At 42.7% G+C, this 144,179-nt stretch overlaps 3 protein-coding genes and 1 long non-coding RNA gene across 6 annotated transcripts in view; 2 read left to right on the top strand and 2 right to left on the bottom strand.

The window, feature by feature from the left end:
* The window catches only part of DMRTC1B (DMRT like family C1B), a 70,665-nt gene extending 55,580 nt beyond the window's left edge, over nt 1-15,085 (top strand). The window contains exons 2-7 of one of the 2 annotated variants that reach the window (XM_073013567.1): nt 11,236-11,393; nt 11,694-11,752; nt 12,067-12,200; nt 13,088-13,148; nt 13,333-13,480; nt 14,465-15,085. In XM_073013567.1, coding sequence (XP_072869668.1) covers nt 11,330-11,393; nt 11,694-11,752; nt 12,067-12,200; nt 13,088-13,148; nt 13,333-13,480; nt 14,465-14,577 — 579 coding nt within the window. In that variant the 5' untranslated portion in view covers nt 11,236-11,329 and the 3' untranslated portion in view covers nt 14,578-15,085. The remainder of the gene's footprint in view (nt 1-11,235; nt 11,394-11,693; nt 11,753-12,066; nt 12,201-13,087; nt 13,149-13,332; nt 13,481-14,464) is intronic. The other variant, XM_073013568.1, reaches the window with a different exon arrangement.
* A 10,797-nt stretch (nt 15,086-25,882) lies between these two features.
* Nucleotides 25,883-26,398, top strand: LOC140710857 (large ribosomal subunit protein eL32). Its single transcript, XM_073013566.1, has one exon. It carries the CDS (start codon nt 25,950-25,952, stop codon nt 26,355-26,357), a length of 408 nt encoding a protein of 135 aa, XP_072869667.1. The 5' UTR covers nt 25,883-25,949; the 3' UTR covers nt 26,358-26,398.
* A 7,214-nt stretch (nt 26,399-33,612) lies between these two features.
* LOC140710854 (doublesex- and mab-3-related transcription factor C1) lies at nt 33,613-104,529 on the bottom strand. 2 transcript variants are annotated; one of them, XM_073013564.1, is made up of 7 exons: nt 103,924-104,529; nt 37,305-37,462; nt 36,946-37,004; nt 36,498-36,631; nt 35,550-35,610; nt 35,218-35,365; nt 33,613-34,233 (listed from the first exon to the last, which is right to left on the bottom strand). In XM_073013564.1, the coding sequence occupies exons 2-7, from the start codon at nt 37,366-37,368 to the stop codon at nt 34,121-34,123; spliced, it is 579 nt and encodes a 192-aa protein (XP_072869665.1). In that variant the 5' UTR covers nt 37,369-37,462; nt 103,924-104,529; the 3' UTR covers nt 33,613-34,120. The 2 variants fall into 2 exon arrangements, with proteins under 2 accessions (XP_072869665.1, XP_072869666.1); XM_073013565.1 differs by lacking the exon at nt 37,305-37,462 and having other exon boundaries at nt 33,614-34,233.
* LOC140710856 (uncharacterized) lies at nt 49,496-93,118 on the bottom strand. Its single transcript, XR_012091950.1, has 3 exons — nt 90,276-93,118; nt 89,982-90,133; nt 49,496-51,314 (listed from the first exon to the last, which is right to left on the bottom strand). It is a non-coding gene; the product is annotated as an uncharacterized lncRNA (long non-coding RNA).
* Nucleotides 104,530-144,179: the final 39,650 nt, after the last annotated feature.

Genomic DNA, 144,179 nt, shown 5'->3' with positions numbered 1-144,179 from the left:
ATTCTCAGCAAACTAACACAGGAACGGAAAACCAAACACCGCATGTTCTCACTCATAGGTGGGAGCTGAACAATGAGAACTTGTGGACAAAGGGAGGGGAACATCACACACCGGGGCCTGTTGGGGGGAAGTGGGGGGAAAGGGGAGGGAGAGCATTAGGACAAATACCTAATGCATGCGGGGCTTAAAACCTAGATGACGGGTTGATAGGTGCAGCAAATCACCATGGCACATGTATACTTATGTAACAAACCTGCACGTTCTGCACACGTATCTCCGAACTTAAAGTAAAACTTAAAAAAAAAGCCACCCCATTTACAGTAGCCACAAAAAAAGTATCTAGGAATAAATGTAACTGAGGATGTGATAGATCACCACAATGAAAACTTCAAGACACTGATAAAAACAATTGAAGAGGACACAAAATAATGGCAAGGCATTCCATGCTTATGGATTAGAAGAATGAAAATTGCTTAAATGACCATATTGCCCAAAGCAATCTACAGATTCAATGCAATCCCACCCAAAATACCAATGATATTTTTTACAGAAATAGGAAAAAAATCCTAAAATTCATATGGGACCGCAAGAGATCTCAAATAAACAAAGAAATCCTGAGGGGGGAAGAAACAAACAAACAAACAAAACTGGAGGCATCACTCTGCCTGACTTCAAAATATACTATAAAGCTATAGTAACCAGGACATCATGATGTTGTCATAGAAACTTAAAGGCTTAAATGGAAAACTTGAAACTATAAAAATAACAAAGGAGAGAAGCTTCAGGGCATTGTTCTAGTAGGGCAAATATTTTATGGGTAAGACTACAAAAGCACAGGCAACAAAAGCAAAAATACGCAAATGGGACCATATAAAACCAAAAAGCTTCTGTATAGCAAAGGAAACAATTAATAGAGTGAGGAGACAACCTGTAGAATGGGAGAAAATACTTAAAAACTAATCGTCCGATAAGAGACTAATATCCAGAATACACTAGGCTTTCAAAGAACTCAACAGCAAAACTCCCCTAAATAATACTATTACAAATGAGCAAAGGATCAGAATAGACATTTCTCAAAAGAAGGCATACAAGTCACCAAGAAGTTTATGGAAAATTGCTCAACCTCACTAATCATCAGGAAAATGCAAGTCCAAACTACCATGAGATATCCTCTCACCCCAGTTAGAATGGCCGTTATGAAACAGACAAAAAGATAAGTTTCGGCGAGGATGTGAAGAAAGGGGAGTTCTTTTTTTTTTTTTTTTTTTTTTTTAATACTTTAAGTTCCAGGGTACATGTGCACAACGTGCAGGTTTGTTATATATGTATACTTGTGCCACGTTGGTGTGCTGCACCCATCAACTCATCAGCACCCATCAACTCGTCATTTACATCAGGTATAACTCCCAATGCCATCCCTCCCCTCTTCCCCCTCCCCATAATAGGCCCCGGTGTGTGATGTTCGAAAGGGGAGCTCTTACACATTGTTGGTCCCAGTGTAAATTAGTGCAGACATCATGGAAAACAGTACGGAGGTTTCTCAAAAAACTGAAAACACACCTACCATATGATCCAACAGTCCCTCAACTGGGTATTTATCCAAAAGAAAGGAAGTCGGTGTATCAAAGAAAGATTTGCTTTCCCATGTTTGTTGCAGCACTGTTCCCAATAGCTAAGGTACGGAATCATCCTAAGTGTCCATCGACGTGAATGGATAAAGAAAATGTGGTATCTATACACAATAGAACATTATTCAGCTACCAGAAAGAATGAAGTCCTGTCATTCGAGGCAACATGAATGAACCTGGAGGATTTTATGTTAAGTGAAACAAGGCAGGCACAGATAGACAAATACCACAAATCCTCGCTCATATGTGGAAGCTGAAGGAAATTGGGCTCAGAGAAGTAGAGAGTAGAGTTGTGGTCACTAGAGGCTGGGAAGTACAGAGGGGAGGGGAGGATAGAGAGAGGTTGGCTAATGGATACTATATTAAGGATCGATAGAAGGAATAAGTTTAAGTGTTCTATAGCACTGTAGGTTGAATACAGTTAACAGTATGGTATAGTATATGTTTTTAAAAAGCTGGAAGAGGGGATTTTGAATGTTTCCAGCGCAAAGGAATGATAAATGTTTGAGGTGATGGATACCCTAATTACTCTGGTATAGTCATTACACGTTGAATAGATATATCAAAATATCACTCTGTACCTCATAAATATGCACAACTATTATGTGTCAACTAAAACATAAAAGAAAAAAAAGGAAGACAAATACCACATGATCTCACTCATGTGGAATCTTACAAAGTTGATCTAATAGAAGCAGAGAGTAGAATGACGGTTGCCAGAGGCTGGGGGTGGCGGGGCTTGCGGGGGATATGGCAAGGGAAGATGTTGGTCAAAGAGTACAAAGTTCCAGTTAGACAGGAGCAAGGAGCTTTAGTCATCTATTGCACAGCATTTCTAGTTAAAAATAATGTGTTACATATTTTGAAACTGCTCAAAGAGTAGATTGTAAATGTTCTCGCCACAAAAGATTGATAGGTAGGTGAGGAGACGGATATGCTAATTAGCTTCGTTTAATCATTCCACATTGTATACATATATCAAAACATCATATTCTACCCCATAAATATATATAATTATTATTTGCTTTTTAAAATAAAATGAATCTATAGAGACTGCTGCTTCTGGGAAGGTGGTGTAGTTGTACATTTCCCTATTCTTCCCACTAAGTACAACTTAAAATTCGAGACACTATATATAAAACAAACATAAGGCTGAAAGTGGAGAGGAGAAAGCAGAGCAACTGAGGACCTCAGAACGATATGGTGGTGAGTTCCTTGGGTTTTGTTTTTGCCTGATATATCCCAAAGTTGGAGCTGAAGAAACCAGCTACTGGGGAATTCCAAAATGCACAGGCAAAACAAAACAAAGCTAAACAAAACAAGCGAAGAAACGAAGAAATAAACCTACAAAAGCCTGTTCTTCCTAACCTAAGGATCAGAAAAGAGGCAGCCCAACAAGACAGAAAATATTTTCACAGTAACTGCTCTACTCCAGTTGAACGCCTCGGAAAACTCTGTGGCCCCACTCATGCCGGCAAAGATCTAGCGGGGGGCATGGACTTCCACATTCATTTCCATGGGCAGAGACGAGAGCCCCTTCGCGCTACCATATCAGCAGGATTATGTGGAGATCTCCAACATATACCCCCACCAGGCCGTAAGGAGGCACCCCTCTTTGTCCCTGCTGGGATGATGTCAGGATTTTCACCACCACTCAATGTGAAGGATGCCACTGAATCCATGGGCTAAAGAGAAAATCTTCCAGATGTAAATTGGGAGAGCCATTATGGAAAACAGTATGAAGGTTCCTCATAAAGTTAAAATAGAACTACCATATGACCTAGCCTTCCCACTTCTGGGACTGTATTCAAAGGCTATGAAATCAACATGTCAGAGAGGTATCTGCACTCCCATCTTCACTGCATCACTATTCACGATAGCCAAAATTTACAGTGAACCTAAGTGTTCATCAGCGGATTAACGAATAAAGAAAATGTGGTCTATGTACCCCATGGAATACCGTTCTGCCATGTAAAAGAAGGAAATCATGGCATTTCCATGTGTGGAAGGTGAAAAAGTCGATCTTTTAGAAGTAGCGAGTGGAATGGTTGTTACCAGAGGCTGGAGTTTGGGGGAGTGGGGGAGATGTTGACCAAAGGGTACAAAATTTCAGCTAGGCAGGAGGAATAATTTCAAAAGATCTCTTCTTCACCATGGTGACTACAGTTAATAACAATATGTCGTATACATGAAATTTGCTGAGAGTAGTTTTTAAGTGTTCTCACCACACACAAAAAACGGTAAGTATGTGAGGTAATGCATATGATAATTACCTTGATTTAGCCATTTCACAGTGTATACTTATTATCAAAACATCATGTTGTACACCACAAACATATACAATTTTTATTGGCCAATTTAAATAAAAAGAATACTGAAGACTGAGTCTCCCAGGACTTCAGAAAGTGAATTGAACTGAAAGGAAATGATTATAAGACATGTCAACATCTGTGATGCAAAGCTAAACCATTGTTGAAAGGAAAATTTATGCCATTAAGTGCTTCCATCAGACAAATGAAAAATTATCAAAGCAGTAATCTATGATGTCACTACACTAAACTAGAAAAAGAGGAGCAAAAGAAGCAGAAGGAAGGAAATGTGAAAGATAGGTAAAATAATCAATGAAATGGAAACCCGAAAAATAATAGAGAAAATCAATAAATAAAAACCGAGGTCTTTAAGAAGACCAATAAAACATACACAACTCAATAAAGACTGACAAAATAAGCCTGCGATGATTCACTGCGTTTGTGCATATTTACTGAATGACTTTAATAACTATAGTTGTGAAACTTTTCATATAGTCGACTTTAGGAAGCTAAGCCCTTATGTTTTCAATATGAATCATACAATGGAAAGAAGAAATAAAAGAAACATCGGACTCTTGATTTAAATCACAACAAAATCTGATTTTTGAACTAACAGCCAGATCCCTGTCTTTCATCATACAAATGAGTTTCTCCAATGTCTTCCACAATTAACTCAGTTTCCTTTCTGAGAGGTAGACATGATACCCAAATAACTGTACTATGAGTTCAATTTATCATGCTACGAACATGTCTTTGCAAATTGGAAAGTTCTTGGAAAGGAAATTTCCCATGATTCATGTAATGCTAAAAGTAAGGTTGTTGAAATTTCTTACACTTTGAATCAGTTATTCTTCCATACTGTTAGAAAAGTCTTGTATTACATGGACATTTGAGTGGCGACTTAGGTGAAGGCCTTCTGCCTTTTGTAAAATATTATATATGATCTCATAATTTTCTATTATGCGTTATGTAACTGAAATAACAATACCTTTTTATGATGTCTCCACAAAAATGTTTGTGTGTGTGTGTGTGTGTGTGTGTGTGTGTTCTACAAGATCCAAACCATTTTTTAGTTGGCCAAATTCGTAACCTCAGATCCTCTTAATAATTATCATAAACTGCTTTTTTGCTATTGCTGACCAATCAATTCTAACTTCAGGCAATGAATTTTGTCAGTCTGATTAGACTGTTAGAGGGGAAATTCTTATCAAATTCATCATGTATTTGTTTACCTTTCTCTTAATATTGTCCACTTTTTTCTCTTGACATTTCTTTCAACAAAACAAATAAACAGCTTGTACTCTTTCTCTGCCACAGCAAATGCAACATCAACAGCAACGAGGTGGGGGAGGGGGTGAGATGAGCTTTTTTACATCAAAATGTCCATCTATAAAAGCAGAAATGAATTATAGTATTAGAGAAATCCCGTTTTTTTTTTTTAACCAACAAAGTAATAATCAAATCAGGCAAGAGCCCTGAATGAATACTAAGGCCAAGAGGTAAAATTTTGTTGGAGAGCAGAATATCCGCATGTCATCGAAATATCATGACAGACTACTTATTAACCACAACGGGAGAAAAGTACCTTCCCAATGTAGTACTCTGTCTGAAAAATACCGTAATTAAGTGATAAAACTGATGAATACAAACCGCATCACCGGTAACTAGAGAAACTGGCCTTAGGAGCCTCCAGATGTGATATAATGTGAACTGCTCATCACCTTCTTAATATTCGTGCCCAAAGTGTCAAACATAAATATAAACAAGAGGCAAATATCAGACCAGCCCGTATTGTGGGACACTTTACATGACAACAGGCCTCAGCTCTGAAAAAAATGTCATCGTCATGGAAGGTTTAAAAAATTGGTTGGGGTACTGTTTGCAATTAGAGGACACTAAAGAGACATGACAACTGTGTACAATGTACCATGCTTGACTGGATTGTTGATCCCCCAAAAAGTCTTTCAAAAGGATATTACGGGAACATTTGGTGAAATTTAAATATGAACTGTATGTGAACGTGGATGATGTTACCCCTTCATTGTTACATTTCTTCAATGTGATAATGGCACTGTGGTTTCATAGGAGTACATTGCAGTGTTTAGGAGGTGCATGCTGAAGTAACTGGTTGAAGTGTTTGAAACTGTTACGTGTTTAAGCAAGAAAAAAAATTACTGAGAGCTAAAGCAATGAGATAATGTGAATCTAGGCATAAGATTGTTCACTGTATTACCCCCTCAGCTTTGTGTATTTTCAAAATGAAACGTTGAGGAAAATAGATTCCTCATATTTAGAGTTATGCACTGAAATGTTTACAAATCAAATAAGACACGTTAAGATATCCACATATGATTTTTGTACTTTTTTGATTTCTGATATTTGCTTGAAAATAATCTGGAGGACGGGGAGGGGAGAGGATATGTATGAAATATGATTGGCCATGAGTCTTTAATGGTTGCAGTTGGGAGACGGATATTTGGAGGTTCCTTATGTTATCCTCTCTTGTGCTTTCGTTCTCAAAATGTGGTCCCCTACCAGCAGTGTTCGCATCATCAGGGAACTTGTTTGATAGGCAAACTCAGCCGGCATGGTGGCTCACGCCTGTAATCCCAGCACTTTGGGAGGCCCAGGCTGGTGGATCACCTGAGGTCAGGAGCTCAAGACCAGCCTGACCAACATGGAGAAACCCCATCTCTACTGAAAATACAAAAGTAGCCGGGCGTGGTGGTGAATGCCTGTAATTCCAGCTACTCGGGAGGCTGAGGCAGGAGAATCGCTTGAACCCGGGTGGCAGAGGTTGCAGTGAGCCGAGATCGCGTCATTGCACTCAAGCCTGGGCAACAAGAGTGAAACTCCGTCAAAAAAAAAAAAAAAAAAAAAAGAAAGAAAGAAAGAAAGAAAGAAAGAAAGAAAGAAAGAAAGAAAGAAAAAAAAAAAGAAAAAGAAAAGAAAAGAAAAAGACAAAGAAAAGAAAAGAAAAATGAAAAGAAAAGAAAAGAGAAAAAGCAAAGCCAACCAAACTCTGGGTCCCACCCCAGACCTTGTTATCTGAGAATACAGATATGGAGCTCAGAAATCTTTGTTTTATCAAGCCCTCTGGGGCTTGGTAATCAAGCTAGTGTTTTAGGACCACTGCTCTAATGCACCATATACAAAAACATTAATACACCATAGCTAAGTTACATTTACTATGGGAGAGGAAAGCTGGTTTGACATTAGCAAAGCTGTAACTGGAAGGGGACCCGAGAGAGGTTTATGTGTTGCTCATATATTTTGTTGTTTGTTCTAGATACTAATTGCAGGCGTATATTTAATTTTTGAAAACTCACTAAGAGGCCTGGCTTGGTGGCTCACACCTGTAATCTCAGCACTTTTGTCGGGCAGACTGCTTGAGCCCAGGAGTTCACGATGGCCTGGGCAACATGGCGAAACCCCCCGTCTCTACAAAATATACGAAAATTAGCTGGGGATGGTGGCGTGTGCTTGTAGTCCCAGGTACTTGAGAGGCTGAGGCAGGAGGATTGCTTGAGCCCAGGAGGTGGAGGTTGCAGTGAGCCAAGATCACCGACACTGCACTTCAGCAGCCTGGGTGACAGAGTGAGGGGCTGCTTTTTTGTTTCATCTTTGTTTACAAAACAAATAAAGAAAGCAACCCAAGGAATGAAGGAAGGAAGGAAGGAGAAAGAGAGAGAGAGAGAGAGAAAGGGAGAAAGGATAAGAAAGAGAGAAAGAAAGGAAAAGAAAGAAAGAGATAGAAAACTCATTAAGATATACATTTATGATTTTTTAACCGTTTGGATTATAAGATAAACTTTGCTGAAGGTTTTGGAAAAAACCTGGAAGTTACTTAGGCCAGGTATTCTAGAGATAGTGGATTCTCCCATAACTGATCCACAGATTCAGTGAAAATGCAATCCAAATCTGTTACAACCGAAATTTTGGGAAACTTGAAATTGCATGCTAATTTATGAAGAAGGACAAAAGGCATAAGACATGCGGGGGTGGGGGTGGCGTGGTGTAGGGAGACAGGAAGAAGAAAGGAAGGAAGGAAGGAGGAAAGGGAAGAAAGGAAGGGAGAGGAAGGGAAGGGAAAGGAAAGAAAAGGAAATGAAAGGAAAAGGTAAGGAAAACACAAGGAAACAATACTAATATGGAAATGCTGGCAGCATTCCTTTTAAAATCCGAAACAACCCAAAGAAGCCCAATTTTGCTGTCGCTACTAGATCTTGTACTAGATTTCCTAGCCAGCGCAGTTAAAACACAACCAAACAACCAACCAAAAAACAAAAATCGCAAACAAAAAAACCCCATAACTTCAATTCTATTTCTACTATGCGTAAACTCACAGATAATCCCAGAACGCCTACTGCAGAGTTTAGCATGCTGACTGACTTTAAGATCAAGTCACGTTTTTAAAAGTTAAAGTCGTTTCTGTAAATTAGATCCAAATAGAAATTGTCCTTTTAAACAGACATCAAGTGCAAGCACAGCAACGATCTACAGTATCTTGGAATAAATACAATGAATGATGTGCAAGATCTAAATATACAAAAGATAAAACTAAAAACTGAACTGAAAGATTAAAACATTAAGGACCCACGTAAGTGGAGACATCCCAAGTTGGTGAATAGGAAGGCCGAGTATTCTGCAGGTAGTGGATTCTCCCCTAACTGATCCACAGATTCAGTGAAAATGCAATCCAAATCTGTTACAACTGAGTCTGGGGAGACTTGACATTGCACACTAATTCATGCGGAGGGACAAAAAGGCAAAGAATAGCAAAGACGTGTTTGGAGACGATGAATACCATGCAGGAACTTGCCCTAGCCGATGTCAAGATGTATCGTGAAGTGAAAAAATTTAGGACAATTTAGTAGTGGCACAGGAATAGACACATTTATCTGTGGAACATTACAGGGAGTTCATAAACAGAGACAAATACGGACGAAAGTGTTTCCAAGCATCGTTCCCCGGGGGTTGCAAAGTCACCACTGATTGGGAATCCGCGGCACAGAAATATGGATCGATCTTTAATCACATGCTGAATTTTTAAAAGGTAAATTACAAAATACCAAGTACGTGAGTTAAAAATGCATGCACACAAAATATTTCACACCCAAAGGGAGACCAATCTGGGAAACAAGCCTTGGGGAGTATAAAGCTCAACGATCACTTCAGGATTTCTTGACTGACCTAGTACAGGGAGCAGGAGAAGCTACATGGAGGTGAGGGGGGCGTGACCTCAGAACGTGAGCCTCAAGAGATCTCGAGGTTCATTGGTCGCCAGCCACAGCGGCGGGAGGTTGAAGGCAGCACAAGGGCTCTCTGGCCTTTGTGGCAAGGGCGGGAAGGGAAGCAGAAGCTGCATCTTCCCTCAGACCCTCTGACTGGTTCTGACTTGCTGGAGGCTGGGGCAACCACACGTTGACATGAGAATTAGGCCCTCGTTCTCCACGCCTCTTATTTCCTCCCACCCTCCTGAGCCAGATTCCCAACTCTGCTACCTTCCCCTCTCTGCTACCTCAGCAGGGAACTCCCATCTGCTCCTGATGTCCCATCGCGCCCTCAGCTGTCCCGGAATCCCTTTTGGGAGGACCCCTTGCTCCAGCCCCCTGAGCCCTGGCCTTTGGCCAGTGAGGCAGGTCTCGTGGGACTACTTTTGATTCAGAGGTCCGGGAGGGAGTGGATGATTGGGCTTCCTGAGGAAGTGGTGCTCTCCAGGGTGGTGGGACTGTGTGTGTGGGGTGGGGTGGGGTGGGGGTGGGGGGAGATGGTGTGCTCCAGAAAAATTGTTGAAGTGTGGAGAGGAATATGGAAGATTTGGGGGAGACTGTGGAGGGAATGTGTGGGTTTGCATGAAAGCAGAAAAGGTGTGTCAGTCCAAGAGAAACACTACTGCACTGAGGAGTTTCCTATTGGCTAGATCAGAACCTGACACTTCATAGGAGGCTCAACAGGTACCTGCTGAATGAAGAATCAAGAGAATCGGCCGGGCCCGGTGGCTCATGCCTGTAATCCCAGCACCTTGGGAGGCCGAGGCGGGTGGATCAGCCTGGCCAACATGGTGAAACCCCGTCTCTATTAAAAAATACAAAAAATTAGCCAGGCGTGGTGGCAGGCACCTGTAATCCCAGCTACTCGGGAGGATGAGGCAGGAGAATCACTTGCACCCGGGAGGCAGAGGTTGCAGTGAGCCGAGATCACCCCATTGCACTCCAGCCTGGGTAACAAGAGCGAAACTCCGTCTCAAAAGAAAAAAGAAAAAAAAAAAAAAAAAAAGAAGAAGAATCAAGGGGATGCATGAAGGGATGAATGAAATTAATAATTGAAAGAGGGCCAGGGATCCAGAACAATACGATTTCATGGGATACAAGAGGGAAATCAGTTCAAAGGGGGAGCAAGGGAATAATTAAGTGTAAGGTGGGGTACAAGAAAAAAAATCAGCATGATTCAGCACGAAATGTGAGGGGAAAATTGAATATAGGGCATAGAAGAGACTGACAATGGGGGCACAAAATCCTGTGTGGGGAGTGAATGAATGCAGGAGGTTCGGAAGAGAATTGTTGAAGTGGATGCCAGGAATAATACCTGGGTTTGGCAGAGTGCAGGATGATACACAAGAAGGGGGTGTAGTAATGGTGGAAGAGGGCACGGGAGTGCATGTGCATGCCTGAAAGTGGGGTCTGTGGTGAAGTGATGGTAAGCAAGGAGAATAATGACTGCATTGAATGGGTATGGGATCCTTGCCAAGAGTTTCTCGGGAAGGGGCTATGTGTGATTGGGGCTTCTGTGAAGGAGGCAACATGAGCAAGGAGGTCGCAGTGAAGGTTGGTGAAAACCGTGGGAGAAGAAGGGGAGGGAAGGCAATCTGATTCCAGCGGTGAGAAGGATGGAGAAGGAGCATTCAGCCACCTCAGATAGGGTTTTCCAAGGGCAGAGGAAGTACGCTGGGGGTAGGGGATCGTGTGGCCATTCTGACCTCCACTCCTGACCCTAGAAGCATGGATCCCAAATAAATACCTGCTGCACCCTGCTGCCCCTCTGACTCTGAATGCACAGCGTGAGACTGGAGCCCCATGGGGGACTCAGCTTGGCCCCAGAAGAGCTATAGGTTGCTGTGACCGCTGCCACGACCATGGTATTACTGCCCAAATCAGCGGCCACAAGCATTTCTGCCTCTTCCAGGCCTGCGAGTGTCACAATTGTGCCCTCTTCTCATGAGTATGGTGTCTGAGATGGGGAGGGCCCAGACCTTCTCTAAATGGGACTAACCTTAGCCCTGCAATCCTTTACTTCAGAGAACACCTCAGGGTCTTGCCTGCTGTGAGTGCCTTGAAGAGGGAGCAGCGGGCACGGCCAAAGAGACACCTGGCTCAAGGACCAATAAGGAGTATGGCTGCCCCTCCCAAAGCTCCCGTCCGTGTCAGGAATTTGACCATCAGAGCAGGAGTCCTCAGTGAGTGTTTCTGGCCAGGCAGGGAGCCAGAGTTTGGGTGGAGGAAACATGAGTAGTTCTGTCACCAGTCCTGTCACAGAATTGCAGTGTGACCTGGGGCAAGTTGCTCCCCGGACCTTAGTTTGCCCAGGTGCAAAATGTCATCAATGTTACCTACCGAGTGTTTGCAGGAAGGAGAGAGCTGGGGGACAAGGGAACTGAAGAGCTCCTTGGTGAGATGAGACCTGAGACTGGATGTGGGGTGAAGTGGGGTGGGGTTGGGGGAAAGACTCATCAAAAGCTGCTCCTGGTCTTTCACAGCTGGGAAGGAGAACAACATGCTGCAGCCCGAGACCCACATCTTCACAGCCTCCGAGGAGGTAAGGAGAGTCGGTGACCAGTCGGGCAGGCTCCCACCCAGCCACTGTCCAGACATCTTTCACTGTGTCCCAAGGATATGGGTTTCATCTCCAATCCTATCACCAGCTCACCATGTGACCTTGGGAAAAATCACTTCTCCTCCCTGGGCCTCAATTTCCCCAGTTGCAAAATGAAAGGTAAGACTGGCTGGTCTTCAAGGTCTTCAGAGCTCTGACATTCTAGGCTCCTATCCTCATCCCAAAAGATGTCCACACCTCCTCTCTCCACGGCCGGCCTGGTACCTGACTGCAACCTGTGCTCTCTGCCCCTGCAGGGGAGCTCCCAAGGGGCTCTGCTGCTTGGCCAGGCCCCAGAATCTTTGTCTCTGCCTTGTACTCCAGTGACCTTGGAGCAGCAACTGGTTTCTCCTTCTGGAGATCCCCACAGGCCCCCTGCCCTGCCCAGCATGTGAGTAGAGTGAGGACCATGGAGCAGGTTGTGTCTTGTGTGCCTAACCTTGTGCTTGATGCCATGGGAGATGGAAGGGGAAGAGCGGGAGGAGGAGGAGGAGGAAGTGGGGGGGGGAGGAGTAAGAGGAGGAGGAGGAGGAGGAAGAAAAGGAGGAGGAGAAGAAGGAGGAGGACAAGGCAGCATGTAATACTAACGGGCGAGGACAGGGCTCTCCTAGCTTTGCTATTTTCTATTTGTGAGACTTTGGACAAGTGACTTTATGTGTCTGAACCTCCATTTCCCTATGGATGTACTGAGGACAATATCCTATACCCATAGCATTGAAAAGAGAACTGGCACAAGGCCTGCCACATAGTAGGGCTTCAACAAATGGGGGTTGTTATTCCACATGAAACAGGTGGATGGGATAGAAGGTCCTGCTGAAAGGTGGGGTCCACGCTGGTGAGGGCCACAGAGCCCCTGGGCAAAGTCCAGAGGCCATTAGAGAAAGCTTCCTGGAGACGAGCCATGCTTGTCTTTCAAGACCCATGGGGACTGGGCAATATGGAAGTGAGAACCAGTCCCTGAACAGGGACAGTAATCACATCTCTCCAGGTGCTTTGCGAATTAAAACATGGACACCTGTAATTTCCCATGATTTCCACCATTGCCCTGGGAGGAAAGAGCTGGTAGGAATAAGCGTCCCTGTCAGGAAAAAGAGGTATGGAAAAGAAACCTGGCCAAGCAGGAGAAGGGACCTGCCCCAGCCGCAATGACTAATGGCCCAGCAGGCATTGGGATTCCCACATCCAGATATTGCAAAATCCTGCCCCTCTTTCTGTCTACTGATAGTATGTGTCCACCAGTGGATTTAATCCCCTGGCCTCTCCTTTCCTTGTTTCTAGATGCTCAACTCTGATCCTCCAGCCCTGTGCCACCCTTGACCCTCTTCTACTGCAGCCACAGGTCCTGGGAAAGTAGTGGGGTCCAGAACCCTGGGAGGGATGGAGTTTAGTGGATGGGAAGAGCAGAAGGCCTTGGTGGGGGTGGGGGAGGAGGTTGAGGGAACACGGGGCTGAAGGGGCACTTGTCGTATTAGGAAGAGGTGTAGTTTCCCAGTGCCTATTCTCTCACGCACTTTCCTTTGCAGGTCCCCAAAGTCTCTGACCAGGCTTTGGTTTCTGCCCACTCAGAGTGGCAGCGGAAACTGGAGGCCGCTGAGGCTCTGCTGACTCTGAGAAACTCTGCCCAGGCCCCTCCTGAGTCCATCTCCCTGCACCAGCCTTGCAACCCACCAGGTAGCCTGCTCCCTGAAAGGAGAACACAGGGTGGGAATAGCTGGGGAATGGGGGTCGTTGTGGTAAGCAGGTTCTAGCTGAAAAATCAGAGTCAGTAAGTTGAATCTCCTTGGGGCCAGGCACCCAAGCTCCTCAGTATGACTCCCGAGATGGTAGTTGAGTGCTGTTTACTGAATCTTCGGTTTATTGAGCTTTGTGCGCAACAGCAAGCGTTCAGTGCCCTGATGTCAAGAAAGAAGGAAGTTCAGGCCCTGAGAGTGGCAGGGACTTGCCCTCTCTGATATGCATGCAGCATATCAAGTGGAAGAACCGGCCCTCTTGACTTTCAGCCCAGGGTCTGTGCTCAGCCCCCTGTGGCCTACTGTGGTCTGGGGAGGACATACAGAGGTGATAAAGGGCTTGGTCTGGAAGGAGGTCTGGTCTCTGCCTTCCGAGAGCATCCAGTCTAGAAGTGGAGCCTGGATGCCCTGGCAAGCTGTGTTTTGTGGTCAAATTTTAACGATGTGCCCAGAGAAGAGGGGCTGGAGGAGCTCCGAGGGGGATAAACAACTGGGGAGGCTGGGAGGGAAGGCTAGGCATTCCCAGATCAAAATGGTGAATGGAGCATGGTGTGTCAGTGAAGAAACACCCCTGGAGGGACTGCTGGAACAGAAAGGGATGAGGCTGGAGAGGGTGCCAATCACAGAGGTCTGACAAGTCAGGCTTAGGAGGCTGGACCAGCAACTGTGGGTAGTGAGGAGCCAGGGAACGTTTTCTGAGCTAGGGAGAACAATTTCACAGACCCCGAGCTTGACAAAAAGACCTGTGGTGGCTTTGATGGAAGGATTGGGGGAGGCAAGATGGGAGATGGGGAAATCAGAGAGGAAGAGGTCTATGCAACAGGCCAGGTGACAAATCTTTGGTTGGGCGGGACACATAAAACGAGTAGATCTGGAAGGGGATGTGGATGTGACCTGGCTCTGGCCCCTTCCTTTCTGTCCACAGCTCCTGCTGGAGATAAAGGATTCCAGCCTCCCAGCCCCTCTCTCCACCCCAGGCCAACCAGCTCCATCTCGCTGCCTATTGGACATCTGGGATGCATCTCCCTCTTGAGCTAGGAACCCAGGGGAGGAGGCCTCAACAGAGCACTGCCTATTTAGAATCCAGTTTCTGAATGTGCAAAATGGTTAACGTCCAAAACGCTTAACATCCTTTTTTTTTTTTTTTTTTTTTAAGCCTTCAGGTGTTTTATAAGCTTTTTATTATATGGGGCAATTCCTTGACTGAAGGTGGATATTCTTGTACCTCTATCCCTCACTCTTTTGGATGCCGGGGCCTTTTTCTGTTTCGTAAAGACAGGATTGTGCAATCTAAGTTGATCAGTCTCTCAGTGGGATTCTGTGTGGGTTCATATGCCAGAGTTTTTATTCGTCTTGTGATTGCTGACATACCTGTGCACTCATGTGTGTACCCATGCTGGTGGAAACATGAAGATGTTTTCACTTTGTGTCTAGGTTTATGTACGTGAACAAATAATAAACCCTTGTTGTTATAAGGCACTGTGATATACGGGTTTTTTGTTACCACAGTATAACCCAGACTATCCCGACTCTAACCGATTTGTTCAATTCATGTTTCCAAATGAGAATCACCTTATCCGATAACTGGGATTTCCTAACATGGCTAGATAAGAAAATGGTAGAGGAAAAAGAGTAAGGTATTTATTCATTGAGCAATTAAGTACCTACCCTCTGCCTGGCATAGACTGTTTCCAGTTGCCCAGAGGGTCATAAGTGGCAATATCTGTAGGATCAAGCAGATCATGTAAATGAGTAGAGCAGGCCCGATGGGCTCTGGCCAAACTGACAGTGTATGCTCTACGTAAGCGGGCAGCTGCTACTTGGCTCTAGGCAATTGTTGCCATGCAGGGATAGCGACTCATGGTGGCCAAATTGGCTGGGTTTTCAAGAGAAGATGGAATTCTAGATTTCTATACAAAATCACTCAACTTGTGAGCATTGGCTCGGGTTTCTTCTTTAAGCCCTATATCTGGGCCAAACCAAACTTCCATGAAGGACAGTTTTGCCCAATGGAAATGCCGGTTTTATTCTAGACCAATGTGAATTTTACAGTGGAGGAAACTGAGGCCACTCAGGACAAGAAGAATCAAACAGGGGAAATGAATTAGACTCAGACCCTATTTTTGAAGGACCCATGAAATATGAGGAAGCATCACTACCTTTTATTTATTTTGTGCTCACCGCACTAAGCACATACAGCCTCACGGCAACTTTGCAAGTTAAGCATTATTATTGCCATTTTGCCGATGAGGAAACACACTCAAAGAATGACAGTGATTTGCAAAAGTGGTTTGCGGGAAATTTTTAGCCAAAGATCAGCGAACTCTCCCTTGTCTTTACCAGGCCCTGAATCAGCTAATAGTACGATTTTTTAATAAAGCATTGAATAAAAGGCTCAAAACTCAAAGCAACAAACATCAGTCAGAGGGTTTTTCCAAAATAGTCCCTTTATTTCTTACTCAAGGTAACAATATGTAGTAATCCATCAGCTCTTTCTTACCTGCAGTGGTTTCCCAGTCCTCTGCTGATATTCTAAATGAATGAAGACCTGGAGACCCCCACCAGGCAGAAAGAAAGCTCAACTGGACATGTCTCGATATGGGCCCTTTTCCATGCTATTAGCTCCCTCCTTTCTTCCCTCCCAGTACTTCACCCAAGACGACTGATTCGGATGGCATCCAATTACAACTTGTCCTTTCTTTTTTGAGACCCCGAGAAGTCAGGATTCTTATATTCTTGATCTGATGGCAGAGAAACAAACGTGCAAAGTCACTCAGACTTGGAGCAAGACTAGACTGAAGTCCATCTCATACCTTCCTTCCTTCCCTGATTTGTTACTCGAACGAATGATCCCAAAGCCCCTCCTTTCGTAGTGATGGATGAACAAGTCCACATATTTCTGGAGGAATGAAGCGGTAGTACCTGGAAGAGGACTAAGATCCTGCTATGAAATTGTGTCCTAGGCACACCACAGTCCCACAGTTGACTTGGGTAAAAGAGGGGGCATATTTTGGTTAAAGGATGTGGCATGAGAAGAGGGAGGAAAAACAGAAATAAAGTGATGGGCATCAGGGGAAGGAGTGAGGCCCTTTTCCCTGTGCCCTTTTATTTTCCTGATGCCCCCCCTCCACCCATACACACACAGACTTTTTCAAAAGTCTCATGACGGTGTATTTTTTGCATCTAAGGACATCTTTGTGAATGTTAAATATCAAACCTTTTTCATGTTCTTCCCTTTGCTGTGTACTACCCCAGTTCATAGATTTAAAACATCACTGTATAGAGCACTGTGAGTTATGTCTTGACTCGTGTATGTCACGTAACAGCATTGGTTAGATCTGAGCATATCCATCACATCAGAGCTTCTGTAGAGTGGATCAATTTCAAACATTAGTGTGCAGGTACAGATTTAGCAACTGGCTCTCAGGGGGAAGGAAGGTTGGGGGAAACGCCCTGGGTTGTTGCACTTGCTGAATGCAAGATATCAAAGTGATATCAGTGAATGCAGAGTTGGGAAGAGATATATTTTTACCATTCGGATACCATAAATGTAAATAACCATGAGAACATAGATAACAGTACAAAGTAGAAAAATAATTAGGGATTGATTTTTTTTTTAGCATATATTATGTTTGTTTTCAATATAATTGATCTGATTGTTAGTTTATATAATGTAGTTTTTAATAATGGCTGTATTTAACAACTGGCTCACGAAATTCTTGAAAATCTTATGGTTGGCTCTGATGTTCTGTTAAGAGCCAGCTCCAGCACTCTGCCACTTTCAACCCTTGCCCAGAAAGACGGCTTTTCCAAAGTAGGTTCCACTAACACTGCAGGGCCATAAAGGGCTGCTACTGCTGGTTTCTGACCAAGAACAGCCTAAAATGTGTGGGAAAGTGCTATTTTTAAAGTTAAAAATGGAAAGATCTGGGACAGATATTGAGCGGAATTCCCATTTATGTGGGGATGTGCATTCTTGGAGGGGGCCAAAGTCGAGTAGAGGTGAGTGGTAGGGATCTCAGAATTAGCAAAACCCATCCATACAGGGTTATATTCAACAGATTTCTCTTTTCTATTTTGTCAACAGATTTCTTAAAGGCTAAAGAAACGGGGGCAACTGGTATTGCCTGGCCATTGGATCTGTATCTCTCTCTCTCTCTTTAGAGAGACTGACGTTCACTACACTCCCTCCTCCTGCTTAGATAAATGCTGCATAAGCTATTAACGCATAAACTTCTCCACCTTGCCTTTTTAAAAAACTTAAAAACATATCCTTGAGGCCACTTGATCGCCAAGCTGAGAACAGTGTTATTTCAGTGAATGGATGTACTGACCACACTATTATGCATCTTGTGAAGCATTTAAAGTCACACATATAAGAAAAGTTTCTATAAATGCCACTTGTTCCCCATGTTGAGAACTGTGTTATTTCAGTGAGTAGATGTGGTAGCTACAATGTAATGCATGTACTGAAGTGGTTAAAGACACATGAATAAACAAAGTTACTAAAAGTGAAAAAAGAGAAATCCTTGAGGCCGGCGTGGTGGCTCACGCCTGTAATCCCAACATTTTGGGAGGCCGAGGCAGGTGGATCACTTGAGGTCAGGAGTTTGAGACCAGTCTGGCCAACATGGTTTAACACCCTGTCTCTACTAAAAATACAAAAATTAGTCAGGTGTGGTAGCGGGCGCCTGTAATCCCAGCTACTCAGGAGGCTGAGGCAGGAGAATCGCTTGAACCCGGGAGGCGGAGGCCGCAGCAAGCTAAGATCGCATCACTGCTCTCCAGCCTGGGCAACAGAGCGAGACTCCACCTCAGAAAATAAAGAAATCCTTGGGATCACTCCACAATCCTCCCTGGAGACATCCCTCACTCCTCTCAACAGCTAGAGGGCACCCCATTGTGTGGACCTACCATGGTGTGGTCAACTGGTCTTCTATTGATGGACACTCTGGTTGTTTCTATTCTTGCTATTATTTTATTTTATTTTTTCTTTTAGTAGAAACGGGGTTTCACCATGTTAGCCAGGCTGGTCTCAAACTCCTGACCTCAGGTGATCCACCCACCTCGGCCTCCCAAAGTGCTGGGATTACAGGCGTGAGCCACCACACCTGGCTCTTGCTATTATTTTAAATATGGCTGCAATGGATAGGCTCCTGACATAATCTTTAGCAATTTTTATATCACTACGTCTTTGGGATTGATCCCTAGATGTACCATTGCTGCTTAAGAGGTGAAAACACAGGGTGTCTTGCTCATTACTGTCAAATACCTCTTCAAGAAGGATGGACCGTTTGCCTTTTCCCGATCAATATCGGAAAGAGAAAGTTTTCCCAGCATCTCACCAGTAGTATTGCCAGATTTTTGAATTCGCCCATCTGATAGGAGATAAATGACATATTAGTGCATATGTTAACTTGCATTTCCCTTCATATGTGCAAGGTCGCACATCTTTTCCATATGGTTAAGAGAAATTCCTGTTTTCTTTATTCTTATGGACTTTTAGTTTACAGTTTTGGCCCAGTTAGTATAGGGGCCTTGGCATTTTCTCCTTTCCAAGAAAAGTTCTTTGTATCTTAGGGATATATTAGGACATTTACCTTTTCTTCTGATATAAGTCGTAAATCATTTTTCCTGTTTGTCATGAATCATTTTACCTCATTGATAGTGTTTTGTTTCCTTGTTTGCCATGCAAACGCAGTTTATGTTTCCTTAATAAACTTTATCAACATTTTGCCTTATACCTTTTGGGTTTTTAGACATAGCTAGGAAAGATTTCCCACTCTAAATGTAGAGAAGATTGTCTCCTGTCACACTGTAAACTCCGGTCCACTTGAAATGTATCCTAGTGTATGGTGTGAGGAAGAGATCCCATTTTTCCAATACCACTTGTTAAAAAGTTGCCCCATGGGAGTGATATCAGCATGACAGCAGTCAAGAAAGCTACAGGCCCTCCTTCCCTGATAGAGATATTAGGTTAACAACATTATATAAATCTAAGTACCTCTGTGAGAATTGTAGAGATCACTGGACAAGCTACAGCACATTGGCCCTTGTAAAACCAAGAAGGGATTCCAGTGACAAGGGTAGGAAAAATCCCAGCATTCAGCATACCCCTTGTGCCCCTCCCTCTACATGGTGTAGTGTGGAACACTAGGAAAAAAATAAAATCATGAATTCTGGGCCCCTCCCTTGGGATAAAAACAAGAGAGTGGGCCATGCATACAACGTTCTGGCTTGTTTGGGGGCTATTTGAGGGACTACTTTCTGTCTTGCCTGACTTGGGAGGCTGAAGCAACCCAAGATAGATTCTGGAAGCTCCTGAAAACGAAAGTGCACAGCAGGTAAAAGCTGCAGTTGTGTAGGTAGACGCCAGGGGCAACAAGACATTACAAAAGGTTTGAGAGGTCCTAGAACCTCCAGCCAATTGGCGAAGGTCTTCCTGTGCACCAAGCTGGTATGCAAAGACTGGGAGAGGTGATTGTTTCTTCAAATGCCCAAATCCCAACAAAAGATTTCAAGACATACAAATCAACTGGTGATGGCCCAGTCACTGGAGCAAAACAACACTCCAGGAGCCAGCCCTAAAGAAATGTAGACCTAAGAGCTGCCTTGTTGCAGGAAGTCAGGGACCCCAAACGGAGGGACCGGCTGAAGCCGCGGCAGAAGAACATAAATTGTGAAGATTTCATGGACATGAATTAGTTCCCCAAATTAATACTTTTGTAATTTCTTACACCTGTCTTTACTGTAATCTCTGAACATAAATTGTGAAGATTTCATGGACACTTATCACTTCCCCAATGAATATCCTTGTGATTTCCTATGCCTGTCTTTACTTTAATCTCTTAATCCCGTCATCTTCTTTGTAAGTTGAGGAAGATGAATGTCGCCTCAGGACCCTGTGATATTGTGTCAACTGCACAAATAGTTTGTAGAGCATGTGTGTTTGAATATGAAATCTGGGCATCTTAAAAAAAAGAACAGGATAACAGCGATATTCAGGGAACAAGAGAGGTAACTTTGAACTGGCCACCGGTGAGCCGGACGGAACAGAGCTATATTCCTCCTCTTTCATAAGCAAATAGGAGAAATATTGCTGAATTCTTTTTCTCAGCAAGGAACATCCCTGAGAAAGAGCATGCGCCCTGAAGGTAGGCTTATAGACGGCCCCTTTTTAAGGCATCCCGTCTTTTATGGTCGAAGCCGAAGGGACGAAATAAGCCCCGGTCTCCGATAGTGCTCCCAGCCTTATTAGGATGAAAAAATTCCCACCTAATAAATTTTGGTCAGACAGGTTATCTGCTCTCAAACCCTGTTTCCTGATAAGATGCTATCAATGACAATGTGCGCCCGAAACTTCATTAGCAATTTTAATTTCACCTCATCCGGTGGTCCTGTGATCTCGCCCTGCCTCCATTTGCTTTGTGATATTTTATTACCTTGTGAAGTATGTGATGTCTGTGACCCACACCTTATTCGTGCACTCCCTCCCCTTTTGAAAATTGCTAATAAAAACTTGCTGGTTTTACGGCTCGGGGAACATCACGGATCCTGCCAACATGTGATGTCTCCCCCGGACACCCAGCTTTAAATTTCTCTCTCTTGTGCTCTTTCCCTTTATTTCTCAACCCAGCCGAGACACTTAGGAAATAGAAAAAAACCCATGTTAAACATTGGGAGCAGGTTCTCCCGATACTGCCTGACAAAGAATTTAAAGTAATTGTCATGAAGATGTTCAATGAGCTAAAATAGAACACAGAGAGACAACTAAATGAAACTGGGAAAATGAAGCATGAACAAAATGAGAATATTGACAAAGAAATTAACACTATAACAAAGAACCATGCAGATTCTAGAGATGAAAACATAATACAATAATTTAACTGCAAAATTCACTGGAGGTATTCAACAGACCACTTGATAAGGCAGAAGAATTATCAAGCTTGGAGGCAGGTCATTTGAAATCATCATGTCAGATGAGCAAAAGAATAAAAGAATGAAGAAAAGTGAAGATAGACTAGGGGACTTATGGGACACCATCAAGCAAACTAGTATATGCATTATGGTAATCTCAGTAGGAGAAGAGAGAAAGAGAGAGAGCTCATTCGAAGAAGTAATGGCTGAAAACTTCTTAAATCTGTGGGGAAAAAAAATTGACACACAGATCCAAGAAGCTCAAAAAAATCCCACCAAGGTTAAATCCAAAGAGAACCACACATTATACGCAAACTGCCTAAAGACAGACAAAGAGAGAATCTCAACAGCAGCAGGAGACATTTGGTCACATACAAGGCTACTTTCATAGTATTATAAATGGATTTCTGTGAAGAAACTTTGCAGACCAGAAGCAAGTAGGATGATATAATCAAAGTGTTGACATTAAAAAAAGATAAGAAGAAAGAAAGAAAGAGAGAAAGAGAGAAATAAAGAAAGAAAGAAAGAAGGAAGCAAGGAAAAACAGGAAGAAAGGAAAGGAGAAGAGAAGAGAACAGAACAGAACAGAACAGAACAGAAAACAAAAGGAAAGGAAAGGAAAGGAAAGGAAAGGAAAGGAAAGGAAATTGCTGACTTAGCTGTGTGGATGCATGACATTGGATTCTCCTTAGGCTCTGTAAGTCGTGGCAGGCTTCATCAGTGCAATGTTCACAGGGTAATTCTTAAACTTTATAGAGGGTAGCAGGTATATCAGTTCTTTTTGATGTGAAAACATTCATGTTTCTGACTTTGAATTGACAGCTTTCAGGGGAAGCATAATGGTTAGTGTTGTCACCATCAAAACTCTAAAAAGAAAAACTGAGATCTTTTTAATCTTGGTTACAGCATTCATGGCATGAAACTTACTGCTACTCCATATGGGTGTCTTTGTTTGGTGGGTTTTTTTTTTCTTCTTCTTCTTTTTTCGCTTCTGAGGCTGGATATATATGTCTGGCTGAAGATTTGATGTAGTTCCGCCTTAAGCTGTGTGTCCTGTTAACAATAGGTACTGTACTGGGCTCCATGTGTCATTGGGGGTAGGACCTATATTTTAATACTGTTCCTAACATTTCATTTTACCAGCGAGAAATCTTTGATTTCATTTTATTTTTTGTAATTCTAGACACTAGATTATAGTTTAGCCATAACCGACATTTTTTAAAAAGGGCTATATTTTCTTGCACAGTTGTTCAAAAAAGAGACAAGTTTCAGTCCTCAATGCTGTCTTTTGTTTTACAGGTACAAGTTTTCTAGCTCAGACAACTATGAAAAACTGTAGACTATTCGCGAGGTATTAACTCACAGACCCGCTGGGGGCAGGGGCTGTTTTCTAAGTTGTAGGCAGAGGGGGATTGGGATGGTACAGTATGTACAAACAGGTTCTGAGCTGACAGACTGGAATTTTCTGTACTAAAATGTTACTTTGTATCAAAAGTTAAACAGACTTTAGTACAACAAATAAAGGTCGATTTCTGTAAAGAATAAAAGAAAGAAAACTGTCAACCCAGAACACTGACTCTGGCAAAACAGTTCTTTAAAAGTGAAGGAGAAATTATGGCATTCCCAGATAAACCAAAGCTGAGAGAGTCATTACCGCTAGACATGCTCTGTAGGAGATGCTAAAGGGAGTCCTTCAAGTTAAAAGGAAAGGGCCATAGATGGCAACATAAAGCCTTACGAAAATAGGAATCTCTCCAGCCAAGGTAAATACATAGAAACATATAGTAACCTATAACATTGAAATTTTGGTGCAAGGAATTTAAATGACAAAAAAACATAAACCATAGCTATAAATCTATGTGAATGGGTATAAAATACACAAAGATGTAATTTGTGACTCAACAACATAAATGAGGGTAGGGTGGGTATGGAGCTGTAAAGTGGTAGAGTTTTTCTATGCCATTTAAGTTCATTGTTATTTGTTTAAAATGGAATGCTATGAATTTAATATGTTTCATGTAATTGCTGTGGTAATGGCAAAGAAGGTATTTATAGAGTATACACAAAGAAAATGAGAAGGGATTCAAAGCATATCACTAGAAAAGTATCAATGAACCAAAGTAAGGCAGTAGGAGAGAAAAGGAGGGACAAAAATAAGCTACACAGGGTGGAGCAAGATGGCGGAATAGAAGCTTACACAGTTCGCTGCCCCGCCCCTCCCCCCCTCCCCCCGTGTCCCTCTGCCCCCGGCGTCCTCCCCTCTCAACACTTCCTGCAGGAACACCAGATTTTAACAACTATCTGCACACAGAAAAGCACGATCACAACAACCAAAAATCAGGTGAGCAATCACAATGCCTGGTTTTAACTTTATACAGCTGAAAGAGGCGTTGAAGAGAGTTAGAGAGAGGGTCATGATTCGCGGATGCCACCCCTCCCAGCAGAGGCCATGTTCTCCTTCACTTTTAAATAACTGTTTTGCCAGGATGGGTGTTCCGGGTTGGAGAGCCTATACACTTGAGGGAGGGAGAGCCAGAGACTGGGGGACTTCACACTGAACTCAGTGCTACCCTGTCATGGCAGAGAGCAAAGCCTTGCTGGGCTCCGCCAGTGCTGGTGCATGGAGGCAGCATTTGGACCAGCCCTAGCCAGAGGAGAATTGCCCATCCCAGCGGTCAGAACTTGAGTTTCTCAGCAAGCCTTGCCACCACAGGACAAAGGGTCCTAGGTTAAACTTGAAAGGCAGTCTAGGACACAAGGACTGCACTACCTGTGCAACTCCTAGTGCTGAGCTGGGCTCAGAGACGGAGGACTAAGGTAGAGACACAAGCTGGGGTGGCTAAGGGAGTGCTTGCCGCACCCCTCCCCAACCCCAGGCTGCACCACTGGCAGCAATGTGAAAATGACTTCTTCCTTCTGCTTAAGGAGAGGAAAGTGAAGAGTAAAGAGGAATTTGCCTTGCCTCTTGGATACCAGCACAGCCACGGTAGGATAGGGCACTGGGCCGAGTCCTGAGGCCTCCATTCCAGGCCCTAGCTCTCAGACATTTCTAGACACAACCTGGGTCAAAAGGGAACACACTGTCTTGACGGGAAGGAACCAGTCTTGGCAGGATCTATCACCTGCTGACTAAAGAGCCCTTGGAAATTGTCTCTGTCTGCACATGACATGATTGTATATTTAGAAAACCCCATTGTCTCAGCCCCAAATCTCCTTAAGCTGATAAGCAACTTCAGGAAAGTCGCAGGATACAAAATCGACATGCAAAAATCACAAGTATCCCTATACATCAACAACAGACAAACAGAGAGCCAAATCATGAGCGAACTCCCATTCACAACTGCTACTAAGAGAATAAAATACTTGGGAATACAAGTTTCAAGGGATATGAACGACCTCTTCAAGGAGAACTACAAACCACTGTTCAAGGAAATAAGAGAGGACACAAACACATGGAAGAACATTCCATGCTCATGGATAGGAAGAATCAATATCATGAAAATGGCCATACTGCCCAAAATAATTTATAGATTCAATGCTATCCGTATTGGCTTTCTTCACAGAATTGGAAAAGCTACTTAAAACTTCATACAGAACCAAAAAAGAGCCCGCATAGCCAAGACAATCCTAAGCAAAAAGAACAAAGCTGGAGGCATCACGCTACCTGACTTCAAACTATACTACAAGGCTACAGTAACCAAAACAGCATGGTATCGTTACCAAAACAGAGATATAGACCAATGGAATGGAACAGAGGCCTCAGAAACAACACCACACATCTACAACCATGTGATCTTTGACAAACCTGTCACAAACAAGCAATGGGGAAAGGATTCCCTATTTAATAAATGGTGTTGGGAAAACTGGCTAGCCATATGCAGAAAACTGAAACTGGACCCCTTCCTTACACCTTATACAAAAATTAATTCAAGATGGATTAAAGACTTAAACGTAAGGCCTAAAACCATAAAAATCCTAGAAGAAAACCTAGGCAATACCATTCAGGACATAGGCATGGGCAAAGACTTCATGTCTAAAACACCAAAAGCAATGGCAACAAAAGCCAAAATGGGCAATTGGGATCTAATTAAACTAAAGAGTTTCTGCACAGCAAAAGAAACGATCATCAGAGTGAACAGGCAATCTTCAGAATGGGAGAAAATTTTTGCAATCTATCCATCTGACAAAGGACTAATATCCAGGATCTACAAAGAACTTAAACAAATTCACAAGAAAAAAACAAACAACCCCATGAAAAAGTGGGCAAAGGATATGAACAGACAGTTCTCAAAAGAAGATATTTATGCAGCCAACAACATATGAAAAACTGCTCATCATCACTGGTCATTAGAGAAATGCAAATCAAAACCACAATGAGATACCATCTCACGCCAGTTAGAATGACAATATAAAGTTTAAGAATTACCCTGTGGGTCCCTTCTCTCTTCCTCGGCGCTGCCTACGGAGGTGGCAGCCATCTCCTCCTCGGCATCATGGCCGCCCTCAGACCCCTTGTGAAGCCCAAGATCGTCAAAAAAAGAACCAAGAAGTTCATCCGGCACCAGTCAGACCGATATGTCAAAATTAAGCGTAACTGGCGGAAACCCAGAGGCATTGACAACAGGGTTCGTAGAAGATTCAAGGGCCAGATCTTGATGCCCAACATTGGTTATGGGAGCAACAAAAAAACAAAGCACATGCTGCCCAGTGGCTTCCGGAAGTTCCTGGTCCACAATGTCAAGGAGTTGGAAGTGCTGCTGATGTGCAACAAATCTTACTGTGCCGAGATTGCTCACAATGTTTCTTCCAAGAACCGCAAAGCCATCGTGGAAAGAGCTGCCCAGCTGGCCATCAGAGTCACCAACCCCAATGCCAGGCTGCGCAGTGAAGAAAATGAGTAGACAGCTCATGTGCACGTTTTCTGTTTAAATAAATGTAAAAACTGCAAAAAAAAAAAAAAAAAAAAAAAAAAAAAAAAAAAAAAAAAGAATTACCCTGTGAACATTGCACTGATGAAGCCTGCCATGACTTACAGAGCCTAAGGAGAATCCAATGTCATGCATCCACACAGCTGAGTCAGCAATTTCCTTTCCTTTCCTTTCTTTTCCTTTCCTTTCCTTTCCTTTCCTTTCCTTTCCTTTCCTTTCCTTTCCTTTCCTTTCCTTTCCTTTCCTTTCCTTTCCTTTCCTTTTGTTTTCTGTTCTGTTCTGTTCTCTTCTCTTCTCCTTTCCTTTCTTCCTGTTTTTCCTTGCTTCCTTCTTTCTTTCTTTCTTTATTTCTCTCTTTCTCTCTTTCTTTCTTTCTTCTTATCTTTTTTTAATGTCAACACTTTGATTATATCATCCTACTTGCTTCTGGTCTGCAAAGTTTCTTCACAGAAATCCATTTATAATACTATGAAAGTAGCCTTGTATGTGACCAAATGTCTCCTGCTGCTGTTGAGATTCTCTCTTTGTCTGTCTTTAGGCAGTTTGCGTATAATGTGTGGTTCTCTTTGGATTTAACCTTGGTGGGATTTTTTTGAGCTTCTTGGATCTGTGTGTCAATTTTTTTTCCCCACAGATTTAAGAAGTTTTCAGCCATTACTTCTTCGAATGAGCTCTCTCTCTTTCTCTCTTCTCCTACTGAGATTACCATAATGCATATACTAGTTTGCTTGATGGTGTCCCATAAGTCCCCTAGTCTATCTTCACTTTTCTTCATTCTTTTATTCTTTTGCTCATCTGACATGATGATTTCAAATGACCTGCCTCCAAGCTTGATAATTCTTCTGCCTTATCAAGTGGTCTGTTGAATACCTCCAGTGAATTTTGCAGTTAAATTATTGTATTATGTTTTCATCTCTAGAATCTGCATGGTTCTTTGTTATAGTGTTAATTTCTTTGTCAATATTCTCATTTTGTTCATGCTTCATTTTCCCAGTTTCATTTAGTTGTCTCTCTGTGTTCTATTTTAGCTCATTGAACATCTTCATGACAATTACTTTAAATTCTTTGTCAGGCAGTATCGGGAGAACCTGCTCCCAATGTTTAACATGGGTTTTTTTCTATTTCCTAAGTGTCTCGGCTGGGTTGAGAAATAAAGGGAAAGAGCACAAGAGAGAGAAATTTAAAGCTGGGTGTCCGGGGGAGACATCACATGTTGGCAGGATCCGTGATGTTCCCCGAGCCGTAAAACCAGCAAGTTTTTATTAGCAATTTTCAAAAGGGGAGGGAGTGCACGAATAAGGTGTGGGTCACAGACATCACATACTTCACAAGGTAATAAAATATCACAAAGCAAATGGAGGCAGGGCGAGATCACAGGACCACCGGATGAGGTGAAATTAAAATTGCTAATGAAGTTTCGGGCGCACATTGTCATTGATAGCATCTTATCAGGAAACAGGGTTTGAGAGCAGATAACCTGTCTGACCAAAATTTATTAGGTGGGAATTTTTTCATCCTAATAAGGCTGGGAGCACTATCGGAGACCGGGGCTTATTTCGTCCCTTCGGCTTCGACCATAAAAGACGGGATGCCTTAAAAAGGGGCCGTCTATAAGCCTACCTTCAGGGCGCATGCTCTTTCTCAGGGATGTTCCTTGCTGAGAAAAAGAATTCAGCAATATTTCTCCTATTTGCTTATGAAAGAGGAGGAATATAGCTCTGTTCCGTCCGGCTCACCGGTGGCCAGTTCAAAGTTACCTCTCTTGTTCCCTGAATATCGCTGTTATCCTGTTCTTTTTTTTAAGATGCCCAGATTTCATATTCAAACACACATGCTCTACAAACTATTTGTGCAGTTGACACAATATCACAGGGTCCTGAGGCGACATTCATCTTCCTCAACTTACAAAGAAGATGACGGGATTAAGAGATTAAAGTAAAGACAGGCATAGGAAATCACAAGGATATTCATTGGGGAAGTGATAAGTGTCCATGAAATCTTCACAATTTATGTTCAGAGATTACAGTAAAGACAGGTGTAAGAAATTACAAAAGTATTAATTTGGGGAACTAATTCATGTCCATGAAATCTTCACAATTTATGTTCTTCTGCCGCGGCTTCAGCCGGTCCCTCCGTTCGGGGTCCCTGACTTCCTGCAACAAGGCAGCTCTTAGGTCTACATTTCTTTAGGGCTGGCTCCTGGAGTGTTGTTTTGCTCCAGTGACTGGGCCATCACCAGTTGATTTGTATGTCTTGAAATCTTTTGTTGGGATTTGGGCATTTGAAGAAACAATCACCTCTCCCAGTCTTTGCATACCAGCTTGGTGCACAGGAAGACCTTCGCCAATTGGCTGGAGGTTCTAGGACCTCTCAAACCTTTTGTAATGTCTTGTTGCCCCTGGCGTCTACCTACACAACTGCAGCTTTTACCTGCTGTGCACTTTCGTTTTCAGGAGCTTCCAGAATCTATCTTGGGTTGCTTCAGCCTCCCAAGTCAGGCAAGACAGAAAGTAGTCCCTCAAATAGCCCCCAAACAAGCCAGAACGTTGTATGCATGGCCCACTCTCTTGTTTTTATCCCAAGGGAGGGGCCCAGAATTCATGATTTTATTTTTTTCCTAGTGTTCCACACTACACCATGTAGAGGGAGGGGCACAAGGGGTATGCTGAATGCTGGGATTTTTCCTACCCTTGTCACTGGAATCCCTTCTTGGTTTTACAAGGGCCAATGTGCTGTAGCTTGTCCAGTGATCTCTACAATTCTCACAGAGGTACTTAGATTTATATAATGTTGTTAACCTAATATCTCTATCAGGGAAGGAGGGCCTGTAGCTTTCTTGACTGCTGTCATGCTGATATCACTCCCATGGGGCAACTTTTTAACAAGTGGTATTGGAAAAATGGGATCTCTTCCTCACACCATACACTAGGATACATTTCAAGTGGACCGGAGTTTACAGTGTGACAGGAGACAATCTTCTCTACATTTAGAGTGGGAAATCTTTCCTAGCTATGTCTAAAAACCCAAAAGGTATAAGGCAAAATGTTGATAAAGTTTATTAAGGAAACATAAACTGCGTTTGCATGGCAAACAAGGAAACAAAACACTATCAATGAGGTAAAATGATTCATGACAAACAGGAAAAATGATTTACGACTTATATCAGAAGAAAAGGTAAATGTCCTAATATATCCCTAAGATACAAAGAACTTTTCTTGGAAAGGAGAAAATGCCAAGGCCCCTATACTAACTGGGCCAAAACTGTAAACTAAAAGTCCATAAGAATAAAGAAAACAGGAATTTCTCTTAACCATATGGAAAAGATGTGCGACCTTGCACATATGAAGGGAAATGCAAGTTAACATATGCACTAATATGTCATTTATCTCCTATCAGATGGGCGAATTCAAAAATCTGGCAATACTACTGGTGAGATGCTGGGAAAACTTTCTCTTTCCGATATTGATCGGGAAAAGGCAAACGGTCCATCCTTCTTGAAGAGGTATTTGACAGTAATGAGCAAGACACCCTGTGTTTTCACCTCTTAAGCAGCAATGGTACATCTAGGGATCAATCCCAAAGACGTAGTGATATAAAAATTGCTAAAGATTATGTCAGGAGCCTATCCATTGCAGCCATATTTAAAATAATAGCAAGAGCCAGGTGTGGTGGCTCACGCCTGTAATCCCAGCACTTTGGGAGGCCGAGGTGGGTGGATCACCTGAGGTCAGGAGTTTGAGACCAGCCTGGCTAACATGGTGAAACCCCGTTTCTACTAAAAGAAAAAATAAAATAAAATAATAGCAAGAATAGAAACAACCAGAGTGTCCATCAATAGAAGACCAGTTGACCACACCATGGTAGGTCCACACAATGGGGTGCCCTCTAGCTGTTGAGAGGAGTGAGGGATGTCTCCAGGGAGGATTGTGGAGTGATCCCAAGGATTTCTTTATTTTCTGAGGTGGAGTCTCGCTCTGTTGCCCAGGCTGGAGAGCAGTGATGCGATCTTAGCTTGCTGCGGCCTCCGCCTCCCGGGTTCAAGCGATTCTCCTGCCTCAGCCTCCTGAGTAGCTGGGATTACAGGCGCCCGCTACCACACCTGACTAATTTTTGTATTTTTAGTAGAGACAGGGTGTTAAACCATGTTGGCCAGACTGGTCTCAAACTCCTGACCTCAAGTGATCCACCTGCCTCGGCCTCCCAAAATGTTGGGATTACAGGCGTGAGCCACCACGCCGGCCTCAAGGATTTCTCTTTTTTCACTTTTAGTAACTTTGTTTATTCATGTGTCTTTAACCACTTCAGTACATGCATTACATTGTAGCTACCACATCTACTCACTGAAATAACACAGTTCTCAACATGGGGAACAAGTGGCATTTATAGAAACTTTTCTTATATGTGTGACTTTAAATGCTTCACAAGATGCATAATAGTGTGGTCAGTACATCCATTCACTGAAATAACACTGTTCTCAGCTTGGCGATCAAGTGGCCTCAAGGATATGTTTTTAAGTTTTTTAAAAAGGCAAGGTGGAGAAGTTTATGCGTTAATAGCTTATGCAGCATTTATCTAAGCAGGAGGAGGGAGTGTAGTGAACGTCAGTCTCTCTAAAGAGAGAGAGAGAGATACAGATCCAATGGCCAGGCAATACCAGTTGCCCCCGTTTCTTTAGCCTTTAAGAAATCTGTTGACAAAATAGAAAAGAGAAATCTGTTGAATATAACCCTGTATGGATGGGTTTTGCTAATTCTGAGATCCCTACCACTCACCTCTACTCGACTTTGGCCCCCTCCAAGAATGCACATCCCCACATAAATGGGAATTCCGCTCAATATCTGTCCCAGATCTTTCCATTTTTAACTTTAAAAATAGCACTTTCCCACACATTTTAGGCTGTTCTTGGTCAGAAACCAGCAGTAGCAGCCCTTTATGGCCCTGCAGTGTTAGTGGAACCTACTTTGGAAAAGCCGTCTTTCTGGGCAAGGGTTGAAAGTGGCAGAGTGCTGGAGCTGGCTCTTAACAGAACATCAGAGCCAACCATAAGATTTTCAAGAATTTCGTGAGCCAGTTGTTAAATACAGCCATTATTAAAAACTACATTATATAAACTAACAATCAGATCAATTATATTGAAAACAAACATAATATATGCTAAAAAAAAAATCAATCCCTAATTATTTTTCTACTTTGTACTGTTATCTATGTTCTCATGGTTATTTACATTTATGGTATCCGAATGGTAAAAATATATCTCTTCCCAACTCTGCATTCACTGATATCACTTTGATATCTTGCATTCAGCAAGTGCAACAACCCAGGGCGTTTCCCCCAACCTTCCTTCCCCCTGAGAGCCAGTTGCTAAATCTGTACCTGCACACTAATGTTTGAAATTGATCCACTCTACAGAAGCTCTGATGTGATGGATATGCTCAGATCTAACCAATGCTGTTACGTGACATACACGAGTCAAGACATAACTCACAGTGCTCTATACAGTGATGTTTTAAATCTATGAACTGGGGTAGTACACAGCAAAGGGAAGAACATGAAAAAGGTTTGATATTTAACATTCACAAAGATGTCCTTAGATGCAAAAAATACACCGTCATGAGACTTTTGAAAAAGTCTGTGTGTGTATGGGTGGAGGGGGGGCATCAGGAAAATAAAAGGGCACAGGGAAAAGGGCCTCACTCCTTCCCCTGATGCCCATCACTTTATTTCTGTTTTTCCTCCCTCTTCTCATGCCACATCCTTTAACCAAAATATGCCCCCTCTTTTACCCAAGTCAACTGTGGGACTGTGGTGTGCCTAGGACACAATTTCATAGCAGGATCTTAGTCCTCTTCCAGGTACTACCGCTTCATTCCTCCAGAAATATGTGGACTTGTTCATCCATCACTACGAAAGGAGGGGCTTTGGGATCATTCGTTCGAGTAACAAATCAGGGAAGGAAGGAAGGTATGAGATGGACTTCAGTCTAGTCTTGCTCCAAGTCTGAGTGACTTTGCACGTTTGTTTCTCTGCCATCAGATCAAGAATATAAGAATCCTGACTTCTCGGGGTCTCAAAAAAGAAAGGACAAGTTGTAATTGGATGCCATCCGAATCAGTCGTCTTGGGTGAAGTACTGGGAGGGAAGAAAGGAGGGAGCTAATAGCATGGAAAAGGGCCCATATCGAGACATGTCCAGTTGAGCTTTCTTTCTGCCTGGTGGGGGTCTCCAGGTCTTCATTCATTTAGAATATCAGCAGAGGACTGGGAAACCACTGCAGGTAAGAAAGAGCTGATGGATTACTACATATTGTTACCTTGAGTAAGAAATAAAGGGACTATTTTGGAAAAACCCTCTGACTGATGTTTGTTGCTTTGAGTTTTGAGCCTTTTATTCAATGCTTTATTAAAAAATCGTACTATTAGCTGATTCAGGGCCTGGTAAAGACAAGGGAGAGTTCGCTGATCTTTGGCTAAAAATTTCCCGCAAACCACTTTTGCAAATCACTGTCATTCTTTGAGTGTGTTTCCTCATCGGCAAAATGGCAATAATAATGCTTAACTTGCAAAGTTGCCGTGAGGCTGTATGTGCTTAGTGCGGTGAGCACAAAATAAATAAAAGGTAGTGATGCTTCCTCATATTTCATGGGTCCTTCAAAAATAGGGTCTGAGTCTAATTCATTTCCCCTGTTTGATTCTTCTTGTCCTGAGTGGCCTCAGTTTCCTCCACTGTAAAATTCACATTGGTCTAGAATAAAACCGGCATTTCCATTGGGCAAAACTGTCCTTCATGGAAGTTTGGTTTGGCCCAGATATAGGGCTTAAAGAAGAAACCCGAGCCAATGCTCACAAGTTGAGTGATTTTGTATAGAAATCTAGAATTCCATCTTCTCTTGAAAACCCAGCCAATTTGGCCACCATGAGTCGCTATCCCTGCATGGCAACAATTGCCTAGAGCCAAGTAGCAGCTGCCCGCTTACGTAGAGCATACACTGTCAGTTTGGCCAGAGCCCATCGGGCCTGCTCTACTCATTTACATGATCTGCTTGATCCTACAGATATTGCCACTTATGACCCTCTGGGCAACTGGAAACAGTCTATGCCAGGCAGAGGGTAGGTACTTAATTGCTCAATGAATAAATACCTTACTCTTTTTCCTCTACCATTTTCTTATCTAGCCATGTTAGGAAATCCCAGTTATCGGATAAGGTGATTCTCATTTGGAAACATGAATTGAACAAATCGGTTAGAGTCGGGATAGTCTGGGTTATACTGTGGTAACAAAAAACCCGTATATCACAGTGCCTTATAACAACAAGGGTTTATTATTTGTTCACGTACATAAACCTAGACACAAAGTGAAAACATCTTCATGTTTCCACCAGCATGGGTACACACATGAGTGCACAGGTATGTCAGCAATCACAAGACGAATAAAAACTCTGGCATATGAACCCACACAGAATCCCACTGAGAGACTGATCAACTTAGATTGCACAATCCTGTCTTTACGAAACAGAAAAAGGCCCCGGCATCCAAAAGAGTGAGGGATAGAGGTACAAGAATATCCACCTTCAGTCAAGGAATTGCCCCATATAATAAAAAGCTTATAAAACACCTGAAGGCTTAAAAAAAAAAAAAAAAAAAAAGGATGTTAAGCGTTTTGGACGTTAACCATTTTGCACATTCAGAAACTGGATTCTAAATAGGCAGTGCTCTGTTGAGGCCTCCTCCCCTGGGTTCCTAGCTCAAGAGGGAGATGCATCCCAGATGTCCAATAGGCAGCGAGATGGAGCTGGTTGGCCTGGGGTGGAGAGAGGGGCTGGGAGGCTGGAATCCTTTATCTCCAGCAGGAGCTGTGGACAGAAAGGAAGGGGCCAGAGCCAGGTCACATCCACATCCCCTTCCAGATCTACTCGTTTTATGTGTCCCGCCCAACCAAAGATTTGTCACCTGGCCTGTTGCATAGACCTCTTCCTCTCTGATTTCCCCATCTCCCATCTTGCCTCCCCCAATCCTTCCATCAAAGCCACCACAGGTCTTTTTGTCAAGCTCGGGGTCTGTGAAATTGTTCTCCCTAGCTCAGAAAACGTTCCCTGGCTCCTCACTACCCACAGTTGCTGGTCCAGCCTCCTAAGCCTGACTTGTCAGACCTCTGTGATTGGCACCCTCTCCAGCCTCATCCCTTTCTGTTCCAGCAGTCCCTCCAGGGGTGTTTCTTCACTGACACACCATGCTCCATTCACCATTTTGATCTGGGAATGCCTAGCCTTCCCTCCCAGCCTCCCCAGTTGTTTATCCCCCTCGGAGCTCCTCCAGCCCCTCTTCTCTGGGCACATCGTTAAAATTTGACCACAAAACACAGCTTGCCAGGGCATCCAGGCTCCACTTCTAGACTGGATGCTCTCGGAAGGCAGAGACCAGACCTCCTTCCAGACCAAGCCCTTTATCACCTCTGTATGTCCTCCCCAGACCACAGTAGGCCACAGGGGGCTGAGCACAGACCCTGGGCTGAAAGTCAAGAGGGCCGGTTCTTCCACTTGATATGCTGCATGCATATCAGAGAGGGCAAGTCCCTGCCACTCTCAGGGCCTGAACTTCCTTCTTTCTTGACATCAGGGCACTGAACGCTTGCTGTTGCGCACAAAGCTCAATAAACCGAAGATTCAGTAAACAGCACTCAACTACCATCTCGGGAGTCATACTGAGGAGCTTGGGTGCCTGGCCCCAAGGAGATTCAACTTACTGACTCTGATTTTTCAGCTAGAACCTGCTTACCACAACGACCCCCATTCCCCAGCTATTCCCACCCTGTGTTCTCCTTTCAGGGAGCAGGCTACCTGGTGGGTTGCAAGGCTGGTGCAGGGAGATGGACTCAGGAGGGGCCTGGGCAGAGTTTCTCAGAGTCAGCAGAGCCTCAGCGGCCTCCAGTTTCCGCTGCCACTCTGAGTGGGCAGAAACCAAAGCCTGGTCAGAGACTTTGGGGACCTGCAAAGGAAAGTGCGTGAGAGAATAGGCACTGGGAAACTACACCTCTTCCTAATACGACAAGTGCCCCTTCAGCCCCGTGTTCCCTCAACCTCCTCCCCCACCCCCACCAAGGCCTTCTGCTCTTCCCATCCACTAAACTCCATCCCTCCCAGGGTTCTGGACCCCACTACTTTCCCAGGACCTGTGGCTGCAGTAGAAGAGGGTCAAGGGTGGCACAGGGCTGGAGGATCAGAGTTGAGCATCTAGAAACAAGGAAAGGAGAGGCCAGGGGATTAAATCCACTGGTGGACACATACTATCAGTAGACAGAAAGAGGGGCAGGATTTTGCAATATCTGGATGTGGGAATCCCAATGCCTGCTGGGCCATTAGTCATTGCGGCTGGGGCAGGTCCCTTCTCCTGCTTGGCCAGGTTTCTTTTCCATACCTCTTTTTCCTGACAGGGACGCTTATTCCTACCAGCTCTTTCCTCCCAGGGCAATGGTGGAAATCATGGGAAATTACAGGTGTCCATGTTTTAATTCGCAAAGCACCTGGAGAGATGTGATTACTGTCCCTGTTCAGGGACTGGTTCTCACTTCCATATTGCCCAGTCCCCATGGGTCTTGAAAGACAAGCATGGCTCGTCTCCAGGAAGCTTTCTCTAATGGCCTCTGGACTTTGCCCAGGGGCTCTGTGGCCCTCACCAGCGTGGACCCCACCTTTCAGCAGGACCTTCTATCCCATCCACCTGTTTCATGTGGAATAACAACCCCCATTTGTTGAAGCCCTACTATGTGGCAGGCCTTGTGCCAGTTCTCTTTTCAATGCTATGGGTATAGGATATTGTCCTCAGTACATCCATAGGGAAATGGAGGTTCAGACACATAAAGTCACTTGTCCAAAGTCTCACAAATAGAAAATAGCAAAGCTAGGAGAGCCCTGTCCTCGCCCGTTAGTATTACATGCTGCCTTGTCCTCCTCCTTCTTCTCCTCCTCCTTTTCTTCCTCCTCCTCCTCCTCCTCTTACTCCTCCCCCCCCCACTTCCTCCTCCTCCTCCTCCCGCTCTTCCCCTTCCATCTCCCATGGCATCAAGCACAAGGTTAGGCACACAAGACACAACCTGCTCCATGGTCCTCACTCTACTCACATGCTGGGCAGGGCAGGGGGCCTGTGGGGATCTCCAGAAGGAGAAACCAGTTGCTGCTCCAAGGTCACTGGAGTACAAGGCAGAGACAAAGATTCTGGGGCCTGGCCAAGCAGCAGAGCCCCTTGGGAGCTCCCCTGCAGGGGCAGAGAGCACAGGTTGCAGTCAGGTACCAGGCCGGCCGTGGAGAGAGGAGGTGTGGACATCTTTTGGGATGAGGATAGGAGCCTAGAATGTCAGAGCTCTGAAGACCTTGAAGACCAGCCAGTCTTACCTTTCATTTTGCAACTGGGGAAATTGAGGCCCAGGGAGGAGAAGTGATTTTTCCCAAGGTCACATGGTGAGCTGGTGATAGGATTGGAGATGAAACCCATATCCTTGGGACACAGTGAAAGATGTCTGGACAGTGGCTGGGTGGGAGCCTGCCCGACTGGTCACCGACTCTCCTTACCTCCTCGGAGGCTGTGAAGATGTGGGTCTCGGGCTGCAGCATGTTGTTCTCCTTCCCAGCTGTGAAAGACCAGGAGCAGCTTTTGATGAGTCTTTCCCCCAACCCCACCCCACTTCACCCCACATCCAGTCTCAGGTCTCATCTCACCAAGGAGCTCTTCAGTTCCCTTGTCCCCCAGCTCTCTCCTTCCTGCAAACACTCGGTAGGTAACATTGATGACATTTTGCACCTGGGCAAACTAAGGTCCGGGGAGCAACTTGCCCCAGGTCACACTGCAATTCTGTGACAGGACTGGTGACAGAACTACTCATGTTTCCTCCACCCAAACTCTGGCTCCCTGCCTGGCCAGAAACACTCACTGAGGACTCCTGCTCTGATGGTCAAATTCCTGACACGGACGGGAGCTTTGGGAGGGGCAGCCATACTCCTTATTGGTCCTTGAGCCAGGTGTCTCTTTGGCCGTGCCCGCTGCTCCCTCTTCAAGGCACTCACAGCAGGCAAGACCCTGAGGTGTTCTCTGAAGTAAAGGATTGCAGGGCTAAGGTTAGTCCCATTTAGAGAAGGTCTGGGCCCTCCCCATCTCAGACACCATACTCATGAGAAGAGGGCACAATTGTGACACTCGCAGGCCTGGAAGAGGCAGAAATGCTTGTGGCCGCTGATTTGGGCAGTAATACCATGGTCGTGGCAGCGGTCACAGCAACCTATAGCTCTTCTGGGGCCAAGCTGAGTCCCCCATGGGGCTCCAGTCTCACGCTGTGCATTCAGAGTCAGAGGGGCAGCAGGGTGCAGCAGGTATTTATTTGGGATCCATGCTTCTAGGGTCAGGAGTGGAGGTCAGAATGGCCACACGATCCCCTACCCCCAGCGTACTTCCTCTGCCCTTGGAAAACCCTATCTGAGGTGGCTGAATGCTCCTTCTCCATCCTTCTCACCGCTGGAATCAGATTGCCTTCCCTCCCCTTCTTCTCCCACGGTTTTCACCAACCTTCACTGCGACCTCCTTGCTCATGTTGCCTCCTTCACAGAAGCCCCAATCACACATAGCCCCTTCCCGAGAAACTCTTGGCAAGGATCCCATACCCATTCAATGCAGTCATTATTCTCCTTGCTTACCATCACTTCACCACAGACCCCACTTTCAGGCATGCACATGCACTCCCGTGCCCTCTTCCACCATTACTACACCCCCTTCTTGTGTATCATCCTGCACTCTGCCAAACCCAGGTATTATTCCTGGCATCCACTTCAACAATTCTCTTCCGAACCTCCTGCATTCATTCACTCCCCACACAGGATTTTGTGCCCCCATTGTCAGTCTCTTCTATGCCCTATATTCAATTTTCCCCTCACATTTCGTGCTGAATCATGCTGATTTTTTTTCTTGTACCCCACCTTACACTTAATTATTCCCTTGCTCCCCCTTTGAACTGATTTCCCTCTTGTATCCCATGAAATCGTATTGTTCTGGATCCCTGGCCCTCTTTCAATTATTAATTTCATTCATCCCTTCATGCATCCCCTTGATTCTTCTTCTTTTTTTTTTTTTTTTTTTCTTTTTTCTTTTGAGACGGAGTTTCGCTCTTGTTACCCAGGCTGGAGTGCAATGGGGTGATCTCGGCTCACTGCAACCTCTGCCTCCCGGGTGCAAGTGATTCTCCTGCCTCATCCTCCCGAGTAGCTGGGATTACAGGTGCCTGCCACCACGCCTGGCTAATTTTTTGTATTTTTTAATAGAGACGGGGTTTCACCATGTTGGCCAGGCTGATCCACCCGCCTCGGCCTCCCAAGGTGCTGGGATTACAGGCATGAGCCACCGGGCCCGGCCGATTCTCTTGATTCTTCATTCAGCAGGTACCTGTTGAGCCTCCTATGAAGTGTCAGGTTCTGATCTAGCCAATAGGAAACTCCTCAGTGCAGTAGTGTTTCTCTTGGACTGACACACCTTTTCTGCTTTCATGCAAACCCACACATTCCCTCCACAGTCTCCCCCAAATCTTCCATATTCCTCTCCACACTTCAACAATTTTTCTGGAGCACACCATCTCCCCCCACCCCCACCCCACCCCACCCCACACACACAGTCCCACCACCCTGGAGAGCACCACTTCCTCAGGAAGCCCAATCATCCACTCCCTCCCGGACCTCTGAATCAAAAGTAGTCCCACGAGACCTGCCTCACTGGCCAAAGGCCAGGGCTCAGGGGGCTGGAGCAAGGGGTCCTCCCAAAAGGGATTCCGGGACAGCTGAGGGCGCGATGGGACATCAGGAGCAGATGGGAGTTCCCTGCTGAGGTAGCAGAGAGGGGAAGGTAGCAGAGTTGGGAATCTGGCTCAGGAGGGTGGGAGGAAATAAGAGGCGTGGAGAACGAGGGCCTAATTCTCATGTCAACGTGTGGTTGCCCCAGCCTCCAGCAAGTCAGAACCAGTCAGAGGGTCTGAGGGAAGATGCAGCTTCTGCTTCCCTTCCCGCCCTTGCCACAAAGGCCAGAGAGCCCTTGTGCTGCCTTCAACCTCCCGCCGCTGTGGCTGGCGACCAATGAACCTCGAGATCTCTTGAGGCTCACGTTCTGAGGTCACGCCCCCCTCACCTCCATGTAGCTTCTCCTGCTCCCTGTACTAGGTCAGTCAAGAAATCCTGAAGTGATCGTTGAGCTTTATACTCCCCAAGGCTTGTTTCCCAGATTGGTCTCCCTTTGGGTGTGAAATATTTTGTGTGCATGCATTTTTAACTCACGTACTTGGTATTTTGTAATTTACCTTTTAAAAATTCAGCATGTGATTAAAGATCGATCCATATTTCTGTGCCGCGGATTCCCAATCAGTGGTGACTTTGCAACCCCCGGGGAACGATGCTTGGAAACACTTTCGTCCGTATTTGTCTCTGTTTATGAACTCCCTGTAATGTTCCACAGATAAATGTGTCTATTCCTGTGCCACTACTAAATTGTCCTAAATTTTTTCACTTCACGATACATCTTGACATCGGCTAGGGCAAGTTCCTGCATGGTATTCATCGTCTCCAAACACGTCTTTGCTATTCTTTGCCTTTTTGTCCCTCCGCATGAATTAGTGTGCAATGTCAAGTCTCCCCAGACTCAGTTGTAACAGATTTGGATTGCATTTTCACTGAATCTGTGGATCAGTTAGGGGAGAATCCACTACCTGCAGAATACTCGGCCTTCCTATTCACCAACTTGGGATGTCTCCACTTACGTGGGTCCTTAATGTTTTAATCTTTCAGTTCAGTTTTTAGTTTTATCTTTTGTATATTTAGATCTTGCACATCATTCATTGTATTTATTCCAAGATACTGTAGATCGTTGCTGTGCTTGCACTTGATGTCTGTTTAAAAGGACAATTTCTATTTGGATCTAATTTACAGAAACGACTTTAACTTTTAAAAACGTGACTTGATCTTAAAGTCAGTCAGCATGCTAAACTCTGCAGTAGGCGTTCTGGGATTATCTGTGAGTTTACGCATAGTAGAAATAGAATTGAAGTTATGGGGTTTTTTTGTTTGCGATTTTTGTTTTTTGGTTGGTTGTTTGGTTGTGTTTTAACTGCGCTGGCTAGGAAATCTAGTACAAGATCTAGTAGCGACAGCAAAATTGGGCTTCTTTGGGTTGTTTCGGATTTTAAAAGGAATGCTGCCAGCATTTCCATATTAGTATTGTTTCCTTGTGTTTTCCTTACCTTTTCCTTTCATTTCCTTTTCTTTCCTTTCCCTTCCCTTCCTCTCCCTTCCTTTCTTCCCTTTCCTCCTTCCTTCCTTCCTTTCTTCTTCCTGTCTCCCTACACCACGCCACCCCCACCCCCGCATGTCTTATGCCTTTTGTCCTTCTTCATAAATTAGCATGCAATTTCAAGTTTCCCAAAATTTCGGTTGTAACAGATTTGGATTGCATTTTCACTGAATCTGTGGATCAGTTATGGGAGAATCCACTATCTCTAGAATACCTGGCCTAAGTAACTTCCAGGTTTTTTCCAAAACCTTCAGCAAAGTTTATCTTATAATCCAAACGGTTAAAAAATCATAAATGTATATCTTAATGAGTTTTCTATCTCTTTCTTTCTTTTCCTTTCTTTCTCTCTTTCTTATCCTTTCTCCCTTTCTCTCTCTCTCTCTCTCTTTCTCCTTCCTTCCTTCCTTCATTCCTTGGGTTGCTTTCTTTATTTGTTTTGTAAACAAAGATGAAACAAAAAAGCAGCCCCTCACTCTGTCACCCAGGCTGCTGAAGTGCAGTGTCGGTGATCTTGGCTCACTGCAACCTCCACCTCCTGGGCTCAAGCAATCCTCCTGCCTCAGCCTCTCAAGTACCTGGGACTACAAGCACACGCCACCATCCCCAGCTAATTTTCGTATATTTTGTAGAGACGGGGGGTTTCGCCATGTTGCCCAGGCCATCGTGAACTCCTGGGCTCAAGCAGTCTGCCCGACAAAAGTGCTGAGATTACAGGTGTGAGCCACCAAGCCAGGCCTCTTAGTGAGTTTTCAAAAATTAAATATACGCCTGCAATTAGTATCTAGAACAAACAACAAAATATATGAGCAACACATAAACCTCTCTCGGGTCCCCTTCCAGTTACAGCTTTGCTAATGTCAAACCAGCTTTCCTCTCCCATAGTAAATGTAACTTAGCTATGGTGTATTAATGTTTTTGTATATGGTGCATTAGAGCAGTGGTCCTAAAACACTAGCTTGATTACCAAGCCCCAGAGGGCTTGATAAAACAAAGATTTCTGAGCTCCATATCTGTATTCTCAGATAACAAGGTCTGGGGTGGGACCCAGAGTTTGGTTGGCTTTGCTTTTTCTCTTTTCTTTTCTTTTCATTTTTCTTTTCTTTTCTTTGTCTTTTTCTTTTCTTTTCTTTTTCTTTTTTTTTTTTCTTTCTTTCTTTCTTTCTTGTTGCCCAGGCTTGAGTGCAATGACGCGATCTCGGCTCACTGCAACCTCTGCCACCCGGGTTCAAGCGATTCTCCTGCCTCAGCCTCCCGAGTAGCTGGAATTACAGGCATTCACCACCACGCCCGGCTACTTTTGTATTTTCAGTAGAGATGGGGTTTCTCCATGTTGGTCAGGCTGGTCTTGAGCTCCTGACCTCAGGTGATCCACCAGCCTGGGCCTCCCAAAGTGCTGGGATTACAGGCGTGAGCCACCATGCCGGCTGAGTTTGCCTATCAAACAAGTTCCCTGATGATGCGAACACTGCTGGTAGGGGACCACATTTTGAGAACGAAAGCACAAGAGAGGATAACATAAGGAACCTCCAAATATCCGTCTCCCAACTGCAACCATTAAAGACTCATGGCCAATCATATTTCATACATATCCTCTCCCCTCCCCGTCCTCCAGATTATTTTCAAGCAAATATCAGAAATCAAAAAAGTACAAAAATCATATGTGGATATCTTAACGTGTCTTATTTGATTTGTAAACATTTCAGTGCATAACTCTAAATATGAGGAATCTATTTTCCTCAACGTTTCATTTTGAAAATACACAAAGCTGAGGGGGTAATACAGTGAACAATCTTATGCCTAGATTCACATTATCTCATTGCTTTAGCTCTCAGTAATTTTTTTTCTTGCTTAAACACGTAACAGTTTCAAACACTTCAACCAGTTACTTCAGCATGCACCTCCTAAACACTGCAATGTACTCCTATGAAACCACAGTGCCATTATCACATTGAAGAAATGTAACAATGAAGGGGTAACATCATCCACGTTCACATACAGTTCATATTTAAATTTCACCAAATGTTCCCGTAATATCCTTTTGAAAGACTTTTTGGGGGATCAACAATCCAGTCAAGCATGGTACATTGTACACAGTTGTCATGTCTCTTTAGTGTCCTCTAATTGCAAACAGTACCCCAACCAATTTTTTAAACCTTCCATGACGATGACATTTTTTTCAGAGCTGAGGCCTGTTGTCATGTAAAGTGTCCCACAATACGGGCTGGTCTGATATTTGCCTCTTGTTTATATTTATGTTTGACACTTTGGGCACGAATATTAAGAAGGTGATGAGCAGTTCACATTATATCACATCTGGAGGCTCCTAAGGCCAGTTTCTCTAGTTACCGGTGATGCGGTTTGTATTCATCAGTTTTATCACTTAATTACGGTATTTTTCAGACAGAGTACTACATTGGGAAGGTACTTTTCTCCCGTTGTGGTTAATAAGTAGTCTGTCATGATATTTCGATGACATGCGGATATTCTGCTCTCCAACAAAATTTTACCTCTTGGCCTTAGTATTCATTCAGGGCTCTTGCCTGATTTGATTATTACTTTGTTGGTTAAAAAAAAAAAACGGGATTTCTCTAATACTATAATTCATTTCTGCTTTTATAGATGGACATTTTGATGTAAAAAAGCTCATCTCACCCCCTCCCCCACCTCGTTGCTGTTGATGTTGCATTTGCTGTGGCAGAGAAAGAGTACAAGCTGTTTATTTGTTTTGTTGAAAGAAATGTCAAGAGAAAAAAGTGGACAATATTAAGAGAAAGGTAAACAAATACATGATGAATTTGATAAGAATTTCCCCTCTAACAGTCTAATCAGACTGACAAAATTCATTGCCTGAAGTTAGAATTGATTGGTCAGCAATAGCAAAAAAGCAGTTTATGATAATTATTAAGAGGATCTGAGGTTACGAATTTGGCCAACTAAAAAATGGTTTGGATCTTGTAGAACACACACACACACACACACACACACACACACAAACATTTTTGTGGAGACATCATAAAAAGGTATTGTTATTTCAGTTACATAACGCATAATAGAAAATTATGAGATCATATATAATATTTTACAAAAGGCAGAAGGCCTTCACCTAAGTCGCCACTCAAATGTCCATGTAATACAAGACTTTTCTAACAGTATGGAAGAATAACTGATTCAAAGTGTAAGAAATTTCAACAACCTTACTTTTAGCATTACATGAATCATGGGAAATTTCCTTTCCAAGAACTTTCCAATTTGCAAAGACATGTTCGTAGCATGATAAATTGAACTCATAGTACAGTTATTTGGGTATCATGTCTACCTCTCAGAAAGGAAACTGAGTTAATTGTGGAAGACATTGGAGAAACTCATTTGTATGATGAAAGACAGGGATCTGGCTGTTAGTTCAAAAATCAGATTTTGTTGTGATTTAAATCAAGAGTCCGATGTTTCTTTTATTTCTTCTTTCCATTGTATGATTCATATTGAAAACATAAGGGCTTAGCTTCCTAAAGTCGACTATATGAAAAGTTTCACAACTATAGTTATTAAAGTCATTCAGTAAATATGCACAAACGCAGTGAATCATCGCAGGCTTATTTTGTCAGTCTTTATTGAGTTGTGTATGTTTTATTGGTCTTCTTAAAGACCTCGGTTTTTATTTATTGATTTTCTCTATTATTTTTCGGGTTTCCATTTCATTGATTATTTTACCTATCTTTCACATTTCCTTCCTTCTGCTTCTTTTGCTCCTCTTTTTCTAGTTTAGTGTAGTGACATCATAGATTACTGCTTTGATAATTTTTCATTTGTCTGATGGAAGCACTTAATGGCATAAATTTTCCTTTCAACAATGGTTTAGCTTTGCATCACAGATGTTGACATGTCTTATAATCATTTCCTTTCAGTTCAATTCACTTTCTGAAGTCCTGGGAGACTCAGTCTTCAGTATTCTTTTTATTTAAATTGGCCAATAAAAATTGTATATGTTTGTGGTGTACAACATGATGTTTTGATAATAAGTATACACTGTGAAATGGCTAAATCAAGGTAATTATCATATGCATTACCTCACATACTTACCGTTTTTTGTGTGTGGTGAGAACACTTAAAAACTACTCTCAGCAAATTTCATGTATACGACATATTGTTATTAACTGTAGTCACCATGGTGAAGAAGAGATCTTTTGAAATTATTCCTCCTGCCTAGCTGAAATTTTGTACCCTTTGGTCAACATCTCCCCCACTCCCCCAAACTCCAGCCTCTGGTAACAACCATTCCACTCGCTACTTCTAAAAGATCGACTTTTTCACCTTCCACACATGGAAATGCCATGATTTCCTTCTTTTACATGGCAGAACGGTATTCCATGGGGTACATAGACCACATTTTCTTTATTCGTTAATCCGCTGATGAACACTTAGGTTCACTGTAAATTTTGGCTATCGTGAATAGTGATGCAGTGAAGATGGGAGTGCAGATACCTCTCTGACATGTTGATTTCATAGCCTTTGAATACAGTCCCAGAAGTGGGAAGGCTAGGTCATATGGTAGTTCTATTTTAACTTTATGAGGAACCTTCATACTGTTTTCCATAATGGCTCTCCCAATTTACATCTGGAAGATTTTCTCTTTAGCCCATGGATTCAGTGGCATCCTTCACATTGAGTGGTGGTGAAAATCCTGACATCATCCCAGCAGGGACAAAGAGGGGTGCCTCCTTACGGCCTGGTGGGGGTATATGTTGGAGATCTCCACATAATCCTGCTGATATGGTAGCGCGAAGGGGCTCTCGTCTCTGCCCATGGAAATGAATGTGGAAGTCCATGCCCCCCGCTAGATCTTTGCCGGCATGAGTGGGGCCACAGAGTTTTCCGAGGCGTTCAACTGGAGTAGAGCAGTTACTGTGAAAATATTTTCTGTCTTGTTGGGCTGCCTCTTTTCTGATCCTTAGGTTAGGAAGAACAGGCTTTTGTAGGTTTATTTCTTCGTTTCTTCGCTTGTTTTGTTTAGCTTTGTTTTGTTTTGCCTGTGCATTTTGGAATTCCCCAGTAGCTGGTTTCTTCAGCTCCAACTTTGGGATATATCAGGCAAAAACAAAACCCAAGGAACTCACCACCATATCGTTCTGAGGTCCTCAGTTGCTCTGCTTTCTCCTCTCCACTTTCAGCCTTATGTTTGTTTTATATATAGTGTCTCGAATTTTAAGTTGTACTTAGTGGGAAGAATAGGGAAATGTACAACTACACCACCTTCCCAGAAGCAGCAGTCTCTATAGATTCATTTTATTTTAAAAAGCAAATAATAATTATATATATTTATGGGGTAGAATATGATGTTTTGATATATGTATACAATGTGGAATGATTAAACGAAGCTAATTAGCATATCCGTCTCCTCACCTACCTATCAATCTTTTGTGGCGAGAACATTTACAATCTACTCTTTGAGCAGTTTCAAAATATGTAACACATTATTTTTAACTAGAAATGCTGTGCAATAGATGACTAAAGCTCCTTGCTCCTGTCTAACTGGAACTTTGTACTCTTTGACCAACATCTTCCCTTGCCATATCCCCCGCAAGCCCCGCCACCCCCAGCCTCTGGCAACCGTCATTCTACTCTCTGCTTCTATTAGATCAACTTTGTAAGATTCCACATGAGTGAGATCATGTGGTATTTGTCTTCCTTTTTTTTCTTTTATGTTTTAGTTGACACATAATAGTTGTGCATATTTATGAGGTACAGAGTGATATTTTGATATATCTATTCAACGTGTAATGACTATACCAGAGTAATTAGGGTATCCATCACCTCAAACATTTATCATTCCTTTGCGCTGGAAACATTCAAAATCCCCTCTTCCAGCTTTTTAAAAACATATACTATACCATACTGTTAACTGTATTCAACCTACAGTGCTATAGAACACTTAAACTTATTCCTTCTATCGATCCTTAATATAGTATCCATTAGCCAACCTCTCTCTATCCTCCCCTCCCCTCTGTACTTCCCAGCCTCTAGTGACCACAACTCTACTCTCTACTTCTCTGAGCCCAATTTCCTTCAGCTTCCACATATGAGCGAGGATTTGTGGTATTTGTCTATCTGTGCCTGCCTTGTTTCACTTAACATAAAATCCTCCAGGTTCATTCATGTTGCCTCGAATGACAGGACTTCATTCTTTCTGGTAGCTGAATAATGTTCTATTGTGTATAGATACCACATTTTCTTTATCCATTCACGTCGATGGACACTTAGGATGATTCCGTACCTTAGCTATTGGGAACAGTGCTGCAACAAACATGGGAAAGCAAATCTTTCTTTGATACACCGACTTCCTTTCTTTTGGATAAATACCCAGTTGAGGGACTGTTGGATCATATGGTAGGTGTGTTTTCAGTTTTTTGAGAAACCTCCGTACTGTTTTCCATGATGTCTGCACTAATTTACACTGGGACCAACAATGTGTAAGAGCTCCCCTTTCGAACATCACACACCGGGGCCTATTATGGGGAGGGGGAAGAGGGGAGGGATGGCATTGGGAGTTATACCTGATGTAAATGACGAGTTGATGGGTGCTGATGAGTTGATGGGTGCAGCACACCAACGTGGCACAAGTATACATATATAACAAACCTGCACGTTGTGCACATGTACCCTGGAACTTAAAGTATTAAAAAAAAAAAAAAAAAAAAAAAAGAACTCCCCTTTCTTCACATCCTCGCCGAAACTTATCTTTTTGTCTGTTTCATAACGGCCATTCTAACTGGGGTGAGAGGATATCTCATGGTAGTTTGGACTTGCATTTTCCTGATGATTAGTGAGGTTGAGCAATTTTCCATAAACTTCTTGGTGACTTGTATGCCTTCTTTTGAGAAATGTCTATTCTGATCCTTTGCTCATTTGTAATAGTATTATTTAGGGGAGTTTTGCTGTTGAGTTCTTTGAAAGCCTAGTGTATTCTGGATATTAGTCTCTTATCGGACGATTAGTTTTTAAGTATTTTCTCCCATTCTACAGGTTGTCTCCTCACTCTATTAATTGTTTCCTTTGCTATACAGAAGCTTTTTGGTTTTATATGGTCCCATTTGCGTATTTTTGCTTTTGTTGCCTGTGCTTTTGTAGTCTTACCCATAAAATATTTGCCCTACTAGAACAATGCCCTGAAGCTTCTCTCCTTTGTTATTTTTATAGTTTCAAGTTTTCCATTTAAGCCTTTAAGTTTCTATGACAACATCATGATGTCCTGGTTACTATAGCTTTATAGTATATTTTGAAGTCAGGCAGAGTGATGCCTCCAGTTTTGTTTGTTTGTTTGTTTCTTCCCCCCTCAGGATTTCTTTGTTTATTTGAGATCTCTTGCGGTCCCATATGAATTTTAGGATTTTTTTCCTATTTCTGTAAAAAATATCATTGGTATTTTGGGTGGGATTGCATTGAATCTGTAGATTGCTTTGGGCAATATGGTCATTTAAGCAATTTTCATTCTTCTAATCCATAAGCATGGAATGCCTTGCCATTATTTTGTGTCCTCTTCAATTGTTTTTATCAGTGTCTTGAAGTTTTCATTGTGGTGATCTATCACATCCTCAGTTACATTTATTCCTAGATACTTTTTTTGTGGCTACTGTAAATGGGGTGGCTTTTTTTTTAAGTTTTACTTTAAGTTCGGAGATACGTGTGCAGAACGTGCAGGTTTGTTACATAAGTATACATGTGCCATGGTGATTTGCTGCACCTATCAACCCGTCATCTAGGTTTTAAGCCCCGCATGCATTAGGTATTTGTCCTAATGCTCTCCCTCCCCTTTCCCCCCACTTCCCCCCAACAGGCCCCGGTGTGTGATGTTCCCCTCCCTTTGTCCACAAGTTCTCATTGTTCAGCTCCCACCTATGAGTGAGAACATGCGGTGTTTGGTTTTCCGTTCCTGTGTTAGTTTGCTGAGAATGATGGCTTCCAGCTATGAACTCATTCTTTCTTATGGCTGCAGGGTTTGCTCTCTTGATTTCCTTTTCTACTAGTTCATTATTGGTGCATGGAAACACTACTGATTTTCTTACGCAGATTTTGTATCCTGCAACTCTATTGAATTTGTTTACCAGTTCTAAAGAGTTTTCGGGGAGTCTTTAGGTTTTCGATCTATCCGACCAGGTCACCTGTGAAGGGGTGCAATTTGACGTCCTTTCTTTCCGTTTGGATGTCATTTATGTCTTTCTGGTGCCTAACTGCTCTGGGAGGACGTTCAGTACTATGTTAAATAGGAGCGGTGAGAGTGAGTATCCCTCTCTTGTTCCTGTTCTTACAGAAAAGGCTTTCAGCTTTTCCCCATTCAGTATGATGTGGGTTAGTTACATATAGCCTTTTGTTATGTTGAGGTATGCTCCTTTTGTACCTAATTTGTTGAGAGTTTTTGTCATGAAGTGACGCTGCAATTTTGTCAAATGCTTTTTCTGCGTCTACTGAGCTGATCATACCATTTTTGATCTTTGTTCTGTTGATGAGACATAGTATATGTATTGATTTGTGTGTGTTGAATCATCCTTGCATTTCTGGGATAGATCTCAATTGATCATCTTTTTGATGTGCTGTTGGATTCAGTTTGTTAGCATTTTGTTGAAGATTTTTGCACCTGTGTTCGTCAGGGATACTGGCCGGCAGTTTTCTCTTTCTCGTTGTGTCTTTGTCTGGTCTGGGCATCAGGGTAACGCTGGCCTTGTAGAATGAATTAGGAAGAATTCCCTCCTCTTCCCTCAGCCCCTTCCCCTCCCTCTCCCCCACTCCTCCTGACCTCCCCCACCCCCACCGCCACAGAAACAGCCAGGCAGGCAATCTTGGGAAGCAGGGGCAAACACGGGGGCATGTGGTTCAGATGCACCTTGGTCCTGTGGCAATGGCAGTGGGGCCTGTGTTGGGCACATGAGCGAGCCTGGACTCTGCTATCTCCCGGCCCAGCAGACAGTAGGAGCTGCAGTCGCTTAGGGCACGACACAGAGCCTTGGGGGTGGGCACCTAGAGCCCTGTTTTGCTGCAGCTGCCCAACACACAGAAGCCTTTTGGGCTCCACACAGGTTCAAGCAGTGCCTCTGCATCTTCTCCCTGCGACTCTGCCTGCCAGTCCCTCAAAGGGAACTCCTGTGTCTAAGATCTCAGAGGTCCACAGCAGGAATGTGGTGTCCTAGGGTTCCTTCACTCACCCCTTCCTCGGGTCCAGTCTGTGTCCAGGGTCCAGTCGTGGCACCCGGCAATACCAAACAGGCAGTCCCGCTTCCTCCCTCTTCCACCACAGTGTCTTCCATTGCCCCTTTATTGAATTCCCATGTTTTCTCTCAAAAGATGTGTTTGAAGTGTGCAGATTTACTTAATATTTTGCTTCCTCTCTGAGGAAGAGGCACATCCCAGCTGCATTTGGTCAACCGTCTTTATTCTCAATCAAAATAAGCAATTCTGTCTGATAAAGCCACTGAAAAAATGCAAGAGAACACTAAGAAAAAAAGAAAGTATGTATGTTGAACAGATTTTTTTTAATGGTATTTGAAAGACTCTCACACATATCAAGAATATTTAAGGAACTCTATCATATGCAAAACGCCAGATTTTGGATTGAAAAAATAATAATTCAGAAAATTCTCAGTCTTTAATTCTGGATTTTTCCCCGATTCCTAAGGTATATCCACCTCCATTGAGGTGATATTCGGAAAGGTATATTTCATCTTTAATAACCAAAAATGAGTATTCCTGTGAAAGCTGCTAAAATGACAATCAGGAGATTCAGTAAATGTGACAAATTGGCCATTACGTGAATGCATTAATTTGAGGAGAATTGATCGTGTTGTCACCTAGCATCACTAAGCATATCAGGGAGAGTCGTGAATATGGAGGATCTCTCTCCCTGGCCACTTTACGTCCATGGAAACACAGGGGAAAAGCAGCTCACTGTTGGTCAGGTGAGGCAACTGGATTCCAAATCTCTTAATTTGGGTCACTAAAACAGACTGGGTATTTATGGCATTAAGAGGTTGCTCACAGGGAGATCTGGCAAGATGGCCAAATAGGAACAGCTCCGGTCTGCAGCTCCAAGCGAGATCGGCGCAGAAGGCGGCTGATTTCTGTATTTCCAACTGAAGTATCCAGTTCATCTCCTTGCTACTGGATGAACAGTGGGTGCAGCCCACAGAGGGCAAGCCGGAGCAGGGTGCGGTGTCGCCTCACCCAGGAAACACAAGGGGTCGGGGGATTTCCCTTTCCTAGCCAAGGGAAACTGTGATAGACTGTACCGGGAGGAACAGTACATTCCAGCCCAGATACTGTGCTTTTCCCATGGTCTTCACAACCAGCAGACCAGGAGATTCCCTCCAGTACCTGGCTCAGCGGATCTCACCCCCACGGAGCCCAGCAAGCTAAGATCCACTGGCTTGGAATTCTCAGTGCTAGCACAGCAGTCTGAGGTCGACCTGGGATGCTCGAGCTTGGTGCGGGGAGGAGCGTCCACCACTGCTGAGGCTTGAGTAGGCGGTTTTACCCTCACTGTGTAAACAAAGTCGCTTGGAAGTTCGAACTGGGCGGAGTCCACCGCAGCTCAGCAAGGACGACTGCCTCTCTAGATTCCTCCTCTCTGAGCAGGGCATCTCTGAAAAAGAGGCAGCATCCCCAGTCAGGGACTTTTAGATAAAACCCCCATCTCCCTGGGACAGAGCACCTGGAGGAAGGGGCGGCTGTAGGCACAGCTTCAGCAGACTTACACGTCCCTGCCTGACAGCTCTGAAGAGAGCAGCAGTTCTTCCAGCACAGTGTTCGAGCTCTGATAAGGGAAGGACTGCCTCCTCAAGTGGGTCCCTGACCCCCATGTATCCTGACTAGGAGACACCTCCCAGTAGGGTCCAACAGACACCTCAGGCAGGAGAGCTCTGGCTGGCATCTGGGGGGTGCCCCTCCGGAACGAACCTTCCAGAGGAAGGACCAGGCAGCAATCATTGCTGTTCTGCAGCTTCTGCTGGTGATACCCAGGCAAACAGGGTCTGTAGTGGACCTCCAGCAAACTCCAGCAGACCTGCAGGAGAGGGGCCTGACTGTCAGAAGGAAGACTAACAAACAGAAAGGAATAGTACCAACATCAACAAAAAGGATGTCCACTCAGAGACCCCATCAGAAGGTCACCAACATCAAAGACCAAAGGTAGATAAATCTACGAAGATGGGGAGAAACCAGCACGAGAAGGCTGAAAATTCCAAAAACCAGAAACCAGCACAAGAAAGCTGAAAATTCCAAAAACCAGAACGCCTCTTCTCCTCCAAAGGGCCACAACTCCTCACCAGCAAGGGAACAAAACTGGATGGAGAATGAGTTTGACTAATTGACAGAAGTAGGCTTCAGAAGGTGGGTAATAGCAAACTCCTCCAAGCTAAAGGAGCATGTTCTAACCCAACGCAAGGAAGCTAAGAACCTTGAAAAGGGGTTTGACGAATTGCTAACTAGCATAACCAGTTTAAAGAAGAATGTAGATGACCTGATGGAGCTGAAATAAACAGCACGAAAACTTCGTGAAGCATACACAAGTATCAATAGCCAAATCAATCATGTGGAAGAAAGGATATCAGAGTTTGAAGATCAACTCAATGAAATAAAGTGAGAAGACAAGATTAGAGAAAAAAGAGTGAAAAGAAACAAACAAAGCCTCCAAGAAATATGGGACTATGTGAAAAGACCAAACCTACGTATGATTGGTGTACCTCAAGGTGACAGGGAGAATGGAATCAAGTTGGAAAACACTCTTCAGGATATTATCCAAGAGAACTTCCCCAACCTATCAAGACAGGCCAACATTCAAATTTGGGAGATACAGAGAACACCACAAAGATATTCCTTGAGAAGAGCAACCCCAAGACACATAATCGTCACATTCACCAAGGTTGAAATGAAGGAAAGAATGTTAAGGGCATCCAGAGAGAAAGGTCGGGTTACCGACAAAGGGAATCTCATCAGACTAACAGTGGATCTTTCTGCAGAAACCCTACAAGCCAGAAGAGAGTGGGGCTCAGTATTCAACATTCTTACAGAAAAGGATTTTCAGCCCAGAATTTCCTATCCAGCCAAACCAAGCTTCGTATGTGAAGGAGAAATAAAATCCTTTACAGACAAGCAAATGCTGAGAGATTTGGTCACCACCAGGGCTGCCTTACAGGAGCTCCTGAGGAAAGCACCAAACAGGGAAAGGAACAAATGGTATCAGCCACTGCAAAAACATACCAAATTGTAAAGACCATCGACGCTATGAAGAAACTGCATCAACTAACAGGCAAAATAACCAGCTAGCATCATATTGACAGGATCAAATTCACACGTAACAACATTAACCTTAAATGTAAATGGGCTAAGTGCCCCAATTAAAAGACACAGACCGGCAAGTTGGATAAAGAGTCAAGACCCATTGGTGTGCTGTATTCAGGAGACCCATCTCACGGGTAAAGACACACATAGGCTCAACATAAAGGGATGGAGGAAGATTTACCAAGCAAATGGAAAGCAAAGAAAAGCAGGGGTTGCCATCCTAGTCTCTGATGAAACAGACTTTAAACCAATGAGGATCAAAAGAGACAAAGAAGGGCATTACATAATGGTAAAGAGATCAATGCAACAAGAAGAGCTAACTATCCTAAATATGTATGCACCCAATACAGGAGCACCCAACCTCACAAGGCAAGTTCTTAGAGACCTACAAGGAGACTTAGACTCCCACACAATAATAGTGAGTGAAGCAGACCTAATAGACATCTACAGAACTCTCCACCCCAAATCAATGGAATATACATTCCTCTCAGCACCCCATCGCACTTATTCTAAAATTGACCACGTAATTGGAAGTAAAACACTCCTCAGCTAATGCAAACAAAAACAAAAACAAAAACAAAAACAGGAAATAGTAACAAACTGCTTCTCAGACCACAGTGCAATCAAATTAGAACTCAGAATTAAGAAACTCACTCAAAATTGCACAACTACATGGAAACTGAACAACCTGTTCCTCAACGACTACTGGGTAAATAACAAAATGAAGGCAGAAATAAAGATGTTCTTGGAAACCAATGAGAACAAAGACACAATGTACTGGAATCTCTGGGACACATTTAAAGCACTGTGTAGAGGGAAACTCATAGCACTAAATGCCCGCAAGAGAAAGCAGGAAAGTTCTAAAATTGACACCCTACCATCACAATTAAAAGAACTAGAGAAGCAAGGGCAAACAAATTCAGAAGCTAGCAGAAGACAAGAAATAACCAAGATCAAAGCAGAACTGAAGGAGACAGAGACACAAAAAGCCCTTCAACAAATCAGTGAATTCAGGAGCAGGTTTTTTGAAAAGATCCACAAAATAGGTAGACCACTAGCCAGACTAATAAAGAAGAAAAGAGAGAAGAATCAAATAGACTCAATAATAAATGATAAAGGGGACATCACCACTGATCCCACAGAAATACAAACTACCATCAGAGAATACTATAAATACCTCTACGCAAACAAACTAGAAAATCTCGAAGAAATTGATAAATTCCTGGACGCACACACCCTCCCAAGGCTAAATCAGGAAGAAGTCAAATCCCTGAATAGACCCATAACGAGTTCTGAATTTGAGGCAGTAATTAATAGCCTACCAACAAAAACATGTCCAGGACCAGAAGGATTCACAGTCGAATTCTACCAGAGGTACAAAGAGGAGCTGGTACCATTCCTTCTGAAACTATTTCAAACAACAGAAAAAGAGGGAAACCTCCTTAACTCATTTTATGAGGCCAGCATCATCCTGATACCAAAACCTGGCAGACACACACAAACACACACACACACACACACACACACACACACACACACACACACAAAGGAAATTTCAGGCCAACATCCCTGACGAAAATCGATGCGAAAATCCTCAAAAAAATACTGGCAAACCAAATACAGCAACACATCACAAAGCTTATCCATCACGATCAAGTCGGCTTCATCCCTGGGATGGAAGGCTGCTTCAACACACACAAATCAATAAACGTAATCCATCACATAAACGGAACCAATGACAAAAGCCACGAGATTATCTCAACAGACGCAGAAAAGCTCTTTGACCAAATTCAACAGCCCTTCATGCTAAAAACTCTCAATAAACTAGGTATTGATGGAACGTCTCTCAAAATAATAAGAGTGATTTATGACAGACTCACAGCCAATATCATACTGAATGGGCAAAAATTGGAAGCATTCCCTTTGAAAACTGGCACAAGACAAGGATGCCCTCTCTCACCACTCCTATTCAACATAGTATTGGAAGATCTGGCCGGGGAAATCAGGCAAGAGAAAGAAATAAAGGGTATTCAGTTAGGAAAAGAGGAAGTCAAATTGTCTGTTTGCTGATGACATCATTGTATATTTGGAAAACCCCATCGTCTCAGCCCAAAATCTCCTTAAGCTGATAAGCAACTTCAGCAAAATCTCAGGATATGAAATCAATGTGCAAAAATCACAAGCATTCTTATACACCAATAACAGACAGAGAGCCAAATCATGAGTGAACTCCCATTCACAATTGCTACTAAGAGAATAAAATACCTAGGAATACAACTTTCAAGGGATATGAAGGACCTCTTCAAGGAGAACTACAAACTGCTCAAGGAAATAAAAGAGGACACACACAAATGGAAGAACATTCCATGCTCATGGATAGGAAGAATCAATATCGTGAAAATGGCCATGCTGCCCAAAGTAATTTACAGATTCAATGCTATCCCCATTGACTTTCTTCACAGAATTGGAAAAATCTACTTCAAATTTCATATGGAACCAAAAAAGAGGCTGCATAGCCAAGACAATCCTAAGCAAAAAGAACAAAGCTGGAGACAACAAGCTACCTGACTTCAATCTATACTACCAGGCTGTGGTAACAAAAATAGCATGGTACTGATAGCAAAACAGACGTATAGACCAATGGAACAGAACAGAGTCTTCGAAAATAACACCACACATCTACAACCATCTGATCTTTGACAAACCTGACAAAAACAAGCAATGGAGAAAGGATTCCCTACTTAATAAATTGTGTTGGGAAAGCTGGCTAGCCATATGCAGAAAGTTGAAACTGGATCCCTTCCTTACACCTTATACAAAAATTAACTCAAGATGGATTAAAAAGTTAAATGTAAGACCTAAAGCCATAAAAATCCTAGAAGAAAACCTAGGCAGTACCATTCAGGACATAGGCATGGACAAAGATTTCATGACTAAAACAACAAAAGCAATGGCAAAAAAAAGCCAAAATTAACAAATGTGATCTAATTAAACTGAAGAGCTTCTGCACAGCAAAAGGAACTATCATCAGAGTTAACAGGCAACCCACAGAATGGGAGAAAATTTTTGCACTCTATCCGTCTGACAAAGGGCTAATATCCAGGATCTACAAATTAGTTAAACAAATTTACAAGAAAAAAAAACTCCATCAAAAAATGGGCAAAGGATATGAGCAGACACTTCTCAAAAGAAGACCTTTATGCAGCCAGCAACCATATGAAAAAATGCTCATCATCACTGATCGTTAGAGAAATGCAAACCAAAACCACAGTGAGATACCATCTGACACCAGTCAGAATGGCAGTCATTAAAAAGTCGGGAAACATCAGATGCTGGAGAGGATGTGGAGAAATAGGAACGCTTTTACACTGTTGGTGGGAGTGTGAATTAGTTCAACCATTGTGGAAGACAGTGTGGCGGTTCCTCAAGGATTTAGAACTAGAAATACCATTTGGCCCAGCAATGCCATTACTGGGTGTACACCCAAAGGATTATAAATCATTCCACTATAAAGACACATGTACACGTATGTTTATTGCGGCACTGTTCACAGTAGCAAAGACTTGGAAGCAACCCAAATGCCCATCAATGATAGACTGGATAAAGAAAATGTGGCCCATGTACACCATGGAATACTTTGCAGCCATAAAAAGAAGGGCGAGTTCACGTTCTTTGCAGGGACATGGATGAAGCTGGAAACCATCATTCTCAGCAAACTAACACAAGAACAGAAAACCAGACACCGCATGTTCTCACTCGTAAGTGGGAGTTGAACAGTGAGAACACATGGACACAGGGAGGGGAACATCACACACCCCGTCCTGTCAGGGGACGGGGGCTGGGGGAGGGATAGCATTAGGAGAAATACCTGATGTAGATGATGGGTTGATGCGTGCAGCAAACCACCATGGCACATGTATACCTATGTAACAAACGTGCACGTTCTGTACATGTACCTCAAAACTTACAGTATAATAAAAATAAAAATAAAAAAGACATTGCTCAATAGAAACTAAACCTAATATTTTTTGAAGCATTAGCTAGCTGCCGGATAGTGCACCACATGCTTTACATGTGTTGTCATCTTTATTTCCCACAATCCCTTTAGTCTTATCCTCAGTTTTGCAAGTTAGGAATCTGAGGTTGAGGGAAACTAAGTCATTTATCCATGGTCACAGCAAAGAAAGTGGCAGAGCCTGGATTCAGAGTAAAATTTGTCTGACTCTTAAACACTATACTGTCATTTGAAGGCTCTTGGCATCTTTCCAGACATATTGATTCAAGGCACCAGAATACTTTGAGAAGTCACGCCCTCAACAAACAGGTTGTGAGTAAGTTAGCAGCTTCAGTTCAAAGGGTTTCAGAGACAGGTTATTCTATGTAAACTCAAGTCTTAGGTTACCAACGGGATCCTTGATCAATGACCATGTGACATTTGTTTACATGCAGAGGTTGATTCAAAAGGAGAGGGATGGAGTTATAATTCCATGCTGTGGTGTAAAGAGCAGTCTCTTGGGTCCCTGCTGCTTTCTTCTCAAGGGCCTATTAATAACTGCCCAGGTGGTGGGCTGCATCAATATAAATCAAGCCATTTCAGTGGGAAATCCTAGGTTGGTGCTAAGGAGTTATTCAAAACCAAGCCCAGTTTTTGAAATAAATTTCAGTTTCTAGCTCTTCATATGGGAGATCTCTGCAGCACCTCATCTGCACTCTTACTCACCGAGGCTCCCAGCCACTTCTGAAGTGAGTAGGAATAAAACTAGTTGTGACAAGAGACACTAGCCAGGCTGCTGCCAAATATGCAGGTAAAGGCCTGGTTATATTTAAGACATGGTGGTCAAAAACAGCCCACATCCTTGATCCTCCATCTCTGCCCCCATTTTACTGAATTAAGTCATAATTTGGTGATCAGGTTCAGGCTGGGTGGTCATAAGGTTTTAAATGTTTTGGTTAAATGGAATCTACTTGAGAATGACAACTTTGAGATGAAAGGTGGTAAGCTATACGTCTTTGCTTCTAGAGCTCCGGTTGTGGTCCCTTTCACATGGTCGGTAACCCATAAAGTGATTATTGAGAGATACGTAAGTTCCAAGCACAGAGGACCACCTAACAACAAACACCCTCATGGGCAGGTATAATGAAAAGTCGTTCAGAGAGTCAGCAAAATCAGCAATGTAAGGACCTCTGAAAATTCTCCCTTTCGTAAATGCAATGAGAAAACTGGCAAAAAATGGTCAAAATGAATGGTTTTGGAAACCTGCAAATTCACCTAAAGCTGAGGGGCAACTTGGGCATGTTTATTCAAGAAAAACAGCAGTATCTTTGCAGGAACAGTGAACTATGTGACATTTCAACTAGCCCTATCCTCATGGCCCTTTATGCAACTCCATGGTAGCCTTGAATACAAACAGCCTGCAATCATGGTGAAAACCAGCAGCCTGGCAGCCACCAGAAGGAAGAGAACAGGGTTGGAGCTCCTGCAAAACCGCACTCCCGAGAATTGTAATTATTTGATCTGTCTGGTAGTTCCCTGGAAGGCCCTACTTACATGGCTGTCTTTATTTGGAGTGACTCAGAGTGTGCCCAGTTTGAAATGCCTTTTTCCCTGGATGCATTTGTCAAAAATATTTGGAGGCAGTTGCTCAACACTGCAGCTGCCTCAGGCAATGTATAACACTTGGGGCACACAATAGGCTAACCGATACCTCAAAAGGAAATCTAGGTAATGAGGTGTCCATTGGAACTTTTAAAAGCGATTACCTATTCCTGGGAATCTAGAAGGCCAGACACTTGCCTATGACTATGACATGGTCTGCAAAGACCCAAAAGGTGCCTCAACGGCCAACTCTGGTTTACTTTGAGGCTCTGTGAAAGAGTTGTCGATTGCCTGGCTGCGAGTTGAAGGCATGTCCAGCATATGCACAGAACCCCATGGCAATGACTGGGAAACTTAACTTTTCCAGGCATATAAAGATATCTCTGTCCAATCACCAGGTCACCACTAAGCCAACCAAGCAGGGCATTCAGGAACCACACATAACAGAGGATACGGACTTTACGGAAGTAGTTCAGAAAAGTCACTAAACAAACAAATGACAGCAGGATTAATAGCACCAAACAATAACAACAATACCTTGAAAGAAGGGAGAATCTGAATTTCAGAGTTGCCACGTTCCATTACTTAAAGTGTCCAGTTTTCAACAAAAAACTTATGAGATGTGCAAAGAAACAGGAAAGTATGGAACACACAGAGAGAAGCCTAGACATTGGACTTACTAACAAAAGACTTCAAATCAGCTATTGTAAATATGTTCAAACAACTAAAGGAAACCATGTGGAAAGAATTAAAGAGAAGTATGAGAATGATGTCTAACATAATTGGAACTCAAGAAAGAGAGAACATTTGAAACAATAATGGCCCAAACTCCCCAAGTTTGATTCAAATTATTAATGGACACAAATGAGAACCACAGAAACTCCAAAGAGGATGAATTCAAGAAAATCTTCACCGAGGCACGTCTTAGTCAAACTGTTGAAAATCAAAGACAATGAGAGAATGTGGAAAGCGGCAAAGAAAAACAACTCACCACATACAAGGGATCCCCAGTAAGATTAACAACTGAGTTCTTATCAGAAACCAAGGGGACCAAAAGGTAGTGACAAGTCACAGTCAAAGGGGTTAAGGAAAACAACAACAACAACAACAACAACAACAACAAACAGTTAACCAAGAATGTTCCATCCAGAAATGCTATCCCTGAAAAATGATGATGAAGTAAAGCTATCCCCTGATAAAGAAAAGCTGAGAGAATGTATCATCAGCAGACTTCCCTTACAAAAAGATATTAAAGGGAAATCTGGAAAAGACAGCAGAGAGTAACTCAAATCCTGATGAACAAATAAGAACACCACTAAAGATAACTACAACAGCATTGATAAAAGACTGTACGAATGTATTGTTGTTTGTAAATCTTCCCTTCTTTTACCTGATTTAAAGGGCAATTGTTGCATAAAGCAATCATTATAGAACCATCTAGATGGGCATTACAGGTATAAAGAAGTAATTTTATGACAATAGTAGCACAAAAGAGGAGAGACTCTTGAGCCTTTATAGGGTCACGGTTTTTGTATAATATTGAAATTAAGGTGGTATCAATCTGAACTAGATTCTTTTAAGTTAAAATGTGAACTGTGGGGCAACCACTAAGAAAACAACTCAAAAATACAATAAAGAAACAACAGGGAAATGAATAGAGTATATGAGACAACATCTGTTTAGCAGAAAAGAATACCTCAGTGCAGGGGCAGAGGAACATTAAGACGTGAGAAAGAAAACACAAGAAGTGGCAGGCATAAATTCTACCCCAACAGTAATTACATTAAGTTCAGTGTGAATAGACTGAACAATACGAATGTGTTTTAAAGCAGATATTGGCAGGATGCAGTAAACACATGATTGAACTAGATGCTGTCCACAAGATACACACTTCAGATTCAAAGGCACAAATAGAATGTAAAAGGATGAGAAAATAAATACACTGAAAACAGCAACCACAAGAGAGCTGGAGTAGTTTTGTCAACTCCAGAAAAAACAGAGTTTAAAACACAAAATATGACTAGAGATAAAACATGAACATTCTACAATTATAAAAGTGTGAAGAGGAAGATATATAAATTATAAATATATTTGCACTGCACAACAGAACACCAAAATACCTGAAGTAAACACTGACAGTAATGAAAGGGGGAATAGATAATTCAGCAATCATTGTTTGAGACTTCAATACCTTGCTTTCAATAATGAATAGAAAAGCTAGTCAGATTATCAACAAGGATATACTAGATTTGAAAAAGCAATAAATCAAATGGACCTAACAGACATTTATAGAACACTACACCCAACAACATCAGAATACATATTCCTCTCAAGTACACCTGAAACGTTCTCCAGGATAGACCATACGGTGGGCTATAAAACACCATTTGCTGAAATCAGGAAAGAAAGAGGAGACACTACTATCTACATTATGGAAATACAAAGGATTATAAAGAAATAATATGAACAATTGTATGCCAATAGATTTGACGGCTTAGATGAAATGGATGAATTTCTAGGTAGACATAAACCATGCAAACTGACTGGAGGAGAAATAGACAAGACAAATAGATTGATAAAAATGAAACAGAATGAAACAGTAATTAAAAAAAAAAAAACTACCCAGAAAAAAAGATCAGGCTCAGATGGCTTCAACGCTTAATTCTACTAAATATGTAAATAAGAATTAATAGCAATTCTTCAATATGTCTTCCAAAAGAATAGAAGAGGAGGGAAAACTTCATAACTTAAAAGCCTGGCAACCAAATCATATATAGACTCAAAAGCAAAACTATGAATAGGAGAGAAAAAATCCCCAACAAAATATTAGCAAACCAAATCCAGCAACATAAAAAATATTCATACTCGGTGACCAAGTGGCATCTATCTCAGGCACATAAGGTTGCTTTAACAGCTACCCATCAATAAACAGATTTTATCATACGAACAGATAATCATTCAAAAAGCACGTGCTCATCTCAATTTATGCAGAAGAAGCATTTGAAAAAGTTCAACAGCCTGTCAAGAGAAATACACTTAAAAAAAAAAAAAAAACTGGGAATAGAAGGGAAATTTTCTCAAACTGATAAAGAGCACCTATGGAAACACCCACAGGTAACATCAGATTTAATGGCAGAAGACCGAATCTTTTACCCCTAATGTCAGAAACAGCACAAGGATGCCTGATGTAGTCACTACTACTCAACAATGTTTTGAGGGTTGTGGCCATGGTAACTGGTTTTCAAAAAGATGGGAAATGAAGACATAAAACTACCTCTATTAGGATATGGCATCATCTTGTAATTATAGAATCTTAAGGAATCCACTAAAAGACTTTAAAGAGAATAACTGAATTTGGCAAGGTGAAGGAATACAATGTCAATACACAAAAATAATTTCTATTTCTACAGAGTAGCAAAAAGGACATTGAACACAAAATTAAGAAAACAATTCCATTTGCAATAGTATCACAAATAATAAAATACATAGGAATAAACCTAACAGAAAGTGCAAAACTTATACTCTGCAAAACCACGAAGCATCGTGGAAACAAACTAAAGGACTTAACATGTTGAAAGACAAACAATAGTCGGAGACGTCAACATCCCATTTTGAGCGTTGAACAGATCATCCAGAGAGAAACTCAACAAAGAAATATCGGACTTGCTCTGTATGATAGACAAAATGGACCTAATAGATATTTACAGAGCATTTCCTCCAACAGCTGTAGAATACACATCCTTCTCCTCAGCACATGGATAAGTTCTCAAGGATATACCATATGTTAGGCCACAAGACAAGTCTTAAAACATGCAAAAAATTGAAATAATATCAAGTATCTTCTGTGACCACAATGGAATAAAACTTGAAACCAATAACAAGAGAAATTTTGGGAACTACACAAAAATGTGCAATTTAAAGAATGTGTTCCTGAACGACCAGTGGGTCAATGAAAAAATTAAGAAGGAAATTGAAAAATGTCTTAAAACAAATGACAGTGGAAACACAAACTACCAAAACCTATGGGTTGCAGCAAAAGCAATACTAAGAGGGAAGCTTATAGTTATAAGCCCCTATATAAAAAAAGTAGAAAAACTTCCAATAAACAACCTAACAATGCATCTTAAGAAACTAGAAAAGCAAGAGCAAACCAAACTCAAAATTAGTAGAAGAAAAGAAATAATAAAGATCAGAGCAGAAATACATAAAATCTAAACGAAGAAAACAATGCAAAACGTCAATGAGGCCGGGCGCGGTGGCTCACGCCTGTAAACCCAGCACTTTGGGAGGCCGAGGCGGGCAGATCACGAGGTCAGGAGATCGAGACCACGGTGAAACCCCGTCTCTACTAAAAATACAAAAAATTAGCCGGACGCGGTGGCGGGCGCCTGTAGTCCCAGCTACTCGGGAGACTGAGGCAGAAGCATGTCCTGAGCCCGGGAGGCGGAGCTTGCAGTGAGCCGAGATCACGCCACTGCACTCCAGCTTGGGCTACAGAGCGAGACTCCATCTCAAAAAAAAAAAAAAAAAAAAAAGAAAAACCAAATGGACTCACTTTTAGCCAGAATAAATGAGAAATAAAAGAAAAGAACCAAATAAATAAAATCAGGGATGATAAGGGAGACATTACAACTGATAGTGCAGAAATTCAAAGGATCATTAGAGGCTACTGTGAGCAACTATATGCCTATAAATTTGAAAACCTTGAAGAAATGGATAAATTCCTACACACATACCACCTACAAAGATGGAACCACGAAGACATTTAAAACCTGAACAGAACAATAACAAGTAATGAGACGGAAGCCGTAATTTAAAAGTCTTCCAGCGAAGTAAAGCCTGGTACCCAATGGCTTCACTGCCGAATTGCACCAAACATTTAAAGAAGAACAAATACCAATCCTACTCAAACTATTTCAAAAGGCAGAGGAGGAGGGAATACTTCTGAACTCATTCTATGAGACCAGTGTTGTCCTGATACCAAGACCAGACAAAGACACACACACACACACACACACACACACACACACACGCAGAAAACTATAGGCCAATATCCCTGATGAACACTGATGCAAAAAATTCTCAACAAAATACTCACTCACAAACCGAATTCACCAACACGTTAAAGAGATAATTCATCATGACCAAATGGGATTTATCCCAAAGATGGAAGGAGGATTCGACATATGCAAATCAGTCAATGTAATATATCATATCAACAGAATGAGGGACAAAAACATGATAATGTCAATGGATGCTCAGAAAGCATTTGATAAAATTCAACATCCCTTCATTATAAAAACTCTGAAGAAACTGAGTATAGAAGGAACATACCTCAGCATAATAAAAGTCATATATGACACACCCACAGCTAGGATCATACTGAATGGGCAAAAACTGAAAGGCTTTCCTCTAAGATCTGGAACAATGACAAGGACGCCCACTTTCAACGCTGTTATTCAACATAGTACTGGAAGTTCTAGCTAGAGCAATCAGACAAGAGAAAGAAATAAAGGGTGTCAAAATTAGAGAGGAAAAAGCCAAATTATCCTTGTTTGCTCCTTGTTTGCAGATGACATAATCTTATATTTGGAAAAACCTAAAGACCCCACCAAAAAACTATTAGCACTGATAAACAAATTCAGTAAAGTCCCAGGGTATAAAATCAACATACGAAAATCACTGCCAACTGTGAACAATCTGGAAAAGAAATCAATTAACAAATCCCACTTACAATAGCTATCAATAAAATAAAATACCTAGGAATTAACAAAGGAAGCGAAAATTTCTACAAGGAACGCTGTAAAACACTGATGAAAGAAATTGAAGGAGATTGCAAAAATATGAAAAGCTATTCCATGTTCGTTGATTGGAAGAACTATTATTGTTAAAATATTCATACTATCCAAAACAAGCTACAGATTGCCAAAAGAAGAGCAAAAGCCGTCCTGAGCAAAAAGAACAAAACTGGAGGAATCATATCACCTGGCTTCCTATTATACTACAGAGCTATAGCAACCGAAAAGGCATGGTACTGGCATAAAAACAGACACATAGATCAATGGGACAGAATAGAGAACCCAGAAACAAATCCACACACCTACAGTGAACTCATTTTCCACAAAGGTGCCAAGAACATACACTAGGGAAAAGAGTATCTTCAATAAATGGGGCTGGGAAAACTGGATATTCATACGCAGAAGCATGGAACCAGACCTCTATCTTTCACCTTATACAAAAATCAAATTAAAATGGATTACAGACTTAAATCTAAGACTTCAAACTGTGAAAGTACTAAAAGAAAGCATTAGGGGAAACTCTCCAGTATATTGCACTGGGCAAAGATTTCTCGAGTAATACCCCACACACACAGGCAACCAAAACAAGAAAAAAAAATAGACCAGTGGGATCACATCAAGTTGAAAAGCTTCTGCCGTAGCAAAGGAAACCATCAACAATGAAAAGAAAATAGAAAATAGAAAACCATGGGGACAAAATCAATGAAACTAGGAGTCTCAAGTGGAATCCTTTGTTCATCAACAAAGTAAAGAGACAAACCCACAGAATGGGAGAGAAAATATTTGCAAACTACCTGTCTGACAAGAGAGTAATAACCACAATACCTAAGGAGCTCAAACAACTCTATAGGGAAAAAATGTAATAATCTGATTAAAAAATAGTCAAGGGATCTAAATAGACACGTCTCAAAAGAAGACATACAAATGGCAAACAGACATATGGAAAGGTACTCAACATCATTGATCATCAGAGAAATGCAAATCAAAACTACAATGGGATAGGATAAACAGGACTTCATTAAAATTAAAAACTTTTTGCTACAATTAATAAGACCATCAAGAATGTGAAAAAAGAAGCCCCAGAATGGGAGAAAGTATTTGCAAATCATAGAACTTATAAGTGACTTGTATCTAGATTATAGAGATTAGTTTTAGAAATTAATAATAAAACATGTAATCTCATTGAGAAATGGGCAAAAGATGTGAACAGCCATTTCTCTCCAAAAAATATACAGACAGAAGTAAATATAGGCAGAAATAAAATGATACCACGTGGAAACTAGGATTGACCAAGAGGAATGAATGAGACCTATGGCTATATACAAAAGATAGCATTTTCCTCATTAAAAAAAAAAATATATATATATATATATATAACAACTGACAACTGATGGTTTATAACAAACTAACTTCAAAGCGGAATGATGTTTATAACATACATAAGTTATAGCAAATGTAGAAATAAAATGTGTAACAATAGCACTGCAAAAAAAGAGAAGAAAAATAAGGTATACTCTAGTGAGATTCAAACATTGTATGTGAAACGGTATAGTATTACTTGAAGATAGAGTGTGATAAGTTGAGCAACCATTTAAATAAATTGAAATAGATATAGAGCTAATAAGACAGTAGTGAAGACAAACGGATTCCTAAAACGCCCAACGAAAATGTGATGAGATGAAAAAAAACAGAGGAGAGGAGTAAAGAACAAATGGGAAAATAGAAAACAAACATCAAGTACATGTATTTAAACAAAATATATTGATGTCCATTAAATTTATTTTTATTTTTATTTTATTTATTCTATTTATTTTGTTTTGTTTTGTTTTGTTTTGTTTTGAGACGGAATCTCTCCCCGTTGCCAGGCTGGAGTGCAGTGGCGCAATCTCAGCTTACTGCAACCTCTGCTTCCTGGGTTCAAGCCATTCTCCCGTCTCAGCCTCCCGAGTAGCTGGGACTACAGGCGCCCACGCCCGGCTAATTTTTTGTATTTTAGTAGAGACGGGGTTTCACCATGCTGGCCAGGATGGTCTCGACCTCCTCACCTCGTGATCCACTCGCCTCGGCCTCCCAAAGTGCTGGAATTACAGGCGTGAGCCACCGTACCTGGTCTAAATTTATTTTTTATCTCCAGGAGCTAGGAAAAGAAGAACAAACTAACTCCAAAGTTAGCAGAAGGAATGAAATAATAAAAATTAGAGCAGAAACAAACAAAATAGAGAATAGAAGACCACAGGAAGATAATCAATGAAAGAGTTGGTTTTCTGAAAAGATAAACAAAATTAACAAGCCTTTAGCCAGACTAAATAAGAAGAAAAGAGAGAAGAATCAGGGAAATAAAATCAGACATGAAAGAAGAGACTTTACAATTGATGCCAGAAATATAAAAAGGACCATAAGAGACAACTGTGAACAAATACGCAGCAATAAATGGGTCAGCCCACAAGTGGATAAATTCATAGACACATACAACCAACCATGCCTGCATCATTAAAACACAGAAAATCTGTACAGTCCAATATGGAGTAAGGAGACTGAGTCAGTAATCAAAAACCTCCCATTAAAGAAAAGCTAAGGATCAGATGGCTTCCCTGGTGAATTCTACCAAACATTTAAAGAAAATTAACCCCAAACCTTCTCAAACGCTTCCCAAAGCTTGAAGAAGAGAGAATGCTTTCAAGTTTGTTCTATGAGGCCAGGGTCACCCTGATAGCAAAGTGTGATGAAAACGCTTCAAGAAAAGGAAGCAGGAGGACAATATCTCTGATGAACATAGATGCAGAAATTCTCAACAAAATACGAGCAAACCAAACTCAGGAGCACATTAAAAGGATTGTTCACCATGACTAAGCAGGATTTATCCCTGGGAAGCAAGGATGGTTCAACTCATGCAAATTAATTAATGTGATGCACCACATTAAAAGGAAAATTACAATTGAGGCACTAATTAATAGCCTACTGACCAAAAAAAGCCCAGGACCAGACGGATTCACAGCCAAATTCTACCAGAGGTACAAAGAGGACCTGGTACTGTTCCTTCTGAAAGTACTTCCAACAATAGAAAAAAGGGACTCCTCCCTAACTCATTTTATGAGGCCAGCATCATCCTGATTCCAAAACTTGGAAGAGACACAACAAATAAAGAAAATTTCAGGCCAATATCCCTGATGAACATCCATACACAAATTCTCAATAAAATACTGCCAAACCAAATACCGCAGCACATCAAAAAGCTTTTCCACCACGATCAAGTTGGCTTCATCCCTGGGATGCAAGGCTACTTCAACATATGCAAATCAGTAAACGTCATCCATCACATAGACAGAACCAATGGCAAAAACCACATGATTGTCTCAATACTCGCAGAAAAGACCTTCAATAAAACTCAACACCCCTTCGTGCTAAAAACTTTTGATAAACTAGGTATCAATGGAATGTGTCTCGAAATAATAAGAACTATTTATGACAAACCTGGAAACATTCCCTTTGAAAACCGGCACAAGACAAGGATGCCCTCTCTCACCACTCTTATTCAACATAGAATTGGAAATTCTGGCCGGGACAATCAGGCAAGAGAAAGAAATAAAGGGAATTCAAATAAGAAGAGAGTAACTAAAATTGTCTCTGTTTGCAAAAGACATGACAGTATATTTAGAAAACTCCAACGTCTCAGCCCCAAATCTCCTTCAGCTGATAAGCAACTTCGGCAAAGTCTCAGGATACAAAATTCAATGTGTAAAAATCACAAGCATTCCTATACACCAATAATAGACAAGCAGAGAGCCAAATCATGAGTGAACTCCCGTTCACAATTGCTACAAAGAAAATAAAATACCTAGGAATACAACTCACAAGGGATGTGAAGGACCTCTTCAATAAGAACTACAAACCACTGCTCAAGGAAATAAGAGAGGACACAAACAAATGGAAGAACATTTCATGCTCATGGATAGGAAGAATCAATGTCGTGAAAATGGCCATACTGCCCAAAGTAATTTATAGATCCAATACTATTCCCATCAAGACCATTGACTTTCTTCACAGAACTAGAAAAGAAAAAACTACTTTAAATTTCATATGGGATCAAAGAAGACCCCGTATAGCAAAGACAATCCTAAGCAAGAAGAACAAAACTGGCAGCATCATGCTACCTGTCTTCGAACTCTACTACAAGGCTACAGTAACCAAAACAGCATGGTACTGGTACCAAAACAGACATATAGACCAATGGAACAGAATAGAGACCGCAGAAATAACACCACACATCTACAACCATCTGATCTTCAAAAAACCTAACAAAAACAAGGGGAAAGGGTTTCCTATTAAATAAATGGTGCTGGGAAAACTGGCTAGCCATATGCAGAAAACAGAAACTGGACCCCTTCCTCACACCTTATATAAAAATTAACTCAAGATGGATTAAAGGCTTAAATGTAAAACCCAAAACCATCAAAACCCTAGAAGAAAACCTAGGCAATGCTATTCAGGACATAGGAATGGGCAAAGAATTCATGACGAAAACACCAAAAGCAACTGCAACAAAAATCAAAATTGACAAATGGAATCTAATGAAACTAAAGAGCTTCTGCACAGCAAAAGAAATGATCATCAGAGTGAACAGGCAACCTACAGAATGGGAGAAAATTATTGCAACCTACCCATCTGACAAAAGGCTAATATCCAGAATTTACGGGGCACTTAAACAAATTTACAAGAAAAAAACCAAACACTCCCATCAAGAAGTGGACAAAGGATACAAACAGACACTTCTCAAAAGAAGACAGTTACGCCGTCAACAAACATATGAAAAAAAACTCAACATCACTCATCATCAGAGAAATGTAAATGAAAACCACAATGAGATACCGACTGATGCCAGTCAGAATGGCCATTTAATAAAATGTCAAGAAACAATAGATGCTGGTGAGGCAGTGGAGAAATGGGAACACTTTTACACGGTTGGTGGAATGTAAATTAGTTCAACCATTGTGGAAGACAGTGCGGTGATTCCTCAAGGATCTAGAACCGGAAATACCATTTGACCCAGCAATCCCATTAATGGGTATATACCCAAAGGAATAGAAATCATTCTACTATGAAGATACATGCACACGTATGTTTACTGCAGGCACTATTTACAATAGCAAAAACTTGGAACCAACCCAATTGCCCACCAATGATAAACTGGATAAAGAAAATGTGGTACATATACACCATGGAATACTATGCAGCCATAAAAAGGAATGGGATCATGTCCTTTGCAGGGACATGGATGCAGCTGGAAGCCATCATTCTCAGCAAACTATCACAGGAACAGAAAACCAAACACCGCATGTTCTCACTCATAAGTGGGAGTTGAACAATGAGAACGCATGGACACAGAGAGGGGAACGACACACACCAGGACCTGTTGGGGGGTGGGGGATGAGGGGAGGCAACCTAGAGGATGGGTCAATAGGTGCAACAAACCACCCATGCCACATGTATACTTATGCAACAAACCCGCACGTTCTGCACGTGTGTCCCGTTTATTTTTTTAGAGGAAATAAAGAAAAATAAAAATTAAAAAAAAAGAAAAGAAGACATTTGAAAGCTGAGGAAATATTTTTAAGCACACTCTTCTAATAACTACATATAATTAATTGGTGGTCATCCCTAAAGACCTTGTTAAGGTTAAAAGAATGGTGATGTGGAGACTTTTTAAAATCAAATTTATAAATCATAAATAAAACTTCAGTCTTCAATAGATTTACTGGTGAGCAGTATCATACATTTAAAGAAAACATAGTAGTAGTCCTAAAAGAACACATTTAGAAAATACAGGAGGGAACACTTTCCAATTCATTTTATGATGGCAGCATTACTTTTATTTAAAACAAAGATAGAAAAAAGATTCCAGAAGAAAAAAAAAGTACTACAAACCAGTGATCCTAATGAACATAGATACAAAACTCCTTGATAAAATTTTAGCAACTTGAATCCAATAATATATGAAAAAAGTAATCTATTGCCAAGCACTGTCTGTCCTAGGAATGTAAGGTCATTTTACCATTAAAAATCCGTGAATGTATTTTGCCATATTAATGGAACAAAAGCAAAGAACAGTTATTATCAAGATATATAACAGAAAAGTAATTTGATAACATGAAACACCCATTCATGACCAAAAGAACCCAAACCACTTGATAAGTACATAAAGCAACGTCCTCAACCTAATAAAGTGCTCCTACAAAAAGCCTGCAGCTGGCACCATACCTAATGGTGAAATACTGAATGCTTCTCCCATAAGATTAAAAATAAGGCAAACTCTTACTATGTGTACACAATTGTACTTGAGGCCCCAGGTACTGCAATGAGCCAAGGAAAATAAATAAAAGGCATACAGATTGAACAGGAAGGAATAAAAAAAAAAAATTCTCCATTTACAAATAGCATGACAGTCTGTATACAAAATACTAAGGAATGCGGGGATAAACATCTCCTAGACCTAACAAGTCACATAACAAAGTTACAAGATAGAAACTCAACATACAAAAACCCACTGTCTTTCAACATCCTGGGAACAAATAATTGGAGATGACATTATTTAAAATGTCATTTATAATTATAGCGAAATAAATGAGGTATCTATTGAGAATTTTAATGTAATATGTGAAAGACCTGTATGCAGACCACTATAAAATATTGGCGAGAGAAAGTGAAGACCTAAATAAACAGAGATATATAAATGTTCATTGATCAGAAGACTCAGGTTAAGATGTCAATTCTCAAGTAATTGATCTATAGGCTTGCCATAATCATCAATAAAGTGAAGAACTGTTTCTCAAAGTTATATATATATGAAAACGACATAGAAGATCCAAAGCCATTTGGAAAAGAACAAACATGAAGGACTTATATCACCAAAGTTTCTGACTTAATGTAAAGACATGGTAATCACGACAGCCTGGTATAACCTTAAGAATTCACATAGGGATCACTGGATGAAATAGAAGAAGGGCTAGAAATAGACTTACATATATATAGTAAGTTGATTTTTAATAAAGGCTCAAAGATAATTAAATTAGCTGACAATTAACTAATAGTGCTGGAAAAAGTAGATCTCTTTATGGAAGACCCAAAAAACTTCAACATCTCACCATTCATCCCAACATTATTCACACTTCTTGCAGGCATTAATTCAAAATAAATCCTAGATCCAAGTGTAAATTGCAAAATATTAAAACCTACAAACAACAGAAGAGAACATCTCTGTTGTGAGGCTAGGCAACGATATCTTACGTAGGACACATGAAGCATGACTCACACTGGAAAAATGATCAATGGACTGCTATCAAAATTCTATTAAACATATACACTTTGGGTTCTCAAAAACCAGGGTTCCCTGTCTCTGTGAGACACAGCTTTTCAGGCTCCTGTACTGGAACCTTGTGACTGACTTTGACTTCTATTAAACCCTAGAACAGAAAACCAGGCCTACATATTTTCAGTTGCAAAAATTCACGGTATTGTCTTGGACTTCTACTTGCGATGCTCTCCCTTTTCTCTATTTCTTGACCAATTTCTTTTGTCCCTCCTTTCAGGCACGCCTCCTCTGGGAACTCTTCACTGACTCCGTTCCAATTCCCAAGACTGAGTGACTGCCCACCTCCCCAGTCCTCCCATAGCCCCACGATCGTCTCTCCATCCCTCCCTGTTACATTCATGCCTCTCTCAGTTTCTCCCTCACAGAAGAGCTTGAAGCAGAGCCTCACTCAGGGCACGGCCCATGATAGGTTCACAGAGATCAGCTCTGTAGCCTCAGGGTTATGTAAGAGATGCTTTCCTAAACAGCACTATTATTTCAAAAGCCAAATAAAAGACTCTGAGGCCACCTACTTCCACTTTCCCTTCAGGGTACTGTTTGCAGGGAGTTCCTGTGAAGTCAGCGGTGCAGACCCCACAGACCTGGTTAGTAAACAGGGGGCATAACTTGGCAGCATTGCTTGTAACCCAAATGTCAAAGCCTGATTTTGACATAGCAAAACTGGGCAACAGGGAACTTTCACCTCTGCTGTTGTACTTTCTTTTGTTTGTTTCTTTGATTTATCAGTTTGTTTTTGAGACAGAGTCTCCTTCTGTCTCCCAGGCTGGAGTGCAGCGGAGTGGTGCGATCATGGCTCGTTGCAGCCTCCGCCTCCTAGGCTCAAGCAATCCTCCCCCCTCAGCCTCCTGAGTAGCTGGGGCTACAGGTGTGTGCCACCATGCCAAGCTACTTTTGAAATGTTCTGTGGGGGCGGGGTCTCCCTATCCTGCCCAGGCGGCTTGGCTGTTCTACTTTCAAGTCACCCCAGGCCAGGCCCTTCACCTCTCACTCTCTCTCACATTTTCCAAGCCCTCCAGGCCCTAAACCACCTGATACTGACTGTTACACAGACATGGAGTCTCACACAGCCCTCTTAAAAGAAAACTGCTGCTGATTTGGACTCTGAATACCATTACCCAGCTCACCCTCCTTGCTGTGACAACTCATTTGGACTCATACACCTGCCCAGGGCAACCATGTACATAATCCTGTGAATCAAAGACAGGAGAGCACCCACATGGACACTCTGGTCTGTGGCATCCCCACCAAATCACGACTCACCACCAGCTTGAAGACCTCTGCTTTTTCCGCTCGGCAAGGAGAAACGTGGCTTGAGCCTGCTGAGAGGGCCAGGAAGAAGAAGCAAAGGAAAGAATGATTGGAGGAGTGGGAGTAAGAGATACAGAAACAGGCGGAATGTGACATACCAGAAATGTATCTGCTGCTAGAGCACGAGGCTATAGGAGGGAGGGACGATGGGGCAGGGGTAGAGGGGCTGAATGGGGCGTGGAGGCGGCAGGCCCGCGGCCTCTTTGCATCCGGCAGAGTGATGAGCTTCGCCGGTGTCTTCATTGAAGTCCTGTTGGTCCCTACCGGCACATCACACACTCCTGGAAGCATGATCTTCACTCCCTTCCTTCCACATGATGACCTGGTGAGTCTGGCTTCCCTCCATTGTCCTGGAATGTCCCCAAGGAGGCTGGGCTTTAGTCTGTGCAGGTCAGTGCTGCATCCCCAAGCCATGGAAGAGGGCCAGAGATGCACACAACAGTTGCGTCACAGAAGCCAGGGACGGGAGGGACCGTTAGGATCTGGCTATTTAGTCTGTCTTTCAGAATGCGAAAGGGCCCCTAAAAGACCTTGAGGAATGGGTGGCTGTGTCTGACGCCACGGAGGACCCATCCAGTGGCACAGCCTTGCCCAGGGAACCTGCTCTTCCGTGAGGGTCTTGGAGGATCCGGTTCCAGAGGGCCCTGGCATGTTTCACCAAGTGCTTCAGGGGAGAGCTCCTTCGGAGCCAGCCTCTGCTCCTCTCACTGCTCACCACCAAGCCCATCCGCCTCCCCTTCCTGTTCCACCAAGAGAATCTCAGGCCAAGCCAGAAATCCCCAGGGCTCCCGAGGGTCCACTTTTCACTCTGCTTTCCTCCCTAGGGGAGGATACCGGACACACGAAATCTGAGACCACCAGAGCCACAGACACAGAGCCTTGAACGGTGACCGAGCCCCCTCTGCTGCTCCATGCCCCTGCTCGCCCCAGTGTCCCGGTCGCCGGGCCTGAAATAAATGCTGGCACGCTTGACTGTTTTTGCTTTGTGGCATTTGATGGAACTTTCAACAAGTCGGGTGAACTGGGGGTGGTCAGCTTTGGCGGCCGTGGAGTTGTGGAGGGAGAGAGCTAGCATCTTCCTTAGCCCTGTTAGGCTGTCCGCCCTCCTCCTCTAGGCAGCGCTGCTTGTTACTAGGTCCTGGTGTCAATGGGCTGTGGCCAATCAATGGTGAGTTTTCCACAGCTCTCAGCTCTGACCCTGGCGGGGCACTTACATGCAGGAATGAGGACGGAATAACATCTCACATGCAAGAATGAGGACGGAATAACATCTCTCTTTCCCCCAGCAACGCACACGGTCTTCATATCTGAGGAAAACTGGGCGGTGTTTATATGCGGAGATGAGAGGGTCATGTGGAGGAAGAATCTGTGGATCTCAGAAATGGCGTTAACCCCTATACTGACAAAGAGCTCCCAAGCCCCCCTACTCCACCACAAGACAGAGACTCCTTCCAACAGACGGCCTTGTCTGCAACTATGCATTGTTCCTTTCCATAAGATGAGGACTTTATTTTTTTTCTTTTGCCTTCCTAAGGTGACCTTGATATGTGTTGCAACATAGGATCAGCAGGAGAATTCTGAAAAGGGGGTTGGAGCATAATTGTCCCTGTTAACTAACAACCATGGAGGAGGCCCCGTTAAAAACTGCAACACCAGGAGTCGCCAAAGTAAATGGACAAGGATATTGGATGTGCTTTTTAGCATCAAGAAGCCTAACTAGGACACGGGAACACCAAAATTCTCTCTCCCCCTCCCCCATCTCATGGAGTCCTCTATGCAAAGCCAAGGGAGAAATAAAAATGCTTTCATAGGGCCTGCTGGGTGAATTACTCACCCTCTGGTTCTTCAGAGGTCCAGGGCCTTTAAGCTCAAATGAAATCCAGATGGGATAAGGTTCAGGTAGGCGACAGCATTTGGAAGTCCCACAGCCCCTTTTCCTATATTCCCAGGGAACAGCCACAGTGAGACCCATAAGTACTGAACAGATGAAGCTGCTGATCATGGAGTGATGGAATTCTTTAGATCCCATGTCTCTGCAGCTTTTTCGATGGCACAGGTACCACCTATCTCCCCACAATGCCTCTGTCCTCCTGAGCTGGGCCCTAACTCACTCAGTGGGCGAAGTTCAGCTCCATGTCGCTGCTTCTCCAAAAGGGGCTAGGACTTCACATCATGGGGTTTAGCCCTATCCAAAAGAGGAGCAGCGTTCCACCTCCCTAGGGCTGGAGGCCTGTTGGGCGTTCGTTCCTTCATAGCTGCTGTCATAACCATGAGCTCAGTCATTGCACTGGTAAGGGAGCGTCAGGGAGAGTGTGCATGGGCATGCTTGTGCTTGTGTGTGTGTGTTTAGGATGTGAATACTTGTTGAAACAAAAAATGATGTGGGGAAATCTGGTAGATAGGGCACAACTTGGCAGTCACACTTGAAACCCAAGTGGCAGAGATGGGATTTAAAGGTAGCCAGATTCAGCAACAAGGAACCCTTCTCCCCAGCACCACACTCTGTCCAGGGCTCTCCAATCCGACCCTAACATTGTCCAAGTCTGCTTTGCCCAGAACCATATGCCCACTACCCACCAGATGCTGACTGACTCCCACACTCCTACCCATCATCTCCTGAAAGGAATACCTCCACTGCTGATTCGACCTCTAGTTGCCGTCGTCCACCTCAGGCCCTCTTGGCTTGGATGGACCATGTGTACGTCTCTGCCTTCCTCATTGCGCAGACGGGTGGACTCTGCAGCCTCACAGCAGAAGATGCTTTCCTCTGCCAGTCCTGTATGCACAGGAGATTCAACTCATGTTGAAATTTCATCACCAAGGTGGTGGTGCTGGGAGGTGAGGCTTAGTGTAAGGTTGTTGGTGTCATGAGGGCTCCACCTTTGTCCCCGTAGGTGTCTTGGTGCTCTCCTCACAGTAGTGTGTGAGTTCTTGCTCTGGCGAGACTAGATTAGTTCTCACAGGAATGGACAAAGTGCCCAAGAGAGTAGTTTGCTATACAGCCAGGATGTCCCTCGGGTTTCCTCTCATTGCATGTGTCCGCTTCCCCCTTGGCCTTCCTCGCCACATTATGACACAGCACACAAGCCCTCGCCTGAAGCTAGGGCCACGCCCTTCAACTTTCCAGCCTGCAGAACCATGAGCTAAATAATTTTTTTTTTTTTTTTTTTTTTTTTTTTTACAAATCGCACAGTCTCATGTATTCTGTTACAGCGACACAAAACAGATGCTTGTGCATCTCGGGAGGAGGCCCATTACCCATTGCATGATGAACCATTTGAGCACACAGGGCAATCACATGCCGGAAGGGGAAAAGACAGGTCAGCAATAGGGGAAGGCATGGGTCGTCAGCTTTACACCTTTGTTTCTGAAATATGACTGTCCCCGAGTTACGAGTTGTTTTCCTTTGCTTATACCTCCCCCCGACCCTTGTTTACATCACCTGACAATCCCCGTGCCTGAGGGATGTCTCAGGCAGGTCAGTAACGTGGACAGTGCCTCAGAAGAAGGTGTGGGGTCAGAAATTCTACTGCTCCAGGATCACCCAGCATTTCCGGTGAACAGAAGACCACTGGACTGTGTAAATGAGCCAGAGATTAAGCTTGTTTTTCTGCCCCACCCATTCTCAATCTCTCCGGTGCTACGTTCCCGTGAATCCTGGGCAACCTTACCGAGGTAGGAACATTTGTACTTAGCTCCACGAAATGTTACACAGCCTGCTGTGTTACAGGAGCATCACATGTTTTTGTTTTATTATTCCACCATCCGGATCAAGGTGAGTGGTGGGCTCACCATTCTGAGGTCGCATCGCCAGCACAAGAGGGAGCCAAGATACAGTCCCTGGTTGATCTGAGGCAAGGACCCTTCCATTACAGCAATGCAGTCTAAGAGCCACTGTCACCAACTAGAAATCTAGGGGCTCCTAATGGACTGTGAGTTACAGCCCATGCTCTTGGTGATGGGGACACTGTACTTGCAGTCCTACATTCAACAAAGCTAAAACATTCATGGAGTCAGGGTTCCCAGGTAACAGGGTGCCTGGAGGCAGTTCCCACCACACAGTGCCCAATCTCCTCCCACACTGCACCCACTGGGGAATTGTTTTGACTGGTAAAAATGACAGTGTGACTTAATGGGGAAAAAACTGCATCTGCTGTGCCCCTCCTCCAGTGCTCCCCATGGTCACCTGAGGTAATTCCACAGACCTCCAGAGCACTCCTGAGAACAGTCGGAAGACTGCTGGTCTCCTACAAAAGATGGAGCCTAATCATGGGCCTTCCAGACACATACTAATGAGTGATGGGACCTCACATTGGTCACATCAAATCACATTCATCTGTTTTATTTCCTGTAGGGGGAAAGCTGCATCTCCCTGGATCCCCCAGAGTGGTGCCCTCAGCATCACAGGGTGGGCAGCTCAACCTTTAAGCCATCCCAAGGGAGAGCACCCGCTCCAAGACCACTCTCATAAAAGACTGATCCCTCCATCCTCCGTGCACTGATTACAAAGAGGGACTTGGCTTTCCTGGGACTCCAGCATGAGGAAGTGTAATGAGATCATGCCGGTGAGGGTCAATGTGGGCTTTGCTTGTTTCCGTGACCCTGCCAGTCATTTTATTCATTCACTGGCCATCTTTAGACACCCATAGTCTCAGTCCGAAAATAGATGGGCATAGGGAGAAAGTGTACCCAAAGAAGATGCGCTCACTCACTCGTGGGTTTTAAAGTTTGTGGGGAGAATAAGTGGAAGAGGGTTTGGAAGGAAGTGGCATTATTTGAGAGAGGCTTTTCATAGGATAGACAGAATGGTGCTGTCTTAGGTTGGAGGTGGGCCTGGGGCAAGGTCCAGAGAGGGGCCAAGGATGACACCTAGGTTTCTGGTTTGAGTGACTTGTGGCCCTGGAGTACCGTTGACCGAAATCGGGACCACATGCAGAGGAAGAGAATTCAGCGAAAGGCTGAAGAAATCGGGTCTAGTCTTCGGTTCTGCTAAGATTCATACAGCTGATGGGTTGCTGAGAAGCTACGTTGAACATACTTGGCAATTACACAGGGAATAACCAGAATTCTAACCCATTCAGGAAATTTATACACATCCTGTTCTTGTTTCGGCTTGGTTTGCAGTTTTTTTACATACGCGATAACACATGTATGTTTTGGTGTATGGTGCAAAGGTGAGGCTCAAAACTGGTGGTGCTCGACCGTGTTGGGTAATATTTGTAGGCTGTCCCAGGCCCTAATGGGCCACTTAAGGGTGGACAAGACCTGTATTGCAGAGACATCATTAACCATTGGCATACGCCATGGAGCATGGATTAGGAGGCTTTGGCCTTGGTTCACTTATTCATCATTGTCCTCTGGGGATTGTGAGGGGAGGGTGAACCGCCTCCTCCCAGAGGTAGGAGCTAGACGTAACTTATTTGCTTGCTGTGAGAACTGGATGGGATACAACGTGTGGGGGCATGCCAGGCAAAACCTGGTCCCCAGTAACACTGACTTCCCATATCTACTGAGAGGACAGGAGCTATGGATTCTTTGGGTGGCATTTGTAACTCCACTGTGAATAGTATCATCGGTGGGCATTTAATGATTAGTAGTAATATCGATGACCATTTATCTCATAATATACAGTTCTGGTATGTTTTCTGCAATTGCCTGGATGAGTAATCTGTTGAACTTGCACCGTGCTCCTCATGTTCTTGTTTGTTTGTTTGTTTGTTTGTTTATTGTTGTGGGTACAGGGCAGGTGTATCTCACTTTCTAATATCTTCCAGGGCTGTTGGGAGTTTTCTCATTACTCCTCACAGCAGTCCTGGGTGGCTGAGAAGGACCGCTGCTATTACTCTTTGTAGGGGCAGGAAAGAAAGCGTCTCACAGAGGGGTTGTGAAGATTACATGGGATGCCCCCTCCACAGAGCAGCTGGTGTTGTACTGGGCCTAGAGGCAACATCCGTCAGATTCCTTGAGATCAGGCCCTTTGGGATAAGCTTTGGATGCCATTTGTCCCCAGATCATCATCCAGCAGCAGTCATTTACATGACGATACTAGTAATAGCTGCTAAGCCTGAGAGTTTGCATTGATAAGAGCTATGGGCTACCGAAATGATTGCTGGAGGTATATCTCACCCCCTTTCCTTTTATTCCAGCTGGGATCAAAGAACTCACCTTTCCCACACTTGCAACGGTGGCTCAGAACTATTATCTGGTTATTAGAGAAGTGGCCAGGAGACAGCCAGTTACTTAGACAAAGTCACAGTTAGTGGTGGGTCTTGTCCTGGCCCTTAGATCTCCCAACTCTCACTACAGTGTCCTGTCCAGCAGGCCCATTATTGTGCCCCTTCTTCTGCCATTCCTTGTCTTGTGGGCTTTGAAGTAGGCACTCTCCTCTGAGGACAAAAGAAGGCTTGTTCTGCTACATGCTGTGTTCCTTCTGTGTCTAGGAGGAGGCCAGTGTGAATAGGGCTTTAACGTTGGCCTATAGCCTGCCATGGGCCCACGTCATTGCATAGCTTTCCAGTTAGGCACACATAGGTTGGGATCTTGGATTAGAATCTAGGGACAAATCCCTGCATCTTTTCTTAGCCTGGCTTTCTGCATTTGAACACTGGGGTAAATAGGAGGAGTGAGGTCAGCAAGATGGCTGAACAGATGATCCCACAGTATCACTCTTCCTACAAAAGTATAACTACAAATTAATCAAAGACAAGAAAACCACCCTGATTTCACTAGAACTTGGGGGAGAAGCAAGGAAACTTTCTGGGATGACAAAATTGAGAAAAGCCACAACCAGTAAGAGGAACAACAGTCACGTTAGATTGTGCCACCTCCTCCCCCAAACCAGCATAATGCTACTCACAGAGAATTTCTCTAGACCCACAATTTCTGAGGTGGGAGGAGGGAATTGGAGGTGGACATGTGACCTCCCCATCAGTCTGGGAATCTTCATGGGAAATCCCCTCCAGCCCTATCCCACGGGTACCCTTCAGAGTTCCAGAAGAGAGCTAAAACACCTGGGGTGAATTGGGAAGAGAAAGTGGGTGCACTGATCACAGCAACTCTGACGTGGATCTTCACAGCTGCTCTGTGCCACGATCAGTAGGCATGCCATTGCTGAGGAGACTGGCCAGAGCCATAGCACTGCTGGGGGCGCAACACACAGGAAGGCCCAAATCCCTGGCCAGATTTCCCACTAAGCCCATGTGATCACCTGGAGCCTTCCCTTGTCCTGGAAAGAACTAAAAGGTTGTCAATAATGGGCCAGTGTTCACCTAAGTCTTCCTCAGATCAAGAAATAGTGGCAGGGCAGCAACATAGTTCCAGTGGAGCATTTAAGTTCTGGTGCTCACAGTAAGTCTTTTCCAGACTGAAAGCAACAGCCGGCCAGGGATTAAGTTCCAATAATAAGTAGTAAAGGTTTAACACCACCAAGGAACAGCTGCAAAACCTGGAAGAGGTGGGCATCTCCTCAAACACACACACATCAACATAAAGAGACAAGGACTGTGAAAACTCACAAAATGTGACACGCCAAAAGAGACCAACCAAAGTCCAGTAACAGACCCAGAAAAATTGAAGATCTATGGAATGTCTGACAGACAATTCAGAATAATCCTAAAGAAGTTTGGGGAAGTACATGACAATATGGACAACAAATTAAATGAAATTTGAATAACAATCCAGGAACAAAACAAAAAGTTTGACCAAAAAATAAAAACAATTAAAAAAAAACAAAAAACAAAAAACAGAAGCCCTAAAATAGAGAATACAGTACCTGAACTGAAAACCTCATTAGACAGGTTTAACAGCAGAGTTGACCAAACAGAGGAAAGAATCTGCAAGCTCCAAGACAGAACATATATAGAGGAGGAAAAGGACAAAAGCATTTTAAAAGAGGGAAGAAGGCCTTTAAGAATTATAAGACATCATCAAGAAAATTAGGTTCTGCATAATAGAAATTGCTGAAGAAGACCAAAAAAAAAAAAAAACAACAACGTCTAGAAAGCATATTTAGAAAAATAATGGCTGAAATTTCCCAAATCTGGAGAAAGATCATAGCATTCAGGTACAGGAAGCTCAGAGGTCACAAATAAAATTCAACCCAGAGACAAATTCCTCAAGGCACACCATATTCAAATTATTTAAACAAATCAAAGGCAAAGGTAAATGCTCAAAGCATCAAGAGAAAAACAACAAAAACAACATATCACACTCAATGGATCACCAATACAGCTTCCAGTGGATTTCTCACCAGAGACCCTGCAGGCCAGGAAAGGGAGGAACGATACATTCAACGTGATGAAGGGGAAAAAACTGTCCGTCAAGAATACCGTATTTAGCAAAGCTATCCTTCCAAGAAAAAAGAAAGAAAAAAACTTCCTGAGACGAAAAGAAAAAACAGAAAAGAAAAAAGGTGAGAAAAATCATCAACACAACACCTGTCTTACAAGAAATGCTAGAAAAGAACACTAACATGTAACAAAAATATATATGAAGGTATAAAACTCACGGGTAATAGTCAGAAAGCAGACAAATTTACAATCCTGTAATACTGTCATCGCGGGTTGCCAAATACATCTTAAGTATGAAACCTAAGACAAAACTGTTCAAAACAGTAATAACTACAACAATTGGTTAAGAGATAGGAATATAGAAAAGATGTAACTTAAAACATCAAAAAGTCAAAGTGTGGCGGGAGGGACGCGTTAAAGTGTAGAGTTTGTTTTTGTTCATTTTTCCTGTAATTAAAGTTCAGCTGCTACCTGTTTAAAATAACCTGTTGTAATTATAAGACATATTTTGTACATCACATCATGGTAACCACAAAGCAAAAACCTATAATAGGGACACTAAAATATAAATAGCAAGGAATCAAAATTTACTACTAGAGAAAACCACATAATAGCAAAAGAAGACGGTAAGAGCAGAACAAAGGAAGAACAGATCTACAAAAATAAAAATAAAAACAAAACAGGTAACAAAATGGTAGTGTTAAACTTTTACCTGTCAGTGATAAACTTGAATGTAAATGGACTAAGTTCTACAATTAAAAGACATAGAGTGGCTAAAAACACAAGCCCCAACTATATACTGTCTAAAAGAAACTCACTTCACTGACAAAGACACACACAGACTGACACCAAAGGGTTGGAAACAGACATTCCATGCAAATGGAACCCAAAACAGAGTGGGAGTACCTCTTTTTAGATCAGATAAAATAGATTTAAAAAGAAAAAGACAAAGAAGGCCATTATATGATGTTAAACAGGTCAATAAAGCAAAAGGATATAACAATTGTAAATATATGTGTTTGTATATATACACATATGTTTTTTAACTATTGTACATATAGCAATATATATTACAAAATATATATTTTTAACAACTGTAATACATTTGCAATATATATTTAATTGTTAAATATATTTTTAACAATTGTAAATCTATATATTGTAAATATAATAGTAAATATATATAGTAAATATATATATAGTAAATATATATATATTATAAAAATATATATATTTATAAATGTTGTAAATATATGCACCCAACACCAGGGCATCCAAATATGTAAAATAAATATTAAAAGACCTAAAAGGAGAGATTGACCATAATACAATAATCGTGAGGGACTTTAACACCCCACTTTCAGCAGTGGGCAGATCATCCAAACAGAAAATTAACGAAGAAATATTGCCATTAAACTGCACTCTAGACCCCATGGACCTAACATATATTTACAGATCATTTCATCCAAAAGCCACAGAATACATACAGGAAATGCAGTTCTAAGAGGAAAGTTTACAGCATAAATGCCTGTGTAACAGAAGTGGAAATATCTCAAATAAACAACCTAATGTTATGCCCCAAGGAACTAGAAAAAGAACAACAACAACAAAAAAAAACAAAGTTAGCAGAAGAAAAGAAATAACAAAGATCAGGGCAGAAATAAACAAAAAAGAGATTTTTAAAAAACAAATTAAAAATCAATAAACAAAGAGTTAGCTTTACAAAAGATAAAGAAATTGGCAAATCTTTAGCTAGACTAATGTAGGAAAACAGAGAGAAGACTCAAATAAAAACAGAGATAAAAAAAGGAAACATTACAACTGGCACAACAGCGGTGGAAATGATGATAAGAGACTATCATGAACAACCATCTGCCAAAAAATTCAAAATCTAGAAGAAAGAAGTAAGTTCCTGAACACGTACAAGCTACCAAGATTGCATCACACAGAAATAGAAAACCTGAACAGAAACAATAAGGAACAATAACATTGAAGCAGGAGTAAACACTCTCCCATCAAAGAAAAGTCCAGGACCTGATGGATTTGCTGGTGAATTCTACCAAACATATAAAGAACTGGTACCAATTCTTCTCAAAGGCTAAAAACAACAACAACAATAAAAAAAAAAAAAAATGAAGAGGAGGAAATACTTTCAAAAACATTTTATGAGGCCAGCATTACTGTAATTCCAAAGCCAGACGAGGACATTACAAAACAAGAAAGCTAAAGACCAATATCCCTAATAAGCATGGATGCGAAAACCCTCAACCAAACACTACCAACACATTAAAAACATCTTCCATCATGACCAAGTGGGATTCATACCAGGGATGCAAGGTTGGTTCAATATATGTGCAAAGTAATAAAAGTGATGCCTCACACCAACAGAACAAAGGACAAAATCCATACACTCATTTCAAGAGATGCTGAGAAGCATTCAAAAATTTCAACATCCCTTCATGATAGAAACGCCCAGCAAAGTGGGCATAAAAGGAACATACCTCAACAAAATAAAGGCCACATATGATAAACCCAAAGCTAATATCATACTGCATAGGAAAAAGTTGGAAGCTTTTTCTCTCAGAAAGAAAAGAATGCTGACTTTCACTGCTTAAATTCAACTTAGTGTTGGAAGTTCTAGCCGGACCAATTAGGCAAGAGGAAGAAATAAAGAGCACCTGTATTAGTCTGTTTTCACACTGTTGATAAAGACATACCCGAGACTGGTTAATTTATTTTTTAAAAAGGGGCTTAATGGACTAACAGTTGCACGTGACTAGGGAGTCCTCACAATCACGGTGGAAGGCAAAAGGCACATCATACACGTCGGCAGGCAAGAGAGAAAATGAGAGCCGAACGAACAGGGAAACACCTTATAAAACCATCAGATCTCATGAGACTTATTCACTACCACGAGAACAGTATGGGGGAAACCGCCCCCAAGATTTTATTATCTCCCACCAGGTCCCTCCCACAGCACGTGGCAATTATGGGAGCAACAATTCAGGATGAGATTTGGGTGGGGACACAGCCAAAGCATATCAGCATCCAACCGGAAAGGAGGAAGTCAAATCGTTCCTGTTTGCAGATGACATGGTCTTATATAGGGAAAACCCTAAAGACTCCACCAAGTAACTATCAGAACTAATAAGTGAATCTGGTAAAGTTGCAGAATATAAAATCAGCATACAGGAATCAGCAGCATGTCTGTTTGCCAATAGCAAACTATCTGAAAAAGAAATCAAGAAAGTAATTCCATTTACAATAGCTACAAAAAAATAAAATAAAATAAAATCCCTAGCAATAAACTTAAGCAAGGAGATGAAAGATCTCTACAGTGAAAACTGTAGAACACTGGTAAAAGAAATTGAAGAGGACAAAAATATACGGAAAGAGATCCCATATTCATGCACGAATTAATATTGTTACAATGTCCATAGTAACCAAAGTGATCTCCATGTTCAATATTTGACATCCCTGTCAAAATACCAATGACAGTCTAGACAGAAAAAAAAAAAAAAAAAATCCTAGATTTGTATGGAGCCACAAAAGATGCTCATAGCCAAACCAGTCACAAGCAGGAAGAACAAAGCTGGAGACAACACACTACCTGACCTCGAAATACACAAAAGCAACCAATACAACAGGACACTGACATAAAATCAGATACATAGACCAATAAAACTTTACAGGGAACCCAGATATAAATCCACGCATTAGCAGCCAACTGATTTTCTACACAGGAGCCAAGAACATACATGGAGGATAGGACAGTCTCCTCAATAGATGGTGCTGGACAAACTGTATGTTCACAATCAGAAGAAAGAAACCAGACCCCTATCTCTCACCATATACAAAAGTCAAATCAAAATGGCTTAAAGACTGCAATGTCAGACCTGAAACTGTGAAACTTCTAGAAGAAAACATAGGGGAAACATTTCACGAAATTGAACTGGGTAAGGATTTTTTTTTTTTTTTCAGTAAGGCCTCGAAAGCATAGGCAACAAAAGCACAAATAGATCCAAAGGATTATATCAGACTATAAAGCATCTGCACAGCAAAAGAAACGATCAGTCGAGTAAAGAGACAGCTTACAGAAAGGGAGAAATAGTATTTTCAAACTATGCATCTGACAAGGGGTTAATATCCAGAATATATAAGGAGCCCAAACAATAGCAAAATTCATCATAATTCAATTAAAAATTGGGGAAAATGCCTGAATAGACTTTTCTCAAAAGAAGATGTGCAAATGGCTAACGGATATATGAAAACACTCAACATCACCAATCATCAGTGAAATACAAATCTAAACCACAATAGGATATCACTTCGCCCCAGTTAGAATGGCTGTTATCAAAAAGACAAAAAGTAACAAATGCTGGAGAGGATGTTGAGAAAGAGGAACACTTACGCACTGTTGGTGGGAATGAAAATTACTACAGTCATTATGGAAAACAGTGTGAAGATTCCTCAAAAAATTAAAAATAGAACTGCTGTGTGATTCAGCAATCTCGTTACTCGGTATATAGTGAAAGAAAAGGAAATCATCACGTTGAAGAGACATATGCACTCCCGTGTTCGTTGCAGCATTATTCACAATAGCCAAGATATGGAATCAACCTAAATGCCCATCTACAGATGAATGGATAAAGAAAAATGTGGCTTGTATATACAATGGAATACTATCCAGCCATAAATCAAAATGAAATCCTGTCATTTGAGGCAACATCGATGAACCTGGAGGACATTATGTTAAGTGAAATAAGCCAGGCACAGAAAGACAAACGCCACATGACCTCACTCAGGTGTGGAATCTTAAAAAGTTGATTTCATGGAAGCAGAAACTAGAATAGTGGGTACCAGAAGCTGGGGAGGGAAGGGGGTGTGGGGCAATGGGAGGGGTTGGTAAAGGGTAAAAAGTTGCGGGTTAGATGTAAAGAACGAGTTCTGGTGTTCTATTACACAGTAGAGCGAGTAAAGAAAATACCAATGTAGTGTATACTTCAAGATTTTAAATCTAGAAGATTTTAAATGTTAACACTGCAAAGAGATGATAAATGTTTAAAGTGATGAATATGGTAATTGCCCTGACTCGATGATTATACAATGTATACAGGGGTGGAAACATCACACGGTACCCCATAAATATGTACAATTATCGGTAAGTAATACATTTTTAAATCGTGAATGAAAAAAAAAAGTTTAAGAGTGTACCTGAAACTCTTACAGGTGGAAAGCTCTGTAAGGGTAGAGCTCATTATTGTGCCGCCAGTCCTCATTGTGATCTTGGCGTGTGGAACTATGGTGATTCTGTCCCCAGTGTGCAGAGTATCTCTGACACCTAACTCAATAAGTATTCATTAAATGTAAAGAAAACCAACCAAACAAAAAGAAAACTGAGGTAAATACTAACAACCTCACCTGGTTGTGGTGAGGCCTGAATAAAGCAGCCTGTATGAACACCCCAAATGAAAAGTGTCCATACAAGAAGACACAGGAAATCAAATGCAAACAGAAGTGAGAGACTGAGAGCAAACATCTTCTTCAGTTATAACAGACTGAATAATCGTATTTGCAATATACAGAGAGCTTTGATGAGACAACTCAAGAAACGGATGCGAGAACAAACAACAATAGAAAAGCTAACGAACAATCTGAGCAGGCCATTTATAGAAATACAAACGGCCACTATGAAGGGAAGAGGAGCTCCACATCACAAGTCATAATGGAATTAAGATAACAATGTGATTCCACTTTTCAAACTGCAACTTGACAAACATTTAAAATTATAATGATACCAATCGGGTATCATATACTGAGGTTCTGATGCTGGTAGTGTGAATTGGCACAGATTCACGCTATGCACCAAATGTGCACTCCACATTTGGAGTGCCATTTGTCAGGGATTAAACGGTTTAAATATATTTACCCTATGGTGCATCCCCAAATTCTTTCTTCCTCCTGACACCAATCATAACTAGAAGTAGGGTGGGAAAACTGATGCTTCCTAGACCAGAGGCCTGGCGGCTCAGATGCCACTGTCTCAAGGCCCATCACAGGGTCCTAAAAGGGCTCTGTCAAGCCCTTGACAAACCTTTGGGCATCCTCAAGGCCAGGACCTTGGAAGGCTCCCGTAGGCTGAGCCTGAGCCTTGACTGAGCAGCCCGACTCAAAAATTACAGCTAAAAATCTCAGGGCTCTGTGAGACACAGTTTTCCACATCCATGCTTCCCTCAAGCGCCCTACGCTGGTTTCCACTAATGCCCAGAAGAGAAACCTGGAGTTTGATTGTGGATCCCCAGCAATGCTGGGGTTCTGCTCACTGGGAATTTAGGAGTAGTTTCAGGGTTGTCTACCCACTGGGTTTCTTGACATGAAGATGGAGCTGGTGAGGGGAAAAATATAATTGGCAAGTACCCCGGTTTGAATTTCAGTAAACCCTAAAGATAACGATGCACAAATAGATCTTTCCTTAAGTCTTTAGGCTTATATAAGTAGAGTAACGTGAAAATCAGAAAACATCACTTGCAATTAGTCATTTAATCATCTATGTGAGAGTCGCGTTGTGGGACTGGAAGCTGATTAGAGTGGGTTCAAGGCACACTCGGGAGAGAGGAAAAGGAAGCGATGATACTAGTCAATGAGGCAGCTCAGCACTTGAAGGAGTTTATGAGAATGTATCAACTGCTTGAAAAGAGCGTACTCATCTACAGGAGGAGAGGGTGAAGATCCTGGCCAGGGACAGGCGGATGGATTTTCACGGAGGGGACAGACCCTGAACCAGAGGCCCCGCACAATGAAGAGTTCTGCTGGCCTCTGACAGTAAATCCTTTCAGACACCACATGTACATCGCACTTCTCAGAAAACATGAACTTCACTGGCATTCCTGCTGCTGCTGGGTCCTGATCTGACTGTGTGGAGAAAGCCGCATCCCCCAGACTGGTGCCCTCAACTTTGCAAGGTGGGCAGCTCCAGTTTGTAGCCTTCTCAAGGAAGAGCAAACTCTTGAGGACCTGGTGAGCCTGATTTCCCTCCAGTGTGGCAGATAGTCAGCCCCAGGAGAGCTGGGATCTAGATTTCTAGAGTTCGTTGCTGTATCCCCAGTACCTGCAACTGATCCTGGTGTGCAGATAACAGGCCCTCGGCGAACACCCGATGAATGAAGGAAGCAATGTTAGTGCTGGCTAGAATGATTTTTCCCTATTTTCCTGAACAGGACTGGCTCAGCTAAAGACACTATGCCCTTGGTTTATTTTGCCAACAGCATAGAGGACCCACCCAGTGGCACAGGCTTGCCCAGGGAACCTGTTCTTCTGAGAGGGTGTTGGAGGAGCTGGATCCAGGGAGCCCTGGCATGTTTCACCAAGTGCTTCAGGTGAGAGCCCCTGCTTCTCTCACTGTTCACCGCCAAGCCCACCAAGAGGACCTCAGGCCAGGCCACAATCCCCAGGGCTCCCAAGAGTCCACTTGTCCCTCTGCTTTCCTCCCTAGGGGAGGTTACCGGACACTTGGAAGCTGAGACCACGGGGGCTGCAGACACAGAGCCGTGAACGGTGACCGAGCCCCTTCTGCTGCTTCATGACCCTGCTCACCCCAGTGGGCCTGAAATAAATACTGGCACACTTGACTCTTTTGGTGTTATGATATTTGATGTCCCTCTCCACATGAGGATCCACCTCCTGTGATTTATGGTTTGCCTCTTTCGGGGGAGGTGGCAGGGAAGGGGGTCGTTGTGGAGAGAGAGTTAGGCATGGGGTACCTAGCCAAAGGGGTTGCTGTCCTTGTGCCTTGGAGCAGTACTGCATGTCCCCCAGTCACTTTTGCAATAGCACAATGGTTGATGGACAGTAAACAGCTACTGGTTTCAAACACTTCATATAGGGTGGCTGATGTGCACTGACTGAGTGATAACCCTTGGGCCGGGGGAGGAGGGCTGTAGGTTGAGGGACAAGGAGGTGAGGTCAGAAGGAGAGAAGATGTCGTAGAATGCACAGGAAAGGCTTCAGAGGCATTAAGTTATAATCTGAGCACAACAACCCCCACCCCAACCTTGGAGAGAGCCCCTCCAACACATGGCCTCATCCATCACCTCAGGTTGTTTATCTCTTATTATGATACCGTGTCTCTTTGTCAGCTGCCCCTGATATACATTGCAAGAAAATAGCAGCAGTAGGAAGAGCTGAGTCTGGTGGATGCTTCCCAGAACTGGAAAAAGCCCAGGCTTCTCTGGGATGGCTCTGCTCCTGGCTAAGGCTCTGCTGTGGGAGTCCAGCCACCTGCAGTCCCGATCCCCATGGCCTAATGGAACCACTGGGTTCCTAGGAAACTCACAAGTTCACCATGCCACCCCCTAGCTTGACACATTTGGTTCTGAGACTCATCGGGGAAATGTGGAGTGTTGGGGTCCTGAGAGCCCCACCTTCTCTTCTGTTTTCTACTTTTAGAGTATTGTACTACTGAAATATTTCAAACCTACAGAAAAACAGAGAGAAGAATACAGCAGCCACCATACCTACTTAAAAATGCTTTGCTATATGTGCTTCACATCTCTCTCTCTGCTTTTGAGTTAAATACATTATGGAGACACACAAATCATCCCCAATCTATACTCACTCCTCTCCTCCCTAGAGTAGGTCCCCGATCTTAGGCATCTGAACACCTCTGGGTCTCCATGCAGCTTCAGAGCAGCTCCTTCTCTGGCATGGGTGCTCCCGCATTGCTTTAGAGATGCTTCTGTGATGCCTGCTGGAGAACATGGGGGGATTCTACCCAGAATCCCAACCCAGAGGGCAAAAGCAAGAACATCTCAGCAGCTTTCACAGATAACTCTGGACCCAGCCCTCTCCCACCTATACCCGTGTTCTCCTGAGGTGCACCCTGTCTCAGTGGGAGAGCTGAGCTCTTCACCTCTCTTTTACCAGGAGAGGCCTGGAGCACCATCCTGGGTCCCAGTCCCACCCAAGTGATGGGTTTGTGCTTCAGTCACAGGGAGCAGGTCCATTTTCAGCTGCTGTGACATCTCACGGGCTCAGTGGCGGGGAGTAGCTGGTAGGGATGGGGAGGAAGGCAAGGCCAGGCAGACTCGAGTCCTGGGTCTGCTGGAAGAGAGGTGGGATCAGATAGATGCAGGCCACATAGCACAGTCGAAGGTGGCCCATCAACCATTTGCTCCGTCAAGGCGGTTGATACCCAAAGGGACTCACTATACTGAGGTGGGTGCAGGAGCAGGTGTGGTGGGCAGCCTTACAGAATGGCTTTCAAGGATCTCCCTTCCTGGCACCCATGCTCCTCCTATGGGATTCCCTCCCCTTCAGGGTGGGCTGGACCTAGTGACTTGCTTCTAACAAACAAAATCTGGCAAAGGTGATGGTATGTCATTTCCATGCTTAGGCTGTAACAGGACTGTGACTTCTGACCTGCTGGCATTCATTCCTTCCCTCAGGCTCTTCTTGTATGCGTGCTTGCCCAGATGGAGAAGGCCAGCTGGTGAGGAGCTGATGAAAGCCTCTGGCCAACAGCCATAGAGGAACTGAGGCCCTCAGGCCAGCGACCCACTAAATCCTGCCAACAATCACATGAGTGAGCTTGGAAGTCTGTCTTTCCCCCAGTTAAGCCTACAGATGAGGAACTAGATCTTGCCAACAGCCACATGAGTGAGCTTGGAAGTCGATCCTTCCCCAGTCTGGCCTACAGATGAGACTGTTGTCCCTGGGCTGGCAGCCTTGTGAGAGACTGGGAAGTAGAGGATCCAGTTAAGCCATACCCGGATCCCTGATCTACAGAACTCTCAGAGAAAAACTGCTTATCATTTTAACTTGAAATGTTTGGGGTAGTTTTTTTATGCAGTAATCAATAACAATTAAGACAGCAGGAATATCTGGGGGCTAGGCACTGGGTGCAAGACACAGAAGGCTCGATTAAGGCTGGGAGGGGTTCTTGGGTGCCAGGGTGGTGCATGGTGCACCCATGTTTTAGTCAGACCTGGGGTCAAGTCCCAGCTTTTTCAGTAAATATCTGTGTGACCTTGGACAAGTATCTTGAAGTCTCCGGCCCCAGTTTAGAACTCTGTAAAATTTGACTGACATTGAACTTCCAGGACCGTTGGAAAGATAAGTGCCGGGTTAAGTAATCCACACGACAGAGTGTGTGATATGTATTAGGCCCTCAGTAAGTGGCAGCCATGAATAGTAATATAGTTGACCTGGAACTCTGCATCCTCCTCTTGGGAGCTCCCGGGTGACTCCGGGTCATTCCAGTGCCAAAAAACAAAAACCAAAACCCAAAAACAGTGCAGGAAAAATATCTTCCTAGCAAGTAGGACAAAAGCATCTGTTCTCCAGGAAGAGAGGCCCAACAGAGTGGATACTTTTCCAAAAATTCTGGTGTGAGGGAGGCAGCCCCAGCAGGCTGCAGCTCAGAGGCCATATCCCTTATGCAAAGGACCAAATGCTCTCCTCCCTCCCTCCCTAGATTCTTCTCTTCCTCCCTGCCCCCATTCATCCCTTCCTCCCTCTCTCCCTCTGTGACTCCCTTCCTCTCCCTCTCCTCACTTTCTCTCTCTCTCTACCTTCCCCTCTCACCGATGCCTGATTCCAATATCTTAACCCCACAACTCTGCCTCTTTGCACTCATTTGACCCCTACTAGAAACCCAGCCCTTCTTTATGTCATCCTGGTTTCATTCTAGATGAACCCATATCAATGTCCTCATTAGGCACTGTTTGCCAGCTTCCCTGGCCACACAGGATGGTATCTGATCACTGGCTTCTAGGGGACAGCTTGGGTGGGCATCACTCTGACCTCACCATTGCGCTTCAGAGTTGGTGTATTTAGAAGGCCCAGTGTATGCACTGTAGAAAACTGCACAGGGACGGGAGCCCAGGACTCATCCTGGACCAGCAATGGAGGCTTCCTTCTATACCACCCAGATCCAAATGAGATGATTCTGTAAGAGCCCCTTTCTATCCAGGACATCGTCTCTCATCCCTCAGACTTTCCATCTGGACATCTCAACTCTGTTCCTCTCCTACAGCCTCGTCTTCCTCCACAGCATGGCTAAAATTTGCCTTCAGTACCCTCGAAAATGACTGTTAATTCTGCCCTGCCTCAGGGCCTTTGCATTATGGCTCTCCTCTGGAGCCACCATTTCCTTACTCAGCCTTTCACTTGTCCTTTTGATCTCTGATGTTCCTACCCTCAAAAAGAACACGTCCTTCTTCCCTTGGTAACATGTCTCCTCTCCACTAGGCCAGTCCCAAGCACAGTGTCCTCACTTGACTGTCTCACCATAGTGATACATTTTCTCTCTGTGTTACCTTGAGGAAGTTGCTATACCTTTCTGGACTTCCATTTCCCTATCTATATGATGAAATATTTGACTAACACACAAACATACTGTGTACCCTTCTCTATCATAGTATTTCTCATGCTAGACTGCCCCCTATGGCAGATTAATTTGCATGACTGTCCTCATCCGGGCTCTCATCTCTGGAGCATGAGCTCTGCCTTGTTAGTCCTGGAACAGCCAGTACCTGGACACAGGGCTTTACCTACGGCATGGCACCAATAAATCTTTATTGAAGAAAACGAATCAATGAGCATGTGTCCACTAGAGCTTTGCTGTGCCTGGACTCTCCGATCTGGGATAAGGGTGAGAAGTATTCCTTTTATTTCCTCTAGCTTGGAGCCCAGAGTGTCCCGCTCAGCAGGGGCCAGATGTTTTCAATGTCTGGACTCAGAGCTGTCTTCCTGGAGGTGCTGAGGCCTTTTCTCCAGTCCAGAAATGAATCTGGGCTGGCTGAATGTAGGTAGGGCAAGGGATATGAGACCGTGTGGGACACAGATATGGATGAAGCTGCCACTGCAGCTTAAAAGGCTCAGGCCCAGGGGACAAGATTTGAGGCCACCTTGTTCCCTCCTTCCCTTGGGCTCGGAGGGAGGACCCTTGGCTGCAATGATACCACCCTCCAACCAATCCGGTGGGTTACGAGGGGCCATAACTTGGAAAATAGCAGTCAGAGTCGAAACCCAAGTGGTCATAGTGGGATTTAACAGAGCAGGGCTTGGTGACAAGGGGACCTCACCTCTAGAACACACACACACACACACACACACACATACACACACACACAAAATGAGAGAGAGAGAGAGAGAGAGAGAGAGAGAGAGAGAGAGAGAGAGAGAGAGAGAACGCCAGCCTGGAGCCCCCTGTTCACCACCCATCAGAGGCTGATTCACACAACAAAACACCCTCACACATTATATCCTCAGAAGCACAACACTGCTGCTGATTGGGACCTGGCTGCCATGAACCTCCTCAGGCGGTTTGCTGTGATGACCCATTTGCACAGGCTGTTGATTTCTAGAACTTCTCAGGTTCAGGGGAAGACAGGTTTCATCTGTCAGTGTTAGTCACAGTGCCCTCACTTCACTGTTTCACCATAGTGATACATTTTCTCTCTGTGTTGAGCAAGGTGCTATACCTTTCTGAGCTTCCATTGCCCTACTGACATACTGAAATCTTTGGCTAAATGATCTCCAAATTCTTGTTCTTCTCAGACATTTAGTGACCCCGTGGCTTAGGGGACTGCTACATTCACAGCTACCTGCTGTGTCAGCCAGTTGCCTAGTTGCAAGTGCCCTGGGGGCTATTATGCCTCCCATGAGCCCTAATGCAAGTATTTTCAGTATCCTCTAAGGGTACCCTCACTATCCCCTAAGATACTGCATGACACCATTGGCATCTCACCCTGCCTAAAATGGCTTCTTTTCATATCCCAGAGCTACACAATGGGTGGGCAGCTGACTAGAGTCTCCCAGGCTAGGTCCTTAGGAGACTACACACACACACACACACACACACACACACACACACACACACACACATATATCACTATCTTATGTCCCATGACAGACTTCAGAAACTCTAGGCAAGGGCCTAGATGCAACCCAGAAGATCCTTAAGGGCTGGACCTTGGAACTCAGGCTAGCCCCTGATTGAGCACCCTCATTCTAGAGAACTGCAGCAGAGGAACTCGGGGTCTCCACTGGGACACGTTTCTAATCCGGCACTGCTTCATGGTAGCCAATCTTGACTGCTACAAGTGCACAGAATAGAAACCGGGTCAGCTTATTTGCAGTTTCCAAAATCACCTCAGTGGCCTGGTCTTTGTGCTTCAAGCGCTGTTCCTCCTCTCCCTTTCCCTGTCTGAATGCTTTCCTCACACATTTCAGGCATCTAATCCTCTGGGAAACCTCCACTGACTCCATTAACATCCCCAAGGCTGAGTGGGTGTCCTGTCTAAGCCTTCTCATGGACCCCGAAACTTCCTCCTGTCACTCTCTGTTGTACTCTGTTGGGCCTTTCTCGGCCTCTCCCCAACCGGCCCACTGGAGGCGACATCTGAGTATGGGCTTGCAGACATGACCAGTCCTGGACCTTCACAGATTCTGTAAGGAAGGCTTTGTCTTAAAACCTTTCATATATCAACCACCAGATTAGCAAATATTTCAAGGGACAAATAACATCAAGAGAGACGGTGAAGGACAATGAACACTATCCTACACTGCTCCTGAGAAGAAATTGCTGCCACCTCTTTTCAGATCCATTTATCAATGGTTACTTAGTGTTGAAATATTTGTAGGGTTTTGTGCCAGAATTCCATTTCTGTGTATCTCTTCTAGGGCAACACATCCTCTGCGAACAAAGATATTGGAAAAACTTTTGAGAACTTTAAAAGCTGGGGGAAAATGTGAAGGTCGTTGTGTGTGAAAGTAGTTAAAGAATTATGGCATATCACTTAGAACACTGTGTAGAAGTTAAAAATGATGAGACAGTTCTCCATGAACTGACAGGAGAAGTTCACCCAGACTTGCTGTAAAATGCAAAAATCAAGTGCCACATAATACGTGCATCATGAGCCAGTATGTATCTTATGGCCCCATAAAAGACAAGCATAGGTTTCTATTAGTGCATGTATGTGTATGTAAATGCATTGATTGAGGAATTTTTGAGGAAACATATTAAACCATTACTGAGGGGCTGATGACGGAGAGGGGTAGACAAGGGAGACTACCGTTTTATCTGTATTGTTTTCGTACACAAAGATTCTTTGCATAAAGAAGACAATATTGTAAACAGGTGATATACCTGTACTTACTAGGTCTTTAATAAAAAGAAACTGTTATTGTTTGTAATCATAAGAATCACTTCCCCTCTTGCAGGAGCTTCTGCGAAACTCGCTTGCAAGTCAACAAAATTGTATTGAGATCCTCTCACGTACCCAGTGCTTTCACACATATAATTTACCTGTAATTTGTCCAGTTCAGTCTCGGGGCTGGCAAAATCCAGTTGACCCCTACTCCCTGTAACATCCACTCCAAATTTAAAATATCAACTTTTTCTTGAATCCCTACACACTTGTTTAATCTCAGCTGAGGGAGACATGGTATAAAGCTGGGGGCTGACATGGTAGCCTTTCTCAATATAAATCCCATCCATCTGCAGGGTGGTGTGGGGCGGGTCTTATCACCATCACTCATAGACCCTCCCTGATTCTTTGCAGAACTCTGGGTCCATTCAAGGCAGTTGCACAGAGGCAGCTTATTTTCTCAAAGGAGATTCGGAAAGAAAAGGAAATGTTACTGGGCGGGACAACAGGGTTGTCCACCTCACCCGCCATCAGGCTTCGGGGACTGAGCAGCCTGGCCTCCTGGGCCAGCCCGGGTCTCATTTCTTTGAAAAATCGCTAGGTTGGTATATTAGTCTTCTCGGGCTGCCGTAACAAAATGTCACAGGCTGGGTGACTTAAACAACAGACATTTATTTTCTCACAGTTCTGCCAGCTGGGAAGTCCAAGATCAAGGTGCTAGCCGACTTGGTTTCTGCTGAAGGCTCTCCTCATGGTTTGCCTCCTCCTTGCTAAGACGTCACGTGGCCTTTCCTGGGTGCATGCAGTGCAGAGAAGAGGAGACATCCCTGCTGCCCAAATGTCCCTGCAGAAGCACAGTTGTCACTACCTCGAGATATGACACATACAATGAGCCCTGTGGCGTCTCTTCTCATAAGGACACTGATCCTGTTGGAGCAGGGCTCCACCCTTATGACCTCATTTAACCTTAATTGCCTCCTAAAGGCTCTAGCTCCAGATACAGTCCCATACAGGGTCAGGGCTTCAATGTATTAATTGCAGAGTGGGGGAACGCAATTCAGTCTACAGCAGTTGGCAAGGATTTTTGTTGCAGACCCTCACTTTCTGGCGTTTCTGATTCTCTGCTGTCCAAATGTCCCTGCAGAATCACAGATGTCACTACCTTGACATACTGACAGATATAACTGGCCCCACATCCTGCCTAAAGCCACCTACTACCACATCCCAGGGTTACTAAGGAGGAGGTGAATTGGGTCTCCCAGCCCAGAGGCCCTGCTGATCGATGTCACTGCCTTAAGCGTCATCATAGATGTCAGAAACCCTGGACAAGGCCCTGGGTGCACCCTGGAATATCTTAAGAGGTCAGATCCTTGGGATGGTTCCCCAGGACTGATTCCGGCCCCTGAGAAAACTCACCCAAAACCTGCCGCAGAAGGGGCTCAGGGACTGGGTGGGGCAGTTTTCTCGTCTTGTTCTGCCACCTGGTGGCAGTTGGCTGCGTCTACAAGGAGACAGGTGGAAGCTCCACAAAATCTGGGCCTTTCTTCCTGGGAATTTCCAGCACTTTGGAACAACCTTCCTACTTAGAAAATGACTTTCTTTATATGAGAATGAAAGTTGTGCTGGGAGATGACAGTGTAGTTATTTGGGTCTTCATTTCTATCCATTTTTAAGGTAACAATTTAAACCCAGCTTTTATCAAGCATTTAAACACAACTTGCTGGTTTGGTCATTCGAATCACAGAGCTAGTCATATACAACTATAAGAAACACTACTTGCACTTGTTCATTGCTTCATGCTCAGTTAACTCCTAAGTTTCAGTGGAGTGGTGTAGGAGAAAATCTAACTGGGGTAGATTCAAGGAGAGAAAGGGGAGATAGGACAGACAGTGAGAGCTGCTCACTTCTTGGAGGAATTTCTAAGTATTTCACAACACTTGCCTGGAAATTCACAGGATTTTGTACACATCAGGGGGAATTATGTCTTTACATGAAAGCTAAGGGCTCTTTACCTGTGATTTGCACACGAATCCTATGAATCACAGGGCTGTCTGAAACCATTTGAACCCTCCTCTCTGCAGCATACTGTACAAGTGACCGCTCAGGCTGTGCTTCAACACCTCTAATGTTGATCATCCCATTACCTTACAAAGCCAGCGATGGCCTGGCTGTTGGGAAGGACATCTTCGTGTGAATCCCATCTGCAGCATCTGCGGTCATGTTAACCTCTTTCCCGGTTCCTTCCCCTGCCCTTGTCTCTCTGCAATTCTGGGTCCATCTAGAACTCTGGGGTGACACCCCAAGAGCAGATGTGATGGCTGAGGTCCAATCATAGGCTTTTAGTGGATATGTATTCAGGGGGCAAACACACAATGCTGCATTTACCTCCACACTATGAAGATATAAAGAGCCTTCAATGCACATCGATTACTCATAAATGTCTACGTCTTATGTATCAGGATCACTCTTACAATTTCATCTGTAAGGTTCAACTATTAAATGTGAGAAAAACAGTGCACAGTAATGTGACAATAGTGTCCACATGAATGAAGCAGGGTGACCAACCGTTCCAGTTTCCCTGGGACTGAGAGCTTTCCCAGGACAGGGGCCTTTAAGTTTTAAAACTGGAATGGTCCCAACTCATGGCAAACCAGGACCATGGGCGACCTTGGCATGCAATGAATCATTCGTTGCCAAATACAATGAACTACCTGTAGAAGACCTCTACGCATCATGTTCTCTCGAGGAGGACCCTCGGGGTTGTTTTGCTCAGCAAGCAGAAACGTGACTCGAGCCTGCTGGGAGGGCCAGGAGGAAGAAACAAAGGAAAGAAAGATTGGAGGAGTGGGAGTAAGAAACACAGGAACAGACCGAATGTGACATACCAAAAATGTATCCCCTACTGGAGCACAAGGCTGTAGGATGGAGGGACGATGAGGCAGGGGCAGAGGGGCTGAATGGGGCGTGGAGGGGGCAGACCCTCGGCCTCTTTACATCCGGCAGAGTGATGAGCTTCGCCGGTGTCTTCAATGAAGTCCTGCTGGTCCCTACCGGCACATCACACACTCCCGGAAGCATGATCTTCACTCCCTTCCTTCCACCTGCTGACCTGGTGAGTCTGGCTTCCCTCCATTGTTCTGGAATGTCCCCTAGGAGGCTGGGCTTTGGTCTGTGCAGGTCACTGCTGCATCCCCAGCCCCTGGAAGAGGGCCAGAGATGCACACAACAGTTATTGGATGGGGTGAAGGAAGCCAGGGATGGGACGGACCGTTAGGATCTGGCTATTTATTCTGGCTTTTAGAATGTGAAAGGGCCGCAAAAAGACGCTGAGGAATGGGTGGCTGTGTCTGACGCCATGGAGGACCCATCCAGTGGCACAGCCTTGCCCAGGGAACCTGCTCTTCTGCGAGGGTCTTGGAGGAGCCGGTTCCAGAGAGCCCTGGCATGTTTCACCAAGTACTTCAGGCCAGAGCTCCTTCGGAGCCAACCCCTGCCTCTCTCAATGCTCACCACCAAGCCCATCCGCCTCCCCTTCCTCTTCCACCAAGAGAACCTCAGGCCAAGCCAGAAATCCCCAAGGCTCCCAAGGGTCTACTTGTCACTCTGCTTTCCTCCCTAGGGGAGGATACCGGACACTCAGAATCTGAGACCACCGAAGCCACAGACACAGAGCCGTGAACGGTGACCAAGCCCCTTCTGATGCTCCATGCCCCTAACTCGCCGCAGAGTCCCGGTCGCCGGGCCTGAAATAAATGCTGGCACGCTTGACTGTTTTTGCTTTGTGGCATTTGATGGAACTTTCAACACGTCGGGTGAACTGGGGGTGGTCAGCTTTGGCGGCCGTGGAGTTGTGGAGGGAGAGAGCTAGCATCTTCCTTAGCCCTGTTAGGCTGTCCGACCTCCTCCTCGAGGCAGCGCTGCTTGTTACTAGGTCCTGGTGGCAATGGGCTGTGGCCAGTTAATGGTGAATTTTCCACAGCTGGCGGCTCTGACCCTGGTGAGGCACTTACATGCAGGAATGAGGACGGAATAACATCTCTCTTTCCCCTAGCAATGCACACGATCTTCATAGCTCAGGAAAACTGGGCGGTGTTTACGGGGGGGAGGTGGGAGGGTCATGTGGAGGAAGAATCTGTGGATCTCAGAAAAGCCGTTAAACCCTATACTGACAAAGAGCTCCCAGGCCCCCCTACACCACCGCAAGACAGAGAGCCCTTGCAACAGACGGCCTCGTCTCCAACTGCGCATTGTTCGTTTTCATAAGAGGAGGGCTTCATTTTTTTTTCTTTTGCCCTCCGAAGGTGACCTTGATATGTGCTGCAACATAGTATCAGCAGGAGAATTCTGCAAAGGGGGTTGCAGCATACTTCTTCCTTTAACCTGTTAGAAATTGCAACACAAGCAATCACCAAGGTCCATGGAGAGACCGAGGGCCTTTCAGACACACAGTAATGGGTGGGAGGCCCTCAGAAGGGCCCACATCAAATTACTTTGATCTGCTTACTTTCTGAATGAGGAGCTGAGTCCCACTGGTGCTCCCAGAGTGGGCTCCTCGGCTTTGCAGGCTGGGCAGCTCTAGTGTCTCAGCATGCCCAGGGGAGAGCAACACTCGCGAGGACCCACTCCCACAGGAGGCTGACCCATCCTCCCTGCTGGCACACTCTCTTGCTTCTCTCTCATTAAGACTGAAATAAATCTGGAAGTGTTTGGTGGTTTTATGGGTCAAGATCTTTTTACACCTCTTGAGAAAATTATTTAGTTGGGATAGGGTTGGCTGTTGGAGATGGAGAGGAGCTTAAGACATATATACGTATCTGGGCTCATGTATGTGGTTATAGTCATGGGACAGCATTGCTTGTTCCTAAGTACCTGTTAGGACTGTGGCCTATAGACAGTGCTTTTTCCACAGGTATCTTGCTATGGCCTTGAGGAGGGCAATTCAGTGTAACAACGCAGAAAAAGTATCATCTCTCCCTGCCCAAATGCATACACCCTTCATACCTGACAATGTTTATTGGCTTCAAATGGAGAGCAGGTGGCTTGGGATTTGGAGGAAAGGCCTCAGATTGAGGTACACATAATCGGCTCCCACTATCCCCACCCCAAACTAAGACAGAGCCCTTCCAAAACCCTTTCCCCATTCACCTCAGATTGCATGTTTTCATATTATGATACCTCCACCCCCGCTGCACCACCCCACCACCACCGCCACCACCACCTCCAGCCTTTCCTTGACGCCAGCAGAGGAATGCGAGTGAGGGGTTACAACGTAATATTATCTGGATCCTACATATCCTAGGGTAGGCCCTGAGAGAACTGGTGCCAGGATCCCACGGTGTTTGTGACGAAGGGCACAAAAAGGCTGTGCAAGGCCAACGGGCAGGGATGTAAAACATGCCCGTCAATCTCTAAGAACTGAAGATAATTTTAGGCTGGTTATTATGATCACTATACCCACCAGGACCATTCTAAGGCATGGAGAACACTGGTCCTTTGAAAACCACGCTGGTGCTGGCCACTGTAATTTTGGTAGGGTTTGGCCTTCATCAGATCCTTCCCTGCTCAGGAAACCTCCATAGCTTCCTGGGCCCCCCAAATCAGGTTAGAGCCATCAAGCCTCTTCCTGGCTTTGCTCCAGGCTAGTCTAGACTTATCTCTCACCCAGACAAACAGTTTTCCCTCGATATAAACAGGATAACTTATCCATTCTAACATCTAGGCCTTTGTTTCTTAAAACAACAACTAACTGTAGTCATATAACCCACTGAGCTCTGTCTCTCCCAGGCTTCAGGGGCGAACATCTGCTCAGTGGCTTCTGGGAATCAGCTCCGGTGAGGGCAACACTTACCCTCTTGCCCATCGCTCCTTACGGATGCTGAATATAAAGCACCTGCTGTGTGCACTGTGGAAACTGCACAGGGACAAGAGTCCAGGACAGCTTCTAGGCATGCCACAGGTGGAGTCTTTTCTCTGGCTCATCCAAGAGCCAAGAGTAGCTGCTTTCCAAAGAGTCACTTTCCACTACACGTTTATTTTATTATTATTATTTTTTAATCTCTCAGCCGTGAAGTCCACCAACTGAGGATCATGGCTCCTGTACAGGTCCCCACCCCCAGATCGTCTCTCCCCATTCTCCCCAAATTCTAACCTTCCAGTTCCACTGAAGAACATGGATTGTTCCCGACGCCCACAATACCCTGCCTCGGGGACACACCGCACTTACTACTCCTTCAGAGCTTCAGATCTCAGATGGCATCTCACTACAGGGTAGCCCTCCTTGTTCCCAGGCATCCACCACCCAGGGTTACGTGTCTCTCCTCTAGGCTCCCATACCACCTGGTCCTTATCCTCATCCCGGCAATTAATACACCAAACTGCCACATCTGGCTGATTTACTTACATGACAGCCCCATCTAGACTCTCAGATGTGGGGCAGAGGCTGAGTCTGGTGCATTCCTGTATCTCCAGCGCCCGGCACAGTGCCTCACATATAGTAGGTAGTCAGTAAATGTATGTTGAATAAATGAGTCGATGAGCAAGGTGTCTAATTCATTGAATTTTTATTTTTCCCTACATTCTGGAGAACTAGGCAAATACAAGCAGAGAGCGGTTGTAATTTTGTGCAACAGACACTGACTGGCTTTTTATTTTATCTTTTTATATTTGGAGGGGGGGAAGGATTGTACTGGTAAAGTCTCTCAAACTTTCAAAGAACAGCTTATTCCAATGCTATAATAAGTTACAGGCATAAAATGAGATAGTCTCCCAATTTCTTTTATGAAACAGCAAATCTCTCCTGCTAAAACCGAAACAGAGAAAAATAAAACATTTGACCAATGTTCAACTTAAGTACTAGATGTTCAACTTAAGTACTCAATCAAGTGTCTATGGAACAAAGGATTTTGAAAAAATGCTTAAGGATGGCGTTTGTTTCAACTTTGATACAATTCTGCCATCATGTAGTTTTAACCAGTTTACTTCCTGTAAATTGATCGTCATTATAAAAAAAGTTAATTAAGGCAAACAAAACTTTGCAATATGCAAATTGAAAGCTAAATCACTGAGAAACACAAACAGAACTGGAACACAGATACCATGGGCGGCAGGTTCTCCCTAACCCCACTCTACCCTTCGACTCTCGAAAAGTCAGGACCCCAGCGCCCACTGCTGTGGGGCCCTTTTGACTACCCACAGAAAAACAAAGTGAAGACTCAGCCTCAGCCTTCACTGCTGGCAGGAGTCCCTGATGCTAGCCTGAGATTGCAACCATCCTGGCACTGTCCCGGGTACTGATAATTGCTCCAGCCATGGCTCTAGCCCTGGCACTGGCAACTGGCACTTGCATTGGTGCAGGTGCTGATGCTTGCTTCAGCCATGGCGTAGGCCCTGGAACTGGAACTGGCACTAACACTGGCACTTGTCACGTCACCAACGGTAGCTGCCATCTCGGGCACGGGGTATCTCCTCCTCTTCTCTCAATGCCTCATTTACTGCCACGGAAAGGAACTGGGGTGGGTGTCCTTCACTTTGGTCACAAACTCCGGGACTTCCATCTGTCTTGTTTCCTTTGAGAGCCCCCACAAGAATACCTAGAGCGTGGGATTACTGTGGGACACCTATTTGTGCACCAGATACTTCTGCTGCACACTAGCTTTGGTGATGAGCTTCACGGACTCCCCAAAGACGAAATGCTTTTTAGACGAAATGTGCCTCCAACACCCTCAACACCTCCCAGACCACCTCCTCGGGGACACAGCTGGCCTGCATGAAGATGGAGTCCAGAGTAATCATCAGGAGCCGGGTCTTTGGTGTGCCCTGGTCGCCTGTCAGGCCCCAAACCAGGGCAGGATCGATTTTTCTGATCAAGACATAGGAGGGCTCTGCTGAATCAAGTTCCTTCAGATAGAACCCAAAGACTAACTAGGGGAGCTCAGAGGCTTTCTTGAAAATCTCAGGGAGGAAGCTCCTGTACCTTTTGATGACATACTTCAGCATGTCTGCCCTTTTGATCGCCACCGTCTTCCGGTTCTTAACCAGCAGGTACTGCACCAGCTCAGCTACTTTCTAGCTCACAGAGTCCCTGGGCATGCGCATCGGGGATGTTGGGGGCCCGCGGGATACTGCGGGGGCGGGGGCGGGGGCGGGGGCGGGGGCGGGGGCGGCGGGGGTACGGAGCGGGGCAGACAGTTGCCTAGGGGTTTCTGGGGTCCACAAAGGAACTTTCAGAAGCACCTGAGCAGGGGCTCCACGCCTCAGAAGAAGTGCTCCCAGGGCTCCGGGGAGCACTTGGTGTCCCCGCTGCAGGCGCCCCCATGGGGGTTTCTTAGGCAAGGAGGAGTGGAGGAGGCCACGGGGCCTCTGAGACCCGCAGGCCCTGGGTGTCACCTCTACCGCGGACGTTCTCACCTGCGGCTTTGGCTGGCCCAGGAAGCAGGAACTCTGGGAAGAGATGCGCGTCCACGGGCATTCGGCGGCCTGAGCGCTGTGTGCCAGGCCGCGAGGACAGTGACGTCGCCGCGGCTGCTGCGGCGGCTGTTGAGAAGACCCGGAGCTCCAGGGTCTTGAGTCGGAGACCGCCGCCCTCAGACCGGCAGGAGGAAGAGGAGGAAGCGGGAAGGGAGAGGGCTAAGCCTCCGCCGCCCGGGTCTTCCCGGAGCTGTGGGAATGGGCGGGCGCCGCCCCGCAGTGCCTCTTCTGGCAGAAAACAGTACCGCAGGCTAGAGCCTGAGGGATGCGGGGGCGCTGCTCCCAGAGGTAGGGCTGCTCATGTGAGGCTTGAAAGAGACCATAAGCCTAAAAGCCAGGCCCAGTGGAAGCGCTTAATGACTGTTACCTGTTGTGATGAATCCGATCATTCTGGATTATCTTCGTATCCCTCCTCTCCTGTGGAGAATACTCCCTAAGAGCATAGGCATTTCTGTCCAGCGGCTGCCTCAGCAGCTTCCTCTTCAGATCATCTACCTGAAGTTGCTTTGCTTAGTGCCTGGCCTAGAGTAACCACTTAGTGAGTTGTCCTTTGCGTTCGTTTCCTTATTATAGTGTATATTGTATCTACATTGCTTGCACCGTGTGGTCATCGAGATGTGGAGGAAGGACCCGGGAAACAAGTGACCTCCATGGAGAACTGAAGATATGTTTCCTTTTCTTTATGATCAGTGGATCTGGGGTGCACAACATCAGTTCTCTTGTGTATTATTTCTCTCCTACACAGTCTGGAAAGTTATTGTTAATTGTAATCTAACTTTCCAAACCACCATTCGCATAATGACATCCTCTTCTTACTTCTCTTACTCCCATGTCTCTGCGCCTCATCCTTTCTCTACAGAGCGCGCTCCCATTTCAACTCTCATCCGAGATTTGAGGACCTTAAATGGACTCCTGCTTTGAGGTCAGCCGCTAGGAAGCCTGCAAATAAATAGCAAGAAGACTCCTCCACTGCAGCAAGTGCGTTCTCTTATTGTATTATGTGGTACAATTTAGCATTCCTTTCTTTCATCGTAACCTTTCTAGACAGTAACCAGCACAACCTCCTCACACATAAGAAAACGGTCACATTGTTGTTGTTCTTGTTGTTGTTGTTACGGAGTCTCGCTCTTGTCACTCAGGCTGGAGTGTAGTGGTGCGATCTCGGCTCACTGCAACCTCCGCCTCCTGAGTTCAAGCTTCTCCTGCCTCAGCCTCCTGAGTAGCTGGGATTACAGGCGCCTGCCATCACGCCTGGCTAATATTTGCACTTTTAGTAGAGACGGGGTTTTGCCCTGTTGGCCAGGCTGGTCTTGAACACCTGACCTCAAGGCCGCCTTCCTCAGCCTCCCAAAGTGCTGGGATTACGGGTGACTTTTTTTTTTTTTTTTTTTTTTTTGACACTGAGCCTCTCTGTGTCGCCCAGGCTGGAGTGCAGTGGTGCAATCTCGGCTCACTGCAAGCTCCGCCTCCCGGGTTCACGCCATTCTCCTGTCTCAGCCTCCCGAGTAGCTGGGACTACAGGTGCCCACCACCAGGCCCGGCTAATTTTTTGTATTTTTAGTAGAGACAGGGTTTCACCGTGTTAGCCAGGATGGTCTCGATCTCCTGACCTCGTGATCCGCCCTCCTCGGCCTCCCAAAGTGCTGAGATTACAGGCGTGAGCCACCGCGCCCGGCTTATGGTCGACTTTTATATAGTAATTGTTATACCTCGCAATAACATGTACTAAATTTCCATATAATGTCCACGGTTGCACTTCAAATTTCTTCCATTGATCTAAATTCTGTTATTGCTAATTCTGCTGTAAAGACTTAGAAATTGTTTTTGTGTGAGTAGAACTAATTCCCCCCTCACTATTCTTCTTTTACAAAATTTTTTCAAAATATTTTGGAAAATGTTGTCCTCTATAAGAACTTCAAAATCAAAGTTTTCAAGTTAAAAAAAGTATCCCTGGCTTGAATTTTAACTAGAATTTCTTAGGACTTATAGTTTGCTATGAGAATAAATAACATCTTACTAACATGAGAAGATGGAGGCTCCTCAGCCACAAAATATAGCATGTTCTTCATCTTCTTCCATTGATTCTGCTTTTTAATCAGAATACTTCAGTCACCTTTTAGTTTGCTTTATATACCTTTTGCATAATTCTTAAGTTTGTCTTTAAGTTTGGCAGTCTTTTTAGTTTCATTGCTGCTATGAATTGTGTATTTCCCATTATGTCTTCTAATTACTTATTTCTGAGATACAGGAAGCCTCCTGGTTTTGTATACTTTGGGGCATATGGCCATCTTAATATCACCGCTCCTTAATCAGAATGCTTTTTCAGTGGATTCTCACACGTTTTCTAGGTAGGCAATCACAGTCTCTGCATATTGTTAATACAATATTCATTTTCCCTTTTCTTATCACGCTGACTAGGACCGTGGTACCCTGTTAGCTAATAGCGGTGATGTGAAACTTTTTTGTTGTCCTTGTTCCTGCTCTTCGCGGGAAGTACTCTGTTCATTTGGGGCTAAATATGTTGTTGGTTTCGGATACCGATTGTGACATTTATCAACATATTATCTGTCAAGTCCAAGTTACTCCTTCTTTGCCCTGCTTTGTCACACTAGAGGTGATCCTTGTGAATCTTTATCCTATGCCAGCTAACAGAATGTTAGGCTCTGGCCATAGAGAGCACTGGGGGTGACTCTACAAATCCCAGCAGGAAAATTCGTCCCTCCTCCTAGTAGCAGTCTCACGTTTGATGATATTCACTGAAGGAGATCAGAGACCAGTGCAGGCAAGCTCCAGCTGCACCTCCAGACCATGATCTCCCTACTATCAGTTGCCTCTGAGCAGCTCCAGCCTTCGCATGCACCACCACCGCCCACCACCTTCCTGCCTTGGTGGTCTCTTCCACAGACCAGCAAAGGCCCACACTCTCTGGTAAGTTTCCACACCACTGGCAGGCTGCAAGTTCTTTTGGCAGCCACATCCTCTTCAAAGAGGTCTGATTCTCAGCTCGGGAGGGACGGTGAACTCTCCTACTCCTTTATTGCCTGCTATTCCTCATCCTAGAGGCAGTAGCTGCTCTCTTGCAACTGCTACTCCTGGACCCCTTAAAGTTCTCTAAGTTCTCTTTTACGCCTTTTAGTAGGAAACCTCCTTCTACCACTTAGCTATGTTTTGTATTCACTGTGCTCTGTCCAAATAACCTGCATGGTTTCTCTCTCTTGATTGGGCCCCTACTCACATACCACTTATCAACCTGGAGATGTTTCCCTGTAAACCAAACTTTTTAGCAGGCTTTCTTCTTCACCTTTGCCGCCAGCTCCTCCTCTCTCTCCTTCATCTTTTTCCTCTTATTCTTGTTTGCCAATGTACTTTAAATTGCATCAAATGTCTTGTCATTATCGATCAAATTATTCACATGGTTTTTCTTCCATAAGGGCTTTTTATATTTAAAGAAGCCTGGAAAATGCAGACAACAGAAACAAGAGATATGCATTAGAAATCATTGCAATGGGCCGGGCGCGGTGGCTCTTGCCTGTAATCCTGGCATTTTGGGAGGCTGAGGCACACGGATCACAAGGTTAGGAGATCGAGACCATCCTGGCCAACATGGTGAAACCCCGTCTCTACTAAAAATACAAAAATTAGCTGGGCGTGGTAGTAGTCCCAGCTACTCGGGAGGCTGAGGCAAGAGAATCGCTTGAACCTGGGAGGCAGAGGTTGCAGTGAGCTGAGATTGTGCTGCTGCACTCTAGCTTGGTGACAGAGCGAGATTCTGTCTCAAAAAAAAAAAGAAAAAGAAAAAGAAAAAGAAATCATTGCAACGCACAGTAGTGGGAATTATACAAGTTTCTTTAAAACTGTAACTGGTGAGTCTTTGGCTGCAGACTCTCATTAAGATACTGTAAGTACTATAGAATCATCTCTACATTGCCCACTGAACCCAACTGCTGGTTATGTGGAGGGTTTTAGCCTGTGAGGTGAAGAAGAGCTCTGTTCCCTGGATCGCTCCCCACTGTAGTATTTGCTCACAACTGCTCTCTGTTCTCCCCATGACAAAGTCACCCAACCTCACCAAAAAGCTATCCAATCCAGTACTGTGTCCACAGACAGACCTGAGAGGGCCTCTGTAGGCCAAGGAAAGAGGAAAAGCCAAGGCCAAAATGCTTTACACTTTTGAAGAGGGACTGCCAGAGGATGACCCAAACTGAGAGCAGTGTGCTTGCTAGGCATACTCAGGCTGAGTGATGCATTCAAGCTTCCTTCTCCTCATGCTCTCTCTCTGCCTCTCTCTGCAGCAGCGTAGGCCTATGCCCTGCCTCCCTTTACCACCCCACACACTGCCCACGCTAGCCTGCTCTAAAAAAGTAAAGGAAATGTAGAAAACGGGCAAAACATATGGACCTACTCCCCAGAGTCAGAAATTCAGATGGCCAACAAACCTGCATGTTGTGCACATGTACCCCAGAACTTAAAGTATAATAATAAAAAACAAACAAACAACAAAATCTTCAGGTCGGGCACAGTGGTTCACACCTGTAATCCCAGCACTTTGGGAGGCTGAGGCGGGCAGATCTCTTGAGGTCAGGAGTTCAAGACCAGCCTGGCCAACATGGTGAAATCCTGCCTCGACTAAAAATACAAAAATTAGGCGTGGTGGTGTGTGCCTGTAATCCCAGCCACTCGGGAGGCTGAGGCAGGAGAATCGAAAAAAGAAAATTCTTTGATCCCACCGGCAATCAGGGAAATACTCATAAAACAACAAAGAGATACAATTCTTTACTCAACATACAGCAAATCCATCTTTTAAGTAGATTAATATCAAATATGGTAAAATGCCATTGTAAAGACTGTCAATCAGCTGTACAATATTAAATGCATATACATTCAACAACAAAAATTCACTTACAGGTATTCATCCTTCATATTGGTACCAAATAAAATAATGGACTCCCAGTTAAGCTTGAATTTCAGATTCACAGCAAACACTTTTTTAGTATAAGTGTGTCCTGTATGCAATATTTGAGACATTCTTATGCTAAAACACTTACTAAATGCTAAGAAATTATTCATTGCTTATGGGAAATTCAAAGGTAACTGGGTTTCCTGTACTTTTATTTGCTAACTCTGGCGACCCTAATCCTAGAGAACCACCCAATCCTATGCACAAGGAGATGTGTGCAAGAATTGTCATTGCTGTCTTGTATATAATGGTTACCAAAATTGAAAATGACAGAAATATTCATCAGTAAGAATGCTTTTTAAAAACTACACTGTGACTAACTACCGTGTGTAAGTTGAAAGATTAAGGAAGATATACAGGTATGACGTGAAAAAACATCTATTCTTGAGTTTTAAAATGTTGAGGAATAATATATAGGATTGCCATTATTTAGTAACACAAAGCAAAACTCAATTATACATTTCTGTGGGTAAAAATACTAGTGTAAATGCACAGAACAAGTCTAAAGGGCTACTCGTCAGCCTTTTAAGAGTGGTCACCTTTGGAGTGGGGCTTTTTATTTGGGGGGTTTGAAGTATGTACTTTCCATCAAATGTTCATCATTGCAACACTGACATGCAGTGCCAAAAAATGTTATGCTTATCAAATTCCCTACATGCAAAAGTCTGTCTCTGGGCTTTGTGATCTTTTCTGTTGACCTATTTATCTTGTCTTGAGCCAACACAACACTGTTCTAATTGGGATATGTTTATCATATGCATAATTTACATTATGGCAAGTTCCCCCTGAGTTCTTACTATCCAAAATTGCATAAGAGTAGCTGCATGTCCTATTTTGTTCCATCCATAAGAAAATTCTCAACTGGCAAGTTCAGTTTGACTTTGGTCAGGGAACAAGGATCACCCATATAGTTCCATCCCAGCTCTGTTCATTGTAGCTTCCAAATATGTCTCAGGCTGTTGAGCTGTGGGTTGTTCATATATGGCCAAATAATATGGCATGAGTAAGTCTTAATGTAAAATAATTACAGTAAATGTAATTGTGAATCTGCTAAACTCACCAAAAATCCAAAAGAGACCTTTGGGTTGTATTTTTAAAATGAGAACCAAGAAAGACGTTTACATAAATAAATAAATAAATAAATAAATAAATAAATAAATAAAAATAAACAGAAAGATTGAGAGCAAAGGTGCGGAAAACAATATAAAACAAAAAGTAAGTTGGGGTAGCAGTTTTTTTTTTTTGGTTTTATTCTTTTTCTTATACTGGCAGCACTTTAAATTGGGAGTATAAATTACATACACAAAAATGCACAAATTCAAATGGTTAAGTATAGAGATGGCTGATTTTTGTCCAATGCATTCACTTTGGTAACTGTCACACAGATCAGAATAGAGACGACTTCGGTCGCCCCAGAAAGTTCCTTTGTGTTCCTTTGCAGTCAGTCAGTATCCACCCCCCCTCCAGTGCCAACCCCTTTTCTGATTTCTATTACCGCAGATTAATTTTGCCTCTTCCGCAACTTTATAGAAACTGAACCACAGTGCTCATTTATTTCAGGCTTCTTTTGCTCAACTTAACGTTTTTTTGAGATTCATCCTTTTTGTTGTGTGTATTGACAGGTTGTTAGTTTTTATTGCTGAGTGGTATTCCATTGTACAAATACATCACAGTGCATTTATTCTCCTATCGACGGTGGTACAGCCCGACGACCTGGCTAGCTGTCAGGTCTGCTGCTCCCCTCTTCTTAAAGGTATCAGTGTCAAGCACACTCCACACCAGAGCCAGCAATTATCTCAAGTATTTCAAAGGTGTATTATTCACTCAGGGGTAGTTAAAGTGGGGGCGTCCCAGAGGAAGGGAAAGGGAAGCGTGGGGGAGGGAGTGGAGCACCTGGAAATATATACAGGAAAAGGAGCCCCCCTGTAGGAGTTTTTAATAGTGTCAGGGGAGGGGAAACGGACCAATTTCTGACAGCCCACAGAGTGGAGGGGCGGGTGAGGAGTGAGTGGAGTGAGGAAGAGCAGCGTTAGCAATGTGCAGGTGAGGTTTCTAAGAGTGAGCTTAGCAGGCGGGAGTCATCTAGGAGACTGGCACATGCCACTCTCAAGTTTACCTGAGGGTTTCTTTATTGTGTGGGGTATTATGTCCGCGTATGCTATGTGGGTATAGGAAAACATACAGGACCACATGCATTTGGATAATTGCCTGACCTGGAATCATGGGCCTGGTACCAGACCTGATACATCAGCATCCCCTCGATCTGGACCTGGACAGCATAGAGGAAAACCCAAGGCCTTAAAACGATAACATTTGGTATGGATGGCTTTATGGGTTTGTTTCATGAGCTTCGGGTCAGCAAATAAGAGGGGGCTCTGCTTGTAGGGGCAGGAAGCAGGCCTTGCATTGTGTGAGGTCCGGCCTTTGGGATGTAACTTCAGCTGTGAATACACACAGATTAGCACAGGGGGTAGGTAGCCTCAAGCAGTAGCCTTGCCTCAGGAGGCACACGGGGGCAAAGTTTTAGTCTTGGTGGTAATGGCCTTTGTTCTACTAGGGTGAGTATGGAAACTCTAGTGAAGCTGGTCTTAAAAGTGTGGTTTTATGCACACAATGAGGATGGGGAAGGAGAGAGTTATGACCCAGGAGTATAGAAGGTGGTGGTTGTTTGGTCTGTGGTCATCCTTTGAGACACTTTGGTTGGCTGAACTGTAGTCATCATCCAGGATGTGGCGATGGCCTCCCAGGGCCAGTATGACTCTTGAGCCAAATCCAGGACTTAGAGGCACAGGTCAAGGTCAGAAAGTCTATCATCATAACTACGCTAAAGGTAGCTCCAGGGAGCACTACCAGTGTAGGACCACGTTATTTTTCGTTCATCCTGATGGCTGGTCAGGATACTGTTCATATGCCTAGTCTATGGTTTTGTAGAGGACTAGTTGTACACTATGGATAGAGATGACACTGTGGGTGCAATACTGCCTTGGTGGCCTGGCATTGAGTAGAGGAAACTGTGTCCCAGATCCAAGCCATCAGCCATATCAGGCATAGCTAGGTCAGTGACAGCCATCTTTCTCTCCTTTCTGCAAGATCTACATGGTGGTAGGCATGGGTCTATAGGCCAACACGTTTATTTCCTGTTAGGAAGGGCCTGAAATTAGCTAACCTTTAAATGCATCATAACTGTGGAAAGCCTTAGAAAGTGGTAGTGCCTGCATTCCAGAAAAAATAGAAAAGTTATGTTGGATATTTTACTGTTCCATCTATGGCCAGTGGATCCCAGTGTATTATCCTGCTCTGGGTCCAGGTGTCAACTCTTTGTGGATTGCATTTGGGTAAAAAAAAAAAAAAAAAAAAAAAAAGAGGAAACAGAAATAGAGTATGGGGATTGTGCTCAGGAAATGGGAATCAGAGTTGGGAATCCATGACTTGGAGTCCAAATATATTCATGTATTTGCGGGGATTGACAAATTTCACCCATATGGAAAGTATTACTGGGTTCCATTTGGCTCCAATAATTAACACAACCATTTTTAGTTTGACCCATCTTGTTGTTCTTTGAGTCAGGGCATCAATGCAAATTATCAGGCTGTTGAATTTAATGGATGCTATGACCATGGTAAAAATTACACAGAGTAATGGTCTCAATGGTGAGGGTTGGCAGGGGATTGCATACCCTTGCTTCTATAGCCCATAATCCACCTTGGTGAAAAAGAATCCTTTGCTTCATTTTGGAAGGATCCCCAGGAATTCAAGTGACCAGAGAACCTGTGTTGAGTAAGGCCAGAAAGTGTTGAGTATTATGAGGGAACCAATGGACCACCAGGGCTGTATATGGCTATATGACCCCAGAGGTGGCACCAAAGGTGGCCAAGTCTCTATTATATAGAGCTATCGGTTCCATTGACAAAATTTGGGGAAGCTAGAGAGGCCATTTAGTGGGAGAGTCATATAAAATCGATGGCCCAGCATTTGCCCCAGAAAGGGATACCTGTGGGCCATTCATCCTATAGTTCATTTTCATTTTATTTCCATACGGTTTTCAGGAACAGGTAGTGTTTGGTTACCTAAGTTATTTAGTGGTGACTTGTGAGATTCTGGTGCACCCATCACCCAAGCAGTATACACTGTACCCAATTTGTGGTCTTTTATCCCTCACCCCCCTCCCAACCTTTTCCCCCCAAGTCCCCAAAGTCCACCGTATCATTCTTTTGCCTTTGCATCCTCATAGCTTAGCAACCTTTTATGAGTGACAACATACAATGTTTCGTTTTCCATTACTGAGTTACTTCACTTAGAGTAATGATCCCCGATTCCATCCAGATTGCTGCAAATGCCACTATTTCATTCCTTTTTATGGCTGAGTGGTATCCATTCACTGATTGATGGGCATTTGGGCTGGTTCCATATTTTTGCAATTGCAAATTTTGCTGCTATAAACATGCATATGCAAGTATCTCTTTCATATAATGAGTTCTTTTCCTCTGGGTAGATACCTAGTAGTGGGATTGCTGGACCAAATGGTAGTTCTACTTTTAGTTCTTTAAGGAATCTCCACACTTCTCTTTTCCACGGTTTGTACTAGTTGCACACTAGTGCTTTGTACTCGCTTACATTCCCACCAGTGGTGTAAGAGTGTTTCCTTTTCACCGCATCCCCGACAACATCTATTTTTATTCATTTATTTATTTATTATGGTCACTCTTGCAGGAGTAAGGTGGTATCACACTGTGGTTTTGATTTGCATTTCCCTGATCATTGGTGATGTTTTCATATGTTTGCTGGCCATTTGAATATCTTCTCTGAGAATTGTCTATTCATGTCTTTTGCCCATTTTTTCATGGGATTGTTTGTCTTTTTCTTGCTAATTTGTTTCAGTTCCTTGTAGATTCCAGATATTAGTCCTCTTTCGGATGTTTAGATTGTGAATATTTTTTTCCCACTCTGTGACTTGCCTGTTTACCATTCCTTTTGCTGTGCAGAAACTTTTTAGTTTAAGTTCCACCTATTTATCATTGTTTTTCTTGCATTTGCTTTTGAGTTCTTGGTCATGAAGTCTTTGTCTATGCCAATATCTAGAAGGGTTTTTCTGATGTTATCTTCTAGAATTTTCATAGTTTCAGGTCTTAGATTTAAGTCCTTGATCCATCTTGAGTTGATTTTTGTATAAGGTGAGAGATGAGGATCCAGTTTCATTCTTCTACATGTGGCTTGTCAATTATCTCAGCACCATTTGTTAAATAGGGTGTCCTTTCCCCACCTTCAGTTTTTGTGTGCTTTGTCGAAGATCAGTTGGGTGTAAGTATGTGGCTTTATTTCTGGGTTCTATATTGTGATCCATTGGTCTGTGTGCCTACTTTTATACCAGTACCATGCTGTTTTGGTGACTATGGCCTTATAGTACAATTTGAAGTCCGGCAATGTGATGCCTCCAGATTTGTTCTTTTTGCTTAGTCTTGCTTTGGCTATGTGGGCTCTTTTTTGGTTCCATGTGAATCTTAGGATTATCTTCTCTAGTTGTGTGAAGAACGATGGTGGTATTCGGATGGAAATTGCATTGAATTTGTAGATTGCTTTTGGTAGTATGGTCATTTTCACAATATTGATTCTACCCATCCATGAGCATGGGATGTGTTTCCATTTGTTTGTGTCATCTGTGATTTCTTTCAGCAGTGTTTTGTAGTTTTCCTCGTAGAGGTCTTTCACCTCCTTGGTTAGGTATATTCCAAGTATTTTATTTTATTTTATTTATTTTTGCAGCTATTGTAAAAGGAGTTGAGTTCTTGATTTGATTCTCAGCTTGGTTGCTGTTGGTGTATAGCAGAGCTACTGATTTTTGTACATTAATTTTGTATCTTGAAAGTTTGCTGAATTCGTGCTTCAGTTCCAGAAGCTTTTGTGGAGGAGTCCTTCAGGTTTTCCAGATATACAATCATATCATCAACAAACCGCGACAGTTTGACTCCCTCTTTACTGATTTTGATGCCCTTTATTTATTTCTCTTGTCTGATTGCTCTGGCTAGGACTTCCAGTTCTATGTTGAATAGAAGTGGTGAGAGTATAGATAACTTATAGTTCTGAAACAGTTTTCCCTGCTACTAAGTGGTCAAGGAAGCCTAAATCTCAGTTTCTAGTGTCAGAGAGTCTGTTTGAGATCTTGGCGATTTGGGTGTCAAGGATCCTTATTGTCACCTATGGGTCTCTTTCGTTTAAAGGCTTTATTTTGTGTTTGAATTTGATAAACAATGGCATCTCCTCAAACTATTCAAAAAATTAAAGAGGAGTGAATTCTCCCTAACTCATTCTATGAGGTTAGCATTACCCTGATACCACAACCAGACAAGGACACAACAAAGAAAGAAAACTACTGGCCGATATCCCTGATGAACTTAGATGCAAAAATCCTCAGCAAAATACTGGTAAGCCAAATCCAACAGCACATCAAAAAGAAAATACACCATGATCAAGTGGATTTATTCCAGTGATGTAAGGGTGGTTCAACATACAGAAATCGATAAACATGGTGCATCACATCAACAGAATGAAGGACAGAAACCATGTGATCATCTCAATAGACACAGAAAAAACATTTGACAAAATTCAACTCCCTTTCATGATAAAATAAAACACTCTCAACAGAGTAGGCATAGGACAAAACCTTAAAATAATAAAGCCCATATGTGACAAACTCATAGCTAACATTATACTAAATGGGGAAAAATTAAATGCCCTTCCACTAAGAATTAGAACAAGACAAGGATGCCCACTTTCACCACTTCTATTCAACACAGTACTGGAAGTCCTAGCCAGAGCCATCAGGCAAGAAAATGAAAAAAAAAAAAAAAAAAAAAAAAAAAAGTCTTTCAAACTGGAAAAAAGGAAGTCAAAATATCCTTCCTTCCAGACAACATAATCTTATATCTAGAAGAAACAGAAGACCCCACCAGAAAACCACTGGAACTGATTAAACACATTCAGTAAAGTTGCAGATACAAAATTGACATACAGAAATCAGTAGCAATTTCAGATACCAATTATGAAATAGCTGAACAAGAAATCAAAAAGGCAACTCAGAAAGCAATGGGGTTACAAGCATGAGCCACTGTGCCCAGCAGAGAATGCTTTATATATTCTTAACACAAATGTTTTATCAAATATATGCTTTGCAAATATTTTTTTCTCATTCTGTGGTTTGTCTTTTCACACTCTTAACTTGGGTCTTTCCAAGAGCAAAAGTTTTTAAATTTGACAAAGTCCAATTTACCATTTTTTTTTTAATGGTATTTTTTTCTTTCTTTATCCTTTTAGTGTCACATGTAAGAATTTTTGCCTAATCTATTATCACGAAGGTTGTCTCCTATACTTTCTTTTTTATCCCTTTTACTGACATAGAAAAATTTACATACATGTGGGTACATGTGGGTGTTTTTTACATGCAAAGAATGTATAATGATCAAGTCTGGGTAACTGCAGTGCCTGTCACCTTGAGTGTTTATCATTTTATGTGTTGGTATCATTTGAACCCCTCTCTTCTAGTTACTTGGAAATGTACACGGTATTGGTTTTAAGAACAGTTGCCCTAATTCACTATCCAAACTTTAGAACTTAATTCTTTTAACTGTATGATGGTATCTATAACCAACCTCTCTTCATGCCCCCTTCCCCCCTACCCAATCTCCCCAGTCTCTGGTGTCTATCAGTCTATTCTCTATGTCCTTAAAATCAACTTTTTTAGCTCCCATATACAAGTGAGAACATGTGAAATTTGTCTTTCTGCACCTGGCTTATTTCACTTATTTCATGTTCCATCCACGTTGCTGCAACTGATGTGATTTTATGGTTTTCTGTGGTCAGATAGTATTCTATTGTGTGTACATGCCACATTTTCTTCATCCATTCATCCACTGATGGTCACTTAGATTGATTCCATATCTTGGCTATTGTGAATAGTGCTGCTATAAACATGTGAGTGCAGGTATTCCTTTGATATACTGATTTCTTTTCCTTTGGATAGATACCCAGCAGTGGGATTGCTGGGTTGTATGGTAGTTCTATTTTTCATATTTTGATCAGATCCTGCTGGCCGTTGCCTGGAAATTATTTACACAAACAGGGTTTCCAGCCAGGATTCAGCTGAACTTGTTACTGTATTGGACCTGAACCTTCAACTCAATAAGAGTGTGCATATCTGAGACCCCTTGTTGTCACTACCTGTTCAAGGTGTCATCTTACCCATGGCTGGTAGAAAGTTGATGCTGAATTAACCTTTGAATCTCCTCATCATTGGGTTTATTGAATCCTTCCATCATTGGGCTTATTTCGGTTTCCTAGGAATACAGTCTCTTGGGATTTGTTTGATTCACTGGTCAGATTTGTGTTGTTCCTTGGTGCAGTTGCTTTCTGGCCTTCTAAAGCTGCTCTTATGGTCTGTCTGCTTGTTTAGTATCTTAAGTGCCATTTGTCTGTAAAATGATTACTGAGTGGAGGAGGATAGGCATAAACTCGGTAAGTCTGTCTGCAAGCCAGTCCCTTGGACTGAGAAGCTCAGAAGATCTCCCAAGACCATTTTTCTTCAGACCTACGTTGTCTCAGGTCACCATATCAAAACGTTTTAAGGACCTTTTCTGTAGTCTTGTGTTTGTGTCAGTTTGTCAAAACTGCTTTGTTCAGTTTTACTTGCCCAGACAAGCTGGTATTGTCTGGCCTCTGATGGGTGGCAACTGGCCTTGCACCAAATTCCACAGACACTAGGTTACAGAAGTGCCATCCTTATAGACTGTTGTTTCTTATGGGGTCATTCTATCTAAAACTGCATTTCTTACAGGACAAACACCTGTTTCCTTCATGTTTTCTCATTGTAATGTTAGCATGTGTACTTGTCCCTAACTGACACAATTTCACTAGGGCCAATTTGAAAATTGCTATGGCCTTTTTTTGGGACATTTCGACATGAATTAGGTTTTTCATTTGACAGGTACCCTAAAAACAAAACAAAATGTGAATCAATCTTCATGAGGAGATTATTTTTCCTGGCTGTCTAAATGAGAGATCATTTTGTTTAATATAGGAGTCAGTCCCATCTTCATTTTCATCACTTGGATTAATACATCCCAGCTCTTTATTCATGTGGCTTGATAATATTGTCTAGGGCTTGAGTCCTCAAATCAGCCACACTGTCACTCTCTTTAGTGTGCATGTTTATCAAAATGTTTCTCTATATCTAAACTTTGTTTTCTCTCCTTACAGGAAGCCCTATAAAATGGATATAAATCTGAAATCCTTGACATCTTTTACTTGCACTTAGAGGTATGGCTACAATAAAAGTGGGGTTTAAACAAAAAATGCTTCATGATATTTCTCACAATTGCAGAGATAAGTTGACCATGATGTTGAAGCATTCAATATTAGTTGAGTAATTTTAAGAATATTGCCAAGAAAGTTTCTAATGCATATCTACTGGCTGATGACACAATCCTGGCAAGACTATGCAGGCAAGACGTGGAACAGAACCAAAACCTCAAGGCCTCTTTGAACACCTCCAAATGGATTTTCCACAGGTGCCTTCAGCATCGATCCATAAATATGTTCTGGTTATTGTTTTTCGTTCTTAGGGTGGGTGCACTCTCTTAGTTGAACAGCTATGGCTGTCATGATTTTTAAAATTACTTTATATTCAAAAGTTGGAGAATTCCAACTTATCTCTTCAGTAACATGGACACATATTTCACTAGAACTATTATTAAAGAATAATTTACTACCTTTTATTCAGAACTCCACTGTCCTTATCATCTGCAGGCTGCAGAAAAAATAAAGAGAGCTAACAGAATTCTCAATTTAGAATTTTCAAAGCTCTCAGGTATCCTTAAACTTCCAAGCACTGAACTATTTCCACTGGCCTTGATGACAATAAGATCAATCCTCCTCGGGCCCTGCAAGTTCTCTACTCCTGAGTTAATTATCAGACTGCCCCACATGTTTGGAAATTGCTTCCAGTCCTACTTTCTGCCACACTACAATATGCCTGAATACAAGAGATCATATGATGCTTCCAGGTGTTTCACCAAGTACAAGCTTCATTTCCAAAACCCCACCTAAGTAGCTTCTATAAGATCTGTAACTGGGAGATTTAGTCTTCTGGAAGTGACACAAAAGGAAAAGTGCCCTTGAACCTCAATGAAAAAGACCTTATTAGGCACTGCTAATAACTGACACAATAATAAAACAACACAGAATAGATCTAGGAATCATACCTGCCAATTAGAAAAAAATACACCATTTTGTCCCAACTACTGGAAGCCCATTCCATTAGGGAACCCCAAACTGAGGATTCTTAGAAATTCTTCAGAAGCAGCTGATTTCAAAAATGGACAGATTCCGTCCAAGACTATAGAATGAACCAACTACTTTAGAAGTGGACAACTTCTTCCCAAAACTGCAGAACGAGATTAATTTTCTGATTTTTTTCCAGCACTTTTTTCACCAGTCCTATGGCCTATTAGGCTGTGTCACCCTCTGGAACATTAACATGATCTTTTTTATCTTTTTTCTGCTTCCCCTATGGTTTTCTTCTACCACTTAAGAAAAAAGCAAAAATTATTTTGTACTTTCTCCCAGACTCTAGCTATTACTCTGAAGTTCACTGGTTCTAGGATTTATAATCCCTTGTTCTCCTTTCTGGCCAAAATTTAATAGCCACCCCTTTAAACAGTTTAAAAGATAGGGCTGGGCATGGTGGCTCATGCCTGTAATCCCAGCACTTTGGGAGGCTGAGTCAGGCGGATGTCTTGAGGGCAGGAGTTCGAGACCAGCCAGACCAACATGGTGAAACCCTGTCTCTACCAAAAGTACAAAAATAAGCCGGGTGTGGTGGCACCTGCCTGCATTCCCAGCTACTCATGAGGCAGAAGAATCGCTTAAACCTGGGAGACGGAGGTTGCAGTGAGCCAGGATCATGCCACTGCACACGAGTCTGGGTGACAGAGTGAGACTCTGTCTTAGAAAATAAATAAATAGATGCGACTTAGGAAGATGGTCAAGTAGAAACAGCTTTGGTCTGCAACTCCCAGCGAGATTGACACAGAAGATGGGTGATTTCTGCATTTCCAACTGAGGTACCTGGTTCATCTCACTGGTTGAATAGTGGGTACAGCTCACAGCGGATGAACGAAGCAGGGTTGGGCATTGCCTCACCCAGGAAGCACAAGGGGTTGGGGTATTTCCCTTTCCTAGCCAAGGGAAGCCGTGACAGACTGTAGCCAGAGAAATGGTACACTCCTGACCAAATACTGCACTTTTCCCACAGTCTTAGCAACTGGCAGATCAGGAGATATCCTCCCATGCCTGGCTTGGCAGGGACCACGCCCACAGAGCCTTGCTCACTGCTATTGCAGCAGTCTGAGATCAACCTGCTATGCTGCAGCTTGATGGGGGGAAGGGCGTCTGCCACTGCTGAGCCTTGAGTAGCTTATCCTGTAAACAAAGCGGCTGGGAAGCACAAACTGGGTGGAGCCCACTGAAAGTCAGCAAGACCTACTGTCTTTATAGATTCCACCTCTGGGGGCAGGGAATATTTGAACAAAAGGCAGCAGACAGCTTCTGCAGAATTAAACATCCCTGTCGGACAACTCTGAAGAGAGCACTGGTTCTCTCAGAATGGCGTTCAAACTCCGAGAATGGACAGACTGCCTTCTCAAGCGAGTCCCTGACCCCTGTGTACCTCACTGGGAAACACTTCCCAGTAGGGGCCGACAGACACCTGAAACAGCAGGTGACCCTCTAAAATGAAGCTTCCAGAGGAAGGATCAGGCAGCAATATTTGCTGTTCTGCAGCCTCTGCTGGTGATACCCAGGTAAACAGGGTCTGGAGTGGACCTCTGGCAAACTCCAACAGACCTGCAGCTGAGGAGTCTGTTAGAAGGAAAAGTAGCAAATAGAAAGGAATAGCATCAACATTAACAAAAAGAACATCCACACCAAGACCCCATCTGTAGGTCACCAACATCAAAGACCAAAGGTAGATAAAACCTCAAAGATGGGGAGAAACCAGAACAGAAAAGTTGAAAATACCATAAAACAGAGTGCCTCTTCTCCTCCAAAGGAGATCTCAGCTCCTTGCCAGCAACAGAACAAAACAGGATGGAGAATGAGTTTGACAAGTTGACAGAAGTAGACTTCAGAAGGTCAGTAATAACAAACTTCTCTGAGCTAAAGGCACATGTTCTAACCCATTGCAAGGAAGCTAAACACCTTGAAAAAAGATTAGACAAATGGCAAACTAGAATAAACAGTGTAGAGAAGACCTTAAATGACCTGATGGAGCTGAAAACCATGGCGCAAGAACTTTGTAATACATTTACAAGCTTCAATAGGTGATTCCATCAAGTGGAAGAAAGGATATCAGTGATTGAAGATCAAATTATTGAAATAAAGTGAGAAGACAAGATTAGATAAGAAAGAGTGAAAACAAAAGAACAAAGCCTCCAAGAAATATGGGGCTATGTGAAAAGACCAAATCTACATTTGATTGGTGTACCGGAAAGGGACAGGGAGAATGGAACCAAGTTAGAAAACACTCTTCAGGATATTCTCCAAGAGAACTTCCCTAGCAAGGCAGGCCAACACTCAAATTCAGGAAATACAGAGAACACCACAAAGACACTCCTTGAGAAGAGCAACCCCAAGACACATAATTGTCAGACTCACTCAGGTTGAAATGAAGGAAAAAATGTTCAGGGCAACCAGAGAGAAAGGTCGGGTTACCCACAAAGGGAAGCCCATCAGACTAACAGCGGCTCTCTCGGCAGAAACCCTACAAGCCCGAAGAGAGTGGGGGTCAATATTCAACTTTCTTAAAGAAAAGAATATTCAACCCAGAATCTCACATCCAGCCAAATTAAGCTTCATACGTGAAGGAGAAATAAAATCTTTTACAGACAAGCAAATGCTGAGAGATTTTGTCACCACCAGGCCTGCCTTACAAGAGCTCCTGAAGGGAACACTAAACATGAAAAGGAGCAACTGGTACCAACCACTGCAAAAACATACTAAATTGTAGAGACCATCAATGCTACGAAGAAACTGCATCAACTAATGGACAGCATAACCAGCTAACATCATAATGACAGGATCAAATTCACACATAACAATATTTACCTTAAGTGTAAAGATGCTAAATGCCCCAGTTAACAGACACAGACTGGCAAATTGGATAAAGAGTCAAGACCCATTACCGTTCTGTATTCAGGAGGCCAATCTCATGTGTAAAGATGCATATAGGATCAAAATAAAGGGATGGAGGAAGATCTACCAAGCAAATGGAAAGAAAGAAAAAAAAAAAAAAGCAGGGGTTGCAATCCTAGTCTCTGATAAAACAGACTTTAAAGCAACAAGATCAAAAGAGACAAGGCCATTCCATAATGGTAAAGGTATCAATTCAACAACAAGAGCTAACTATCCTAAATATATATGCATCCAATAGAGGAGCACCCAGATTCATAAAGCAAGTCATTAGAGACCTACAAAGAGACTTTGACTCCCACACAATAATAATGGGAGGCTTTAACACCTCACTGTCAATATGAGACAGCTCAAAGAGAGAGAAGGTTAACAAGGATATCCAGGACTTGAACTCACTTCTGGACCAAGTAGACTTAATAGACATGTACCGAAGTCTCCACACCAAATCAACAGAATATGCATTCTTCTCAGTTCCACATCGCACTTATTCTAAAATTGACCACATAATTGGAAGTAAAGCACTCCTCAGCAAATGTAAAAGAACAGAAATCACAACAAACTCTCTCAGAACACAGTGCAATCAAATTAGAACTCGGGATTAATAAACTCACTCAAAACCACACAACTACATAGAAACTGAACAACCTACTCCTGAATGACTACTGGGGGTAAAATAACAAGATGAAGGCAGAAATAAAGATGTTATTTGAAACCAATGAGAACAAAGACACAACGTACCAGAATCTCTGGGACACATTTAAAGCAGTTCGTAGAGGGAAATTTATAGAACTAAATGCCCACAAGAGAAAGGAGGAAAAATCTAAAATCGACACCCTAACATCACAGTTAAAAGACCTAGAGAAGCACGAGCAAACAAATTCAAAAGCTGGCAGAAGGCAAGAAATAACTAAGATCAGAGCAGAATTGAAGGAGATAGAGACACAAAAAAACCCATCAAAAAATCAATGAACCCAGGAGATGGTTTTTTGAAAAGATCAACAAACTAGGTAGACTGCTAGCAAGATTAATAAAGAAGAAAAGAGAGAAGAATCAAATAGATGCAATAAAAAATAATAAAGGGGATATCACCACAGATCCCACAGAAATACAAACTACTATCAGAGAATACTATAAACAACTCTAAACAAATAAACTAGAAAATCTAGAAGAAATGGATAAATTCCTGGACACACACACCCTCGCAAGACTAAACCAGGAAGCAGTTGAATCTCTGAATAGACCAACAACAGGTTCTGAAATTGAGGCAATAATTAATAGCCTACCAACCAAAAAAAAAACAAAAAACAAAAAACAAAGTCCAGAACCAGACAGATTCACAGCTGAATTCTACCAGAGGTACAACAGGAGCTGGTACCATTCCTTCTGAAACTATTCCAATCAATAGAAAAAGAAGGAATCCTCCCTAACACATTTTATGAGGCCAGCATCATCCTGATACCAAAGTCTGGTAGAGACACACACAAAAAAGAGAATTTTAGGGCAATATCCCTGATAAACATCGATGCGAAAATTCTCAATAAAATACTGGCAAATTGAATCCAGCAGCACATCAAAAAGCTTATCCACCATGATCAAGTTGGCTTGTTCCCTGGGATCCAAGAGGGTGGTTCAACATGTGCAAATCAATAAACGTAATCCATCACATAAACAGAACCAACGACAAAAACCACACTATTATCTCAATAGATGCAGGAAAGGTCTTTGACAAAATTCAACAGCCCTTCATGCTAAAAACTCTCAATGCATTAGGTATTGACGGAACATATCTCAAAATAGTAAGAGCTATTTATGACAAACCCACAGCCAGTATCATGCTGAATGGGCAAAAACTGGAAACATTCCCTTTGAAAACCAGCACAAGACAAGGATGCCCTCTCTTAACACTCCTATTCAACATAATGTTGGAAGTATTGCTAGGTCAATCAGGCAAGACAAAGAAATAAAGGTATTCAGTTAGGAAAAGAGGAAGTCAAATTGTCTCTGTTTGCAGATGACGTGATTATATATTTAGAAAACCCCATAATCTCAGCCCAAAACCTCCTTAAGCTGATAAACAGCTTCAGCAAAGTCTCAGGATACAAAATCAATGTGCAATAATCACAAGCATTCCTATGCACCAGTAATAGACAGAGAGCTAAATCATGAGTGAACTCCCATTCACAATTACTACAAAGAGAATAAAATACCTAGGAATCCAACTTACAAGGGATGTGAAAGACCTCTTCAAGGAGAACTATAAACCACTGCACAACAAGATAAAAGGGGACACAAACAAATGGAAGAACATTCCATGCTCAAGGACAGGAAGAATCAATATCATGAAAATGGCCATACTGCCCAAGGAAATTTATAGATTCAATGCTATCCCCATCAAACTACCACTGATTTTCTTCACAGAATTAGAAAAAATATACATTAAAATTCATATGGAACCAAAAAAGATCCTGCATAGCCAAGAAAATCCTAAGCAAAGAGAACAAAGCTGGAGGCATCACGCTACCTGACTTCAAAGTATACTACAAGGCTACAGTAACCAAAACAGCATGATCCTGGTACCAAAACAGATAAATAGGCCAATGGATCAGAACAGAGGTCTCAGAAATAACATCACACATCTACAGCCATCTAATCATTTCATGTCTGTTAATTGCCTGTGTTGCAGTTTGTCAACGTATCATATCTAGCATCTAAAATGCTAAAAAACTGTGTAGTTTTGAGAGATCTCCTTGATACTGATTTCTATTTTTATTGTACTGTGGTCCAAGAGTACACTTGGTGTGATTTCAATTTCTTTGAGTTTATTGAGACTTGCTTTATGACTGAGCACATGGTTGATTTTAGAATATTTTTTGTGTGCACATGAGAAGAATGTATATTCTGTGGTTGTTGGGTGGAGTGTTTCATAGAGGTCTATTAGGTCCAAATAGTCAAGTGTCAAGTTTAAGTCCAGGGTTTCTTGATTAGTTAGTGTTCTGCCTCAGTGATCTTTCTAATGCTGATAGTGGGGTGTTGAAGACTCCCACTACTATTGCGTGGTTGTCTAAGTCTTCTGATAGGCCAAGAAGAACTCATTTTATGAATCTGGGCTCTCCAATATTGGGTACATATATATTTAAGATAGCTAAGGCTTCCTGTTGGATTGTCATGTAATGCCCTTCACTGTCCTTCTTAATTTCTATTGGTTTAAAGTCTGTTTTATCTGACATAAGAAGAGTGACTCATGTTCTTTTTTGTTTTCCATTTGCATGGTAGATCTTCTTCAGCCCTTTTATTTTGAGCCTGTGGGTGTCACTGCATGTGAGGTAGGTCTCTTGAAGACAACAGATGGTTGGGTCTTGTCCTTTTATCCAGCCTGCCACTCTGTGTCTTTTCAGTGGGGTGTTTAGCCCATTGACATTCAACGTTAGTATTCTTATACGGGATTTTGATCCTGTCATCATGCTGTTTGGTGGTTGGTATGTGGACTTGACTGCGTAGTTGCTTTATACTGCCTGTGAGCTATGTGCTTAAGGGTGCTTTTGTGGTAGCAGGTGTCATTATTTTGATTCCATGTTTAGCACTCCCTTAAGAATCTCTTGTAATGTTGGCCTAGTGGAAATGTATTCCCTCAGCATTTGCTTGTCTCAGAAGGATTTTATTTCTTCTTCACTTATGAAGCTTTGTTTGGCAGCATATGAAATTCTTGGCGGGAACTTCTTTTCAGTAAGGACACTGAAATTAGACTCCCAATCTTTTCTTGCTTGTAAGGTTTCTGCTGATAGGATTACTGCTAGCCTGATGGGGTTACCTCTGTAACTACACTATAAAGCTGCAGGAACCAAAACTGCTTGATACTGATAAAAAAAAAAGACACATAGACCAATGGAACAGAATGGAAAACTTAGAAATAGAGCTGCACATCTAAAACCATCTGATCTTTGACAAGGTTGGCAAACACATGCAATGAGGAAAGGGCTTGACTTCCTATTCAATAAATAAAGATGGGATAACTGGCTAGCCACTTACTGAAAATTGAATCTGGAACCCCACCACCACCTTTCACCACATACAAAAATTAACTCAAAGTGGATCAAAGATTCAACTATAACACATCAAACTGTAAGAATCTTGGAGGACAACTTAGGAAACACTCTTCTGGACATCAGTCTTGGTAAAGAATTTTTGTCTAAGTCTCCAAATTTAATTGCAACAAAAACAAAAACTGACAAGCAAGACTGAATTAAACTAAAGAGCTTCCACACAGCAAAAGAAGCTATCACCAGAGTAAACAGCCTACAGAATGAGAGAAGATATTAGCAAACAATGCATGTGTCAACAGCCTAATATCCAGAATCTATAGGGAACTTAAACAAATCAACACGTAAAACACAAATAGTTCCATTAAAAAAAAAAAAGAAAAACAGATGAAGGACATGAACAGACACTTCTCAAAGGAAGATGTAGAAGCAGACAAGAAACATGAAAACATGCTCAGCATCACTAATCATCTGAGAAATGTAAATCAAAACCACAATGAGACATCATCTCACACCAGTCAGAATGGCTATCATTAAAATGTCCAAAAACGATAGATGCTGGCGAGGCTGCAGCAAAAAAGGAACGCCTATATATTGTTGGTAACTGCTGCTTCTTTGCCACTTACAGCCCTAGGCATCAGTTATTCTTCCTTCATTCTAGATAAGATTTATTAAGATACCCAATCATAGGATTGCCTCTGCTCCTTAAAAGCATCTAATGCAAAGTTTGCCCAAATCCTATTAAGTCCTTTCTAATGCCCTCCTGCTGAGTTGCTATGCAGTTTCCCATGGGGTGCATTCTCCCTTAATACAACAAGCAATAAACCCAACTTTGTTCAACTTCTGGCGTGCTCCTGGTGATCGTTGGGTGGTGAGCACTGACATATTATAAAGATCTGCTTAATTGCCTCCAGCCTACCCATCCCACAGACTGTGACCTTTGTTAGAACAGAGCCTGTGGCTTACTTATTTTTTGTTACCAGTTCCAGTGGTGAATGGAGGTATCATGGATGGTTCCATGGATGGAAGGATGGATTGATGAATAAGAATAAAAGGGGGAGAAAGGGGAACACTGAGAAAATGAGGAAGGAGACAGAAAAGAAGAGGGCAGGGAGGAAGAGAAGGAGAAGTAACTCAGATTGTCCTGCTCTATTCCTTGGCCCGTGCACATGCTCACTTATCTTCACACACTGTCTTATTTCCTATGGGATCCATAGTCACCAGATGTCTGTTAAGGGGAAATTTTATTTTGAAGGCAGTCTAGACTCTTATTACTCCAATTTTCTGCTGTTGCCCTGTTTTCTTCCTACTCTTCCTCCCTGGTTTGTCTCATCCATACTTATAGCTTCTCTTACTACTTTTCAGCAGAAGCCTTCCAAGTCTCTTCCTCAACGGCAGACTCATCCCCAAATTGTGGTCCTACATTTCTAGTTGTACCACATGGTGGTGCTCAAGAAGAGAGAAACTTGGATATGTTTTCCTGTTACATATTCTGGAAGCTGTAACCACATTCCACTTCTGTCTTCTGCATCTTACTACAGTTCTTTGTTTATATTCTATTTAGGCTCTCGGTAGCTGTCTTGAGTCAAACTTCAGAGGAGGAAGGGTTTTTCTAAGAGAGTGAAGGAGTCATAATCTGAAAGTAATAGCAGTAATGATAATACTTGTGTGGGGGTTCTCCTCTGGTAGGATCAATACTAGACACTTTAAATGTTACCTCATTTTTTTCTTTTTTTGAGACAGGGTCTTGCTCTGTCACCCAGGCTGAAGTGAAGTGGCATGATCATAGCTCACTGCAGCCTCAAACTCCTGCACTCAAGCCACCCTCGTGTCTCAGCCTCCTGGGTAGGTGGGACTGCAGGCACATGTCACCATGCCCAGCTATTTTTTATTTTTAGTAGAGACAGGGTCTTGCTGTGTTGCCCAGGATGGTCTTGAACTCCTGTGCTCAAATGACCCTCGTGCCTCAGCTTCCCAAAGTGCTGAGATTACAAGCCTGAGCCACCACACCCAGCCCTGTTACATCATTTAAGTTTGATCTTCACAACAATTATAGTAGAAAGGGCTTATTATCTTTATTTATACATAAGAAAACAGGCTTAGAAAGGTGAATTCACTTGCCCAAGATCACACAGCTAGTAAGTGGAAACACCAGGATTCAAACTGGAAGCTGTGCTGTTACTGTAGAGCTGGAGCTCTTAACTGCTGTGTTGTATTAATCCAGGAAATGAAGAGAATGAGGTCTCTGCCCCCAGGTCTATATGGGGTTTGGGGTATGACAATAAGAGAATCATCTAGTGAAAACATGCTGTGGGGCAATGGTGTCTTTAGGTGAACTAGGTAAAAATAAGGAATGAGACCTAGTTCTCTTGTATTGCTACAATTAAGAAAAGGAGCTGGAGTGAACACTGAAAACAAAGTGGGAGGATATATGGGAGAATTATTTAAAGTGTGAAACAAAAAGCCAGAATGCTTTTAAGAAAAGAGTTGGGCAGAGTCAGACATGGAGAGGAAACAAGAAAATAATAGCCAGAAGTTCCTGCATTTGGGGCAGTATTGAGATTGACAGAGGTATGAGGCTTGGTGGCATCTGTTGGTCTAAAGTTACCAAACAGGAAACGCTGATTAAAACTGGTCTGTGCTGGTACACCAATGTTCTGGAAGGTGCTTGCAGCCTACTGATTAGAGGCAGGTGGAAGAAGCAGTGACCAATGCTTAGGGTTCAGGAGTAAGCGTCAGTGAAAAATTGTGATAGTGCCTTCTGCAAAAGAAGCAGTCAGTTCCTAGGGCAGTATTTCACAGACACGGAGGCACAAACTCTATCTTGTGTTCCTGCTGCCATGCTGTTCCTGATATATCTTATGAAGGTACCATATACAAAGATCATTCCGATTTGGAGGATGTCTGGAATCAAGAACGAGCATTTGCCAGAGTGCGCCAGTTAAACGTTTGCAAGAGCCAATTTCTCACTTCACGAAGTGAAGAAGGAAGATGTAACCTCAAGGGGATTAAAAGGTTTTTTACCTGGTTGGGGAGAAGGTATAGAATATTTACGAGAAAATAAATCAAATCAGAAGACAGACCTCAGAGGGAAAGTGTCTGGCTGGATGTGCGAAGGGAGAGCAGAATGTGAGCACATTTTCTGGGACATGTGATAGCTGAGGAGAGGAAATTCTTAGGTGTTATAGTCCACTGCAGCATGTGGATACAGAGATGGAGAAGGAAGCTCTTTTTCATTAAATGAGATACATGAAACAAGAGAAAATAGCCCCTAAACTCCATCCCCAAAAGCATAAGGCCAGTACTGATGGCCCCAGACAAAACTGTTACTATCCCTTAGAGGTCTTTGCTTCTTGCACAAGAGACCTGATTAGCACCCGTACTGGCAGGGCAGCAACACTGGCATTAGGCTCCCATATTTGTTACAAAGAATTGGGTACCACCTCAAAAACGGGAGACTAAGGGGCTCTGGGGGACAAACAGAATAATGGCAATTTGTGATGGCACAATATTTATACATATCTTCTCTTTCCTTCCTCCCATCTGCCACCACTACTTCCTTGCCCTTTGTTTAGAGGGAGGGACTTGATTGTGTATTAAAGGCTGATTGGCTGCTACAGGGGAGATATGGAATGGCAGGCTTATCATCATCTTACATCCTGATAGTATTTCCAATCATCCTAGTACATGATGATTTGCAATTTAGGTTCAATCTCTGAAGTCAAACCAACTAGGTTCAAATTTCAGTTTACCACTTACTATCTGTGTCTGTCCTTGAGCAAGTTACTTAAACTCTCTGTACGTCAGTTTCTTTATCTGTAAATGAGAATAATAATAACAGCATTCTCTTCATGGGAATAATATATTAAATAAACTAGTATGCTTAGCACAGGCCTACTCATCAACAGCTCATACTACAACAGAAGGAACAGAAGGGATTAACTCCAGTCTAACTACAGACTATGTTCTGTATAAGAAGTGTTTAATAAAAGTTAGCTAATATGATGATGATCTAGAGAAATAGGCACTTGATACATTCTTAGTTAAAGCCTCTCATAGTACTGATCACCATAAGCATGTAAGGAAACTGCCCCAGATAAGAAAGAGCCATGCAAAGGAATTAGAGGGAACAGTACCTGGTACTTTAACAAGGCTAGGAATAATGCCTATTCTCAACTATCAAACTGGAAAGTCTCTCAATTCTCTGAGCAACATACAAAGTGTTGAAAAGAGATTTACCTAACCAGTGGAGAGTAACGGGTCCTAGACTAAACACAGCTTTGGTCTCATCTAACAAAACTTAAAAGCAAGACCCCAAAGTATGAAACTACAAGCAACTTAACTGCATCCCAGAACAAAGCTCAGGAAAAATTATGAGAATACAAAAATATTTGGCACTCAACAATGTAAAACTCATCATGTCTTGGCATCCAATTAAAACCTAGCAAACAAACAAAGAACCAAGAAAACACGACAGTAACAAGGAGAAAAATCAGTCAACTGAAAGTAACCCAGAATTGACACAGATGCTTAAATTAGAAGAGAAGAATATTAAAAGTTATAATAACTGTAGATCATATGCTCAAAAGTCAAGCCAAGATATGGAAGATACAGAAAAAAAATGCAAATCAAACTTCTGGAGATGAACACTACCTATGACGGAAAATGCACTGGATGGGATTAACAGTATGTTAAACATTGCAGGAAAAAAAGATTAGTGAACTTAAAGACATGGGAATATAAGCTGTATAAAGAAAGAAATGTAAGAAAAAAATGAACAGAGCAACAGAGAACTACAGGACAATGTCACACAGCCAAATATATGTGCAATTGTTGGCCCTGAAAGAGACAAAATAAAGGAGGGAGGGACAGAAAAAATATATTTGAATAAATAGCAGCTGGAAACTACCCATAATTGCTAAAAACTTTAAGCACACACATCCAAGAAGCTGAACACACACCAGGCACAAGAAAGATAGAGAAAGCTACACTAAGGCACATCATGATAACATTTTACAAAACCAGTGAAAATGAAAAAAATCCGAAGAGCAGTCAGGAATGATGGAGGGGCCACACATTACATACAAAGGGACTGAAATGAGGATGACAGCAGATTTCTCATCAGAAAAAAATGCAAGTAAGAAGACACTGGAGCAACATTTTTGAAGTACTAAATGAAAAATACTGCTAACCTAGAATGTTATGCCCAGTGAAAATGTCTTTCAAAAATGAAGGCCAAAAAGAAGGAAAGGGGAGCAAGTTCATGAGGCCAATGGAAAACGTAACACAAGATGGTAAATTTAAACCTAACCATATCAATAACTACATTGGATATAAATGTTCCCAACATGCCAATTACTAGACAAAAACTACCAGACTGGAAAAGACAGCAAGACTCAACTGTATATTGTCCATAGGAAACCCATTTTAAATATAAAGACACATCATAGCTTAAACGTAAAGGTGGGGACAGTATACCATGCTAAGACTAATCACAATAAAGACGTAGTTGTTATATTAATATCAGACACCGTAGACTTCAGAACAAAGAATATTACCATTGATAAAGAGGATCATGTTATAATGACAACTCAGTGAATTTTTGATGAGTAGATAACAATTCTGTGTTTGTGCACCTAAAAACAGAGCTTCAAGATGCATGAAGCAAAAATGAATAGACCTACACAGAGAAATAGCTGCATCAACAATTCTAGACAAAGATTTCAATACCCCTCAATATACTGATTTGTAAACAAGGAGACAGAAACTCAATGACAATATAGAAGACTCGAGCATCACTATTACCAACTTGACCTAATTGTCACATGTAGAACCCTTCACACCACAACAGAAGACTATGCATTATTTTCAAGAGTACGTGGAACATTTACCAAGAGAGCCTGTATTCCGTGCCATAAAACAAGTCTCAACATATTTTAGACAATTCCAGTAACACAAAGTGTGTTCTTCAATCAAATACAATAAAATTAACTTAGAAATTAACAAGAGAGATATTCAGAAAATCTACAAATATTAGGGAACCAAATAATGTGCTTTCAATTACCCTATGAATCAAATAAGAAATCATAATGAAAATTAGCAAATGTTTTGAACTGACTGAAAAGGAAAACACAACGCATCAAAAGTTGTGAGATGCTGGTAAAAAAAAAAAAAAAAGACTTGGGAAATTTCGTAGCAGTAAAAACACCTCTATGAAGAAAGGTCTCAAATCAATGAGCTCAGCAACCATGCTAATAAATGAGAGAAATGGAAATGGAAACTACAATGAGATACCACCATTAACACTTTACATACACATCTATAATTTAAAAACAACTTTTCATGAAGCAAATAAGAAGCATTGGTAAGGATGTACAGAAGTTGAAATTCTTGCACATTGCTGACTGGAATGTAAAATGGTGCACCTCTGTGGAAAAGCTTGTCATCCCTCAAAGAGCTCTTTCTGTAATGTATACAAAGATCAAAACTTCACATTGTACCCCATGAATATAAACAGCTATTATATCAATTAGAAATAAATTTTAAAACAGTTAAACATAGGATGCCTTATGACCTGGTAATTTCTCTCCTATGAAAATACACCCAAAATAACTGAAAATAGAATGTGAGACAGATAGTTTCACACCAATGTCCACTGCAACATTATTCACTATAGCCAAGAGTTGGAAACAACCCAAGGGTCCATCAGCAGATGAATGGACAAATGAAATATGGCAGGTGTATGCAATGGAATATTATTTAGCTGTGGAAAGAAATGAAGTTCTGATACATGCTACAACATGGATGAACCTGGAAAACATTATTCTCAGGGATACAAGCCAGACACAAAAGGAAAAATACTGGTGATGGTGTCACAATGTTGCCAATGTAATTAATGCCATTGAATTGTACACTTTAAAAGGGTTGGGTCTCCGTTCCAAGATGGCCAAATAGTAACGGCTCCAGTCTGCAGCTCCCAGCATTATCGACACAGAAGACAGGTGATTTCTGCATTTTCAACTGAGGTACCTGGTTAATCTCATTGGGACTTGTTGGACAGAGGGTGTAGCCAATTGAGGCCAAGCTGAAGCAGGGTGGGACATCACATCACCCTGGAAGTACAAGGAGTAAGGAGATTTCCCTTTCCTAGCTAAGGGAAGCCATGACATTCTGTACCTGGAAAAACAGGACACTCCCACCTAAATACTATATTTTTCCCAAGGTCTTAGCAACCAGCAGACAAGAGATTCTCTCCCATGCCTGGCTCAGTGGGTCCCACACCCACGGAGTCTTGCTCACTGCTTGCTCACAGCAGTCTGTGATTGACCTGCGAGGCACCAGCCTGACTGGGGGAAGGGCATCTACCATTGCTGAGGCTTGAGTAGGTAAACAAAAAGACTGGGAAGCACGAACTGGGCAGAGCCCACTGCAGCTCATCAAGGCCTCCAGCCTCTATAGACTCCATCTCTGTGGGCAAGGCATAGCTGAACAAAAGGCAGCAGACAACTTCTGCAGACATAAACGTCCCTGTCTGACAGCTCTGAAGAGAGCAGTGGTTCTCCCAGCATGGCATTTGAGCTCTGAGAATGGACAGAGTGCCTCCTCAAGTGGGTCCCTGACCCTGGTGTAGCCTAACTGAAAGACACCTCCCAGTAGGGGCTGACAGACACCTCATATAGGCAGCTGCCCCTCTGGGACAAAGCTTCCAGAGGAAGGATCAGGCAGCAATATGTGCTGTTCTGCAATATTTGCTGTTCTGCAGCCTCTGCTGCTGATACCCAGGCAAACAGGGTCTCGAGTGGGCCTCCAGCAAACTCCAACAGACCTGCAGCTGAGGAGTCTGACTGTTAGAAGGAAAACTAACAAACAGAAAGGAATAGCATAACATCAACAAAAAGGGCATCTACACCAAAACCCCATCTGTAGGTCACCAACATCAAAGACCAAAGGTAGATAAAACCACAAAGATGGGGAAAAACCGGAGCAGAGAAGGTGAAAATTCTAAAAACCAAAGTGCCTCTTCTCCTCCAAAGGATTGCAGCTCCTCACCAGCAGCAGAACAAAGCTGGACAGAGAATGACTTTGACAAGTTGACAGAAGTAGGTTTGAGAAGGTCAGTAATAACAAAGTTCTCTGAGCTAAAGCAGCATGCTCCAACCCATCACAAGGAAGCTAAAACCTTGATAAAAGGTTAGACGAATGGGTAACTAGAATAAACAGTGTAGAGAAGACCTTAAATGAGCTGATAGAGCTGAAAACCATGGCTTGAGAACTTCGTGACACATGCACAAGCTTCAACAGCAGATTCAATCAAGTGGAAGAAAGGGTATCAGTGATTGAAGATCAAATTATTGAAATAAAACAAAAAGACAAGGTTAGAGAAAAAAGAATAAAAAGGAATGAACAAAGCCTCCAAGAAATATGGGACTATGTGAAAAGACCAAATCTATGTTTGATTGGTGTACCTGAAAGTGACAGAGACAATGGAACCAAGTTGGAAAACACTCTTCAGAATATTATCTGGGAAAACTTCCCCAACCTAGCAAGGCAGGCCAACATTCAAATTCAGGAAATACAGAGAATACCACAAAGATACTCCTCTAGAAGAGCAATCTCAAGACACATAATTGTCAGATTCACCGAGGTTGAAATGAAGGAAAAAATGTTAAGGGCAACCAGAGAGAAAGGTCGAGTTATTCACAAAGGGAAGCACATCAGACTAATGGCGGCTCTCACAGCAGAAACCCTATAAGCCAGAAGAGAGTGGGGGTCAATATTCAACATTCTTAAAGAAAAGAATGCTCAACCCAGAATTTCATATCCAGCCAAACTAAGCTTTGTAAGTGAAGGAGAAATAAAATCCTTTACAGACAAACAAATGCGGAGAGATTCTGTCACCTCCCCACCAGCTCTTGCCTTACAAGAGCTCCAGAAGGAAGCACTAAACATGGAAAGAAACAACTGGTATCAGCCACTGCAAAAACATGCCAAATTGTAAAGACCATGGATGCTAGGAAGAAACTGAATCAATTAACGTGCAAAATAACTAGCTAACATAATAATCACAGGATCAAATTCACACATAACAATATTCACCTTAAGTGTAAATGGGCTAAATGCCTCAATTAAGAGACACAGACTGGCAAATTGGATAAAAAGTCAAGACCCATCAGTATGCTGTATTCAGGAGACCCATCTCATTTGCAGAGGCACACATAGGCTGAAAATAAAGGGATGGAGGGAGATCTACCAACCAAATGGAAAGAAAAAAAAAGGCAGGGCTTGCAATTCCAGTCTCTGATAAAACTGACTTTAAACTACCAAAGATCAAAAGACACAAAGAAAGCCATTACATAATGTTCAAGGGATCAATTCAACAAGAAGAGCTAACTATCTCCTAAATAGATATGCACCCAATACAGGAGCACTCAGATTCATAAAGCAAGTCCTTAGAGACCTACACAGACACTTAGAATCCCACACAATAGTAATGGGAGATTTTAACACCCCACTGTGAATGTTAGACAGATCAATGAGACAGAAAGTTAACAAGGATATCCAGGACTTGAACTCACTTCTGCACCAAGCAGACTTAATAGGCATCTACAGAACTCTCCACACCAAATCAACTGAATATACGACTCTCCACACCAAATCAACTGAATATACGTTCTTCTCAGCACCACATTGCAATTACTCTAAAATTGACCACATAATTGGAAGTAAAGCACTCCTCAGCAAATGTAAAAGAACAAAAATCACAACAAACTCTCTCTCAGACCACAGTGCAATCAAATTAGAACTCAGGATTAATAAACTCACTCAAAACCACATAACTATATGGAAACTGAACAACCTGCTCCTGAATGACTACTGGGTACATAACAAAATGAAGGCAGAAATAAAGATGTTCTTTGAAACCAATGAGAACAAAGATACAACGTACCAGAATCTCTGGGACACATTTAAAGCAGTGTGTAGAGGGAAATTTACGGCACTAAATGCCCACAAGAGAAAGCAGGAAAGTTCTAAAATCGACACCCTAACATCACAATTAAAAGAACTAGAGAAGCAAGAGCAAATTCAAAAGCTAGCAGAGGCAAGAAATAAGTAGATCAGAGCAGAACTGAAGTAGATAGAGACACAAAAACCCTTCAAAAAATCAATGAAACCAGGAGCTGGATTTTTGAAATGATCAACAAAACAGACCACTAGCAAGACTAATAAAGAAGAAAAGACAGAAGAATCAAATAGTTGCAATAAAAAAAGATAAAGGGGGTATCACAACCAATCCCACAGAAGTACGAACTACCATCACAGAATACTATTAACACCTCTATGAAAATAAACTAGAAAATAATGAAGAAATGGATAAATTCCTGGACACATACATCCTCCCAAGACCAAACCAGGAAAAAGTTGAATATCAAAATAGACCAAAAATAGGCTCTGAAACTGAAGCAATAATTAATAGCCTACCAACCAAAAAAAAAAAATCCAGGACCAGACAATTCACACCCAAATTTTACCAGAGGTACAAAGAGGAGCTGGTACCATTCCTTCTGAGAGTATTCCAATCAATAGAAAAAAGGGAATCCTCCCTAACTCATTTTATGAGGCCAGAATCATCCTGATACCAAAGCCTAGCAGAGACACAACCAAAAAGGAGAATTTTAGACCAATATCCCTGATGAACATCCATGTGAAAATGCTCAATAAAATACTGGCAAATTGAATCCAGCAGCACATCAAAAAGGTTATCCACCACGATCAAGTTGGCTTCATCTCTGGGATCTAAGACGCTGGTTCAACACACGCACGTCAATAAAAGTAATCTGCTCTCAAGACTAATAAAGAAGAAAAGAGAGAAGAATCAAATAGATGCAATAAAAAATGATAAAGGGGGTATCACCACCAATCCCACAGAAATACAAACTACCATCAGAGAATACTATAAACAACTCTACGCAAATAAACAGGAAAATCTAGAAGAAATGGATAAATTCCTGGACTCATACACCCTCCGAAGACTAAACCAGGAAGAAGTTGAATCCCTGAATAGACCAATAACAGGCTCTGACATTGAGGCAATAATTAATAGCCTACCAACCAAAAAAAGTCCAGGACCAGATGGATTCACAGCCGAATTCTACCAGAGGTACAAGGAGGAGCTGGTACCATTCCTTCTGAAACTATTCCAATCAATAGAAAAAGAGAGAATCCTCCCTACCTCACTTTATGAAGCCAACGTCCTCCTGATACCAAAGCCTGGCAGAGACACAACAAAAAAAGAGAATTTTAGACCATTATCTCTGATTAACATTGATGCAAAAATTCTCAATAAAATACTAGCAAACCGAATCCAGCAGCACATCAAAAAGCTTATCCACCATGATCAAGTGAGCTTCATCCCTGGGATGCAAGGCTGGTTCAACATATGCAAATCAATAACTGTAATCTAGCATATAAACAGAACCAAAGACAAAAACCACATGATTATCTCAATAGATGCAGAAAAGGCCTTTGACAAAATTCAGCAACCCTTCATGCTAAAAAAACTCTCAATAAATTCGGTATTCTCAATAAGAGCTATTTATGACAAACCCACAGCCAATATCATACTGAATGGGCAAAAACAGGAAGTATTCCCTTTGAAAACTGGCACAAGACAGGGATGCCCTCTCTTACCATTCCTATTCAACATAGTGTTGGAAGTGCTGGCCAGGGCAATCAGGCAGGAGAGAGAAATAAAGGGTATTCAATTAGGAAAAGAGGAAGTCAAATTGTCCCTGTTTGCAGATGACATGATTGTATGTTTAGAAAACCCCATCATCTCAGCCCCAAATCCCCGTAAGCTGATAAGCAACTTCAGCAAAGTCTCAGGAGACAAAATCAATGTGCAAAAATCACAAACATTCTTATACATCAATAACAGACAAACAGAGAGCCAAATCATGAGTGAACTCCCATTCACAATTGATTCAAAGAGAATAAAATATCTAGGAACCCAACTTACAAGGGATGTGAAGGACCTCTTCAAGGAGAAGTACAAACCACTGCTCAAGGAAATAAAAGAGGACACAAACAAATGGAAGAACATTCCATGCTCATGGATAGGAAGAATCAATATCATGAAAATGGCCATGCTGCCCAAGGTAATTTATAGATTCAATGCCATCCCCATCAAGCTACCAATGACTTTCTTCACAGAATTGGAAAAAACTACTTTAAAGTTCATATGGAACCAAAAAAGAGCCCACATTGCCAAAACAATCCTAAGTCAAAAGAACAAAGCTGGAGGCATCATGCTACCTGACTTCAAACTATGCTACAAGGCTACAGTAACCAAAACAGCATGGTCCTGGTACCAAAACAGAGATATAGACCAATGGAATAGAACACAGTCCTCAGAAGTAATACCACACATCTACAACCATCTGACAAAAACAAGAAATGGGGAAAGGATTCCCTATTTAATAAATGGTGCTGGGAAAACTGGCTAGCCACATGTAGAAAGCTGAAACTGGATACCTTCCTTACACCTTATACAAAAATTAATTCAAGATGGATTAAACACTTAAATGCACCTATCACCATAAAAAGCCTAGAAGAAAACCTAGGCCATATCATTCAAGACAAAGGCATGGGCAAGGACTTCATGTCTAAAACACTGAAAGCAATGGCAACAAAAGCCAAAATTGACAAATGGGATCTACTTAAACTAAAGAGCTTCCACGTAACAAAAGAAACTACCATCAGAGTGAACAGGCCACCTATAGGATGGGAGAAAATTTTTGCAATATTCCCCTCTGACAAAGGGCTAATATCCAGAATCTACAAAAACTCAAACTAATCTACAAGAAAAAAACAACGCCATCAAAAAGTGGGCAAAGGACATGAACAGACACTTCTCAAAAGAAGACATACATGTTGCCAACAGACACATGAAAAAATGCTCATCATTACTGGTCATCAGATAAATGTAAATCAAAACCACAATCCTCAAAACTACATATCTCGCCAGTTCAGATAGTGATCATTAAAATGTCAGGAAACAACAGATGCTGGAGAGGATGTGGAGAAACAGGATTGCTTTTACACTGTTGGTGGGAGTGTAAATTAGTTCAACCATTGTGGAAGACAATGTGGTGATTCCTCAAGGATCCAGAACTAGAAATACTATTTGACCCAACCATCCCATTACTGGGTGTATACCCAAAAGATTATAGATCATGCTACTATAAAGACACATGCACATGTATGTTTATTGTGGCACTATTCACAATAGCAAAGACTTGGAACTAACCCAAATGTCCATCAATGATAGACTGGATTAAGTAAATGTGGCACATATACACAATGGAATACTATGCAGCCATAAAACAGGATGAGTTCATGCCCTTTGCAGGGACATGGATGAAGCTGGAAACCATCATTCTGAGTAAACTATCACAAGGACAGAAAACCAAACACCGCATGTTGTCACTCACAGGTGTGAATTGAACAGTGAGAACACTTGGATACAGAGCAGGGAATGTCACACACCGGCACCTGTCAGGGGGTGGGGGGCTGGCAGAGGTATATAGCATTAGGTGAAACACCTAATGTAAATGACGAATTGATGCGTACAGTAAACCAACATGGCACATGTGTACCTATGTATCAAACCTGCATGTTGTGCACATGTACCTTAGAACTTAAAGTATAATAATAATAATAACAATAAAAGGGTTAAGACTGTAAATTCTATGCTATATATACTTTACTACAATAACATTTTCCAAGGCCTGATGCAGTGGCTCATGTCTGTAATTCCATGTACTTGGGATGCTGAGGCAGGAGGATCACTTGAGACCAGGTGTTTGAGACCAGCCTGAGAAACATAGCAAAATCCTCTCTCTACAAAATTTTTTAGAAATTAAAAATTTCCCAAAAGGGAAACACAGAAAAAAATCCAGGACTACAAGAGAAACAATCTGCGCCCCGTACCTACCTTACTGCCATCTTTTAGAACATCACAAACTAAATTCAGGATGGCACTGGGAAACCCTAAGCCACAATTCGTAAATAACACTTGGCAGCAATCTTCTTTCAGTACCATCATGACAGCTGCCTCTGAGGCAGTTGCTACATTTCCTGCCTCCCACTTCTGCTTCTTGGGTTACAACTTTACCCTCACAACCTCTCTTTCCCACTCTGCCAGCATACTGAACGTTTCTCACCAACAACTTCCTCCCAATCCACCCATCCTGGTAAAAATCCTCAGTCTATATTTATGTCCCTATCTTACTGACTAACCTATGTCTAGAACAGGACTCTCAATACTGTGCTGCTTTAGGTCATACCTCCAGCTTGACGACACTGTTTGAATAGTGAGTCTGAAATATGGGAATTGACTCGAAGAAACACACTTAATATTAAGTCTTTAGTTTGCCTTTATTTTGGTTCTGTGTGATCATAGGCAATATACCACTCGGAGCTCAGCATCCTCATTGATAAGATAGGAATATCATTGTCTTCCTCGAAGAGTTCTTTTTTAGGATTAAATAAGACTAACATGTGGAACATATCTAGTACATAATAGAATCTAAGTAAACTTTAGTTACCTTCCCCTTCTTGATAACATGTTAATACCAGAAATTGAGATGCTGGGGTAGGGGTGGCCCTGCATTTCTAGCATTTTGAGGATGACATCAGGCAGACAACCTTACCTTCAGACATGTTAATATTCGTGCCTCTACCAAACACTAATCCTGGGATGAAGGAGGATGGATTTGTCTTATTATGGTACCCTTCTGTTCTTCTGCACTTAAGGTCATTGTATTTAGAAAAAATATCCTCCAGTGAATAGTTTTGTGAATTAACTACCTCACAGTTTCAAAGCAAACCATTACATCTTTTGAGTAAAGCTGTTTTCTTTCATTTTTATTTATTTGTTTATTTTTTGAGACAGAGTCTCCCTCTGTCACCCAGGCTGGAGTGCAGTGGTGAGATCTCGGCTCACTGCAATCTCTGCCTGGGTTCAAGTGATTCTCCTGCCTCAGCCTCCTGAGTAGCTGGGATTACAGGTGCATGCCACCACCTCTGGCTAATTTTTGTATTTTTAGTAGAGACGGGGTTTCACTATGTTGGTCAGGCTGGTCTTGAACTCCTGACCTCGTGATCCACCCACCTCGGCCTCCCAAAGTGCTGGGATTACAGGTGTGAGCCACCGTGCCTGGCCTGAGTTTTCATATATCTTATATACTGAGCTTGCTTAGAATAAGACACAGCTCTAAAATAGACGACCACAATATCAAGGAAGTGGAATTACTCTTCTTCCAGGCAAGGCGTCATTTATTTATAAATGTATCCATTCAATGTTTATTATGTGCCACTATGAGCCAACCCTGGGAATACAGAATTGGAAAAACCATGGTTCCTACCCACAAGGAACTCACAGTCTAGTGAGGGAGACAGAGAAGTAATTAGACAATTACAATACAGTGTACTAGGTGCCGTGATTGAGGGGAATTTTAGGAACAGGTTGGTAGGAGGCAACACCTGAGTTGTCTTGAAGTTCATGTATGAGATACAAAAACTCACTCCATTGCTATTTTTTCTAGGATTGCATATACATATGTAAATTCATAGAAAAACCTCTGGAAGGATCACACCTAACTAGACATTTATAGTCAACAAGTATTTCCTAGATCCCTACCATGTGCCAGGTGCCTTTCTAGGCACTTGGGACATATCACTGAACACAACAGACCAAGATCCCTGCCTTTGTTGGTTGGGGCTTATATTTTGGCAGAGGGAGACACACAGTAAAAAGTAACTTAAATAAGTAAAATACGTATTGTATGTTGTAAGGTGATCGGTGCTATGAAAGAAAAAAGAAGTTTAGTAGAGATAGAAAGTACTTGGGGAAAGGTAGTTAGGCTGCAGTATTAAATGCGGTGATCATAGTTGACCTCCTTGAGATGGTGGAAGTTGAGTAGAGACTGGAAGTAGGTGAGGAAACTAGCCAAGTGAATATCTGGGGAAATAGTTTTCCAGGTAGGGACAAGAATTAAAGAAAGGCCCTAAAGCAGACATGCGGTTGACATGTTGGAGAAACAGCAAGGTCACTAATGCTGGAGCCGAGTGAACGAGGGACAGAACAAGAGGAGGTGAGGTTAGAGAGTTAAAAGGAAAAGCATCCTGATGAAGAACGCAATTTCATTTACAATAGCCTTGAAAAACCAAAATACCTAGGAATACATCTAACCAAGAAGGTGAAAGGTCTCTACAAGGAGAACTAAAAAACACTGATAAAAGAAATCACAGACAATGTAAACAAATGGAAAAACTGATTGGAGGGATCAATGCCATTAAAATGGCCACACCACCCAAAGCACTCTACAGATTCAACACAATTCCTAACACGTTGCCAATGTCTTTCTCCACAGAATTAAGAAAAAACCTATTCTACAATGCATACGGATCCAAAGAAAGAGCCTGAATAGCCAAACCAATTCTGAAAGAATAAAGCTGGAGGCATCACATCACTGGACTGCAAACTATACTACAAGGCTACAGTAACCAAAGCAGCATGGTATTGGTGCAGAAATGGATATATGGAACAATGGAATAGAATGGAGAACCCAGAAACAAAGCCACACACCTACCCCCAACTGATCTTTGACAAAGTTGACAAAATAAACCATGGGGAAAGGACACCCTATTCAATAAATGGTGCTGGGATAGCTGACTAGCTACATGCAGAAGAATGAAACTGGACCACTGCCTCACACTATATAGAAAAATGAAGTCAAGACAAGTTAAACATTTAAATGTAAGACCTCAGACTATAAAAATCTTAGAAGAAAACCTAGGAAAATTCTTCTGGACATTGGCCTAGGTAAAGAACTCATGACTAAGACCTCAAAAGCAAATGCAACAAAAACAAAAATTGACAAGTGGGACCTAATTAAGCCAAAGATCTTCTGCATAGCAAAAGAAATCATCAACAGAATAAACAGACAACCTACAGAATGGGAGAAAATATTTGCAAACTGTGCATTCGACAAAGGACTAATATCCAGAATCTATAAGGAACTTAAACAAATCAATGAGAAAAATCAGCCCCATTAGAGTGTGGGCAAAGGACATGAACAGACACTTCTCAAAAAGGCAAACAAGTGGCCAAAAAACATGTGAAAAAAAATCTCAATATCACTAATTATCAGAGAAATGCAAACCAAAACCACAATGAGATGATATCTCACACCAGTCAGAATGGCTGTTATGAAAGACTAAAAATAACAGATGCTGGCGAGGCTGGGGAGAAAAGGGAATGCTCATACACTATTGGTGGGAATTTAAGTTAGTTCAACCGCTGTGAAAAGCAGCTTGGAGATTCCTCAAAGAACTAAGAATAGAACTACCATTCAACCCAGCAATCCCATTCCTGGACATAAACCCGAAGCAAAAGAAGAAATCATTATATAAAAAGACACACTTGTATGCTCATTGCAGCACTACTGAAAATAGCAAAGTCATGGAGTCAACCGAGGTGCCCATCAATAGTGGATTAGATAAAGAAAATGTGATACATATACATCATGGAATACTATGTGGCCATAAAAGGAATGAGATCATGTCCTTTGCAGCAACATGAATGCATCTGAAGGCCATTATCCTGAGTCAATTAATGCAGCAACAGAAAATCAAATACTGCATGTTCTCACTTATAAGTGGGAGCCAAAAAATGGGTACACATGGACATAAAGGTGAATACAATAGACACTGGGGATGCCAGAATAGAATATTCATCAGTAAAAACAAATACATATTGAAGCTTGGGATATGATGAAGATGGCATCTTAAATTGGTTGGAGAAAAGGTGAATAATTCAGTAAACAGTTGGGACAACCAGGTAGCCATATGAAAAAAATAAAGTAGATTCATACTTCACACTGTACACCAGGATAAACCAGAGA

Source organism: Chlorocebus sabaeus, chromosome X (assembly GCF_047675955.1).
Source record: "Chlorocebus sabaeus isolate Y175 chromosome X, mChlSab1.0.hap1, whole genome shotgun sequence".
Lineage (NCBI taxonomy): Eukaryota > Metazoa > Chordata > Mammalia > Primates > Cercopithecidae > Chlorocebus > Chlorocebus sabaeus.
The sequence above is the reverse complement of the archived record's forward strand: the minus strand, read 5'-3'. Positions and strand labels throughout refer to the sequence as shown.

What these genes read in the sequence shown, in the direction of transcription:
- LOC140710854 (XM_073013564.1), bottom strand. Translation starts at nt 37,368, where the DNA reads ATGGCTGCCCCTCCCAAAGCTCCCGTCCGTGTCAGGAATTTGACCATC. An exon ending in TCTTCACAGCCTCCGAGGAG is followed by an intron (nt 36,632 to 36,945) that starts GTAAGGAGAGTC and finishes CTGCCCCTGCAG; the next exon opens with GGGAGCTCCCAAGGGGCTCT. An exon ending in CTCTTCTACTGCAGCCACAG is followed by an intron (nt 35,366 to 35,549) that starts GTCCTGGGAAAG and finishes TTTCCTTTGCAG; the next exon opens with GTCCCCAAAGTCTCTGACCA.
- LOC140710857 (XM_073013566.1), top strand. Translation starts at nt 25,950, where the DNA reads ATGGCCGCCCTCAGACCCCTTGTGAAGCCCAAGATCGTCAAAAAAAGA.